The sequence below is a fragment of the Prionailurus bengalensis genome, chromosome C1 (genome assembly GCF_016509475.1).
Source record: "Prionailurus bengalensis isolate Pbe53 chromosome C1, Fcat_Pben_1.1_paternal_pri, whole genome shotgun sequence".
NCBI lineage: Eukaryota > Metazoa > Chordata > Mammalia > Carnivora > Felidae > Prionailurus > Prionailurus bengalensis.
The window spans coordinates 147,918,828-148,063,006 of NC_057345.1; the positions used below are offsets into that span (position 1 = coordinate 147,918,828).

Below are 144,179 nucleotides of genomic sequence, written 5' to 3' on the forward strand. Positions count from 1 at the left end.
ATTTTCTACAGAACATCAATATAGCACTTATGGAGGCTGGCAAGGTGATCAATTACACTTGGTTTTACTCTTCATCTGGAAGCACAAATGGGAGGTTTTAAAATCCCTTATTAAACAGAGTTGCTAATGAAGAGAATAAAATTAAATAAATTTTTCAGTTAAAATTATTTTTGATTCAAGAGCCACTATATTATCAAACACCGTTGTCATTCAGCTTTGCACCCTTTGGATGACCAGCGACTTAAGAGCTGGGACCATATGCTACTCCAGTGGTAATAATGGCACTGAAAAGAAAGGATAGGCATGCTTACGCAGTTGCTGTAGGGGACAAGAAATGACTCACCCTCAACAGCAACAACAATGCTAGTGGAAACAACTTATTTCTGGTTTCAAATCAAACAGGAGGAGAACAGGAGGGAGAGGAATAGGGAAGGACCCAGAACAAAAGAAGAAAGGAGGGAAGAGAAGGATTGGATTTCTGTAAAGAATTATTCTTAGAATTCGTCGTGACCATTTTTCTGTTTAGAAAAGTGAGAAATATAGACATTCTTAGCGGTTATACAGAACATAATGATGGGCAGTTGAAGGTAAATACTACTTTGTAAAAGTTGCTCTGTCTCCAGAGCCACTCGCAAAAAATTATTTTAGGACATCCTGCTTTCTTTCAATATGTTTAGGAAGGTTTCTTTCATTCTCTAGACTTGAAATATTGGTATCTGTTTTCTAGTTTTACCCAAAGTCAATTTTCAGAATTCACTAAGAGTCAATGATCAAACAGTGTTGCCTGGTACTTTTGTGTGAACCTCATGTGTGTATGTATACTCTTGTATGAACCTGTGCATTATATATATATATATATATATATATATATATATATATCACAGTTCTGGTGGGCACAGTAAAATACTTTCATATAGATGATCAGCTGGCTCCAACCTCACAACAACATTTCAAAGTGGGTTTGGCACCTGACACATGAAGAGACTTCATTTTGGAGAGATTTAGTATCTTGCGGAATTAAACTCAAGCAGTCTGATGGTACTCCTGAAGTGTTTTCTACCCCATCAGGCCATGTGAATACTTTAAGACTTATTAGAGACACAGCTTTGGTTCTTTACATTTCTTTACAAATGTCTGCACCCCCGTTTACTGAGCAAGAAGTATACACATGATAATGATTTTTTCCTGGATACCTGGAAATCCCCTAAGAAACCAGATGTCATTGAAAGGATGTGTTCTCTGATTAATTAGACCTCATCACCATGCAAGCAAATATTTGTTTTCGGATAAAATCAAAAACTTTCCATCTAATTAATCCCTTCGCAGGCCATGCACATTCATTCTTCCCGCCATATCCAGCAGAGGGCAGGATGCTCCCACCAACAGCCGGCTCACTGGAGCCACCAATCAAACCAGCACAATTACCCAGAGCAGGGTTCCCGAATAATTAGAGCAGTTATCATTTTCTCATCTGGATCTGAAAAAGAGTTCAGGCTTGAGCTGAGAATAGGGGCTGTGGGATGGAGACTGGGGAATGTCAAGGAAAGTTTTGCTTTGGAGGCTGCCCACATTTTGTTGGGATTTGATCTTCAAGGTACCTGGAAACTAGCGAGTTCCAATTATCTTCCCAGAATAGCTTGCTGAGGAGGCCACCCTGGGGGATTAATGTAAGACAGAGCGTGATCATTTGTTTCTGGTTTTAGGCTGTCTCAGGTCACAGTGGGCTATTGCGCTCACAGGCCTTGTCGGGCCCCCCACCTCAATCCATCCTGAACTTACTAAATCCCCCTGTGTCCTCCAAAACTCCTAATGGCTCCCCACTGCATAGCCTCCTCTGTCTGACATTACTGCACATCGATATAAGAGAATGACCTCTGCCCCCTAATTCAAAACTTCCCTTTCTGTCCCCAGGTCCGATTCTGGAACCGTCTCAAGAAAATTTCTGGAAACCTTGGCCCTATGATCATTACCAAGAAACTTTCACCAAGTGAACCAGTAGACGAAGGCTTTGTGCCAGGTCTTGGGTTTAAAAAGATATACTCCATTCTTCTAGTCCAGTTTATAGCATGGTAAATACAAAATGGAAGGGAGCAGAATGAGTGCCATAGTTCACAGGAGACAAACTTCTAGCCCAGAGTTTTCAAACTATGGACAAAAAGTTTGTCAACTGTACCTCAAAGGCTCCCAGAGTGGAGTGGCGACTAGGAGTGTGGTGGTCACTTGGGAAGGCTCTGCATTATTCCTCAGTCCACTCCTCTCTGCTCCCCTCCCTTCCCCCAACCAGATGAGAGCAGTTCCATTTTTACCTGTATTATTTATGTACACCCCTGTGTATTATATGACTTCTTTTTAGAAAAGGAGCCTGTAAACATACGCAAACAATGTGTTCATCAGTAATTACAAAACAACAAGATAGATGTTAAAAACAGCATGAAAATCATTGCTCAAAAATTTAAAGGCCTTTCTTTTTCTATTTTTTGAGGGGGGGGGAGAGACAGAGAGAGGGGGGACAGAGGGTCTGAAGTGAACTCTGCTCTGACAGCAGCTAGCTTAATGCGGGGCTCAAACTCATGAAGGATTTCGACCTGAGCCAAAGTTGGATCCTCAATCGATGGAGCCATCCAGGTACCCCCAAAGACATTTCTTTATTGTTTAAGTAACCTTGCCTGGAAAGAAAGAAAGACCGGAGGTGGATTGGAAGCTCGAGGGTGAAAGAACGGGCACTTGCATACTTACATCTAGTCTCCAAAGCCAGAGATGCTTCCCAATAAATATAGGGCTTGCATTGAGCCTGAAGGAAGAGAGGCATTAAATAAAGGAATGGAGCATTCAGTCACTTGTGAATGGAGCATTCAGTCACTTGTGAACAGAGCATTCCAACCAGTGTGGGTACTCATAGAGCAAAGGTGAGAGACAAAGGTGCTTGCAGGGGCTTGCTCAGCAAAGAAAGACTAAGGTTATGGTTTTCTGCATGTTTATTGAACAATGTATTCAGCACTGGGACAGAGTAGTGGATGAGATAGATGGGCACCTATCTGTGTTCATGGAGCTTATATTCTAGTAGGGGAAACAGACATGTGACTGTTATTTGATAAATGCTACGCTGGAAAAGTACAGGGTACCACAAGATCATTCTTAAACTCTGTGACTTGTACCGCCTCCTGGATTATGCATTTGTCCCCATCACTTCAATTACTCAAGGAATCACCTATTCTAATAGCACCGAGTCCTGCCTGGCTCTCCAGAGAGCCTCCCCCAACCCCCAAACAAGACAAAATCAAGTATGTCTTCTCAGTCACCTCCAATCTGGGACTGGTCCTCAGTCACTTTCCCTTTGTTTTTCGTGACCTTGATATTTTTGAAGAGTACAGGTCAGTTGTTTTGTAAAATGTTCTTCAATTTGGGTTTGTCTGGCGTTTCTTCATGATTAAATGGAAGTTATGTATTTTTGACAAGAAATTGCAGAAATAGCATCATACCCTCAGGGCATCCTGTCAGGAAGTCCAGGATGTCAATGTGTCACATTATTGGTGACTTTAATTTTTATTACTTGGTTGGATAGTGTCTGCCAAGTTTCTCCACTGTAAGGATACTACTTTTTCTTTGTAATTAGCATCTTGTGGTGAGATATTCTGAGATTATGCAAATATCTTGTTTCTAATTATATGTTTACCCGCTAATTTTAGCATCCATTGAGGCTTCCCTAAAACAATTATTACAGTGGCATTTGCCAAATGGTGATTTTATATTTCCACTATTCATTTTACATTTACTCATTGCAATTCTACTGTAAGGAAAACCAGGCCTTTCTTTTGTGTTTATTTAGTTACTTGTTCAATTATCTGTTTTATCCATGCAGACTTGGATATTTATTTTATCCTATGAATTATAATCCAATATTCCCAGCTTTGGTAATTGGGAGCTACTTCAGGTTGGTATCTAATCTTTTCATTAAGCTTCCACCCCTCTTCAACGTTTACTTTCTAGTACCACAACATGATCCAGACTTTCTTCGTGTTTTCTGTGCTCAGCCCTGGACTCAGCTATTTTATTGAAAAATAGTGCTTAAAAAAACCAAGGTTAGGGCATTAGGTATATTCATTGCTGAGGTGTCATTGTTTCTAGCTCTTCTAAGTGAACCAGAGCAAGGAAATATATACATGCATACACACACAAATACATGCACACCTGTATCTATCTCTGCATCTACCTCTCTCTATATATGTATTGAAAACCAGTAGTTAAATCTTATCTCTATGATCCTTATGCACAGGGTTCATTCTAGCCTTCCCTCTTTCCTCATTTGTAACTCCTTTGGACAGTAATAAATTGGCCCTCACTATCCACAGTTTATTTACTTCTTTATTCAATTTTAGAGTATATGTAGTTACAGAATTACTAATACAAACCTCTGATGAAAATAAATTTACTAACAAGAGGGCAATATTTGTGTCTTTGGCCTTGTAGACTATGTTCAAAATACTGTTTTCCAATATTAAGCTTATCTTCTTTTATATCTCATTTGTTACAGCTGTGGTATTTATTTCTAGCAGTTAGATTCATTGGTCACCTTGTGTATTCTCTTTGCCCCCCCATCTTGATGGATATTAATTACCTATTTTTAATACGTGAAACACCACTTGGTCCTAAAAGTCAGAACTATACAAGATGGTGGGCTTAGAAATGTGCCCCCACGCATGCTTTCTACCCATTCTTACTCCCATATCCTCTCCACTCCATTCCCACTTACCTCTGTAGATAATCCATCACTTTAGTGTATAATTTATTCTTCCCATATTCCTTTTTGCCCAAATGAGAAGAGGTATGTATATATTTTTATATCTCCTTCATTTTTACTTGAAGGGTTCCCTACTATTGATATATGTATTTTTCTTTCACATAAAAATATATTCTGGATATCACTGAACGTTGGTTTGGAAAGGTCTTCTTCATTTTTTTTTTTTACAGCTGCATAATACTCTCTGTTGTGTGGATGAACCATAGTTTATTCTTCTACTCTCTTATGTATGAGTATTTAAGTGTTTTTCCATATTTTGCATTCACAAACAGTGCTCCAATGAATAGCACTGTGTATGTTGTTTGTATTGCTGTCTTCGGAGTAACTTTCTGGAAACAGGATTGAGTCAGAAGGGAAATGCATATGTACCATTGTTAGTTATTGCTAAATCTTCCTGGGGAGATTTTCGTACCTAATGATGTCCAAGCCCTACCCCAGAGGTTCTGACATAACTGACTGAAAGATGGCACCAAGCATTGGTGTCATTTTTTACACTGTTTTTTTCACTTTATTGAGGTATAATTTGCACCATAAATTCACCCACTGTAAGTATACAATTCAATAATTTTTAAAGTAAATTTCTAGTATTGGTATGTTTTTAAAGCTAATGGAAATCAAGTTTAAGACCCCTGAACTGGTACACGATTGTTGGTACCACATGGTACCACATGGTGTCACTATTAAAGGCACATTGTGCTGCTTGGAGGCTCTGGGCTTTTCTTATACGACAGCGCCCCTGCTGGTTTAGATCCAGTGGAACCTGTTTCACACTGAACAAAAGCATGTAGCCCAAAATCAGTCCTTATTCTTCAAAGCAGAATTAGAATCACTGGGCTCTAAACATTGCATTGGAGGGAACTTCCAGTCAAAGTTACACACTTAATGCAAAGCAACTTTCCTCCAGTAGACTCTCGTGCTGTGAAACTGTGTCATGAAACCAGACTTCACTTGTGACTTCTTTAAAGGTGTTCTCTCTCTTTTAAATTTTTTAAATGTTTATTTATTTTTGAGAGAGAGAGAGAGAGAGAGAGCAGAGGAGGAGCAGAGAGACAGAGGGAGACACAGAATCCAAAGCAGTCTCCAGGCTCTGACCTGTCCGCACAGAGTCTGACACAGGGTTCAAACCCACAAACTATGAGATCATGACCTGAGCTGAAGTCGGATACTTAGCCAATTGAGCCACCCAGGCTACCCCAAAAAATGTTCTCTTATTCATGCCAATTAGTCCCTTCTGTCCCAGCAACCAGCTGAAGCATAACTCTAAATGAACGAGAAGCCAACATAAATTTTAAAAACTTCCCATGTGAGACAACTCTTTGGATGTCTTCCTTAAGAAGCACTCATACAGTTCCATATAAGAAGGGTGTAACCAGCATAGACCCAGTCTGGGAAATGGTGGGAATGGTTTTCTTAAGCAGGCGATATCTGAACAGAGCTTTAGTTGATGACTCCTAATTAATCTGGTGAAACACAGAGAGGTAAAGGAGTACACATCCCATGCAAAGCAAGCAGCTTGTGTGGAGAACCAGTAGGAGGAAAGGACAGGAAGGCTAGCATGACTGATGCATGGAGAGGTTATGGGGGAATATGTTACCAGACTAGATGGGTAGACCTGAGCCAGATCATTCAGACCCTTTCAAGCCTGAATGATTTTGCTCCTAATCTTCAAATCAGCAGAGACCCACTCAAACATTTTAAGTGCTGGATTAGAAGAAGGTAAGGGGGAATTGCGTGATCATATTTACTGAGAAAAGTTCACTGTGACAGCAGGAAAGAAAACAAACTGACGAAAGTAGCTACTAGAAGACCAACTAGGAAACAAAGGCTCTGAAACAGAAAGAAATGATTTTTTTAAAAATCTGGCTGGTGACTGGAAAATAGTGCTAATATTGGGGAAAAACAATAGATTGACAGGACTTAATGATTGGTTAACTCTGGCACTGAGAGAGAGAAGGTATCAAGGATGACTCAGGTGAACAGACTATACCACCCACTCCTCCTGATTGTAGTCATCTCTGGTTCATCCCTCATTACTCCTCATCATTCTTTTGAAATGTTTAGCTCCTCACTCTCTGTCATTCTCACCATCCTGTGATAATTCTCGATGATTTCAATGTATAAGCAATAATCCTTCCATTACTTTGATTGCTTGGCTCCTTGATTTCCTCTTCTTCAATCGTTTTGTATTCTGTGCTACCTTAGCCACTGATGCCCATGGACATATACTTGACCTTTCACTAGTATTAATTGAAATCCCTCCAGAGTTTTATTTGTAAAGCCCCCTTCTGGTACTCCAACTTCAATAATCCTTAGACCCCACTGGGCCTTATTGTCTATTGATCCTACCAAGATCACACTGTCTCTCATTCCATTCTGTGCTCATTTTCATTACTATGCAAGTTAAATTCCAGAACCAATCATTCCAATCACTCTTTCTCGTATCCTCAACTCACTTACCACCCCCCTCCCCCAATCTGTGGAATCTCTTGGCCAAGCCACCATTATGACAGTTAAATAATGTCCTTTGACGTTGAGTAAAAATAGGTGAATAAAGACACCTTGTGTTCTCATCTTAAGATCCCATCTCCTTCCTTCTCTCTACTCTATAAGCTGATCTATAGGGACTACATGTACAGTACTCCCATGCCCTTTGGCTTTCAAATGGTCCAAGCAATGGAGAGGCCCAGCAGGAAATGGAAAGGATAGAAGATAATTGATTTCTATCTGGTTTCATCCCTGCAAGCTCACCAAAGGTTGTTTGTGTCCCTATATGAAGTCAGTTCACTGGCCTGCTGTAGGGAACTCACTCACCCAAATTTGGAAAACTCTGCTCCCACGCTGGCCTTCCCCTCTAGAGATGTTAGTAGCTCTACTGGTAAACCTGGGTTCCTACATATCTCTGTAGTTCAAGTGCACCTTACCTACAATTTTTTTATTACATTTATTGTTCAGATATATTGACATAGTGAAATGCCATGAGCCAATCAACTTTGATAAATGTATGTACCTGGAAATTCCACACTCCAATCAAGATATAGAACATTTCCATCTCATCAGAAAGTTTTCTCATGATCCTTTCCAGTCAGTGTACTCTCTGCCACAGCAAGAACTGTTCTGATTTCTATCATTACAGAATACATTTGATTATTTTAAACTTACATAAATTGAATCATATAGTTTTTATTCTTTTGTGTCTTGAGTCTTGCTCTCAACATGATGTCTATGAGATATATCACATAGTTGAATCTGTAATATGCCTCCTTTCACCGTCTTATTCCATTGTATGAATATACTACAATTGATCTCTTCTAATCATGGACATTCTAGTGGTTTCTAGCTATTGGCTTTTATGCATAAAGACGGTATGAGTACACTTGTACAATCTTTTTGTGGGCACATGTTTTCATTTTCCCAGATAATTAAAGAGGAATGGAAATGATGATTCTTAGGGAAAATCTATTGTTTATCTTTTTTAAGAAATTACCAGTTTTTCAGAATGATTGAATGATTTTATATTCCACAAACAATGTGTGATAGCTCCAATTACTTCATCATTTTGCAACATTTGGGGTTGTTATATTATCTCTATGTTTATAGATATTTTACAGAGTGTTTAGTAGTATCTCATTGTAGCTTTAACTTGCATTTCTAATATTGAGTATCTCCTCATCCACTTTTTAACCATTTGTTAATATTCTTTTGTGATGTGTTCTAATTTTTTTGTCCAGTGGGGAGATGAGTATTTAGCTTCTCATAATTGAATTATAAGAATTCTTTTTATATTCTCAAAACAAGAATTTTTATATTCTCAAAACGAGGCCTTTGTGCATATATATTTTGCCAATATTTTCTTCTATTTAATGTCTTGTCTTTTCATTTTCTGTTGATTAGAGGGTAGAATTGTATCAATGTTAATTTCTTATTTGGATCATCGTACTGTGGTTATCTAGGAGAATGTCCTTGTGTTTAGGAGATACATATTTAAGTAGGTAAAGGTAAAGAAGCATCATGTCTGCCATATATATGAAAGAGAATGATATAACAAATGTAAAACATTAACATGAGGAAACTAAATAAAGGGTAATCAGGAATTCTTTATACTAGCAATGTTTCTGTAAGTCTGGTTTTTTCAACATAAAGTTAAAAAAATATATTTTATAAGGGGCATCTGGGTGGCTTAGTTGGTTAAGTGTCCAACTCTTGCATTTGGCTCAGGTTCATGAGATTGAACCCTGCACTGGGCTCTGTGCTGAGAGCACGGAGCCTGCTTGGGATTCTCTCACTCCCACTCTGTCTCTATCTCTGCCCCTCCCTTGCTTGTGCTCTCTCTTTCTCTCTCAAAATAAATAAACATTGAAAAAATAATTTATGATATCAAAAAATCATAGGAAGAAAGGATTTTAATAGGAAAGATAATGTTTTTTACTGAATATTTGTGTCTTCCCCAAATGCATTTATTGAAGCTCTAACATCAATGCGATGATATTAGAAGGCAGGGCCTTTGGGAGGTAATTCGGTTTAGATGAGGTCACGAGGGTGGAGGCCCCAAACTGGGATTAATGCCCTTATAAGAAGAGGAAGGGAAACCAGAGCTCCCAGCGAGAAGGCAGCTGTCTGTAAACCAGGAAAAGAGCCCTCATCAGACACTGAATCTCCCAGCACTTTAATGTTTGACTTCTCAGCCCCCAGAATCATGAAAAATAATGTTTTGTTTTTAAACTATTCACTCTATGGTAATTTGTCAGGGCAGCCCAAACAAAGACAGAAAAATTCATCAAACTTATGGGCTAATGGAAACTCAATTTATTTAGAAACTGATGTATGTTGGAAAGGTATGTAGAAGGTAAGTGGTAGAAACCTTAAATATCATACTAAAGGTAGTTAATTGTATTCCTAGAGCAACTGGGATAAATTAACAGTTGTTGAACATTGGTAAAACAAATATGATGGACTATTTTAGTAATATTAATCTGGAAAAGACGTTCTTGGGAAAACAAGAGGCTAGTTGGAGACATCACTTAATGAATAATTGTCAACCCAGCAAATGAAAATTTGGACTTAAGTGGTAATGAAAGTAGAAAAGCAGGGATAGACATGAAAAGAATTATGGTGCATGAGCTCTGAATGGGCCGTAGAAATCTATAATTTTCAAATCTCTCCAGAAAATTCTGATTCACAGCCAGCCATGGGAACTTTGAGACTAGAATAGGTACTGGCACCCTAAAGTGACATTAATTGAGACATAATGTCAATTATGGGAACCAGATTGAAGCTAAAGAAAATGGAAAGTTACTATAATAAAATTGTGGGTTTAATTATTTTAAGACAGAACACTTAAACAAAATAAAAATTCAAAGTACTAAATCCAAAGGAAATGTAATGAAATTAACAACTTTGTATTGAGCCAGAGATATGGATGGGACTGTTCAATATTGTTTAGGTTCATATAGTGTCACATATTGATTAAATTATAATGCCTTTAAGTTGTTTTTAATTTTTTTTTTGGGGGGGGACACTATCAATGAATAAAAACATGTGTGATACAATACAAGCTCTATTTACTCCCATTCCCTTTCATCTCCCTCATTATCCTGAGCTGTAAAAACCTCTCTTGAATATTTCCTAAGGAGTGAATCAAGTGCCTGTTCAGAAGACCTTGCAGTTACACACTTAATTCTCTGTAATTTCTACCTCATGAGCCTTTACAGGTCAACATAAATGCTTTTGTCAGACAAAATGGAATAAAGTCACCCTGCCAAAGTCAAAGGAACAGCATATACCATTTTCTTTCTTTCTTCCTTCCTTTTCCTTTGTTTCTTTCTTCTTTCTTTCTTCTTTCTTTCTTTCTTTCTTTCTTTCTTTCTTTCCTTGTTTCTTCTATCTTTCTCTTATAGGATATAAGATCCTATCTTATAGGATATAAATAATTACTAATAGTGAATATATTTCTAAGAAAATGAAGTTTGGCTAACCCAGAGATTAAATACACAAGCAGATAATGACATTAAATGAGAGCCAAACTAATAAAGCACTTGCTACATTAAAGGAAATAAGTAAATAGCAGCCTCCTCTCCCACCCAACTCCATCCACTATTGGAGGAGGATAAGAAGTGGAAAAAAAAATTGTCACAATTTTAAAATAAAGTTCATTTGTGCTTGCTGCCAATCTCAGGTCTCTCCCCAGGCAATAATTAGTTTCTGTTGGGTCCTGTTGGGATATGGAGTTTTTTCCAAAAGGGGTGCAGAGAGGTTACAAAGTAGCTTTCAGGAATATTTTTTGCTTATTGTGGGTGGAAATAGAGAGTAGGCAAAGAACTCTGGGAACAAAATTGTCTCTCCCACAACTTCTAACATTTAAAGATTCATAGTAGTTAATGAGCTGTTCTTTTAAGGTGCAAAGGTCTCATAGGGTTAAGCCTCATTTGCACCTGGGTGTCATTAAACAAATAATCTTTTTTAGCTAAAATTCACGGCAGAATTTAAGGGGAGGAGATGTGAAAAGCCTTTTGGAGAAGTAGGGGAAATGGCAGATCCAGACACCTAGAGGCTCTGAGGGCAGTGAGTATCTGAAACTCAGGGAAAAGATGGCAGGTGGCAGTATGCTTTCAAAGGAAAAAGGGTTAATGGCCAAATTCTGCATGGACATTTTGATCAGAAGTCAGAGAGAATGAATGTGTACTACTCATATTCCAGCAAGACTTAGAGATGACTACATTAAGACATTCAGACTCATAACAATTGTTTTTCTTTTTTCGATACAAAAATTATAATCCCTACAACAATTTTTCAAGACAGATATTATAGATAGCATCATTTCCCAATTTAGGAAACTTGCCCACAGAGAAATTGTGTGGCTTTCTCAAGGTCACAACAAAGCTCATAAATATAAGGGCAGAATTTGACCATAAATTTTCTTGACTGAAAAGTGTGCCTTGTTTTCAAGGAAGGCCTGTATACACTTGGCAAGCTACAAATCTCTTCTTCTTTCTGCTGGGCTCAGTCTTCTCAGGCTAGAGCTTAATGGACTTTTTGGTTCAACTCAGTGTCTTTCTGGTCAACCTATGCCTTTCCCCAGAAGTGGGTCAAAGAGTGGAAAGAATTCACACTGTGGATTCATGTACCCTGGGATTCACAGCTCAGCTCTCCCACTTACACACTATGTGACTTTTGGTATATTTCTTCATCCGTAAAATAGATGATCATACCTAGCTTACAGTATTCTTGGTGTTCATCTGAGTTATTTATTGCCGCATAACAATCACCTCATAATCTAGTGGTTTAAAATTTGGTGTTTATTTTGCTCATCATTCTGTAAGCTGATCAAAGTCTGGTAAGGATAACTCATCTCTGCTCCACTCAGTGTCAGCTAGGGAGCTTGAAGCCTGGGGAAACGTAAAGGTTCCATTACTCACAAGTCTGGCAATTTATTCTTGGTGCTGCCTGATACCATAGCTGGTGCTGTCAGCCAGAACATCTATACGTGGCCTATCCACGTAGTTTGGCTTTCCTCCCAACATGGGATTCCAAAGGTCAACATTCCAAGAGAACAAAGTTAGGTGGAAGCTCTATTCCTTTTTATGTCCTGGCCACAGCATCACTTCTGCAGCATTTTATTCACTGATATACTCACTAAGGTAGACCCAGGTTTTAGGAGATGGGGCATGCATTCCATTAAGAGGAGTGATAGCAACCTCCCGAAAGAGCATTTGGAACCAAAAGTATTATGGAGGCTGTTCTTGGAAACTAAAATCTGCCACAATGCACTTTTAGGCCATAACAATTCACATCTCTTCAATATGCAAAGTATACCCACTTTCAAGGCACCTCGGTGGCTCAGTTGGTTGAGCGTCTATTGATTTTGGCTCTGGCCATGGTTTGGAGTCCTACTTTCAGCTCCACGTGGAGCCTGCTTATCATTCTTTCTCTCCCTCTGCCCCTCTCCCCACCCCCCACTTGTGCACACATGCTCTCTCTCTCTCTCAAATAAAATAAAATAAATAAAATAAAAAATAAAATAAAATAAAATAAAATAAAATAAAATAAAATAAACAGATTCACTTTCTTTGCCATGATCCCTCTCTCAAGCTCATCAGGCATCAGCTTGAGATCCTGGATTTTGTCAACTGAATCAGATGAAGTTCTTTGGATGTGCTTCCTTGGGTTTAGCCTTGACTGCCATTCCTCTGGATCTGCAGATGATTCCTCTATTCCACACACACCTGACAAACAATGATGTGATAGATGGGGAAAAACTATTAAATGTACTCACATTCAAAAAGAAGAAACAGGATGAAACACAGCTGTCTGGTTCATTCCAAAATACAACCAGAAATGGTTATCAGTTCCTTGACCAGGGCTCAGTCTTATCACCTAAGAGTTCTCCAGGGCTCCTTTTGCTCTGTCTTTGTGTTCTTTCAACCCGCTGTCCTATCTTTTCTATTCCATAAAAACGTAGATCATCTTTGTAGTTGAAAGATTTTCTTAGTCTGCTTTCTGCCTATAGATTTTTTTGGAATACAAAGCCCTCTTAATTGTGTACAGTCTTTATCCTTTTTAGTACAAGAAGAGAAAATTCCTTTAAACAATTTGTGGGTTTCTTATGAATCACTTTACAATCCACCCCAGTACACAAAAGTAATATGTCCAAATATCACTGAGATAAGCCTTTTTTCTAACTTGGGATTTCTTTAAAGGCACCTACCTTATGAGTCTTAGAAACCCTATTGTTTTATGTAAGGGATCTGTGAAGCATCCCTTAAGATCCTTAGGGGTACTTCTGTCTATTTGAAGTGGTCTATAAGACACTATCTTAAAATTTTATGAGGTTTTAACAAATGGTTTTAAATTTAGACCATGTTTTCCTGACAGCACCCTGGATTTGATCTCTGCTCAGAAGCCACATCTTAATTTTAGCATCATTTGCCATCTGGAGAGGCTGGGAATGAGAAACGGTTTTCTTTTCCAACCCAGCAAGTCCTGGAGACTTTATATATAACAGTTCTTTCTTTAGCTCATCTCTCTTCCTTACATTTTACTACAGGCAGCTAGAAACAGACAGGTGGCAAAGCATTATCAACCCTCTTTCTGCAAATCTTCTTAGCTACAAAATAGGTATGTTTCTTATTTTCCACCTTACTGCAGGAGACATTGTTGCTAAACTTTCTGTCACCAAATCACAAGAGTCTCCTCTTCTCCACCTTCCAATGCCATTTTCCACTCTTTCTTTTAAGTCTTCACCAACATCCTTTTTAGGTCCATGAGGCTTCCTATAATGGTCTCTTTGACCCCTTTAAGATTTCACTGACACTTTTAAAGATGCTTCCCATTTCTGCCTGCCTCCTGGTCCTAAAGCTGCCGCCGCATAACTTAGGTTTAATTCTGTCCACACTTTACTTCTTAAAATTGAAATGTGTTCCGGTTATGCACTGCTGCTTATAAAAGCACCCTAAAACTTAATGGCCTAAAATAATGATATTTATTTTGCTCAGAAATCTTCAGTTTGAGGAATACCCTGTGGGATTGCTCATCTCTGTTCAGTTCAGCCTTAGCAGGGGCATCTCAAAGACTAAGGACTGAATTAGCATTTCACCTCTGCTCCATGATGGGCTTGGTAACTTACCTGGTAGACCTAAAGTTTATGAATGGCTCTCAGACAGGATCCTGAAATCATCTGAGGGCTTCTTAACTCATATGTATGATGGTTGATACTGGCTGTTGGCTGAGATCTTTACTGGAGCTGTTGGTCAAAACTTCTATGGATGACCTTTCCACGTGTCCTTAACTTCCACCATGTAGCTGAATTCCAAGAGTGTACATTTTGAGAAAAATAGTGAGCCAGAAATAATATGTATTGCCTTTCAAGACTTTGACTCAAAAGTCATGTAGGTCCCTTCTGCTGTAGTCTTTTCGTTGAGGCAGTTATATTGGCCCTAAGTTCAAGTGGCAGAAAGAAAGATTCCATAGACAGGACTGTGACAAGTTTCTGGAAGGGCATGCAAGACTAAAACATATTATTGCCACCATTTTTGGAAACATACAGTATGCCTCAAAAGAGTTAAACCAAGTAAGCATGCCTGGGTGGCTCAGTTGGTTAAGCATCTGACTCATGGTTTCGGCTCAGGTTATGATCTCATAGTTTGTAAGTTGAAGCCCCACATTGGGCTTCAAGCTGACAGTGTGGAGCCTGCTTGGGAATCTCTCTCTGCATCTCTCTCTACCCTTCCCCTGCTCACTCTCTCTGTGTCTCTCTCAAAAATAAGTAAACTTAAAAAAAAAGAGTTAGACAAAATAATTTACATCAAAAAGTATATGTTCAACACATGTTAGGTTCCCAGTCTTCACCCCAAATACTGCCTGAACATGGGGTATATTCATGATCCTTAAAGATAATTTGGATTGAATGTAAAAGCTAGTCAGTATATATCTGTCCACATATATTTTTTGATGTGGAGAAGACCCATTAGATTCTTAAAATATCAATGACCAGGAAAAATGTGAATAAAAACTACTGCTATGGTCTGTATCATACATACACTAGAGTACACTATTAAAAAAAATATATATATATATATAGGAAAAGGGACCTATCTCCTGTGTGCTGAAGGTCAATTTTACACATGTTTCCTATGGAGAAATTAGCAGAAGGAGAAAGGAGCATTGATGCAAAAATATTTACATTTTCTATCATTTTATAATCCAATCAATATGCATTGCATATTTTTAAGCAAACACATATTGTCTGTTTGTTCCATCCTGCCTTAAATAAGGTCTCTCAACTGAAAATGAAATCAATTTGCAGTAATTCAGTATTCCTATTTCATTAGAGTGGGCACCAAAGTAGGTAGATTATGGTAGTTGTGAAAGCCACCGGCGACAGTGTCAGCCTGCCCCTGGAGTTGTTTTTTTTTTTTTTTTTTTTCAAATTTCAATAAACAAGCTCTGGTTTCATGAATCTATCCTCAGAAGACTTTAAGCTAAATTTATGTGGATTATGACTCAGAGGTGGCCAAGCCATGTGAAGGAGGAACTAATGAAAGAAAATTCTTTTCCTCTTCTATATCAATCCTTACCACTGTAATTCCCATTATCTACCCCTTCTTGAGTAACAAAGAGCAGGAAATTAAAGAATACACACAACCGGAAAAGAAAAGAAGAAAAAGTGGTAGTCATTACAGGGGAGCATAAGTGCCACATTAAGAACCACGTCACATACTATGTGACTTTTAGCATATTTCTTCACCTGTAAAATAGGTGATCATACCTAGCTTACAGTATTCTTGGTGTTCATTTGAGTTATTTATTGCTGCATAACAATCCTTCATAATCTAGTGGCTTAAAATTTTGATATTTATTTTGCTCATGATTCTGTAAGCTGATTAAGTCTGGTAAGGACAACTCATCTCTGCTCCACTCAGTGTCAGCTAGGGAGCTTGAAGCCTGGGGACAAAATCCTGTAAAGGCTCCTCACCATTCTCAAGGAGAAAAAAAGTGATAACTGTCAGAAATAAGATAGAAGTATCAAAAGTATATATAATTACCTACATTCATTTAGAATAATAATCAGTGGTTTTGTTTTAGAGTTCTGTAAAAGTTGCAAACTTGGAGAGAACTAACACAAAAGATCCAAGTAATAGAGGTACCATACAAAATATTATGTTCAAGCTAGGTCTATGATGAAATTGAACATTGCAGGTACAATTCTGAAGATGTTTGCACTGCATACAAGTAGTCCATTCTTCTAAAGTTATTATCATTCAGGGGTGCTTGGGTGGCTCAGTCGGTTAAGTGGCGAACTCTTGGTTTCACCTTAGGTCATGATCTCATGGTGCGTGGGTTCGAGCCCTGTGTTGGGCTCTGTGCTGCCAGTGCAGAGCCTGCTTGGGATTCTCTCTCTCTCTCTCTCTCTCTCTCTCTCTCTCTCTGTCTCTCTCTCTCCCTTTCTCTGCTCCTCCCTCATTTGTGCTCTCTCTCTCTCAAAACAAATAAATAAACTTTACAAAAAAGTTATTATCATTCACTATCCCCCCTCATCTGTTTATACCAACCCCTCAATATGAACAAATAATCATGAAGCTCTTGTGGCCTTTCTCCTTGTCCCCTAGTCACTCTTTATATTACAAACACATATTAATAAATTGAACACTTCCAAAATTTTACATTAGGTACTGGTTCTGTTGCATTTGACCTGATTTAGTTTTAATAGACTGAGTCCATGGACCAGATAAGCTTCTGGATAAATAATTGGAAAAACAAATAAAATACATTAGGAACTTTAAAAAAAAAATAAAGACTCTTCTGCTTCCATCCATAACAGTATCTGGTACTATAATTGCCTCCCTGCCATAAACAGCTGAAATTCTGAAATGGATGAAATATATGTGCAATATATGTGTGAAATATACATGAGATATATACACGAAATATATATACATGAGATACATATGCATATACATATATATCAAACTTTCAACAATAGGAAGCAGCACCGGATTATAATCCATAAAACAAGGGAAACACATGAAACAAGCATCCCCATTAGGATCTTTTCCTACATGCACTCCTTGGAGGAGGGTGAGAAAGGAGGAACCAAGCTAAGTATGGCAGTCTGGTTGAGTTGAGGAGACAGAGCCTGGAGTTTGAGAAAGCTAAGATAACTTGTATTTGCAGAACAGGGGGGAGTTTTACAGAGAGTTTCCAAAGTCTCCACTGAGGGACCTTTGATTCTTTTGCTAAGTGCTAAGTTGTGCTACTTAGGTGCATCTTCGTGTGACACAGGTCTGGGATATGTTTGAGTATTAATCAGGCGTAATATGAAAATATTGAAACCTGGGGCACTCAGTTAAAATCCTAAGAGAGTCACACCTGTCCAGTATGGTTAAACTAGCTCTAGGATTAGGCTACTCTAGACCCACCCTAACAACGGTTAAAATGACAAGACCTAAAAGAATAAAATTATTCTTCAAGCCTTTTAAATGCCTTCTAAATCAAACTTCCAATCTCCAAAAAAAAAAAAATGACAATAAAATCCAGACACTCAATAATATAAACTTTATGATGTCTAGCATCTAATAAAAAATTACTAGGCATGCAAATAAGGAAAATATGATCCATAAACAAGAGAAAAAGCAATTAAAAAACAGGCCTAGAGGAAGACAAAGACTTTATCACAGTATTATAAATACACTTAAGGACTACAAGTACATACGAAAATAGTGAGAAGAGATATGGTATTTAAAAAGATCTAAATAATACTTCTAATGGTGAAAAAGACAATATCTGAAATGAAAATTTCACCAGAAGAATGAATCAGGAGATAGAAAAAATGCAAAACAAAGGAATAATGAACTTGAAGTCACAAGAAATCAAAATAAATCAAGTTGAAGCACAGAGAGAAAAAACCAGCAGAAAAAATGAACCGAGTTTCTACTCAGTTACCAACAAAGCAATGCCAAGATGTCTAATACACATGTATTTGAAGCTCTCTATAAAAGAGAAGACAGTTTATGTGGCAGAAAAATTCTGAAGAAATTGTGGGAATTAGCAATTTTCCAGATTTGATGAAAATTGTACATACACAGATCCAAGAAATTCAATGAAACAAAAGTAGAATGAAACCTAAGAACTACACCAAGGCCCATCATAATCTGATTGCTGAAAACCTGTGAAAAGAGAAAATCATAGGACAAGAGCAAAAGGCCACAACACACAAAGAGGAAGATAAGAATTAGCACTGACCTTCTCCTCAGAAACAACGCAAATGGGAAGATAAGGAAACAATGACTTTAAAGTGCTGACAAGAAACACTCACAAACAAAATAAGAAATCCTGCTAATTTAGAATTCTATGTCCAATGAAAACATTCTTCAGAGGTGAAAGGTATTTTCAGATTAACAAAAGCTGAGAAAGGAAATTGAATGCTGTACAAGGAATGTTAAGAAAATTTGACTGAATAGTATCAGATTAAAACTCAGGTTTACACACACAAAAATGAAGATATTGAAAATATGATGGAAAATAGTCCTTATTTATGGGGAGCTTGGGTGGCTCAGTCAGTTGGGTGTCTGACTTCGGCTCAGGTCATGATCTCACAGGTCACGGGTTTGAGCCCTGAATCAGGCTCTGTGCTGATAGCTCTGAGCGTGGAGCCTGATTCACATTCTGTGTCTCCCTCTCTCTCTACCCCTCCCCTGTTAATGCTCTGTCTCTGTCTCTCAAAAATGAATAAATAATAATAATACTACTAATAAAGAAAAGAGTCTTCATTAAAATTGTTTAATTTAATTTCATTATTTAAAATATATTTGACAATTTAAAGCAAACATTAAATCAATGTATTGTAAAATTATACCATACATATAAGTAAATCGCACAACAACAAAACGCAAAGGACAGGAGGGAGAAAATGAAAATTTGTAAACTGTAAATGTGATGTGATGGTATTCAAGGTAGATCAGGATAAATTAAACATGCCCTAAACTATATAAGGTCATTCGTGAGCATAGAGAAGGCAGATAGAAGAGGAATGAGGAAAAGGTCCACTGTGGTGGATAGAGTAAGTGAATGGGCGGGAAAGCAGATGGGGACAGAAAGTGATACCCTACTTGTACAAAAGTTTGTTTCAGGAAGGAGAGAAGAAATAAAGAAGTAGCCAAGCCTATGAATTTTTGAATGTCATCTTCCTACCTGATTGTGAATTGGGGGCATTTACTAAGTACTTTGTAGCAAATGGATTCTCAGTAAGAAGTTCATGATATTACCCATGTATTTCTGGTAAAGGAAAAGCTGACTTAGAGAAAAATGCATTTCATGAACTAGTTCATGTATTATATAAAAGCAAAGATGTCGATTGCAGTATAGAATTGAAATGTGTTTTTGCCTTCTTGCTTTTGCTCTGTACAGAAAACTAGACTCTATTTCCTTGTTCTGGTTCACTTATATCTCTGTGTCACCTTGTGTTTTACCATTTGAAAAAAAAAAGGCGAACTCAGCAGTTCCTTTTTCTTAAACTGCTTCAGTAACCAGCAGTTGCCACATTAAAAGCTTCAGCTGGAAGATTATAAAAATAGCTTAATGCTTCCTAGCAGGTAACTACTTTTGAACCAATTCTCCTTTTGGGGATGGAGTGAGGTCAAATCAAATGGCCAAGGAAGGACGGGCTATGAGAGAGAAGAAAGCTGGTTGACATTCAAAGGGCAAAAAGGCATTGTGTTTGGAATGTTTTGTGTAAATGTTAAACAGTGCCCACATTTAACCACCTGCTTCTTGTTTAGAAGAGTTCAAACGAACAATTTCAAGCACAATTGAGTAACACTCAAAAGAAAATCAAGTGTAATTTCCTAAGTTGCTGAAGCAAGGGTTCTTCTATGAAATCACCATTAGTATTTCTAAACCCAATTTGATTATATTTGAAATGTACTGCACACAGTTCAGTGGCACCTGGAAAATTTTCATGCAGACATAGAATTACGAGGAAGACCTTTTGAAATGATTGTTTCTCTCTCTCTCTCTCTCTCTCTCTCCCTCTTCCTCTATCTCTGTGTATGTGTGTGTGTGTTGTAAAAATCCCTGGGTTACATTTGCAATAATACTAAATTATTAAAGATGAAATCTTTAATAATCTCTAATTTCTTTTTCTATCTTCCTTGTGAATATATTCTGCTTTGCTTGTAAGACACATTACAAAGTAGAAAAAAGCACCATATAAAGACACCTATATCACACCAACTGTAAAGCTCATCTTAAAATTCTTCCCCTGTCTGCTATCTCTAAATATCCACCAATTAGGGAAGAAAGGTAATGGAGGAATCCTCAGGTCTGACACATCTCCTAAGAAGGTAACGTTTTTAGTTCCTTGATTAAATCTAGGCGGACCTTTGTTTGCTTTGCTTCTCTTTATCGAACTTCACAGATATTGCACTTTTTACAAATTGAAGGTTTATGGCAACTCAGCATTAAGTGAATCTATCAGTGCCATTTTTCTGACAGCGTTTGCTCGCTTTGTGTCTCTGTGCTCCATTTTGATAATTCTTGCAATATTTGAAACTTCTTCATTATGATTATACTTGTTATGGTGATCTGTGATCATTAATTCGGACTTGCCAAAAGCCCAGAGGATGGTTAGCATTTTTTAGCCATGAAATATTTTTTAATTAACATATTTACATTTTTTTTTGGACATAATGCTCTTGCACACTCAAAAGACTACAGGATAGTGTAAACATAACTTTTATATGTACTAGGAAAAGAAAGAATGAATTTGACTCATTTCACTGTGATATTTGCTTTATTACGGTGGTCTGAAATCAAACCTGCAATATCCTCAAGGTATGCCTGTACCAACTTCCCATCATCCTTGCTGCTTTAAGACCCTCAGTCTCCCTCAGAGGTAGGATCAAGTTTAAATGCTGTAATCTGAACCTTATAAAAACCCTCTATGCTACTTCTATAGGTTACTCACTGCCTTGAGCATTCCTGCCTTTGTTTCAGACATTTTTCCTACCGGGGACTTCACTGTCAATTCCACTTATACATATTTTTCCCATCCTACAGGATCAACTCATTAATTTTCTTGAATATTCCAATTTAACTCATACCTCATTTCTATGTCTTTGTTATAATTTAATATCTGTACCCACACTCAACTTTAATAATTTTCTTATAACATCTCTTATATTACCAGCTTCTAAGGTTGGGCAGCTATTTGTGTGCACGTCTTGTGTTCCTTAAATAAATTATCTTTTTAAATGTGGGAGCTTATTGTTTCCTGGGGAGTACCTACAATAACTGTTATGATACTATGCACTTTGCAGCAATGTTTAATAAAAAGGCGTTGACTAATATGGGGGGGAGAATTTGAACCTATTTTAATTACAGAAGTGACTGTAATTACAATTTTGTTAGATATAGCACTAAAAACAATAAAAACTTCCCTATAGGAAAGCTTTTCTCATTAAACAAATCTTAAAGAAACTATTCAAATCAAAGTTCAAATACTTTCTTTAACCACGACATAGATGGAGAGCATTTCTTTAAAATCGCACTTGCAGAGGGGCACCTGGGTGGCTCAGTCAGTTAAGCGTCCGACTTCGGCTCAGGTCGCCATCTCGCGGTCCATGAGTTCAAGCCCCCGTCGGGCTCTGTGCTGACAGCTCAGAGCCTGGAGCCTGTTTCAGATTTTGTGTCTCTCTCTCTCTCTGACCCTCCCCCGTTCATGCTCTGTCTCTCTCTGTCTCAAAAATAAATTTAAAAAAAATTTAAAAAAATAAAATAAAATCACACTTGCAGAACACCCCATAAGACATCCTGGATTTAGTTATCCCCCAATCTCAAGGAATCTATCCTAAGGGGGGAAAAAAGTTTGACTAGCCGATTTTAAGTCCACTCACTAGGTAAATTATTTCATCACTGTGAATGTTCATCAACTTTTGCACACATTAGTGTTAAAAAAAGAAAATTGCTGAAAGGCTGTGACAACGTTAGAACTGTAAAAACCCACTACGACTAGTCCTGAACCAAAGTGTTTGTTTTATGTCGGGCATGGGTTTCACACTCTAGACTGACAGAAGATACATATTTTGCTTTCCTCTACAACTCCAAAAGAAGCTAATCATGAAGCCAAATGAGAACCCGACTTAATGGTTTGTGAGGAAGAATATTTAAGTGTGAATCCGGTTAGTACCTATTTAATGCAATGAGGACACATGAATAAAACTGCCCTCAGAATGAAAAAAGGAAAAAAAATGAAGCAAAAGAACTTAAGAACCCGTACCAAAAGTAAAGCCAATGCAGTATTCTGCCTCTCCGTGCTAAGTCCCAGGAAACACTCAACTTTGTAGGGTTGAAAATATAAACCAAACAACCTAATTTTCCCACAATGTCGTTCTGCAACAGCCACTATGAATTTGGATAAACCGTTCCTGACTGGGTTTGTAACCACCCTTTAAGGTTTATTACAGACATGGGGGAGGGGTGGGCAGGTAATGAGTCCCGCAGAGTATTTCTCACTGTGCACAATATATTATTCTTCATGTTTTAAAACTACATCTTCAAACTTAAGAAAAGACTCCTTCCTAGTCCTAGGGCTCAAGGTATATGATATAATATAATGCCAGTTAATGCAAAGTACTATAAAGAAAAATAAGAGGCGTGTGGGTGGCTCAGTTGGCTAAGCATCTGACTCGTGATTTCAGCTCAGGTCATGATCTCAGGATTGTAGATGGAGCCCCAAGTGGGGCTCAGCGCTGAGCGTGGAGCCTGCTTGTGATTCTCTCTCTCCTTCCCCCCTCTCTCTCTCCCTCCCCTGCTCACATGCGCGTGTGCTTGTGCTCTCTCTGTCTCTCCCTCAAAAAAAGGAAGAAAAAGAGAAAGAAAACAGGCTAAGTGGACAGTGAATGACAAAGCATGGCAAGAAAGGCCTGTTTGGTGTGATATATTCTAACAGAGACCTATGCCATACAACTATCTGCGGGAAGCATAATCCAGGCAGAAGGAATTGAGCAAATGCCCAGGGCAGGCAGATGTGTTGCAAGTTCCAGGAAGAGCCGGAAGCAGAAATCTGGAGAACAGTTAGGGCTGGGGGGGGGGGCGGTGGAATGCCAGAAATGAAGGCAAAGAAGTTGTCAGGTTGACCACATGAGTGTTCAGGATTTTAAATGTGAAGAAAGCTATTTTTGACTTGAGAGCAGGCCTGCGCAAGAGTCTTTCAGTAAATGCTTAAAGAAGTACAAAGAATGGATACTCTACAGGAAAAAGAGGGCAAAGACTATTTTGCTGAGTTTCGTGTAGAGAAATGTCTGTTGAAGAAGCGAGTGTCTCTTCCAGAAAGGAAGGGAGAAAATGTCCAGTGCCCATTGGAGCCAGCATTTGAATTTCCAAGACCCCTCCATTTACTGCATACAAATATAAAGATAATTTTTAAATAACAGAACACAGAAGCCAAAATATGACACCTTTTCTTTTTATTTAAAATAGAGCTCTATATGCTTCACAGAAACAAGTGCAAGGAGTGATTGATGTATTAACTTTGCCACTTTACAAAACAATACATTTTCAGAAATGCATACATAAAAATATAACATTTAGGCAGATAAGTATTTACATTGGAGGCAGCTACAGTCAGTTATGCAATAATATTTTAAAAGCTTTAAAACAAATACTTTTATGACTTGCTGTTGGGAAAGTTAAAAATTTTGGTATGAAGGCTATCACTGAGTTCTTACTAAATTCTAAAATACTATTATTTCTAAACAAAATAAGTATATATATTACTATAAAATGCATATTTCCATAGACTAGAAGTTAATGAAATATCTGAATATTATTCATTCCTCTTTGGAATTTGGGATTTTTTTCAGCTTCAACAATTAAAATTACAACTATTAAAACTGTCATCTGCATTTTTTATACAATTTATTGCCCAATTCTCACTTTGAAACCTAATTTATTTCTTTATATTCCTTATATACATTCATTTGGGCCTATCTCTTGAAGGGTAATATCTTTTTACATACCTATGAATATTAGCCAGCTTACAATAAGTCTTTACAACAATGATTCTTTTCACAGTAGTTCAAGAGTTCAAGGCATGTTTTGCAATGTCAAAATGCAATGGTTTTGACATTTGTAATATGTTCTTAGGTATAAGAAAAGTCACACTACCAAAAGAAAAGTATAATTAGTATTAGTACTTTGAAAGTCAATCCAAAATTCTTTTTTTTTTTTTGAGATATGAATCTAATTTTCTGTTTTTAGGACATTTTAAAACCTGACACACAGATTGCATTTGAATAATTTTCTCCAGCGTAGGGTCAGAAGAGTACAAGAACTTGACACTGGTCATTGTCGAAATGAACTACAATTGAATATTTTGGGTCAGATACACTTTATATGCTGAGAAAATAAAAGTTGGATGTTTAGAAAATATCTTAATTACTTATCTTTAGTGTATTGAAAGAAATGGAGATATTAGTAAATCTCATTTTATACCCGCATTAGCTAGACAGACTTTAGGCATGTCATTGCCTCTTTACAGGCAAAGTCAATAACAGGTTTGCACATGAAAGGAAAATTCAACTGGAATATTAAATGAGGTTCCACATGTCTGGCTGCAGATTGTCTGGGTTGAAAATTAAATCAACAGAATACACATACAATCTCTTTTGCTCTCTTGGAAATGCCAGGATGAGAATCTAAAGAATTTTTCCCCTAAGTTCTCTAGTCAATTTATAGATGTCAAGAAGCATTTTGAAAATGTAATTCTCGTTTTCTTGAAGATATACAAGCAGGGCCCTTTTTCTGAAGATATATAGCATGGAAGGTGCTTTTCTGAACAATATAAAAATATTTAAGTTGAGGAACCAATTGCAGGTTGGATTTCAGCTCCTACCCGCCTCTCAGCTGAGAGTATTTGTGCAGACATACCCAGCTGGGTCTGGTGACACTCAGTATAAGGCTAATTTCCTAATACATTCCTAATATCCGAATGCATTCATACTCATAGTGGCTCTGTTAACATTCAGGTTCATGTAGTCCAAGGTAAAAATCTTGCAGTTAAAACTATTACATCTGGAGGGAAATTTTTCTTGTAAAACATGGACCAGTGATAAGAAAATATAGCCATATCTGAATATATTAAAATCTAGGATGAGGCAGAGTGCATATTCTCCCAAACGTTGTGTTAATTTACAACTGAATTAAAAAGTATCCTGGAAGTTCTTAATAGAGGGATTTTAAAATGGGGATTATTACTTAATTTCCATACAATGTTAGGTTATAAAGCATACGGCATAATGGCTTCATTTAAAAAGATGGCCAAAGCAAAATAAAGCGCTTGTATGAAACAGCAGAGATAAATTTAGCAATCACATTATGAGACATATATTTCACATTCTCTGTCCAAGTCATCATCTCTGAAGTGGAATTTGGCATTAAGGCAAAAGTAGACATTCCTTATATGTTAGCTAAAAGCTAGAATATAACTACACTGGTAGTCTTTTTAAAACTTAAAAGAAAATCTTCTCTGCCATTAGCAAATACTCTCTTTATTGTGCCAAATGAAAGATCACTGGAAAAGGCACGAGACAAAACTTCTCACACGTGGGTATGGCACATTAAAATCATTTTAGGAAGTTCCGTGCAGAGCAATCTGAACATGAGCTAGAACACCTAAAAGAACAGGAATTACAGAGTGATTGGAACTGATATCTGGCAAAGAGGTTTTTTGTTTTTGTTTTTGTTTTTTTTAATTTACCAAAGAAAGTGAACGCCAAAGATAAACTAATGAGAAGTTGAGAAGAGAGAAGACAATATGCTACTAGCCATGGTCTGAAAGTCAACTACGAATCAGCTCTCACTCCCCATCCCAGGCGTAAAAAGAACAATCCCTACAGAAAGGGGTGAAAAAATATTAAAAAAAAGAAGCAGGAAGTGTCTCTTACCATTCCTTGCTACTTGCACTAAGAAATTCTACATTCTCACAGTTCCTAAATTTTATTCAGCACTCAGTGGTTGCCTACCTAGCTTGACAGCTATTTTACCACTCTTCCCTGGCCTGTTACAGTTTTTCTCACTGACCTCACCATGAGTGAGCAAATTATTTTAGCAGAAACAAAAAGAGAAGTGAGATTTGGTCATCATCACTAAATGGCACATTATATCAGTGCACCTTCAAGGTAGGTTTAGACGCAGGCTAACGATTTTTTAATTAGCAAACGTTGAATGTGGTAGGGCCGTATGGTGGGTGTCACCACTGGGTTTTCCTATAGGTTCTAATAACTAGCAGGCATTTATCTCTGATCCTTGGTTTTGTCATCTATAAAATGTTGGGAATTGAATTATAAAGTCTCCTGCATCCTTGGCATTTTCCAAATTCTGGTTTTTGTCTGTGACACACCTGAAATAATTCAGACCACCAAGGGATTCTCTTTTATTAGAAGGCTAAATAATTAGAATGGTTAAGGTAAACAATAGTTGGTTGCTTTTTAAAATTAGGGACTAAAGATAATTTTGGAAGAGAGTAAGGGAATATTTTAAAAGGAGGTGAGAAAAATAATGGAACATAAAAGTAAAGCTAGAGAGAAAAACGAATGTCAGATATCTGAAAATGTGCATTAAGACACTTTGAAAAAAATGCCTATTATAGAAATTCTATTTAATATTACCGCTTTAATGAAATTTTTGTATTCCAACCGACATTTTTTTTCTGTTTAGAAGAAGCCCTCAGAAGGAAAGGATTACTGTCTTCACTAAATAGCGCATAACATCCATGCAAAGTATTACCTTATGGAGGGAGCTAATACAAAGCATTGTCAAACAGACCAGCATGTTTTACAAAAGAAGAGATATTTAGAATATCTTTGAAAACCACAATGATGCCATTTTAAGACACTAATTCTTAAATATTTCTAAGTTTTCTACGTTTCTAAATTTATTTAAAGGAATGCTTGTTGAAGACATCAACTGCCATCAACTTGACTCATTTGCTACTGTTGCTTTCTTAATTTCCTGATGGGAAATAAAACGTCCATACTTTAAATAAATGTATTGAAACAAAAAACATCTCCATATTTATTTTAAATAAATAATCAAAAAGTACTCCCTGCTAAACCATTTTAAGTTGAACTTTGTATAATGGCGAACGTGGGCTCCCTGCTTTCAGATGATTTGCTCAGTAGGTTCCCTGGTATTTTTACGTAAACTCTAAGACAGCCCTGAGTTTTCTCTGCCCCAAAAAATCACATGGTGGCAAAATTCCAGCACAGTAGTAGTTTTGTTTAATAATTCCCACTAAAGTAGAAGTATTAAGAATAATAAATTATTATGGAACTTGCAACCTAATGAATCTATCACAGATCCTCGTTTCAAGATAAAAGCTGATTTTGAAGTCTTCAGACACTGCAACCAGGTTACTATTTTCATACAATCATGGAAATTTAAAATGCGAAGTTAATTGAAAGTATAAAGATGAAAAGCAAGTGCTATGCCTAAAATAGTGCACGACACAGTCATGTTTCACTTCACTTTCAAGTCAGAACATAAATTAACAATTCTAGATGTGACATGCCAAATACTTTAGACATAGAAGAAAGCACACAAGCACACAACAGAATCTTTACCAATTACACACTTAAACGTGTAGCTTAAAGGCAACAAGTTCATGCTGTAATATTGACGACAAATAATGTTTCCCTTATTTTAAGGAAGTGATGCTGCATAGAAACTCCATCACCACTTTGTACTGACATTTCATAAATAGCATTCCCCAAGCTTTAAATTATACCCAAAGTCAAAATATTTGAAAGGAGTAAAGAACAATGACACAGTGAGCCTATGAAAAATATTTTTTGCTTATAACACAATTCAAATGAAATAAATACTACACAATGATACTTCATCAAAAACAAATAATATGAAGTTTAACAGTATACGTATATACAATAAATTTGTTTTATGTTCTAAACTTTACCCTATTTTTGTAAGTGCATATTTTCTATTTATAATTGTGTTGAGAGTTGAGAGAAATTAGAACTTTTAACTTTTCTTTTAATCATTTTTGTTAACCTACCTCTTTTCTTAAAAAGTGCATCTGGTGATTGAGATGTAAGACTAGTTAGAAGCTACAGTTAACCAACATGAAAACAAGAAAAACGTCTCAAAAAGTAAAGATTCCTCTAGAGGAAAAGTTGAGCCAAAAAAATATGGAATCATATTCGGACACCCTCAAATAAATTATAAAACACAGTGTCAAGGAAAATTGGGGATGTTAAAACATTCCCTTAAAAATTAAATAAGTATATTCACCCAATATAAGTGAATAAAACAGGAGATATTATTCTTGTTTATTTTGACAACCATGTAGCTATAGTACAACTACAGTAAACAAATAATTTCATTCTCATATATTCATAAACAATCTCTGAGAAATCAAGGTAACAAGCACAAACAAGGTTACCCCTTCACGTAAGCTCTTTTTAAAATCCCTTCACACAGTCACTTTAAAAACTGATGTCTGCAATAACCAAATGAAGATACTGTCTAAATGTTTTGCAGATTGAAAGCAATTTCAGGAACCCACTGTCTTACAGAATTCAAGACTTTCTACTTTGTATTCTATTTGTCAATTTATTTCCTTCCCCCAACCAAACACCTACATCCCTGTTCCCATTTCCAAATTGGCTTTTAAAATCCCCAGGGGCAGAACGTATCCATATTTTCTCTATTGGCCCCAGTATTGTGGCAATGAAGATATGGGGTCCCCTATCTTATTTAATGAATGGATAACTGCATGAATGACAGTGCCACAGCCATCAGATTTGGACCTTCGATATCTTATCCCAGTCAAACGAAGATGGGTTCAGTAACATATTTCCATAGTGCAATGAATTATAACCAATAGATTGTGCTCTACATGAAAATACATAGATATATCCTTTAGAACACTGTTACTCAAGTTATGCTTTGTAGAACACTAAAATGTGGGACAGTAAAAAGGTCTGCCCTGTTCTTAATAAAAAGGGTTCCAAGGTCAAATAATTTGGGAAATCTAATTCAAAGAAATTCAAGTAACATCTCTTAACGGCTATATTCCTCAAAGCACATGACATACTAATGTGCAGTATCACTTTCTAAGAATCTATCAAAGAATGGTTTTGGCCTTGGAACATCTCAACAGAAGCGTGTTCTAAGGAACAGAGTTTAGGAAGCAGTGTTTTAGGACAATAAAAGATACCATGTTAAATCTCCTTTACCAAAGCAGAATTACGGATTTGAAGGAAATACTCAATGTTTCATGTATTATTCAGAATTCATCACTTCTGTCTCCACAGGAAGTAAAATAAAGCCAAAAGTATCATGAGGCTTCTTCTGCATCTACTTGCTCATTTTGAAAGAGTAGGGAAATATCTATTTACAGTTACTGAAGAATTTTCTTAATTTTTCTCAAAACATCTCCTGCTTTCCTCTTCCCTCTGTTCTAAGTGTGTATGTACAAAAGTAGTAGGGACCTCTGAAATAAATCTGAAAGACATCTTCTAACAATGGATCTATATGCCCGATTAATCTCTGGAAGTACGCAGAAAACAGTAATATTTATCTAACAAACAGGTGGACTATGAAATTTCCATGAGGAAAATGCCAATGAGTATTGTCAGAGTTCACGCAGGTCCATTATGATTGTGCAAAATGACCCGATTTGTCTTCTGTTTGACTAGACCACGAATACCACCATGAAAGATGTTGTTTCTGTATAGGGAGAAAAGAACTACATGGATTTTAAGGGAAAGGAGGAAGTTGGCTTAGTCTACAGATTATCACAAGATTTGGATCAAGGTCCAGCGCCACCACTAGCTATGTGACTTTTGGGATTTCTCAGTGTCTCAAGCTGTCAGATGTCTCATTTGGAAATGAGAGGAAGTAAAAATTTTAGTGGCTTTCACACTGTTGCGGGGCTGCTGTGGTAGAGGCTTATGGAGAGCAGGACACTGGGAAGAGACAAGGCCAAGGAAGTGGCTACTTCTGACCTCACTTTCACCTTCTAACCGAACGGCTCCCCTTTTACATGTTTTAGACACTGAAGTTCAGAGCAATATTTACTTTTTTTAAAAGATCCTTCTTAATTAAAAAAAAAAAAAGAGAAAACCACAGATTATATCATCTAGAGTTCTGCTGAGATATAATGTGCTCTAGTTCACATTTTTAATGAAACTGTTTTCGTCTCAGGAAAAAAAAAATGTTTTTACATTTCTTTTTCTTCATTCATGTGCTCTTGATTCAAGTAAAATAAAACCTTAATGGCTTGTATTATTTTTATATAGCTTATTTTACATTTTTGTCATATCTTATTAAATAAAAAAGATGAATCGATGTGTCGCTTTTCAAAATAAAATTAAAGACAACACAGAGATGGGATGAAGTCAACTCCTGCCCATGCTTGACTTTAGAGTTATTTTTCATGCTGCCTTTGGGCTCTTAAATACTGTCCTGCATTATCTTTGAGGTAGAACAACAACAAAAAAAGGCAACAACATTCACATAAAGAGGGAAAATGAGAAAAGAAAAGCTGTGAGAGACTTCTTTTTAACACAATTATCATCATTAGGCTTTGCAGTCTTCTTTCACACAAAGTTGAGAAATAGTCTTCTTAATACGAAGGGCGGTCAGGCGGGCTGCCCCATTGGCATACCAACACTCACGCATTATTCTCCCCATGACTCGGAGTGCCTTTAAAAGAGAAAAATATCAAACATGTTAGCCCATCACATAAACACAGTACAAGAGAAGTATAACCACAAACCCAGGAACTGATGCTAAGCTAGGAAGAAAATCGTAAACTTAAAACAATATGAAAAGATAAGGACTCAACCTCCTTAAACATCCAGTCAAAACACACACATTAACATTAGAGAAACTAACTTTTCATTGAAAGTGCAATCCATTGATTTCTGGGAATATGTAAAAGTGGCCAGTTTTTAAAACCTGAGAAAGGCCATGAAAGCCAAAAAAGGGATATGGGATGAGTAGCAAATTCCCCATACATTGGTCTGAATGGTAGGTACATATGTGTATACTTTTTTCTAAATTCATCAAACTGTATATTAAGATTTGTGCATTTTAGCGTATGTAAATTATGCCATCTTAAAATAATGATCTAAGTATAAATATCAAAACTTCTGAGTTAAAAAATAAAACCTGTACAGTGAACTGGTAAATAAATAAATACTCAGAAAGGAAAATAATGAGAAAAGATGAATCCAGAGAGATGCAAGAAATCACTGAATCAAGTGGCCACTCTGGCGACATCTGCTGATCTCATAGTCTAGACTTTCAGAATCGACGAACAACATGTGAAAGTTAGGAAACACAGCCCAAAGTACACAGAAGGTGTCAAGTCAAGATGTTTGCCAAGTCCTGAATATAAGGATGAATCAGTCTGACAAGGAATTTTGTAAATTATCTAAATTTATTTAGATTATCTAATAATTTTATAAATTATCTAAATTTTGTAAGTTACCTAAATCTTGACTCTTGGTAAGGAAAAAAAATCAAGCTCAGGCCTTAAAATGTTAAGCATTTTAAGCAACAAGCCTAAGATCATGACAAAAATTCAAGCACAAGAGTGAAGAAAGTACCATAAACAAGGATCAAGTGAAACAACAAACAGTAAAATCAGACTCATCAAAACATTAGATGCTAGAATTAAATGATATAAAATATGAAATAAATATATAAAAAATAAATTTTTAAAAAGCAAAGAGAAAATTCAAAATATAAGTTAAAAAGATCATTTTTTAAAAAAGAAAAAGTACCAATAAAACATTGTGACATAACTCTTCAAAGAAAACCGAAGCAAAAATAAAATATTGGGACTACAACAAAGTTAAAAGCTTCTTCACAGAGAAGGAAATCATCAACAAAATGAAAGGGCAACATACAGAATGAGAGAAGATATTCACAAATTATATATCTGGTAAGGAGTTAATATCCAACATATATAATTTATACTACTCAACACACACAAAATACAAATAATCTGATTAAAAAGTGGGCAAGGGACCTGAATAGACATTTGTCCACAGAAGATACACAGATGGCCTACAGACACATGAAAAGATGTTCAACATCACTATGCATCAGGGAAATGCAAATCAAAACCACAATGAGATATCACCTCATACCTGTCAGAATGGCTAGAATCAAAGAGATAAGAATAACAAGTGTTCATGAGGATGTGGAGGAAAAGAAACCCTTGTGCACTACTGGTGGAATACAAACTGGTGCAGCCACTGTGGAAAGCAGTATGGAGTTTCCTTAAAAACATGAAAATGTAAATAGTGTACGATCCAGTAATTCCACTATTGGGTATTTACCCACCACCCCTTTTAAAAAAACAGCAATGCTAATTTAAGAAGATACATGCACTTCTATGTTTATTGCTGCATTATTTAGAATAGCCAACATACAGCAGTAGCCAAGTGCCCATTGATAGATGAATGGATAAATTAAATGTATCTATATTTACATCTATATCTATATATAAATAGAAATGTATCTTCTCTATCTATCTATATATATAAATATATATATATAAATCTATGGTGGAATATTACTTGGCCATGAAAAAGGACGAGATCTTGCCATCTGCAACAACATGGATGGACCTAGAAGGTATAATGCTAAGTAAAATAAATCAGACAGAGAAAGACAAATATCACATGATTTCACTTGTATGTGGAACCTAAAAGACAAGTGAATAAATAAATGAACAAAAAGCAGAATCAGACCCATATAAACAGAGAAAAAATTGATGGCTATCAGTAGGGAGGCAGTGGGAGGAATGGACAAAATAGATGAAGGGGAGTGGGAGGTACAGACTTTCAGTTATGAAATGTATAAGTCACAGGGATGAAAGATATAGCATAGAGAATATAATTAATGGTGGTGTAATAGCATCGTATGCTGACAGATGGTAACTACTACACTTGTGGTGAGCACAGCATGATGTATTGGGTTGTTGATGTTGTATACCTAAAACTAATATAATGTGTCTCAACTATACTTCAGTAAAAAAACAAACAAAAAACCTAATAAACTCACTACCTTTTTCTGACTGAAAAAAAAAAATTCTTGACCTGAAAGATGAATAATTTTAATACTATTTAATATTGTCATTAATATTTTTTATTAATATTTTTTATTAAAAGAAACTAAATGGATGAGATAAATAGCAGGTTAGACACATTTGAGGGCCAAATTAATGACCTGGAAGATAAATATGAGATGCTACATAAAGATACAAATATGGAAAACAGGAGAGAATAGAAGACACACAAAAAACTGAAAGGTCTAACATGCATCCAATGAGTTCTCTAAAAACGGGCAAGAGAGACAATGAGAGGAGGAGCTATTTGAAGAGATAAGGGTGCAGAATTTTCCAGAACTGAAGAACATCACAAATCCTTGGAATTAGAAAGTCCAAAAATTACAAGAAAGATTAATCAAGGGACATCTATACCAAATACATCATAGAAAAACTGCAGAATACTAGAGACAGAGAAGTTCTTAAGGTAGTCTGAAAGAAAAGATAAATGAACTAAAAAAAAAAAACCAAAACAAAACTCAGTTGACTTCTCAAAAGTGATAATGAAAGCCAGAAGACAGTGAAATAACAACTTTATTTAGAGAAAATAACTATGAACCTAACTTTGTTTATGATAAAGAACAAAATAAATTTTCAGATACCCAAACACTGAAAGAACTTACAACCACTAGGTCTTCCTAAAAAACCAATTTACATAAAATACATTTAAAGAATGCACATCAGGAAATCAGAAAATGATCTTAGAAGGAAGCTCTGAGAGGCAAAAAGTAATGTTGAATAAAGAAAATGGATAAACATGTTAAGTCTCAACACACAATAATGGTATAAAATCACATGAGTATCTCATGAGATTAATACAAAATAAGAAAACTAAATACTGGACACAAATGGACAAAAATCGCTTATATCAGCAATGTACAAAATTGTTTGCATAAAAACTATGTTAGATCTTTTCTAGGAATGCATGGTTGGTTTAACAGTGGAAAATCTACAAATGCAATTTATCACATTTAGAGACAAAGGAGAAAGGCCATATCATCACCTCATACAGAGGAATAAAGTTTTTATCAAAACAAAGTCAGCTTTTATTTAACCTGATTAAAGTTATGAGAAACAAAACCTACAGCAAGTATCATACTCAAAGGTGAAATACATAAACTTTAAGGAGTAAATCAAAGATATCCAGTATCAATACTTTCAGGCAACATTATATTGAAGTCCTAGAAACTGCAATAAGAAAGAAAAGGCTTGAGGATTGGTGCTAGAACTCTCATTATTTGGAGACATGATCATCTATATGGATACCCCAAAAGAATCTACATTTTTATACTCTAAGAAATTTTTCCACAACACATGTTGTTTAAAAATATTAAAATCACACAGAAGACAAAGAGCAGAAAAAGAAATTTTACTCTAGCAATATAATGAACTACTGCACAGATATGAAAATGAACAGATTATGCTATACACATCTACGAGGGAAAGTGAAAAGAAATTAAGAGTATCTATAGTAAGTTTCAATAATATGTTTCACAATTACACAAAAGTAAACAATACATTTTTAGTGTGTGTGTGTATGTGTGTGTATATATATACATATAAAGTATATATAACATATATATTTTTCCTCCTACAAAAAAGCAAGGCAATAATAAATCATCATAACAGTAATCTCTCAGAGGGGCAAGGAATCTTTGAATGTTCTATGTTTTAAACTCGGTAGTGAATTCACTGCTTCTCATTTTATTATTATACTTATACTTTACATATATGTTATATACTCTTCCATATACATGAAATTATTAATTTTAGAAAAAAATGCACTTAATTTCAGTTTGGTTGTAAATGTCTCAAATTCTTCTTCTAAAATAATTAGTGGATAAGATACCTATACGAAATAGAAATATCAAGACATAAATCTTTCCTTAAGTGGAAAAAGAATTGAATAAAACATGAAGGAGGGGGGAAATGAGGAAAAAAACCTACTGTATAAAATAACCCTTAGGATAAAGCCAAACTAAAAATGTCACTTTCAAAAGACCTCACATATTACAATTAAATATGGTAGAATATATAAGGGGGTTGGGAGAGATTAAAGCATTAAAACAGTTCTGGAATTAGTTAGATGGTCTGTAGTCTTTGCCTCACCTTCCCTTCTTTCTCCATGTGCAAACTAGAAAAGTCTCTTCCCTCACATAGGGCCAAACTAGCACTGCAATGACCATTTATTGTGTGTATATTGCATGGTGGTCACTGTCTGTGCCGTTGGGCATGAGGAGATAACAAAAGTCTTGGCCGTGAGGAGGCTATTCTGATGAAAGAAAATAAGCTCAAACTTCAGCAAGTTAGGGGTTAGAAATAATTTAGTGACTCCAGGGATGATTGAAATTGTAATACTCTGTCTGGCATGGACATAGACTACCAAACATGTCTGTGTCCCTACAGTTACCAGCCTCTTTGCAGTCAGATGGGACTGTGTGACTGACTCTGGTCTATGAACCATGAATGGAAATGATGTGACTCACCTGAAGCCAGAGCATCAGAGAGCCACGTGTGACCATCCAGCTCCTCTCTTTGCCTGACCTAGACACTTGGAAACTATGCGTTGAGACAGCAGCATCCCAAGATCAAAGTTACCTGCATTACTGAATCAGCACAGGGTCAGCTGCCTGACCTGTTGGGGACTTTACACAGCAAGAAATCAAGTCTTGTTGTGTAAAGTCATTGGGATACCAGGGCCTGTTACTGCCACTTAACTTAGCATTCTGTATACATATAGCTAAAAGAACTAAAATCTTTCTGAGGACTGATGCAAGGACATACACTTACATACGTGGAAAGAATTGGATGCCTAGATTAAGAGAGAAGAACTATGTGGTTTCCAAAAATCTTCCCTCGTAACTTACCTTAGAATTACAATAGGTAAAACATATATAAGAACACAGCCTTACTTCACAGCTTTGCCACTGGTTGGGGATATTTGGTCGAAACTTCTGGTCACAAACAACCTTCCTCATTTCCTCTATTGATGGATCTGAAGGCACCATGTCATAATAAGGCAACTGGTACTCCTCAACAATTCCTATAAGAAATTTGCATGATAAATTTCCTAGTGTGAATAATAAACAAAGATGCTTATTTCCAAAGACAACCAATTATGTCTTCTAGGTACAAGGGGCACCCTGGGAAACTGGAAAGTCAGGTTTAATAAAATTTGGTGTCACTATGAAACCAAAGATATAGGTATTAAGCACTCAGCTGAATAATTATTATGTAAGTTTATAAAATTTATATTATGAAAATGTATATAATTTTGATAATTACATATATCTTATATAGAACAAACATATCTATTTTATGAAGTATATAATTTTGACAATTACATATTGTATATTATGTATGATTTTATAGAAATACATCACATTTACAGGATTTTAACAATGATATAAATGTAAATATATAAAATATTTTACATAATTATAAAGATTATGTAAATTCTGATTTATATAAAATACCATTGTGCAATTCAAAAGTAATGCCTAATTGAAAAACTTATAGCATGGCCTCATTGCTCTGGGAATGAAGTATGTTTCTCCATGAAATAACCTTTTCAAAACAGAATAGCTTACTCTTTGAAAATTGATGGGCAATCTTTTAAATGCTGTGTTTCTTATATTTGGATTATAGAAGTACCATACCTGAGAATGTGCCAAAGAAGCAGCAAAGGTACTAAATACGTACAGTTCAACATGAAGGTTCATATTAAAAGAGTCTCAAATACAAAGACCTGATCTAAATTATCAGAATATTACTTGAAATTGAGAATTTCCTTATAAAATTGCTTTAACTATAGTACTTTTAATGTAAAATATTTAAGATGTGCCCTAACAAATTACTATTTCAATAGTTGAAGAAAATTTAAAGACAATGACCTAAAAGCACATCTAGACAATTATTTTTTTTTAATTTTTTTTCAACGTTTTTATTTATTTTTGGGACAGAGAGAGACAGAGCATGAACGGGGGAGGGGCAGAGAGAGAGGGAAACACAGAATCGGAATCAGGCTCCAGGCTCCGAGCCATCAGCCCAGAGCCTGACGCGGGGTTCGAACTCACAGACCGTGAGATCATGACCTGGCTGAAGTCGGACGCTTAACCGACTGCGCCACCCAGGCGCCCCTAGACAATTATTAATATGAATTAAAAAAAAATGTTACAAACATGTTTGAGTCCTGCTTTTTACCATACACTGTCCTAAGCCCTTTACATGTTTTAATTTTTTAAATTAATTTGTTTATTTTTTAACATTTATTTATTTTTGAGACAGAGACAGAGCATGAGCAGGGGAGGGGCAGAGAGAGAGGGAGACACAGAATCTGAAACAGGCTCCAGGCTCTGAGCGGTCAGCACAGAGCCTGACGCGGGGCTCGAACTCACGGACCGCGAGATCATGACCTGAGCTGAAGTCAGAGGCTTAACTGACTGAGCCACCTAGGCGTTCCATTCTTTACATGTTTTAACTAATTATTTCTCAAATCCACAGACTAAAAGAGGAACCGTATTATCCCTACTCTATAGAAGGAGGAAATTGAGGCACAAAGAGTCATAAATTTGGTAAAGGTCATAGAGCTAGTAAGTGGCGGATCTGGAACTCAATCCCAGGCTCCAAAATCCTACTGTAATTTTATTGCTTCTATAAATAGCTTCATCTTCCTGAATGGTGTACTATTTCATCTGTGAATAAAAGGGGGAAAATTATGTTTTCTCATTCAAGTATAATTTTAACCTTGGAAGCTTAAAAAAATTTTTTTACTCATTTGAAAAAAAATGAGATTAGCGTAATGCAAAATGACATCAATGCGAAATATAAAAACTGAAGTTGGTTTGATAATGACAGTTGTTTTATTGAATGTTTACTATAAGCATGCTCTATACTAATTAATTAATTAATTAATTAAATCAATGTGTTAGATCCTCAAAGCCCAAGGGGTCAGTTTTATGATTCATTTTACAGATGAGGAAAGTGAGACCAAGTAACTTGCCTAAAGTCAGATATTCAGGAATTTGCTAAACCACAGCTTAGTTTTAAGTCTTTCTTCCTTGGAAGTGAAAACTCTAATCCATTTTCTAACAGTAGTTAACTTTTCTCTGCTGAGGCCAGAACTCCCTCAGACTGCATTTGTAGGGTTTCATCCTTTCAAACTCTTCCTCTCATTATTAATCTCTGAACTGCTAGGAGCATTGAGTCAGGAAGTTAGTCTATGCTCACCTCTGCCCACCATCACTTTCTCTCTTCCACATGCATTATCACAGAGGGAAAAACAAAACAAAACAGGAAAAGCCTGAAAGCTAGAAGACTTCAACTCCTATGGCTCTTGTTAAGTCATTTAACATCTTTGGGTTTAATTTCTGGTATAAAGTAGGGATATAGCAGGTGCCTGGGTGGCTCAGTCGGTTAAGTGTCTGACTTCAGCTCAGGTCATGATCTCACAGTTCGTGGGTTCGAGCCCTGGGTCAGGCTCTGTGCTGACAGCTCAGAGCCTGGATCCTGTTTCAGATTCTGTGTCTCCCTCTCTCTCTGCCCTTCCCCTGCTCACGCTCTGTCTCTGTTTCAAAAATAAACACTAAGAAAAAAAAATGTTAAGTAGGGATACAGCTAACTGCATACAAACTGAAGAAAATTTTCAAGTGCAAAATATCATTAAGAAAATCAGAATTATCAGGAGAAATGTCACTCCCACCTAAGCAGTAATCACAATATAAAATCAGCATTATACGTAGGATGCTCCACTTTTGCCAATGGAAAGCTATCCCTAAAAGGTAGTCTCTTAAATTTTAAAAAATGATTCAATATGGTGCTTAGAAAATAATACATACAAAATCATATCTTATATTCAAAGCATCAAGGAAAGACAGATACAAAATTATCCCCAACATCTTACCTCCAACTGAACACCTTCGGGCTATTTCCCAATAAACCAGACCAACAGAATAGATGTCAGCTCGTTTGAAGGACTCAAAGATATTCACATTCATAGTATCATCAAGCATTTCAGGAGCCATATACCTTGAAAAACATGCACATTTCAGATTCTGTGTATGACTTTACGGCAATCCAGTAAAATACAATCTTAATAAATCCTGTCACAAAATATAAATTAGGATAGCTTACATCATTTTTAAAAGTAGATCTAAGTCACTGTAATAAATTAAATTTAAATAATACAGTTATTGAATGAACCATAATTTAAAAAAATTTTAAATAAAACCAGAGGTCATCCTACTCAGTGTCAAAGCACAAGTGCCAGGAGCCAAATGACTTGCAAAAAACAAGCTAGAGGGAAATTCAGTAAACAAAGCACTCAAGAGGAAAGAGGGAACTCAACTTCCACCAACAAATGTTGCCATGTAAAGCTCCTTGAGGGCAAGAAGCATCTCTTATTCATGGCGGGCCCAGGACAATAACACAGTGCTCAGCAGCATACCCTAAATACCTTCTAAGAATGAACAATTTTATTTTATACTGGTTTCAAAAAATATATACACAATATACATTGGCTACAAGAAAATTACAACCTTGTTTGAATAAAACTAAACAAAAGATATCTACAGGCCACGGGACCTGACTGAGTCTAGCTGTCCTAGGGAGATTTTGATGATTTCCCAAAATATTAAGATCCGGGTGCAGTACTCTCCCAAACTCTTAAAAGCTTTAGATCCTCTTAAGGAATCCAGCATCCAAGGCTTCCCTGGGGGGCCCTAATGTGGAGACTGTCATATGGGCAAGCTGAAGTTTGCTTTTCAGAGGGAAAAGAAGAAAGGTCCCATAGGGCCGCCTGGTTTTAACAAACTGCCCTGAAGTGTTCCTGGGGCCTCATTAAATTCTAGGGAACCAAGAGAAGAGCTCAGAGTGATGGGCTTGGAATCTCTAATCTGGCTTGGAGGCCAACTGAACCAGAAATTCCCTACTCGCAAGATCCCTTAACAACTCCAGGAAAATGTTTTGGTTGTTTCTGATTTCAAGGTCAAGAACCCAGGAATTATATCAAAGGAGCATGAGCCTGATGTTCAAATAAAAGGAAATGGAAGTATGCTGGCTACAGGCTGGCCAGAACAAGAAAACACCAGAAATCTCACTCCCAACGGGCCTGTCGTAATACATATGCAGTATGTTCTGTTTATCTTGTTCTTGTTCTGAACCTTCAGAGATTCTGTTCCCTGAATGTGGGAAATATGTCCAAACTCCTATTATTTTAATATACATCAGTTTGGGAGACTTAAGGATAAGTACAATTACAGGTAAATACAAAAACTGTTACACGTCCTTAAATACTAAGGGAGTACAATAGCACATGTATGTATTTGTTTAGAGTCCCTCGCTTACCTTGCTCAATATACTGATTCTACATCTCTTGTTTAGAACCTGAAAAAATAGATCTAGCCCTGAGTTTCAGTGCATTTATAAGTATAAAGGCTTTGGAGGAGCTACATACTGATGACATGTTTTTCCTCCTATCCCTAGGAAAATGTATTCTCAGAAAGTGGCACCCGAAAAATAATGTATCACCATCTCTTCCACCATACCTATCTACTGGATTCCTTACCCAAATGACTACTGTCTATACAACTAAAATGCCACCTGTCCCTGCTTTATAAGCATTATGCCACTGGCTTCTCAATGACCCACAGAAGACTTCTTGCTTTCTTGGACCTAATGATTTTCCATTCAGACCACTCGCCACCAAAAACACCAAAACGCACACACACATCCCATGACGTCACGTTTGGGAGGCAGTCACATGTCTCAGGTTGCTACCAAAGCTAGTTATCTTACCTTTTGGTTCCTACTTTAGGATTCTGAGGTATGTCAATAGTGTTCAGTACTGAATCATGCTTCACAGCCAACCCTAAGTCTGCTATGGCACACGTTTCACACTTTTTCACTAAGATATTCTTTGATTTTATATCTCGATGAGCAATCGCAGGTTTACCTATGAAACATAAGAAAAAAAATACTCCTTTTTTTTGTTGTTGTTACTAAAGATTGACTCTCTCCAAAGGGAATCACGTTGAAGACCTGGCTCAAATGTCACCTCCTAAGTAAGACAAGTCTTGCCTGACCACACATCCCACATCCCCAGTCATTCTCCACAGAGTACCTCGTTTTGCCTTCTTCAGAACCCTTATTACTGGCTATATTGTTCATTCCCATGTGTGTCTATCTGTCTTTCCCAACTAGACTGTAAGCTGCCTAAAGGCCTGTGTCTTGCTCATCTGCAAGCCTCTGATGCTCAGAACATTTGTTGGCACTTGGTGGCCACTAATAAATTTTTGTTGAATGAACAGGGAAAGAATTGGCATCGCTACAACCACGTAAGAATATAGCAAATATTCTCTTACAAACATGTTTCAAACTTTTACTACCCTACACCAGCAGTTCTCGAATGTGACCCTAAAATCCCTGGGAGTCTTTGAGTCTCTTTTCTGAATACATATCTGTGTGAGATTACCTTTTCTTCACATACTTCAACCAAAACAACATATCGGAACCAAGTGGATGAAGAACATGCATGAGAATCCAGACATTAAGTCAGACATTAAGGAGATTTGCAAAAATGTAAAACAAAACCATTATTTTCACTAGATATGGTTTTTGTATTACAAAAAAAGGATGCAATTTTTAAAAAAATTTTTTTTTTCAACGTTTATTTATTTTTGGGACAGAGAGAGACAGAGCATGAACGGGGGAGGGGCACAGAGAGAGGGAGACACAGAATGAGAAACAGGCTCCAGGCTCTGAGCCATCAGCCCAGAGCCTGACGTGGGGCTCGAACTCACGGACCGCAAGATCGTGACCTGGCTGAATTCGGACGCTTAACCGACTGCACCACCCAGGCGCCCCAGATGCAATTTTTTTAAAAGATGTAAATTTTTGAAACGTATTTCGCATTTAATTGGTTAATTAGCATTCAGTAAATTAATAAATATTTTTTACATTTCTCAATTTTCGTTCATAATATAGTAAATGTTAACAGGTAGAACCCAAATACACAAACACTTTTGGGATCCTCAGTAGTTTTTAAGAGTTTAAGGGCCCATGAATCCAAATTAGAGAATTATTGCCCTGTCTGGACTAATGACTTTCTAGAGCCAATTCTCTATTAACTCAATAAATAGTAAGGACAGTGCATATTATTTGGCCTTTGAATACATGATATGTAAATATCTTTTCAAGATCACATTACCATCTCCCATTATTTTAGTTATCAAAGGTAAATATTTAAGCTATCAATATTCTCTGAATATAGAGCATTTGCCCCCCCCCCCCCGCCCCAAGTAAGATCTCCCAGGTGTATGTGCTAAATGGCAAAGCCAGAGCCACCAGTATAAAAACATTATTATGGCTAATATACACAATGGTGAGTATATAGATGAGAGTTGCCTGCATCATGATAATACCCTCAGTTTTATAAAGCACCTTAGTGCTTCTTTACATTTGATAATTGGAATAAATTAAAATACAAGGAAGCACTAAAACACAATTTGGTGTTTCCATCCTCATATTGAAGCAGAAAGAACTTAGAAAGAAAACACGTACCTTGTGTACCAACAATCTCCATATGTAAGTGGGCCAGACCACTCGCTATGGAAAGTGCCAGTTTTATCATGCCAGCCACTGTTACTACATTTCTATTCAAATAGTCATATAAGGAGCCCAGTTCATGGTATTCAGAGACAAGCCAAAGTTGAGTCCAAGTTCCATTATCTAAATGGAAAAAAAAAATCATTTGTTGCATTAAAAATCACTGTATTATGTTAAGGAAGAAACCAAAGGCTTTTAGCAAATGTCAGTATTGAAAATAAATCTGTATTGTTAACAAAGGAAAGTTAATTACTTTAGTGATGATGCTGACAGTCCAAGTTAGTACAGTAAAATTTCTCACTGAATCCCTGAAGATGTTGATATAATAAAACCTGTTATACATACTGTAGCTATAGGAAGCTGTGAGAGTAATTATGATAAGTGAACAAGTTCTTTCTTATTCTCTCTATACATTGATAACACCACATTATAGGAAAAACTACTGACAGATGCTCTTAGGCTCAGTGTTGTGCTATAAATCACTCTGAGCTTTTAAGAAAGATTTTTCCAATAAAAACCAGAAATGCAACAAATGTACACAAAGTATTATCACTATAATAAAAGCCCGAAAATTCTAAGAATGTTCATGTTGTTCACTTTTCAAAATATGAAGTTGATTTTCCCCAAATGCTTACATTAAGAGCCAGTTATGAAACATTTTCAAATAATTTACTTCATCTAACCAAAAGGTAATCCATCTTATGAAATATTTTTACCAGTACAGAAATTAGCTTAAAACTTCTGTAGGTATTAGAGTCCCTAGAGTTAGTTTTAGCTTTTGGAATGGAGTCTACAACAGCCCTGGGAAGCCCTGACCAGTTCTGATGCTCAGAGTAGGAAGCCATAATAAACATTTGCTCCGGACTTTTCCTATTAAATGCTTTATTTACAAAAGCTAACTCTTAATCCAAATATTTAATTTCCAAATCCGGGTAGCGATAAAATTTCCTAGGAATACAAAAATGAACATAACGTGATAAAGCTCAGTAATAAACTGACCATGAATAAAACTAATCCCTACTCCTACCCCTCTCTCTGCTCAACGCCAATGGCTACCTTTGTCCTCTCACATTAACGTCTTTGTCAGAGAGTTGACTAACCAATGGAACTGTTAAGTACCACAAAAGATTTAGAAATGAGGATGAAAGCAATGTTAGAGGTCATTTGAAAGCATGCACAAAGCCACTGATTAGTAAGCCAGTGACAGGTAGACCAGTTAAAGTGAAGAAGGAGACCATCAGGGATGATGTCTTTTGGGCCTATTGTTTTTTATAATCAAATAAACATTATGATTAAATTAGACCCATCAAGATGATCCATATAACTAAAGTCATTACTGCTTTGACAACAATGCTAATTAATCTAATCAGTAGGTATGCTTCAACTCAATCTTAGGAAGGAAAAGTTCTTAGCTCACTAAGAAATGTCTCATTTTTGATAGTCTGGATATATTTTCAAAGTATATGTAGTTGAGAATTTGGAAAGAACATCTTTCTTTTTAAAGCTCATCTTGGCTTTACTCAGTCTATACCTACCCACATGAAAAAACACAAACCATCAGCAAACACAATTGCTACCAAAATGTACAATTACTCCAGGCCTCTCTTATGTCATCTAATTAATAACAATAAGGCTTATAATAGGTCAAAATAACCATAGATTTTAATTTCCATAGGTAATGGTGAGTCCCTGATACCCATAGATCATCTGTTTTTTAGATAGATGTTACAATCTCTACCTCACCAAAGTTCTTCATGAATATTACTGATTCAAATCAAAAACATTGAGTGGGTCAACTTTTGCTTCCCTTTGTGCCTTGTCTCCCTTTATTCAGGGAACTAATGCACAGTTAGATGACTAAAATCTATGCAAAAAGAAGAAAGTACAGGTAACTCACAAACTTTATACCCAGTCCCTGATTACTCAGGGATTTACACCATATTTTCCAAATACGGATTTAAATACCAAGACACTGATGTTCTGCCTTGCTCCTCAAAACTCAAAAAGTGATACTGTTTAGGGTTGTTGATGTTAAGCCTCAACATATAAATCATGCTCAAAGTACATTAATAGAACATTTCACTAGAATTGATTTGCTGGCTGCCATTCTGATAATGTTCATGGAAAACTGGAATTCTGGAGTTGAAGCCTGTTCATACAGATGAGAGGTACCGTCCTAGCAAAGGTGGATATTCAGCTAGCATTCATTGGTATGTCTGTGCCAGTTATTAAAATATTGAAATATCTCTGTCCTCATCAGCTAACAGCTGCTATTCAAAATTCCAATCCCATTCCTTTGCCCTAGACACCCAAAGCAACCTCCCCCACCTCCCACCCCAACCCCTGACAAGGTGCCTCCAGATTTCTCCACGAACCAGAAAATAAGGCATAAAAGCTAGCACTGCAGGGTTCTCTCAGGACTCTGTTCCAGTTGAATCTTCTATTCTGACTGGTCGATTCTTGTGCCATACCAGTCACCAAATACTTTAAATATCAACCTGGCTATGGCGTCATCATGATTTCATATCAGTCGTCTGCCCTGCCTTTATTGTATGGATCTGTATGTTTATCTGTGGAGAAGAGGAAAAGCATTTTCTATCCTCAATAAAGAAATTAGACTAGATTTTATTAAAACAAGGACATTAATTAGTTTGATCTGATGACAGACATAACATTTTTACTTGCTGAACTCAATTAGATTGAAAATACCTTTGTTGGGGGCACCTGGGTGGCTCAGTCGGTTGAACATCCGACTTTGGCTCGGGTCATGATCTCACAGCTTGTGAGTTTGAGCCCCATGTCCAGCTCTGTGCTGACAGCTCAGAGACTGGAACCTGCTTCAGATTCTGTGTCTCCCTGTTTCTCTGCCCCTCCCCCTCTTGTGCTTTCTCTCTCTCTCTCTCTCAAAATAAATAAACATTAAATCAAAAAAAAATTTAAAAAAAAAAGAAAATACCTTTGTTGTCAGCAGCTATGAAACCAAGTATGTTCTCATGTCTCAGCATAACCGTTTGGTAAATTTCTGCCTCACGAAACCAAGATCTTTCATCTCTGGAGGAGAATATTTTTACAGCCACATCTTCCCCACACCATCTTCCGTGCCAGACCTCACCAAATCTACCTTTTCCTACTATCTCCTGAAGTACGATCGTCCTTGCAATTGTTCTTTGAACCAACAGAGGTAGACCTAACCAAAGAAAAGATGAAATTGATTAAAAACAAGGGAGTGCCAGAAAAGAACCATCATAATGGCCATTATTTTCACACAAATAGGGAAACATTTAAATGCTTTAATAATTTTACTGATTTTAAAGAAACAAGCACCATTATACCAAACCTTAATGTCAAACCATTGCTCAAAGGAATACTCCAAATTCTTACTATGATTTTCTCTTCTCATATTCACAAATGAAAATTTCCTGAACATAGACTACTGCTACATATATTTGATTTTTCAGAATTGCTGCAAATCTCCCCGATTTGCCCATCAAAACCAGTCACATTTTAATGGTTAAAAAAATATGCCGTTAGCCTCTAAAATAAAATGTGTTGCTTCTAGTACAACTGGGGGAGCAGAAGAACTCTCTGTGTAAAACTGCAAAGTGAAGAATAAAATTCAATAATCAAGGGAGGTAATCACGTTACACTAACAGTGAGGTATAGTCATAGAAAATATCAAATGGATATTCTGTGAACAAAAAAAAAATTCAAAGAAAATATATTCTGAGTGTATGTAAAAAGTTCAGGTTCTTTGAACTAATAACCCCATGCCTAGAATTCTTTCTTAAAGATTTAACTGCAAAATGCAGAAATATTTATGTCAAAATATTTAATGTGTTATTGTTTATAGGAAATAGAAGGAAAAATATCTGATAATAGAAAAATTGTTAAACATTGTACAGAGATTAAGAGAACAGATAACAAAGACCTGCGTTCAAATTTAAGCTGTGCAACATAACCACCAGCAAGTAATTGAACTTCTTTGAGCTTCAACTTCCTTATCTAAAAAACAGGGGCTATGGAGGGATTACTCCATAGGGGTAATCCAAGAATCAATAATCACGTTAAGCACCCAGCATAATATCTGGTATGTTAAGTGATCAATAATGGCTAGGCCTTAATATTCTGAGAACGGATTACTGAGAGTAAGTGATAATGATGCTGCTTATGAGGTATTTCTTAATGACATGCGAAAACACTTTTGCGATAACATTAAATGAAAATAGCACAGTAAATTCTATCCATCTAAATGAGCATACCTAGCTATTCAAAATAGGCACCGAAAAAAGGCTAAAAAGGAAATCTATTAAATGCCCTGATGGCTATTTCTATTTAGTGGAATCGGGGTGAATTGTGACATTCTTCGGTCTAACATACATTTTCTTAATTTCCACAATGGGTACTTACTACAATTATAATTAGAGGAAAATAGTTAAAGAGGTTACAGTACAAGCGTACTCTGGAAAGTCATGTTTAGTTATTATTGTAGTGGGATGGCTCGGAACCTCTCACTGCAACAGCTCTCTGAGCTCTGCAGGCTTCAGCCTCTGCTCCTGAAATGTGCCACGGTTTATTCAGATGTTCTCATCCTCGTGAGAACCACCCACTGTGGCTAAACAAGCACAGACTATAAGGTGGCTATTATGGGTCTTAACAATTAGTCACGGAGCCCCACGGTCAGCAAGTTCTGAGATCGTCTAGTCCAACTTTATCATTTTAGAGATGAGAAAATCGGGGTCCCACAATAATCGAAGACTTGCCCAGAACTAGGCCATAGTGGGAGGCAGAGCTACAACTAAAACACAGGTCTTCAGTCCAAAGTCTTGCCCTCACCATTCAGTGGATACCACCCCCACCCCCAGCCCTCTCCTGCTGGGAAGACTTCCAGCAGCAAACTATAAAGGCTGTTTTTGTAGACTACAGTCAATTTTACTACTTGGCCACACAATAAAAGTTGTACTAACAATTAGCAGGCCAAGTTTCAATCTCAAACTCTCTCCTCCCTCTCCCATCTTGCACGTACACACTCGCAAAAACATCACATCAGAGCTAGATAAGCCTGTGTTTTCAAACCGCAAATTGATCAAGTGCATGACCAATGCCCCAGACCATGGGCAAAGTAAGAGAACATCATCTAAGGTACTCAGCACGGCAATTAAGCTGAGACACTAAAACTCGGTGAAAGTTGCTTTGGTATCTTTCAAGGCAACCATTCCAAACAATCTAGTTCTGCTTATACGCTTAGAAATTTCATTAGAAGAAACATGGACTCCGCTTCTTCATGTAGGTTCATTTTACTCTTCTTTTGTTTTTTTAAACCAGGGTTTGTAGAAGCTGATGCCTATCTGATGGAAAGGTAACTTTCAGTAATGCCACTACTCATCAGAAGTGTTATATGGGGAGAGGAAAGCAGCAATGTGCCCAGACTCTTAGAAGCCACCTGAGACACAATCCGTTCTCAGAAACAGTCCCGCAGGACATCGGTCCACTTGCCTCTTAGGTATTCTATCTCTTTGAAATGTGTCCCTGACCCGGTCAGGGATAAGTTTCATGATTTTGGTTTCTCAACATCTAACAAAACTGCCTTTGCCTAAAGTTTGCTGGTCAATTAAGAAAAGCAAAGGGGAAGCAGAACCACCTGATTTCCTCTGAGTGAATGAGTTTTCATGATGGAGGCATTGCTGCAGCTGAACCCATTCTCTCTGATTACCAAAGGCATTTGTAGCCAGTGCTCACTGCCAAATGTATGTATCTGACTTGGAGAAAAAGTGCCTAAAACTCTTTCAAACTGGTCATTTTAAAAATCATCTGTGCTTTGGTATATTTACAGCTTTCTTTTTAAGAAAGATCTTAGAACATCCTGGGACACCTGGGTGGCTCAGTTGATTAAGTGTCTGACTCTTGATTTCAGCTCCGGTCATGATCTCGTGGTTCGTGAGTTCGAGCTCCACGTCGGGCTCTTGGGATTCTCCCTCTACTTGGGATTCTCCCTCTCTCCCTCTCTCTCTGCCCCTCCCCTGCTTGCTCTTGCTCTCTCTAAAATGAATAAATTAAAAAAAAAAAGATCTTAGAATAATATAGAGACAAGAGCCCAACAGTTAATAAATCCAGATTTAGGTTTAACGATGCACAAAAACACCACAAATCTTAATATTAATTTTTTACTTCATGTCCTGACTCATGATTACTTTCTTAAACTAAATATCCAGTCTCCAGTTATAATATCACTATTAATTTTATTTGAAAGGGACGTTCTTAGTCATCTTAAATATATTCCAGGAGTAGCTCTAAAATACACATTTCTATTTAACATCTTCAATTGAACTGAAGTTTTTTGGGGGGGATATTAAATAGGAGGTTATTTAATCACTTGAACCTTATAAAGATACTATATAAGGTTTCAAGGAACTGGGTACAAATCAGAGCTCTCTGTGCTCATATTTTGTGCCTAGAATGTCACCAGTGCTCAGGAAATTAGGGAACAGTAGTCCCCAGGATGTAATAGGGAGGACTGAGTACTAATTCTGGACAGTTTTACTTTTAAACGAAGAATGCCAGCTTTCTATGCAAGAATTTAATTTGGATTTTAGTTCTACAAACTTTGCAGTTTGGAGACAGTTCTTTCCAATATTCCTCCTTTGAAAACATGCTATCTAATTTATGCAGGGATGGCATAAACACTGAGACCCTGTTCAATGAGAGAGCAGGCAGTCTTGCCCTCAGAAGCAACAAACTGTGTGCGCTCTCTGGATGACATAATTAGGCCTCTCTTTTCTGGACTCTGGTGAGCCTAAAGCTGCTTCATGTTAAATACGGATGCTCATACAGATGCTACCGCCACTCTGTCGTCTGCCCTTGTTAATCGTGCCGCGCTCCTAAAGGCCACGGGCTGGGGAGTTTCTCAAAGTCCCCTTGGGGGAATCATCCTTAATGATTCTTCCAAAGCAAGAGGGGATCCAGGGCCTTCTGAGGTGACCCACCTCGGCTCACCCTAGTTCACATGTCTGCAGTACCACATGCCCTCAGGATTCCTGGATGTACACATGAGGAAAGGCCAGATTAGAGAGTCTGTTATTACGGAGGAATCCGCTCTGTCACCAGAAACCCAAAATGCCCTCATATGGTTTGTGCTAAGAAAAAGGTTCAGTGAGGCCATAAAATAGCCTCGTATTTTGAATGGCTTCACCAGGGGTTCTGGAGTTCCATTCAAGAGGAAGAGAGTTATCATCTCACCTCGGCAACAGCCAGCAGAGGAGTGCTGTGCTGTTCCCTATCATCTCTGTTTCTATGCTTTTAGAACACATTCTTGATTTTGATTTCAGGTCAGCTCTCTGTTCACTTCACACACACATCCCAGGGGATGCTGTGGATTCCGAAGACTTTCATAACCACGAGCAAGGGCACTCTAAGAATACCACTTTGCACAACTAACATCTTTCCCCCAGAACCCAATTCCTTAAGTATGGTAATGTTTGCGCCCATGAAGCATTACTAAGAGAGCCACAATGATTATCACCAACCATAACGGAGGCAGGGGGGAGAAGAGAAATTCTTTCTTGCTTCAAAAAATAAGTTGTGAAGGAATATAAAAGTGAGACTCGGAACACCTAAAGGCAGACAAGGCAACTGAGAAGACTTAACTCTTTCAGCCATGACGTTTTTTTCTCTTCATCAAATCCTAAAACAGGTTTCTATACCAGAACTTACCAGGTACCACGCTGAGCACTCTAAATGATGCAATTCATAATACTGGGGCCCTTTTCTACAGGTTAGAAATTGTTTTGATTTATTTTTAAATGTGAGTTTTCTTACTGCAAAATGGACAGGGGGCACATACCAGAGCCAGAGCCAGAGGCCGTCACATCGTATATCAGATCTTTTAGAGTTTTTCCAGCATTTACCAGATTGCACTCAGAGAGGGGTTCCTCCACATTCTGTCTCTTTTTCTTCCTGTCTGTGCACTGGCGACCTTGGCACGCCCATATCATCAGCGCCGCTGCCATGGACAGGAGGCAAACTGGCACAGTAATAACAACGGTCAGCTCCATGGGTCCGAGTTTTGGGGCATTTGGAGATGCTTCAGTTAAAAGAGAAAGAACACGACCATAAATCAACCCATTTAAGATACTCTAGAAATTGTAACCAGGATCACCAAAATTTCGCATCATTGATGTGGAGCTACCCAGCACGCCAGAGTTAGGATCGAGATGGGATCCAGATGGGATCCCAGATGGGATCCAGATGGGAGCCAGAGTTAGGATCGTGGAAAGCACCAGCACACGGGAGCCCTTTTCAATCCTCCAAGGCATTTGCCATTTTTCTACTATCTTCTCCCCATTTCTCAGCAGTCCATCCTTGGAGCACGTTCATTCACTCATGCCCCAAATAATTACCGAGCTCTTGCAATAGCTCTTGCCACCATTCCAGGTGCTGGAGATACAGCGGTGCGCGGCAGCCAAATCCTTCCTCTGGAGCTGCTTATGTTCCCACACGCCCACTGAACAGATGGATGTGCGACAAGAGGCCTTACGCGCTGTGAGGAAGCAGAGGGGCACGCGCGTGCCGCGGGGATGCCCCTTGCGGCAGAGTGCTCCTGGAGGCCGCTCTGGGAGGCGACAGGGAGCAACGCCTGGAGGGTCTCCGCAAGCCGCGCGCCAGGCAACGTGAAAGCAAGTGTGCAAGACCCCGAGGTGAGGCCCATTCGGGCTGCTCAGGCACAACCCGTGCCTGGAGGGCAGTGAGCGGGGAGGAAGGCAGAAGAGAGCGAGACAACCAAGACAAAAGAGCCTGTGGGGTCTGGTAGGCTAAGCGAAGGGCTGTGAATTCTATTCCAAGTAGGAGCTGTCGCAGGACTTGGAGGAGGCGAACTACGGGATCTAAGGTTCATGCTGCGTGGCCGCAGAGGGGCGCAGGAGTAAAAAGCGAAGAGACAGAGGGAGGGGCCCGATGCAGTCATCCAGGCTCGATGGTCTTGGCTGAATCTTCGCTGAAATAGTAGGACCTCCTCCTGGGTTCTGGTTCATCCTCCGCCCTTTTGCTGTTGTGTTTTAATCCCTAGGTTGTATCACCACCTGGCACATTATATATGCTTAACCGACTGAGCCACCCAGGCATTATTCAATTCCCTCCAAAGAACGCATGCTTCGTGAGGGAAAGAATTTTGCCTGCTTTGTTTTCAACTCTATCCCCAGTGTTGACAACTGGAGACGACGGATAGATCTTGAAATGGTGGAACCGCTAAAAGTTCTACTAGTTTGTTCTTAGTAAGCAAAGGATAAGGTTTTTAGTTTTAGAAAAATAAACATGATCATTGAAACCAAGCAACATAAAGGGTGTAATCAAATTTGTGACTCTCCTGTTAAAACACAGACAGCCAATTTTTCTAAAGTTCATCTTGCATTTAAGAAATCTTTTTAATTTAGGGGAAATAGTGATACATTAAAAAATCTATGATGACAGATATTTCCTGTATTTTTCAAGGAAATTATTTTGACACCTGAAATGAGCACATAGTTCATTTTCTTTTCATTCACTAAAGACAGCCTCAGCATCAATCTAATTTCATCACTGGGTCCTATCATTAGGGATGCTGGTTTTTGTTTTTAATAAGCCTTGGGAAGTATCTGATGGGATACAGGAATAGAATTCTGGAGTCTTAGGTTCTCAGACATCAAGGAGAAGTGGAAGAATGCAGACTTTGGAGAAAGAGAAGCCAAAGTGAGATGACACTTTCTCCATTTGTGGCTATAGTGCCTTGGGCAAACTGCCCCAGCTGACTAGGCATACCCTAGTGAGAGGGTTGGAGAGAATGCATAGAAAGCAACGCACAGCACCTGCACCTTAGAGTCTAAACCAATGACGGTGATAATGGACCTTGTGAATTAAGCCATTCCTCAGAATTCTTTCTTTGCAATCCTAGAGAGCTTATTATATTAAATACACTTACATCTTACTTACAATATGTAAACCAGAATAGGTAAAGACAAATTTAAAATAAATATTATTTCATTCTCAAGGAAAAGGAATCAAATTCCTCAAAAATGTGTTCATAAAAGTTTCAATAAAATCATAAAAATATATACATATATATTTTTATCATTGATAAGTAATATATTTAAAACTGTTTAGTGAACTCTGGAAACAAACATAATCCATGCTCTTCTACTTTGCCCCAGGAATTCTGGCAGATCGCCAACTTTCCCTCTCCTAAAGGTTTCAGGATTCCTCTGAAGTCATTAGAAGTTGTACAGGTGCATATGAGAAGAGGTTGGCCTTGAATGTTCTTATGACAAGGTGCTAAAAGAGTTCTCTGACTTGACTTTGTTTTAGAAATCATTAACTGTTGTACTTGCAACTTCTAAAGCTTGCTAATATAAAACAGTTTTATTATCCATTTAACTATGGTCTTTCAATCTACATTTCAAGTTGTATCTATATTTTTAGGTCCTCGCAATGCTATTCTAGGAATTCTAAGAAAGCCACAGAAAGCATTTAATCTCTTGCAACCTACATAAACATCTACTTGAGTATGCTTTTAAAAATAAAAATAAAATTTAAAAAATAACATTCAAAAAATAAAACACCACTATTAGCTACATTTATCAGGCTATATCTTATTCCGATATATGTTATCAGGAACTATCAATATAAACATTAGAGTTAAAAAGCTTATTGATTGTCTTCCTTTTAGTAAAGCTCTATTAAGCAGAGCTCAGATCATCACTATGGCAACCAATAAAGAGGCGAAAGGTCAGCAACCCTGAAAATAGAATACTCTCTATAAAAGTGTACTGTTCTCTGAAGGTTAACAGCTCTCAGAGATGTTTATTACAGATGGGCAATGTTTCTACTTTTGGGAACAAATTTACTGATACGAGTTAGTAATAAAAAAAGATTACTCAGCTAGAAAAGGCTAGCAACAACATCCAGAAAGAGCTCCTTAAACACTGAGCAATTTTTAAAGCAAACATTTGTAAAACTATCTTCTAAACCAAATGTTGATTATAATCTCTACAGGAGATAAATGAAGAAGAACTGTAGTCTATACCCAATGAGTCATGGCAAAAGGAAATAGTAGCACAGTTAAGAATACATTTTAATAAGTTACCTTTGATGAGCATATTAGTTTTTCTAGCAGGTTTTATATTATTGATCATAGGAGAACGCTTATTATTCAATAATTTCCCATTTGAGATTGTGCCAACTGAAATGCATTCTCCATGTTATAAGCACCTCCATGGTTTGGGCAGTGCTTCATTGTTCATTCATGTTATTTCACTCCTTAGAAAATTAAGTAGAATAGAATGGGAATGGGGAAAAGCACTAACCCAGATGGGTGAGAGCCTAGCTCACAAATATCTCCCCTATATAAGCTCTACAATACATTGAACCAAGACAACAGAGGGAAAGGAAGTATTAGCAAGGCAGGGAGAAGAGAACATTGATCCAGATGAGGTGGAAGATTCTGGACATCTAGAGAGAGTCATGTGAAAGGCAGATGAATGTACAACAATAAGATAAGACAAAAGAACAACAACCGAAAAGAAAGATGGACGGATAGATGCAATACTCAAAATGAAAAGAAAAAGATAATATGGGCACGATCCTCATGATCCCCATGTTTCCTTCCTTGCTGACCTCTTCTCTGTCCTTATTATAAGTTTAAAACTTACTGATGTTTATGAGACTTCTATGACCTTTGAATTAATTAATTTATATCTCCTTAGTATATGCTATTAGCAGGAGATGGCTTAGAACTGAGTTATGGACTTGATCAATTGCTTCAAATGGCCCATACTGACCACTGGCATGGAAATCTTGTAGAATCTCTACGTTCTATGTAAAGACTTTTTTTTTTTTTACTGTATTTGAATGACCTTCAAGTGACTAGAAACTAAAACATTATAGTGGAGTGAAGAATAGAAACTCTTTGAGAGTAGAGTGACTGAAGAGATATGCACTGGCTGGACATCTGTTGAAAAACAAAATCAGACAAAGAAAACAGAGGTCTCCATCGAACCAAAGTGAATTTTTTGTGAAATTTACAAGGTTAGTACTCCCTTCCCAGAAGCTGCTGTGGCAAGTAGCATACAGAATTTAAAGAAGATCCAAAAAACCCCTGAAGAAACCCCAGACTAATATTAAAACCACTCCTATTCCTTTTATTAAGGTGTTTTCCCCAACTGAAAAGATACCACCCTGCAAGGTTGTATCCATGAATGTATAAATATCAAGTCTTCAACTGCCTCCCCACCTATTCCCCACAAAAGGGGAAGCATTTCTTCCTCCTGCTTGTAGCCTGTTCTCAGGTAGTAAGCCAACCCAAAAAGACAATGTTCCTTGAGATGCTTTCTGATGGGTCCATTTCTGTCCTGGCACATGGAAGAAATGCCACCATGGTCAACTGAATGATGTGGTCCATCCACCTACCCCATAAACCCTCTATGACACAGGCCTGTGGCATCAGTGAAAAGGCTTTGTTTAGTTTAGTTTAGTTCACAGGTTTCTGGGGTAAAATGTGGAAGTAATGTCTGCAGCTAAACCAAGAGAGAACACATTGCCCCTAAGATGTTCAAAGCTACCTTTTTAACTAGCCCAACAGGAATCATTTCTTTTTCTAAAAACAGAGTGACATGCTAAGCATCGAAAAATCTCCCAAATCTTCATGATGAACCTCCTTTAACCTGCCATTTCAAAACATCATTAAATGTGGATACCACCATTTCAAACATTTGCTTGACGGTAATGAAAATGCATTTTGAATTAGTTTCTTGCTGCTCTCCTAAAAGACTGGATCCAAAGGGATTGCTTTGTATAACTTTGCACTGAGAATGACTCTTGAGAAAAGATCCCAGAAAGTGGGGCACAGTCCACATCCTGATGGAATTTAAACCCTACTAAGGAATACATGATCCATTCGGGGAACAATTCCAAAGCAATTTTGAAAATTAAAAAAATATGAAGAAAACTATATAGGAGCAAGGGAAATGGGAGATAAGAAAAGATCATCATGAAGAATTCTATTCATGATAAATCAGTCTAATATAAAACAGCATGGAACTGCACTTACATGTGGAAAGTCTACACATGTGAAATAGAATGGGTCTCAGTTGCTAAGTCAAAAATACTGGCTGTATTTGTCTAACACTCCTGTGTTAATTCTGTACTCACTAATTGCAGGAAGCCCTCCACTACCTAGAGCTTGTCCTAGCCTACTATTCTTTACAGTGACCCTTACAAATGTCATCAGGAATAATTTAGGCAGAAGTTTATTCAATTGGATCTCTCCAACATACTCCACTATAGGGAACAGCAAATGGTCACCGTTCTCCACAGAGCAAGAATAATCATGTCAAACAGGTTGCTTCTGATCAACATGAACCTCAAGTACTGAACGAGGGCAGGTTTTGTAATCTAGAAATCCAACTGAACAATGAGAAATAGCCTGAAAATTATTTCTGCCTTTTAACAATCAGATGGGCTATTGATGGGCCCTCCATTGTTTAGTGCTCAGTCTAAAAATGGCTGCCTGCATACACCGTCTTGTCGGTCTTCTGGAATGATTTCATGATTTTATAGCATGCAGGTTGCACCACACGTAAAAATATTTCCTGACAGTTCTTATGTTCCTGGGCTTCTGGGAGTATGTGAGGGACACTGGGTATCTTCAAATCTTCTTTTGTCCACTTTTGTCTCAATTTAAGGAAAATCATGTTTTTTTATTTTAAGGAATGAGGAATGTGAGATTGAAGAATATAATCTTTGGCACAGGGAACTTAGAACTTTAACTTAGGCAGAGATGAGATTAATAAAATGTAGAAAGGAGAATTTCAATCAGCTCCACAGTTTTTCTTAATTTCCCCACATGCACCTAAAAATTAGTTTATTCATATGTCATCAAAACACACATTCTCAAATGATACATATTTGTAAAGAAATTAGTTGGTAACTACTCAAGGAATATTTCAGGTTGTTTTTTTTCTTAAGCCAACCCTTTACACGGGACAAATGAAAGATCCTTGAAAGTAGCACCCATATCTCCTACCAGTTTCCCCAGCTCATAGCAAAGCCTTGTTCAGAGAAGGCATTTGAAAATACTGACCATGAGGGAGAAGTTACACTTCTCTGTCTTAGAGTTCATGCTAGTATAAATTCTCCCACAGCAAACACATTCACAGAAAGCAGTTTGTTCACGTGGAAAAGACTGATGTGAGATAATCCTATTTTAACCGAACCCAATGTCCTGTACATGATAATCACACAAAAAGTATTTCAGTAAACAGGTAATAGTATTTACTTAGCATTACTAAGAGAGTAGGGGCTTACATAGTGTGAAATCCTCAATTTAGAACTGGTTATAAATTTTACTTCCAATTTCCCATTACATCCCTATGAACAAAATTTCATAATCGAAATCAGTGTACTTGTTTCCCGAGATAGGAAATGCTTCCTATGTTAAACTTTAAGAGCACTTCTTTGTATGCTTATATTTCATAGCACTTTCCGAAATATAAAAATCAGAGCACCTTTCAGTTTATGGAGGGGAAAAATACCCTGTCTGGCACACCTGTCAGGTGCGCACCGAATCCTCAGAGAATGAGCTATAAATGGATTTGTTCATGTGATGGCAGAACAATTCCACAAGGGGTCCCATGAGTATTTCTCAGCATGGAGATGTCACCTTACACTGACTACTACGGCAATGGATTCGTTTAAAATAGAAAGCCATGATAAAATTGGAAAACAACAATGAATTTTTAAAAGGACTGTAAATAACAAGACTTTAAAATCCCCAAAGAATAATAATATCTGAGCCTGCAATTTTTACAATTATAGCATCCTTTGAAATTATTAATTTTTGATAAATCTAATTCTAATGTTTTGGCAGTTTATCTTCCTTCAGATGTAGCCCTTTAGTTTGGTTTAAATGAAAGTCCAATTTAGACATGTACCTAATCAATAAGCATTGTTTACCTGCTCTGACTGATATAAATAATCAATTTTCCTTTTCTCTTTACACAACTGAGAACAGAACAGGAAGATGAAAATTGTATGGGGGTTAATAAAGCACCCAATATTTTAATGTTGTGTGTGTCTTTTCTTTATTGGAGCCAATTATTTGTAAAGCAAAAAATATAATAGTATTATTAAAATAGTATGTGAAATCTGAAAGGAAATTATTACTACATTTAGCCTTTCAAGCACTGTGAGTTTTAGTAGCAGAATGGGAACAAAGATACCTGGAACTTGAATGTTTTTGATGAATAGTCTATTTCCATATGAAAGGTGGTAATTAGTGTAAGCAAGAACTAAATAGCAATTCCTATCAAAATTAACCCAGTAAATAACCAGTTTCTCTTGCCCAGGTTTCCTAAACTTATCCTAGATGAATTTTCATGGAAAATTTTAGAGTGTTCTTGATGCTGTGTGACATCACAGATATTTCTCTGAGCATGACTCTGATGTCACCTAGGGTCAGAAGAAATCATTTGTTACAAACTGAAATGCATACATTTTAATAAGGGAGAAAAGTAAGATACAAAATTGTCGAACAACTCAACTATGCTAAACTAGAAATATATTAAACTATTGATAATGTAAACTTTAGGCCAGTGGGTATAAGCTCACTACATATTGAATGCGTGAATGAATGAATGAATGAATGAATGAAAAAACAGGGAAAGCCCATGTCCACTAAGGAAGAATGACTTGCTTCTCAGTTTTAACCAACTGATAAATGAGGAAAACCTCAAGAAAGCCATAAATGATTTTTCAAGGACAAGCCAGGTATCTAGAACTTTTATATTAAGATTCTTAATTTTTAACAATGTTAAGAAATATGTTTCTTTCCTTTTCCAGAAACTGTAGGTCAGTCAAAACCTGTCTGTTGACTGGATACAACCCATATGCAGGTAGAACTCTGGATGACTTGTTTTGTTGTTTCTATATTCATTAGAATTGGGTTTCATTACAAATAACAGAGGAAACCAGACAAGTTTCCTTTTCTCTTTCATGTAAAAGAAACTTGAAGATGTTGAAGATGTCCAATGTTAGTAGGGTGACACTATGAAGTTTTCAGTCAGGCCCCTGTCAGTTCCCTTGTTGCCACCCCTGTAGTGCAGCCATCACCCTCATGGTCCAAGGCAGCCACTAAAACTCTAACCTTTACATCCAGGCAGTGTGATGGATGGTGGCATAATAACGTGCCAGTTCTGTTTCAACAGGTCTTCTCAGAAGTTCTTCTAAACACTGCCACTCATCTCATTTGCCAGAACCTAATCATATGGCCACACTTCTCTGTAAGAGCAGTGGAAAATATTGTCTGTTAGGAGGACAGCTATATAATCTGCTGGAAGTCTAGGTCCTGCTTCTAAATGGGTATTGGGGGAATCTAGATGTCTTTGAAACACTTATCTACAGACACAGTAACCTTTGATCTATTGGATTTTTTGGTTAGAAAGAGAACATATGTGCAAAACAAAAACCAAGTCAGACAGTACTGTACAAGAGTTACTAAGGAAAGAGCTACATCATGTCTTCAGCTGCTCAATACTCCAAAACCAACTCAGACGTTAGTAGAATGTGCAACCTCCCATTAACTTGCCTATATGCAAACATTACTTGGAAACTTGATGTTTGTTGTGAAATATAATGAATAAACAGAAAAGTCCATACATTATCTAGGTTGAGTATAAAAAGAATTATAAACTTCCACACATCACATCCCTCCTCATCTCCCCGCCTTTTCTTCCACTCTGAGATACCCCCACATGATCACAACCTTTTTCCTTCCCCAAGGGTAACCCTTACCCTGATTTGCAAAATAATGATTTCCTTGCCCTTGTACTATGGTTTCCAGATCCCTTTTCTTACATGGCTCCAGGCTAATATTGGCATATTTGTATACATGTTCATGAATCAGAATGGCTTGAAATTTTCCTTTCTTATACTGGCTTCGTTGGGTTTGATATCAAGGTTATGAATAAAATGAGTGAAGGAGTGTCTCCTCTTTGTCTACATTTTGGAAGAGTTTGTGTGAGAGTTCTCTGTTCCTGGAAGTGTATCAAAATTTTCTAGTAGAGCCTCTTTTCTAGTAGAACTTTGAAATTTTCTTTCTGGGAATATTTTTTACTACTTTTTAAAAACTTCTGATTCAAATTCTTTACTGTCATAAGACTATTCAGGTTTGGTATATTATAATTTTCTAAAAATTAGGTTGTTCGTAAACCATCTTGTTTCAACTCTATATAGTCTCACTAATTATTTTATCTAATTGTTTTATCACTTACCAAGACTGTGGCATATTAAAACCTCCCTCTGAGATTGTGGACATCTCTATTTCTCCTTATAGATCTCTAAGTATTTTCTTTATTTTTGAGTCCCATTGTTAAGTACATAGAAATTTAAATTCATTAAGAATCCCTGGTAAGTTGAAACTTTAGTCACTATAAAGTTATTTCTTAACTCTAGTAATTTTTTTGCATTAAAGTTAATTTTGTCTGGCATTAATATAAATAAACCAATATTTTTGTTTGTTTAATATATGTATGGTATATGTTTTCTATCAAAACAATTTCACATTTCTGTAAATTTTCATTTATCAAGACATTTTTTAAAACAACATTTAATTGGATCTGTTTTCTCCAACTTAGTATCCTTTGTTTAGTCTATTTACATTAAATTAATTATATTTAATTATTACTAACATTTGGATACTTTCTTATTGTCACATCTGTTGTGTGCTTCTTTCTCTCGCTTTTTTTTTTTTTTTACTACTTTTGGATAATTTTTATTCTGTTTCCCATTGTAGATTAGAAGGTACATAGTCACATTCTACTCTTTCAGAAATAATTTAGCAATTACAACAGGGACATTTCAAAGCATAAAGATTAACAATATATTTACCTTTCTCCTAGACAAAAACAAGGCCCTTGGAAAATTTTAATTCCATTTAAACTTCTTGACATACATAGTATATAAAAAATAGTATTCTATGTTGAATGACCATTTTATCTTATTTTTTTAAACCTCAAAAGACACCATTGCTGTTGTAGATTAATGTCGTTTAGAATCAGTGACATATTTATCATTTTCTTTGCCTTTCATTCCTCCCTGCATGTCAGAACTTTGGTATAGTTTCTTTATGCCTGAAGTACACCCTTAGAGTTTCCTTTATCAAAGAGTTTGATTATGTTAAACTCACCTATTTGTGTTACTTTGAAAATGTCTTTTGCTAAACCTCATTATTTAAAGATAGTTTTTCTAGGTAGTATTCTGGGTTACCAGTTCTTTTCTTTTAGAATATTGAAGATAAAATTCCACTTTTCTCTTTTTACTTTTTGCTTGAAAAGACAATGCCAGTTCTTCTGAACTCCTTTGAATTTCATTTACCTTTTTGTCTGTCAACTTGTAGGATTTCACTTTGTCTTTGGTGTTCTGTAGTTTTACTAAGCTATGCCAAGGTTTAGGTATCTTTTTATTCCTCCTCTTGATAGTCACTGGATTTCTTAGATTTGTAGATTGGTGTTCATCAATTCTGGAAAATTCTGAGCTGTTACTTCTGCAGAGACTGCTTTTGCCCAAACCTTTATCTCCTCTCCTATGGACCATGATAGAAAGCCACATGTTAAATCTTCTTATGTGTTCCTCTCTTTGTCATCCTCTTGTCCATATTTTCCATTATGTATTCTCTGTATAACTGCATACAAAATAACTTCTTCTGACCAGTATTTCAGATCCCTAATTCTCTCCATAGCTCTTTATATTCTATCTAATTGTTGTTAAACCTATCCATTAAGTTTTCAATTTTTATTACATTTTTAATAATTTTAAAAAGTTTTATTTTGTTCTTGTTCAAATCTAGTAGGTCACTTTTTTATAATCCTCTATCCTCTAAAAATATTTCCAAATTCGCCTTATTTTTTTTTAAACTTAGAAGAATATTTGATCTATATTTATTTTCTGAGAATTCCAATATATGAAACCTTTGTGATCTTTCTGCTGTGTGTTCTCTTCTGCTGGCTCATGCATGCTGCCTTGCATACCTGTATGCTTGGGGTGCTTATTCTTCACAAGGTACTGCTCATGTACTTGCAAAAGGGTCTGTTTTGTCTGGTTGAGACCTAACATTAAAGTCCCTTCCTCTAGAGAGCTGGTACTTTTTTCTAGACACTTTGGTGCACCAATGGTCTGGGACTAGCTTAAAGAAAGTTCTTCCTCTGAAGAGTTCCTGTACCACTCATGCAATGGGAACTTGGGCCTAAAATCCATGTGATGTCCAGGCTATGATCACAGCTTCACCAGAACAGGTTTTTTATTTGTCTTTTATTTTTCCTGCTCTGCTTAGTTAAAAGCCCAAACCTCCTCCCTGGGGTTAGAAGGAGATGGGTTTATATCTGGTTTAAACTTGCAGTAAGGAAAGAGACCTTCGATATCTCTGCTCAACATGGTGGCTTCTATTAGATGATTCAGTTTGAGCAAATCACGTTTCTTGACCTTTGCTATCCTTCAAGCTTGACATCCCTGATAACAAAACCTTTTAACAAAAATTTTAACAAAGGCTTAACGAAACCTGATAAAATTTTCCTTATTAGAAAAAGCATACACACATGAGGAAAAAAGTATCAGAAAGTTATATAATAATGTTTTAAACAATAAGGTTGTTTGCCAATTCCCATAAGAATAAATCTGGAAATAGGCTGGTGACATTGTTGAGTCTCTTTGTTAATGAATCATAGAATCAACCTACTTCCAGATTTCCTACCATGTTGAGTTAGTGAACTCCCTTATTAAGACATTATTATCTAAGTTTCTGATACTTTTAGTTGAAAACAGCTTGACTGATACATCACTCTTACAACTTATGCAAATCTAGTGGGCGGGAAAAAATGGTGGTTTTAATTGGCATCTCTCCAGCTATTAGTGATGTTGAACATCTTTTTGATACTTGACCATTTAGAATATTCTCTTCTGTAAAATCTGTTGTGTCTCTTACCCATTTTTCCCTTTAGTGCTCTCTCTCCTTCTCTCTTTCCACTCTCTTGCCATGCACACGCACACACGCATGCACACGCACATGAGCTCTTTAACTTCCCATAGTTCCTACCTTTTCCCAGTCACACATGTGGCAAATATTTCTATCCCATATTTAACTTATCTTCAGTTTTATTTATGTTATCTTTCATTACTCATTTTTATTTTAGTTTGCATGCAGTTATATCTCTTTTCCTTTTATAACAGTTGGATTTCCTGTCTTATTTAAAAACAGCTTCCATACTATAAAGTCATAAAAATCTTTTTTTCTAAATTTTCCTCTGACATTTAAATTGTTTTATATTTCACAATTAGATATTTAATCAAGCTGTAATTTATTTTTGTATATGGTATGACACTGTGGTACAGCCCTGTTTTCTTCCAGATGGATAGATAATTATGCCAGCGTCATTTCAAAAATAAACTATCCTGGAATTTCCATTTCTGCCAAGTTACACTTTAGATGTCCACAGAAGCCCTTCTTGGTACAGCACACAAAAATGCTGAATAAAATATAAATGAAAAACTTTTTTTCTATTACGTGATTAAGCTGGTGAGAAAAGAAATGAATTGCTCAGAGCCACAAATAAAGTGAAAATCCAAAGAGGCGCTTGAGCACTTGGGCTGCTATTTACCCTGGAAGCATCTGCCAGCTCCTGGTGGTTACACGATTAGTTTACCAGATTGTAGCACAAGATCAGGAGATAAAACTTGGTTCCTGAGACGGGGAAGGGCCAGATCAGAGACCCTCATATAAATCAGGCAACTATGAACGGCATTAAGTTGAAAATAAAAGTGTTCTTCAGACAAAAACAGGGTGTACGCTCCTCTATGTGTCTGTCTCAACCTTGACTTTGGTATAGCAAAACATCTTCAAGGGTTTCTTACCCCAAGTGTGTACCATAGGCAGGCTTGGAGCCTTAATTCATATTACATGTTGGCCAAAATAAACCTAATCAAAACATTGAATGGGTTTTGGTTGGTAACACCCCCAGATATCTAGTGGAAGCCAATGTAAATCTTCTCTGGAGGAATATATTTTATTATATATATATATATATATATATATATATATAATTTATTGTCAAATTGGTTTCCATACAACACCCAGTGCTCATCCTGGAGGAACATATTTTAAATACAGGCTCCAAAAATTTCCTCCACATAAGGTTCCCCAAAACCTGAGCTCACATTCAAAAATCACAAAACACACGAGGAAAGTAGCCATCAAAATATGAGTCAGCAAAATAAAATCATAGCACATTCAAACTCGCAGAAACTGTAGATATTAAAATTATCAGATGCAAACATTAGGAAATAACAGGGGAAAGATTTCAAGAGGCATAGAGAAGAGATACAGAAGGCCCAGCTCACACAGACTCGGGGAAGGAATTGTGAAAAGTGAGGAGAACTTATTAGAAGGCTCCCAGATCAAACCCATCGTACATACACCCATTGTACATACATATCCAATGTGAATGGAACTTTTTCATCTATTATTGTTTGTGTGCCATACCTGGATCCCCCAGCGCCCCCCCCCCAACCAAGGGCACACCAATTTGTGTCAACAAGTCTTTTATTTTTGAAATAGAAATATTCTTGAAGAGTGAAGAATTTACTCTTTACTTTTTTAAAGATGTTTATTTTTTGAGAGAGAGAACACATGTACATGCATGGGAGAGGGGTAGGAGAGGTAGAGAAAGAGAATTCCAAGCAGGCTCAGAGCTGTCATCACAGAGCCCAACATAGGGCTGGTGATGAATGGTGAGATCATGACCTGAGCCAAAATCAAGAGTGGGATGCTTAACCAACTGAGCCAGTTACCCCGTATCATTTACTTTCAAAGGTAAATTTTTCCCACTCAGTGGCTTCTCTCCTAAGTTCAGAGGAAGCTGAGAGTGGGCAATCTGCAGGAGTTATGAGGCAAGAAGTTTCCTGAAGCCTGGGAGTACTAAGTTAAAGTCAGAGCTGGAGTCTGGAGTCAGAACAAGAAAAGTAGCATCCAGAAAGGAAAGAGGCTATTTTTGGAACTGAAGGTAGCTATTCTTATCTGGTCTAAAAATAAACAAGAAGAATACATTAGACAGGGTACATTACATAAAGTATATGTTTCTCTTGTTTAACTGATTTGCACAATCTATATTTAATTTTTAAATATTCAGTACTACACTTGTTTTGTAAAAATAATGACATATTTGCTGTTAGTAGAAATGTAGTCAAAGTACTAGTCAAATAAATGGCTGTTTTTGGAAATGGATGTTGCCTTTCAAGTTTTACATAGGGAAAAAAAAGCCTCTAAATATTTGTGATAATACTTGAACTTGGAAGGTCACTCCAGTGACATCAAAGATACCAGCTTCAATAAGCTTCAGGGAAGGGAAGAAAGTTTTCTAATATTATATCTCCATCAAATTATAAAACTGTTTCTATAAAAAAAAGTATGATTAACTCCTAAAAATTAAACCCATGTGCAGTGTCACAGGAGAAAGTATGTTTTTTAAGGGCAAACGATTGAATTTAATGTGATCTAAGTCAATCTTGCTTGCAATGATCTAAATTAATTCTACTTAAATCTAATACAACTTAGTATAAAAAATGAATGGGTAAAAGATTTTTAAAGGCCATTTAGAAAAAAAATTAAAAATTTTTAACGTTTATTTATTTTTGAGACAGAGAGAGATAGAGCATGAACGGGGGAGGGTCAGAAAGAGAGGGAGACACAGAATCTGAAAACAGGCTCCAGGCTGTCAGCACAGAGCCCGACGCAGGGCTCGAACTCACAGACTGTGAGATCGTGACCTGAGCCGAAGTCGGCCGCTTAACCGACTGAGCCACCCAGGCACCCCAAGTGTTTATTTATTCTTGAGAGACAAGAGTGTGAGCAGGGGAGGGGCAGAGAGAGAGGGAGACACAGAATCCGAAACAGGCTCCAGGCTCTGAGCTGTCAGCACAGAGCCCGACGCAGGGCTCAAACTCACGGACCGCGAGATCATGACCTGAGCCGAAGTCAGACACTTAACCAACTGAGCCACCAAGGCGCCCCAGAAGGAAAACATTTGAGATTAAAACAGTAACTAGATTCTTAATAGATTTTTGTACTAGTAAATTAAAATAATAAGTGTCCCTGCTCCATTTTAAATTACCACATTTTCAAATACCAACTAAAGTGGTGTTTTTTGAACTGTGAACAACCTATTAGTAGGGTCTGACCAGCGTTTTTACTTGAGGAAAATGCATAGGGTACCTCACAGGAAGGGTAAGAATGTTTTGTAAAAGTCTTGTTTCAGTAGAGTTTGCATGCAGGTTGGGGGAAATTGTATAAAATGTATTTCTTTCTGTGTGTCTCAGTGGAAACATATATAAAAGCCACTAGTCTGGGTGCCTGGGTGGCTCAATCCGTTAAGCATCTGACTCTTGATCTCGGCTCAAGTCATGACCTCAAGGTTCCCGAGTTCTAGCCTTACATTGGGCTCTGCCCTGTCAGTGCAGAGCCTGATTGGGATTCTCTCTCCCTCTCTCCCTGCCCCTCCCCCTCTCGCCTGAATTCTCTCTCTCTCTCTCTCTCTCTCTCTCTCTCTCTCTCTCTCTCTCTCCCTCTCTCTCTCTCTCTCTCAAAAATAAAATAAATAAACTTGGGGCACCTGGATGGCTCAGTCAGTTAAGCGTCCAACTTCAGCTCAGGTCATCATCTCACAGTATGTGGGTTCCAGTCCCGTGTCTGGCTCTGTGCTGACTGCTTGCTCAGAGCCTGGAGCCTGCTTCGGATTCTGTGTCTCCCTCTCTCCCTGTCCCTCCACCACACATGCCTTGTCTCTCTCTGTCTCAAAAATAAATAAACATTAAAAAAATAAATAAAAATAAAATAAATAAACTTTTTTAAAAAGGCCACTAGTCTAAGGTTTTAGGAATTAGAGCCAAACACTTTAAAAGGATTTTTAGGAGGGAAAGAGCGAGCACCTATAGTTCTCCAATTGCTGAGTTACAATCGCACAAGCAGAGGGAGGAAGGGAGAGAGAAAAAGTCCAGGTCTGTGTTCAAGGCAGGAATTTTATCACAAAGAAACAAAGCAAGAGGCCAATTGTTACAGGACTTAAGCACAGAAGAGCATCAACTGAAATATCACAAACCTTGGTTACAACATCTATATCAAGTCACTACCCAGAAACGGCCCCATAGTCTGGAGTGCTGGGTGAAAGAACCAAAGAGCCAAGGATCCGCTTGACTTTCAGAGGAACCAAAAAGGGAAGTCCAGATTTTCCTGTATCTCTTCTGGTCACCTCCATACGTTTCCTTCCCCATTTTGCCCGTTAATGTGATGTAGAGCACTAACACCGTAGAAATGTCACACTGCTTATTTTTCAGAGTGCTTTTATACATTTCATGTATACGTAACCAGATTTGAAATGGATAAATCCCTACTAGCCAGAGCAGGGGATATCAATCACGCTCACTGATGACACGAGAACAGTGGCGTTGTTGGCACGGCTTGTGTTCAGTGCTCAGCCTGGAAGTCCCTTTCCAAACAGCTGCTGCTCCAAATACAGCTAATAACCGTTTGGTGCTGCCTCACAGACAGAACGACCCGACCCAAGATGCCTGCGTATACGATCCTATTCAATTTAATGTCAATTTACCATACAATGTCGCTAAAAGAAAAAAGTTCTTAGTTTAAGAAATTTGAATTGAGTAAATGTCACAGAGCATTTTTTGTAGACATATTAATTACTGGAGAGACAACACGTATATTCCCTGTTATAAGTTAAATTTGGAAATCAATGAATGTAGTCCATCACATCAATAGACTAAAGAAGAAAAGTCTTGCTATAATCTCAAGAAATTCAAGAAAATACTTGAAAAAAATTAATATTCATTTAGGATTAAAAAGACCTCCCCCAAACTACGAATTAAAGCAAATTTCATCAGTTCATAACAGGAATCTCAAAAACCTACAGTTAAAATCATACTTAATGGTAAAAGAGAGAGTGGTAATGAGTAATACTCAATACTCATTACTCATACCTAATGGTAAAAGAACATTCACTCCTAGGACCAAGAAAAAGGCAAGGATCTTCACTCTTAGCACTCCTATTTGTCAACGTATTAGCGGTCCTAGCGAGTGCAAAAAAGCAAGAAAAAGAAATAAAATGCAAACAGATCAGAATGGAAGATGCAAAATTGTCTGTATTCACAGATAAGATGATTGCGTATGTAGAAAATGCCAAATAATTTTTTAAAGAGCTACTAGCACTAAAATAATGTGCTTTGGCAAGCTTGTCGGAAATAAGGTCAATATACAAAATTAATTTCATTTTCATATACTAACAATTAACATCGAGATATTAAAAATAGCATCCAAAAACATGTGCTACTTAGCAATAAATTCAAGAAAATACACATGAGACCTGTTTCTTGACAAGCACAAGACACTGCTAAGAGTAACTGAAGAAAAACTCAATAAATGAGGAAACATGCTATGTTCATGGATCAAAGGATTTAATATTGTTAACATGACTGTTTTCTTCAAATAATCTATATATTCAACTCAATCTAATAAAAATCTCAGCATGTGCTTTTGTAAGAATTGTCAAATCAATTCTAAAATGGAAATGCAAATGCAAAGGATTCAGAAGATCCAAATCAATTTTAAAAAAGAACAAATTTGGAGCGGTCACACGACTTGATTTTAATACTTACTACAAAGCTACACTAATAAAGGAAGTTTAATAGCAATATAAAGAGAGACATCCATAACCCTCGAACAGAATAAAGAGGCCCGAAATATACGCACATATATATGGTCATTTTATGTTCAAAGTGCCAAAGTAATTGAAAGGATAGATTTTTCAACAAATGATGCTGGAAAAACGTCATCTCTATATAAAAAAATAAATTTCACCTAAACCTCACAGAGTAAGAAAAATTGAGTTTAAACTGATGCAGGCCTAAATGATGCTGAAATGTTAAAATTTCTGGAAGAAATTATGTTTCTGGAAGAAACATAAAAGAAAATATTTATGAACTTTGCACAAAGACTTCCTCAATTGGGACGTGAAACATATGAAACATAAAAATAAAAATATATAATCCATCAGTTTGTAACCTACTCTGCAAAAGACACATTCAAGAAAACAAAACGGCAATCCACAGAATGGGAGAAAATAGTCAGAATACACATATCTGATAAAGGACTGGTTTCAGTATATATAATGAAGCTTTACTTTCAACCATAGGAAGGTAACCCAATGTTTTTAATGTGCGAAAGATTCGACATTTATAAAGGCAGATATGCAACTGTCCAATATGCACACAAAAATAATTGAACACCATTACCCGTCAGGGAAATGAAAATTAAAACTTCAATGAAATACTACTACACAATCACTTGAATAGCTAAAATTAAAAAGAAACTGATTGTAACACGTGATTGTAAAAGTATGGACCAAATGGAACTATCATCATACATTTCTGCTGGGGATGTAAAACTGTACAATTTCAAAACTCCTTGGGAGATAATATTTGTAAAATGAATAGATACTCATCATATGATCCTATAATTCTGCTCTTAGATATTTTCTCACAAGAAAAAAAAACATATCCAAAAACTTGTACATTAACGTTCACAGCACCTTTATCAACAATCCCCACATGGAAACCACCTGAACACTCATCAGTAGGCGAACAGGTAAAACAGCCATAGGAGATCCATAGAATGGGATATCACCCCACAGTAAAAAAGGAACAAGCTACTAATACATCCAACAACATGAATACATCTCAAAAACATTCTGAGTGAAAGAAGCCAAATGCAAAACAATATCTTCCATAAGGACTCCTTTTTTTGCGAAACTCTGGGAAAAAACAAATCTAGTCTACACTGACAGAAAAGAGATCAGTCGTCTAGCCCTAGTCAAAATGAGGATTGACTGAGAACATTTTGAGGTGATGGAAATGTGATAGTGGTTACATGGGGTATGTGTGTGTCAAAACTCATCAAACCATACAATCAAATTGTGTGCATTTCATTATATCCCAACTGTACCTCAATAACATTGATTTTTGAAACAGACTGGTTCCTACCTGGACTTGAGGGTGGAACATAAGCTTCTCGGTAGATAGGCAGAGTTTATAGTTGGGCTGGAAAGGACCTACATTCTAGCTGCACTAAGTATCTTTAATTTGCCCAACTGCATATGAACCAGGTTATCCTCGAAGACCATTTGTTGCTGTCAAAATACTGTCTTGTGCCCATTTGACTGGCAGAACCTGGTCTTGTGGGTAATTCAATATTGGGAAGACACATCAAAGATGCCATGGCCACAGGCTAATGCGGAGACCTACCTCCCCGTCCTTAATCTTTTGGATCTTGGTCATGGGAAGACAGCATAAGGTAGAGGGAGCCTTCACTTCACTTCAGCGTGTCTTGGGCCCACAGATAACCATGGGAGAAAGTCTAAGGGAAGAAGAGTACCCAGCATAGATGCCAGATCACCACCAAATCAAGGATGTCTATGGAATCTGAGACAGAGAGAATAAATGTGGTCTAAAAAATCAAGACTGCAAGTAGCCTTGGGGATGAAATATGCCAAGTATGGCTTCTTCTGCAGTATATAGGATAAAGCTCTAGAACAGTGTTTCCCAAAGAGTGGGACAAATACCAGTGGTGGCACATGTCCCTCAGAAATGATTCTAAGGGTTCTTGAACCGACTTGGAGTGGTCAGCAAACACGATTTAAATAACACTGAATCACATGATATTTTCTCTCTAGTTCTCTCAGTGTTTCTGTATTATCAAAAGGCCTCATTTGGGGCCAGTATGTCTATAACATCACATTCTTCTCTCTTTTAAACAAAAAGAAATACAAAATACCTAACTGAAATACAGTAGCTGTTTTTTTGTTTATGTACATAGTTATCTTTTGCTTACACTAGCAAAAGTGTTACTAGAAGACTAGAAGTAAACTGGCTTCTCATTTGTGGTAGTGATGCCAAGTTTCCACATCAAATAAATGTCCTTCAGTAAAAAAGGGGGACAGTGAATTTATACAAAAAAAAACGGGTTAAAAATACTACAGTAGAATATCGATATAGTGATACAGGAACACCTAAGGCTGCATAACAGTACCTTAACATGTCGCTTTGTAAGGAAGACTATATACCTGTGTGTAGATATAAACACATCAGTAAGCACTGAATTATTACCAAATTGATAAATATGAAAGAAAATCCACTACAGAACATTTTCATGTCATAAATTGGCTTGTGGTTTTAGTGACTTGCCCCTTAATATCCCCCAAAGTTGCAGATTCCACATTGCTGATAAAAGACGAGATTCAGATTTTCTGTGTCTTGTAAATTAGGAGAAAACACCACGAAATTGGGGAAAAGGCAGGAATATATGTGCACAATAATGAAGAGTTACATTCCATTCTACCTCCATCTTCTTGCTCATGAGTGCTTGCTCTCGAGTGCAGGCAGGCAGGCAAAGAAGATACGCAGAAGGTGCCCATGAAAAAAGATTTTGTCTCCATAGAAGTCAGCAATCTACTATTTTTAGTTTTGCTCTCTTTTCTCTTTTTTTCTTGGTACACATTTTAATTTCTTTCCTTTACAAGAATCCATACAAATGGACATTTTACTTTAGGTCCATTAATCACTTCTGAAAATACAACTCACATGGACAAACGTCACAATTGTTATGCTGTTGTCAGTGTTTTGACAGTCTTGTGCAATTAAAAAAAAAAATCAACCTCAGCTGTGCTCTAGAGAATATTACCAGTCAAATAAGGAGGGAACTGTAAAACAGATTTTCTTATTTAAAGAAACATCCAACAGTTTGATTTCTACCAGGCTTCTAATTTCCCAATAGTAAAATTACATTTGGGATGAACAAAGATAAATGCCTTACCTTTTGGAAGGTGCAGTGTTATGTTGTTGCAAAAATCTGTGAAGCAGCATTCAGTTTTGGTAACATTGTTGGAACTATGACAGAAGACTTGAGCATTCAACTCTGGGAGAGAGACACAGGACTTGATCACCTGTTCTTTCCCATTGGTTAGCATAACCGAGGCCCAGCATGCTCCTTCAGTTTGGCAGGTAAAGTTTGAAGAGTCACACAAAAGACATACACACTTCAATCCTGGAAGTGTAAGGCAGAAAGCTTGAAGATACAGAAAACATCATGCAAATTTATTTCATAATACTTGAGTACAAGAGTTCAATATTAATGAAAATTGAGGTAGGGTTTAAATGAACAGCATTGGGCAAACACATGCTCCCACTGTTAGTACCCCTCAGTCATGTGTTTTATTAAATAGGAGGCCCAAATCATCCTTTATTATTACTTGTATTTTTGTGAATTTATTCAGTTGCGACTATATTTTAAAATCATTTTCCTGTCCACGGTCTAAATCCCACCTTCTTAAACCCAACTGGCTTATTCCTAAGTCAATAGCTCCTGTGAAATGCTAGGATACAGTAACACAGAGACCCAGGGGGACTGTCCAGCATCTCTTGTAAAGTGTGGTCAGAGAGCTGTGTAACCAAACATCCACTGTGCTCTGTTCATTTACCCTTCCTCCTTTAAACATTCAAGTACATGTGCAAAACACAAACCTAACCATAGAAATCTACCACTCTTGGGGCACCTGGGTGGCTCAGTCGGTTGAGCATCCGACTTCAGCTCAGGTCATGATCTCACCAGTCCCAAGTTCAAGCCCCACGTCAGGCTCTGTGCTGACAGCTCACAGCCTGGAGCCTGCTTTGGATTCTGTGTCTTCCTCTCTCTCTGTCCCTCCCATGCTCATGCTGTCTCTCTCTCTGTCTCTCAATAATAAATAAACGTTAAAAAAAATTAAAAAAAAGAAACCTACCACTATAAAAATAATAGTGTGATCCTTTACATTTATATTTGATGATATTTTAATATTATTGCTATTGCCACAGTACCTTTAAGGCACTGATGAGCCATTACACTTCCCCTCTTGGCTAAGAAATACATGTCAAAAGAAGAGTCATTTGAACACAGACCATGACTTCAGGCACTTCTCTTTAATGAACACACCTATTCCAGAAAACATAACACATCAACAGTAGAATTTAACATATCTACATAAATAAAATTTCAAAACTGAGACTCTGCTAAATTAATCCGTTCACTGCACAAGTTTCCTCACTCTTCCCCACTTACTACACACACATACATACACACACATCCACCTCTCACATACACATTTACTCCCATGTTCAAAGTGGTGCCATATTTTTCTGTCCTGATGTAAAGTATCTCTCACCATGAAGTTCAGTGGTTGTGACAATTTATTCAAATTTTATTTAATTACACTGTTTTTAAATAGTACAATACTAAATAAGGCTTTTGTATTATTACTCTAATGAGCTTTTTGTTAAATTATAACTGTTCCCCACAATTATCTGAATGTACCAAATTTTATAATAAAATCATTTTTACTGAAATTAAAGACCTTAAATTGCTAATTGCTGAAATTGGAGCTAATTTCCTAACTGCACAGTATTTGATATATAAATGACAATTTTTATCCTCAATTTCAAACACCAATATAAAAACAAATATGGATAATATTCCTTCATAACTGGGTGTGTAAGAAAGAACAAATTACATACTGAAAAGCAAAAATGATCTCTTCTTTGGTAATCTTTCTTGATTGGCAAGATACCCTCTCTATAAACATTTTTATTACTATGGGCTAAAAGAAATACAGTCATAAAACAATTTTGTTACCAACGTTGCACCAAGCACATAGTTCACTCCTCCATTTATTCCAGGGGTGACTAGTATAAATAAATACACAATTGACCCTTGAACAACATGGGTTTGAACTGCACGGGTGCATTTATACATGGATTTCTTTTCAATAAATGCAGTACAGTACTGGGGCGCCTGGGTGGCTCAGTCAGTTGAGTATCAAATTCTTGATGTTGGCTCAGGTCGTAATCTCATGGTTCATGAGTTTGAGCCCCTCATTAAGCTCTGCACTGACAGTGAGGAGCCTGGTTGGGATTCTCTCTCTCCTTCTCTCTCTGTCCCTCCCCCATTCATGCTTGCTCTCTCTCTCAAAATATATAAACTAAATTTAAAAAAATTATTTTTAAAATGCAGTACAGTACTATAAGTGTAGTTTCTCTTCCTAATGATTTTTTTTTAATTTTTAAATGTTTATTCATTTATTTTAAGAGACAGTCATGTGGATGAGAATGGGGGAAGGGCAGAGAGAAGAGAGTGAATCCTGAGCAGGCTCCACTCCATCAGCCTGCAGCCCGATGCAGGGCTTGAATTCACGAACCACGAGATCATGACCTGAGCCGAAATCAAGGGTAAGATACTTAACCGACTGAGCCACCTGGGCATCCTCACCTAATGACTTTCTTAACATTTTATTTTCTGTAGTTTCTTTACTGTAAGAATATGGTATATAATATATATCATAAAGAAAATATGTGTTAATTGTTAATGCTATTGGTAAGGCTTCCAGTCAACAGTAGGCTATTAGTAGTTAAGTTTTTGGAGACTCAAAAGTTAAGCAGATTTTGTTTTTTGTTGTTTTTTTTTTAATTTTTTTTTTCAACGTTTATTTATTTTTGGGACAGAGAGACAGAGCATGAACGGGGGAGGGGCAGAGAGAGAGGGACACACAGAATCGGAAACAGGCTCCAGGCTCTGAGCCATCAGTCCAGAGCCTGACGCAGGGCTCGAACTCCCGGACCGCGAGATCGTGACCTGGCTGAAGTCGGACGCTTAACCGACTGCGCCACCCAGGTGCCCCCAGATTTTGAACTGTGTAAGGGGTTGGTGCCCCTAACATCCACGTTGTTCAGTGGTCAACTATACTCATTTGTTGATATTTATGTGCTACAGTCGAACCTTATAATCCACACTGATTAGGATTCAGTAGAGCTAGATATATAAAATCCAGGTGATTTGAAAAATATTTTAAGTCACTTTCCCTACATAAAAGACAGTTCATATAATGACTATCCATCCACCTAGGTGTCTTCTGACAGTGGAATCTCTCTAGTACCTCTACGACTGATCTGCCAAAGGCCTTCAAATCCCAGTTATACTAGCTTTGAATTTTGGTCATCACTTGACCCCTCTGTGCCTCCATTTCCTTATATGAAAGAGGAGGAGAAGAAGAATATACCTCCTCATACTGTTGTTGTGAAGAATAAATTGATCTAGGTAAAGCTCTTAGAACAATGTCTGGCACACAGGAAGCATTATGGAAACATTTAGTGACCATGCTTTATCCTACTAGAGGAGGTAAAGTTAGTTGTATTATGTAACAATTGAAATACATTCATAATCCATAAAAGAATGGCTGAATGAACTAGGGTGTACAGACCGTTTAAAAGGCATCACAAAGAAACGCATCCCTTTCTACTCTGTGGAGTGAGTTGAATGCTCTCCTTCTCTCAACGTCCCAGGCTAGAACCTAGACAGCCAAACAGCAGGATGGTGTCTGGCCATGGTCCAGATACAGAACTCAGGAAAAGAAGGTCTCAGTTTTACCTCGGTCACTAACTTGCTCATTGACTTTAGAGAAGACATTTAACCTTCAGGGCCTCAGTGTCTTCTTCTGAAAATGGAAAATGAACCCGGGTCAGGGCCATGGATCCCAAAACCTTGAAATATCATAGAGTGCCACCATTTTATGACTCTAAGATTTTGTACTTGATGGAAATTTAGAATCATAAAATATAGAAAACACTGACGTTGAAGAAACTTAATCCACTGTGGTCATTCTTCACCCTCATATTTTAAGGGGCTGAAGTTGGGAAGAAGAACTCTCCTGACACGCAGTCTCAAACCAGTTGTTACTAGAGTCCTCATCAAAGTCTCCATGAACTTTCTATTTCCAAGAGAAGCCTAGCCTGGAAATCCAGGCAACTAACTATGGAATATGGGTCCACCGGGTGAAGACAACCATAAAGCACTCAACAACTAAACATACATTAGTTTCACGTGTGTTTATCATTACGTATAATTCCCAGTGACAGTATGGGAGTTAGTTGTCACCATCTCCATTTTATAGAGAATGAAATGAGGCTCAAAAAGATCAAGTGACTGAATTAATGTAGCAGTTATCAGACTACTCAAGCGATGTTGTTTCTGCCCTACCAAAGCTGACACATTTTTTAAAAAGACAGGTACACAAACCATTTTGCTACCTCGCTGGTTTCTAGCAATTGAATAAAACACAATTCTAATACAGCAGAAAGAAATTAATAATTAACACTTGACCATTGAGGTGTTGATCTGCACTGTCCTAATTACCTTTTAAAATACAGTTGATATTTTTAAAACAAATTCTACCCACTTATTTTCTGAGGAGACAAGCAGTTAAATAAAAGTCAGTCATCATGTGCTTTGCATCTACAGAAATAACCTTACCTTTCAGGTTGTCTAAGTTTTGTATTAAGCACAAACATTTAAGTACCTAACCTGCTACTTTTTCTTAGAAATACTACTAGCTCCTTATAAAAATGATTAGATACTAGCTCTTATCGAGGAAGAATGTGGATACTCCCTGGATGTTTAATAAGCTATAAAAATTTCCTTCAGTTTTAATTAAAAGGTACCAATTAGAAGATTAATTCCGACCTAGGTGATAGAGTTACGACATAGTAAATGCCACCTTACTTTAAGTGGCGCATGATGGAAAACATCGACAAAACAGAATTTGCTGATAATGGCTTCAAACATCTGTTAAATATTCCCATTTATTCCAGGTCAACTGGCAGTACTATAGCACTGATGGAACACAAACAGCAAACTAAAAGAAACCTAAGACGTATATCTAACATGCAACATATTCAGTCTTGCATTTTTCATTTCCCACCAAACCACTCTATGGTCACATTTGGTATATAATTAAATTATATTTATATCAACCACCCTCAACATAGAACCCTTGTGCTGCCAATTGAAACATAAGCTGCCCTTAGTGATTAGACTTATGCTTTCATATTTTGTTTTTTAAAAGACTGATGTTAATTGAGTCAATTATACTAGAATATTCCATGACAGGATAAATCTGGCTGTTAGCAGACAGCAGTCCAGCCTTATGTTTCTTTATTTTATACTTTCCCATTATAATGTACTTGAGTCATATGGAAAGGGATAGCAAATGAAGTTGAAGAAGGAGGTAATTACCCGTAATAAGGAGGTCCATTAGAGTTTTCCCCACAAGAAAGATTGCACTTTTCTTGTGTCTCCTCCCACCCCTTTAATAAGCCCCCTATCCCCCTTTTTGCCAATTAGTCTGTAAAAGCCAAGACATCTGTTACTCACAAGACATCTGTTACCCACATGAAACCCTAGGATGTGCACATTCCTAATCAACCAGAAAATAAATTTTCATCCATCTTTACATGTGATGGCAAACACACCCTGATGTCCAGAAGTGTAAAAACCATCAGACTATAGAAAAAAAACCAAATTTATCAATTTGTATCTATGTGCTATTCTTGTTAAAAGGCCAAGTATTTGTTTGGGAAATATTAGCTATTTTAAAGGGGATACTGTTTTCAAAAAGTCGGTTGCCTATATTTTGGGTCTATATGCTAAAATATCTATTGACTGATGCCTTACACAAATTTCTGACACATACCCTTTCCTCTTCTCCAGACATTAGTTGATTCAATTTCCCTAATTTTGAGCAAGCTATTGAACACATTTTTTTTTTTTAATTCAGAAAACTGTCTCAAATTTGACCGGTCGAATATGTAATCTTTTCACCATTTGCAGGCTTCTGAGTTAACAAAGGAACAAGTCAAGCTCGTCCATATGCTGAATCTGAAAAGAACACCAGGACGACTAGTACTAGTGAACGTGAAGGGAAGCCAGACAGGGTCAAAGGAAATCAGGCAAAGACCTATCTTTCCTTCTACTCCTCAACATTGATTTTCTTCTCATTTGGTCATTTCAAATAATTTATCTTTCTTCACGGTAAGGAAAAATATAATAGAGAAAGAAAGCTGCCTTCATAAAATATGGGAAATCTGAATACAAACTTTTTGACCAGATGAGTTTTCAATAGAGATTCAACTTGTAGAAATTCTACTTGCCAGGCTGTATCAAAGGACAGTCAGAACCCCTAACATATGAGAATACACCCGGCACAAAGGAAATTGTTCCTTTGCGCAAAGTGGCAATTATGTCCCCTGTTCAGGAAGGCCTCATCCTTATAGCTGAGAAGGAATGGAACAACTCTAACAGGAGGGATTCTATCCAGGAGAATGGTTTTCACTCTCAGCTGCGGGGCTGTAATCAGGAAGAGCCCAACACATTTTGAATTACAGAAGTAGCCATTTTGAATGTCCGCAGTCCACAAGCAACACTAAATAAACCTCAGGTTTCAGCTCGACCACAAACCACCAAACACAACTTCTCCCCATCTTAGATTTCTCACCTGAGAGATGATAAGGTCAGGAAGTAGATTAGGAGATTTCTAAAGATCCCACCTACTTTACAGTGCTTTTCTGCTCTAGGCCCGGGTCGCCATTCTCAATGTAAGTAACTACAGCGTTATCTTAGCTAAAAAGAGAGAGCACCCAAAGGATCGGCTTAAACCCCCAAATTCACACACGGGTTGTTCAGTGGATAGGAGGATCCTACTAGTTCATAAACTGACAAAATGTCTCCAGTCGGTATTAAAGATGATTTATCCTGTCCTATCTCATACAATGATCCAATGCCTTAACCAACATAGGCACAAGATTTTTCAGAAGTGAAGAGAAAGTTCACAGCCGGTCTGAATTGGGCTAGACACCCAGAGTCTTATCTAATCCCTCAATTAGATAGACACAGGATCACAGAAATGGCATGCGAGACCGAAGGCTATTCAATAACACCAAACTATGGCAATCTGACTCTACTAAATGGAAATGAAAACATTTTCCAATAACGTTTAAATGGCTGATAAAAAGAGCAAAGTGTAAAGTTGGTCAGGATTATATTACTTATTTACCTACCACCTCAAAATTGTGACCATATACAGAAAAGATATGCACTATGGCATAATGTCAAATGCTTTTAGGGCAACTTAAAAATTTTTTAACAGAGAAAAATGTAACCTTTTTGCTTCTCAGCACAGTATTAAATGTGAAGCTCACTTTTCAAAGGAGGGCTTTTCCAAAACTACCATTAAGAACATTAGCCCCGAAGCTCCTACAGCATGGTGTATATATATACATATATACATATGTATATATGTATATATATATATGTGTGTGTGTGTGTGTGTATATATATATATATATATATATATATATATATATGGCAACCATAAAGGGGCACAACCTAATCTAAAAGGGGGATGACAAAATTATTTGTGTGGATTTTCTTAAAATGTCCCCCATGAAAGCATGAAAATGCAGAATTCTGAGCTGGGGAGAGGACAGCCTTTTCCTTCCTGCCTTGGGAAGTCAAGGCAGTAGTTTGCAGCAGGTTGGCAGGGGCAGAGTTGCATGAGGACTGCTTTTGGCAATAGTGTGACATCTCTTAGAGTAAATCCTTGTTTCCTTAGGGAGGGCACATTTCCTGCAGTCCTCTGGCCAGCTTTAGATTTTGTAGCCATGTACGTAAGAAAAGGACCTCATTTGGGGTCTCCCGTATCAGAGCAATCATGTCAAAGAAGAAGAGTGTTCTTGATCGCAAGATACGTATCCTCTGCCACCCTCCCATGGAATTCTCACTTAATTTGAGAAGTTAGATGCTTAGGCTGGCAGCTCATTTGATGGTGCCTCATCAAACTGTCCTCTTAATCTGGGTTTTTGTTGTTGTTGTCTTGTAGTTAAGAAAATAGGTATGCTCAATGGATTGCAATTATATTTAGAATAAAACAAAATCCACAGTCATGATTGTGACCTTATAGGTTAGTAGGTCTGGGTTGTTCCCACTTCTTGAACCTCCTTTCTTTTAACTCAGCCCTTCAGACATACGGGTCTCCTTTTCATAGTTCTAGAAAATAAGTTCTTCCCCACTTCATGGTTTTTGCTCTCACGGTTCCCTTTGCTGTAGTATTCTTCCTCTCCTTCTAATTCTTCAGTGTCAGCTCAAATGTCACCACCTCAGGGAAATCTTCACAGTCTCCTCTTTGACAAGTGATCTGCTCCCCATCCTTTCTGGTATATACTTAAATCTATAGTTAACCTATTCATTGTATCAGCCTTACTAGAAAGAACACTCTGTGAAAGTAAGGATCTTTCCTGCCTCATCTACCATCACATCCCCAACACCTACAATAGGGTATGCAGATGATAAAAAACAAGAAACATGTATTAAATTGGTAAGTATGAAAAACTACACAGATTAATGCTAAATGGCCAAACATATAAAAAGACTCACAACCATGTAACTATTCTCATTGTGGTATGTTATCTTCCAGTCTATTTCTTTTTTTAATGTTTTATTTACTTTTGAGAGAGAGAGAGAGACAGACTGCCAGTGGGGGAGGGGCAGAGAGAGAGAGGGAGACACAGAGTCTGAAGCAGGCTCCAGGTTCTGAGCTGTCAGCACAGAGTCTGACATGGGGCTCGGACCCACAAACCGTGAGATCATGACCTGAGCCGAATCGGACGCTTAACAAACTGCTCCACCCAGGTGCCCCTGTTCCATATAGGTTTCCATAGTTGAATTCTACCTATAAACACAATTTTAAGTGCTGCTCTTTTAGTCTATTAGCATTATATCATGAGCTTTTTATAATACCTTGTTTATAGTCACTTAACAGCATTCATAGACCTACCATTAGTGTAACTGGATGACATCCAGCATTTTCTTGCTTTTAGACATTTCAGTTGTTTCCCATTTTTGCAATTAAATAACACCTTACTGAATATGTTTGTGGATTAATCTTTAACCAAATTTATTTTCTTAGGCTAGAGTCCCAGAAGTGGAATTTCAACATCAGACCTTCTCAATAGACACTGACGAATAGCTTTCCAGAAAAATTTTATCAATTAAGATTTCCATTGGCCTTATATGAAAGTACCCATTTCACATACACTTGTCAGCATTAGATATTCTCACTAAAACCTTAATAAAATGATAGATGGAGGTTGCAACTTATTTTAGTTTGCATTTCCCCACTAATGGGGTTGAACTTTTTTTTTTTTTCAAATATTTCCTCTGAAGTTCCTTTTGGGTGAATTTTTTGTCCATGTCATTTAACTCTCTGTTAAATCTGAAATTTCTTCCCAATTTGAAAGAGCTCTTTATAAAGATAGAAACCCTTTGCCATAGGTATTACATGTAACTTCTCCCACTTTCATATTTATTTGCTTCTTCCTAATGTAACATCTTCATTGTTTTTGAAAAAAAAATGATACTTGCACCTTGTCAAAAAGGAGTCAAGCAATATACATAATATAAAGAAGTAAAATAAAATAAATCACCCCTAATCCCGTATCTACAAAATGACTAGTGTTATCATCCTCTCCAAATATCTTTCTATGGAGCTTTACTTATAGAGATCAAAAAAACTAATGCAACAGATGGAAATCATATCAACCAATCTTTTACTCAGCACTTTCTTCCTTTGCCCTCAAGCTCAGGAAATAGTCCATCATTATGTGTGTGTGTGTGTGTGTGTGTGTGTGTGTGTGTGTGTGTTTTATTCACTTAACCTCTATATGTATGCAGTTTGTGATTTATGTAATTTGCTTATGGTATTAGATAATAAATAGATCGAATAAATAAATCTCTTTGACAGGTGATAAGGGGATTACTTTATGGTAAATTTCTAGATGTTAATTTTTAAATTATTATTTAAAGAACATCGTATTAACTATGGTTCTTCGGAGAAACAGAACAAGTAGGATGTATATGTATATTTACATGTATGTATGCATAGCATTGTAAAATATATACATGGGGGGAGAGACAGACACAGAGAGAGAGAGACACTTATCCCAAAATTTGTCGGGTGGACTGCAGGGAAGAGCTGATGTTGGAGATCAAGTCTGAAGACCTTTTGGAGGCAGAATTGCCTCTTCTTCTGGGGACCTCAGTTTGTTTTCTCTTAAGGCCTCCAACGAATTTGATGAGTCCCACCCAATTATGGAGGGCAATCTGCTTTATGGAAAGTCTAGTGCTTTATTTTATTTTATTTATTCTTCCAAGATTTTGTTTAAATTCAAGTTAGTTAACATATAGTGTAGTACTGGTTTCAGGAGTAGATTTTAATGATTCCTCACTTACATATAATACCCAATGCTCATCACACCAAGTGCCTTCCTTAATGCCCATCACCCATTTAGCCCATCCCCCTCCCCAACCTCTCCAGCAACCCTCCCTTTGTTCTCTATAGTTAAGAGGCTCTTGTGGCTTGCCTCCCTCTCTGTTTTTAACTTATTTCATTTTTCCTTCTCTTCCCTTATGCTTATCTGTTTTCTTTTTTTAAAAATTTTTAATGTTCATTTTTGACAGAGGCAGAGAGAGAGAGGGAGACAGAATTTGAAGTAGGCTCCAGGCTCTAAGTCTGACACGGGGCTCGACCTCGTAGACTGTGAGATAATGACCTGAGCTGAAGTCGGATGCTAACAAACTAAGCCACCCACGTGCCCCCTGTTTTGTTTCTTAAACTCCACATATGAGTGAAATGATACAGTATTTGTCTTTCTCTGACTTATTTCATTTAGCGTAATACACTCTAGTTCCATCCACATCATTGCAAATGGCAAGATTTCATTGGTTACGATGGCTGAGTAATGAAAATATTACATACATAATGGAATATATATCACAACTTCTTTACACATTCATCAGTCAATTGACATTTGGGCTCTTTCCATAATTTGGCTACTGTTGATAGTGCTGTTATAAACACTGGGGTGCATGTACCCCTTCAAATCTGCATTTTTGTATCCTTTGGATAAATACCTCTTAGTGCAATTACTGGGTTGGAGGGTAGTTCTATTTTTAATTTTTTTGAGGAACCTCCACACTATTCTCCAGAGTGGCTGCACCAGTTTGCATTCCCACCAACAGTACAAGAGGGCTCCCCTTTCTCCACATCCTCACCAAAATCTGTTGTTTCCTGAGTTATTAATTGTAGCCATTCTGACATGTGTGAGGTGGTATCTCATTGTGGTTTTGATTTGTATTTCCCTGATGATGAGTGATGTTGAACACATTTTTCATGTTGTCTGTTAACCATTTATATGTCTTTTTTGGAGAAATGTCTTTCCATGTCTTCTGCCCATTTCTTCACTGGATTATTTATTTTTTGGATGTTGAGTTTGATAAGTTCCTTATAGATTTCTAATACTACCCCTTTATCCAATATGTCATTTGCAAATATCTTCTCCCATTCCATAAGTAGCCTTTTAGTTTGTTGATTGTTCCCTTCAGAATATAAAAAGAGACAAAGAGTTTCTAAGACCAGCAAAAACTAAAGGACTTCACGAACACAACCATCTCTGCAAGAAATATTAAAGGGGACCCTTTGAGTGTGAGAGACCAAAAGCAACAAAGACTAGAAAGGAACAAAGGCAATCTCCAGGAATAGCAACTTTATAGGTAATACAATGGCACTAAATTTGTATCTATCAATAATTACTCAGAATGTAAATGTATCAACCAAAAGACATAGGGTATCAGAATGGATTTAAAAAAACAGGACCCATTGATATGTTGCTTACAAGAGACTCATTTTAGGGGAGCCTGGATGGCTCAGTAGGTTAAGTGTCTAACTTCGGCTCAGGTAATGATCTCGTAGTTCATGAGTTTGAGCCCCGCATCGGGCTGTGTGCTGACAGCCCACAGCCTAGAGCCTGCTTAAGATTCTGTGTCTCCCTCTCTCCCTGCCCCTTCCCCACTTGCATTCTGTATCTCTCTCTCAAAAATAAATAATAAACATTTAAAAAATGTTTACAAGAGACTCATTTAAACCCAAAGATACCTCCAGATTGAAAGTGAGGGGTGAGGGGGTGGAGAACCATTTATCATGCTAATGGACCTCAAAAGAAATCTGGAGTAGCCATGTTAGTATCAGACAAACTAGACTGTAAACCAAAGACTGTAATAAGAGATGAAGAAGGACACCATATCATAATAAAAGGGTCCATCCAACCAGAAGATCTAACAATTATATTTATGTCCCCAACTGAAGAGCAAATATATAAACTTACTGATAACAAACTTAAAGAATCTAATTTACAATAATACAATAATAGTACAATAACAGCAAGAGACTTTAACACCCCACTTACAACAATAGACAGATCATCTATGTAGAAGATCAACAGGGAAACAATAGCTTTTAATGACACAATGGACCAGATGGACTTAACAGATACATTCAGAGCATTTTATCCTAAAGCAACAGAATACATTCTTTTCAGGTTCACATGAGACATTCTCCAGAATAGATCACATATTGGGTCACAAATCAGGCTTCAACCACTACAAAAAGATTGAGATCATACCATGCATATTTTCAGACCACAACGCTATGAAATGAAGTCAACCACAAGAAAAAATTTGGAAAGACCACAAATACATGGAGGTTAAAGAACATCCTACTAAAGAGTGAATGGGTGGGGCCCCTGGGTGGCTCAGTTGGCTAAGCGTCTGACTTCGACTCAGGTCATGATCTCGCAGTTTGTGAGTTCGAGCCCCGCATCAGGCTCTGAGCCAATGGCTCAGAGCCTGGAGCCTACTTCGGATTCTGTGTCTCCCTCTCTTTCTGTACCGCTCCTCCCCTCTCAAAAATAAATAAACATTTAAAAAAAATTTTTTTAAAGAATGAATAGGTTAAATACATGGAAGCAAATGAAAATGAAAAGATGACAACCGAAAACCTTTGGTATGCAGCAAAGGTGATAAGAGGGAAGTAATAGCAGTACAGGCCTTCCTCAGAAGGCAATAAAAGACTTAAATACACAACCTAACTTTACACCTAACGGAGCTGGAAAAGGAAGAACAAATAGAGCCTAAAACCAGCAGAATAAGGAAAATAATAAAGAATAGAGAAGATATAAGTGATATAGAAATAAAACAAAAAAACAAAAAACAGTAGAACAGTTCAACAAAACAAGGAAAATCTACTGCTTTAAATGTTAATCTTATTGAAAAAATGCCTGATAACAGCATCCACACTGGTGTTTGCCTATACATGCAGATACTATGGCGCAGCCAAGTTGACATATAAAATTTACTTTCCCAAGTATTTATTATATGTCAAATTCCATGGTAAGAGCTAAGAAGGTAGGACGGAAGAAAAGAGAAAAGACCATTCCCTAAAGGAATTGTAGAGTTAAAGGACATCATGATAGTGTGGTAAAAGAGTCACTTATGTGTGCACAATGTGTTGGGGGACAGAGGTTGAGCAATGCTTAATCTAACCTGGGGTGGGGGTAGGTAGGAGCAGGCAGGTAAGATTTCCTTAAGTTGAGTCTTAAGGAGCACAATTGTTCTTCACCATCCCCAGCCCTCTCTCCTCCTTCATAGTCCCACCCTACCTTCTCAGCTCATCAAAGACCCTCTAGTCAGCCCCCACCAACCTGGGGATACCACGGCAGTCCTCACCCAGCAGACAGTGAAGTAATAATGTCTCCTGTTGTGGGGCTGATATGTACGGACTTTAACCTGCCCCCACTTTGCTAATGTGTTCTTGTCACACCCACCCTCCACGCTGAACTCCATTCCCAGTCCCAACAAGCATTTTGGCACTGCTTCAGAGGTCCCCTGGCCTCAGCTTCTGGTTGGAAAAGTTCAGCCTTCACTGGAGTTGCAGGATGCAGCTTAGAGCCCTTACCCAGGGTAAGGCCCTGGGGCCTGCTCTTCACCTGACTGGTTTGCCAGCCCCGGCTGGGGTCACAGGGACCCTCAGGCTTTGAGCCAGGCAGTGGCATGAGTGCATTCCAGACTTGTCAGCTCCTGGCTGGTTATGCCCATTGGTGCTTTTCTGATGCACCTGGGTACCACCTAGGTGTAGCAGGGAGAGGACACAGTTTGCTTTTTACAGAATGACCTCAACACTGCAGTAGCATTTCTCAAGCATTTTTAAAGCCCATATCTACTTAAACAAAGAAATCTCACACCTCTAGTCTTCTGTCAAGATTTCAAAATGAAGTGTATAGCTTATCTAAAAACAAATCCACGTAGTGGTGACTTCACTGTGTTTTCATCAGAAAATCTGCCCTCTGCTCTTTAACCCCTTTGAATATCACCACTCTCAGTAGAGAAGAATGGCTTTGAAAGGCACTGCTTGCTAGATCAGGATTTATTGACATTATTTAGAAAGTGATATCTGTCTAAATTATAAGAGGAAAAACTAAAAACTGGTAACTAAACCCTAAATACTTATTACAATTTAGGCTCTATTGGCCATATACTGCTGATAGTCACATAAAATCATACTTGATAGTGGCTACCAGATTTGGAGATTTCACCAACTAGTTAAATTTCAAAAATAATTTGGGACTCAACCAGGGTTGCACTAAATTTTTGCTTTCCCTAAGGAAGAACATGGGACCAGAGGGAAGCAATCTCTATTACCATCATTTCAAAACAGAAAGGTTATTAGAATACCAACCAAGTGTGGAAGAACATAAAGACATTAAGGACTGACTTTGCCAAGATCAAGGATATCTTTTTAAATTTTCAAGTGTTGAAAAACATAATTATTTTTTATAATGTTATATTCCTTTTGTCTTTAACAGATACAAACTGTTAATCTGGGGGTTGACCACATATCAGAAAGTGGAGCTTGAGTGGCCAACCTGTTTGTGTACTTTGTTTTGTTCACAATCTATGGTCACAATCTACACGGGAATGCTCTCTAAAATGGAAAAGGCAATATTCCACGGGGCTATTTGTACTCAGTATGGATATTCTGCAAAACTGAAAAAAGCTGAATAATAGTAGCCACCTATCCCAAGCTACAAAAAAAACTAATAGTCCCAGATCAGTCGTCTGGCTAACAAGGGACTTCCTTGTGTAGTGAACAGGCTACCAGGCCTTTCAGGCTCAACTCAATGAGCTCCCTCTATGCAATGCCTCCATCAGTACTGGGGCACAGATCTTAACACTGTGTGTGATCAACCTGCACATTTAGGTCTATTTTACACGACCGGGGGATGATATAGAATTTTTGGATCATTAAAGACCTGTGTTCCATATATTGTTTGTCAAATCTGTGATTTACTTGATGATAAACTCTTGGTCAGGAATACATCATATAATTTTAATACTGTTCTCATGGGAAATTATGACCAATTATTACCAACTCCTGAAAGATGTAATTTCCAGCAACATCTTGTAGTGATAAGCAAAGACTGCTACTCTGTTGCATACAGAAATGAGCCTGCATAAAGAGAACAGTGCAGAAGTTCTAATCAAGTCTGGCGTATTTAAGGTCCATGTTAGGAGACCTGAGGTTCTAATCCTAGTTCTGTTAATGTGGCCTTTGAGGCTTCTGTGTCCTGATGATTTCCAAATGTTCTGAAGTTATATGACCCAAAGAAGTGAATGCATCAATGGCCGCCATGAAGTATCAGAAAGAGCAATATGAATGTTTGATACCCAGAGAAAAAAGAAGTTGTCCTAGAATCATAGTTCACAGAGAAAACTGCTCAGGAGAATACTCTGTCAGTCTAATAAGGATTGAAGTGAATAATATGAGCGCATACTTTGGAGATCCATGAAGTCACAAAAATCTAGTTTTGTGTTTTCAATCTCCAGGAGGTAGAAAAGACAAAAGATAGAAACCAAACGGGAAAGGACCACAAAGAATTCAGCGATGAAAGGAAAACAGGAGCCTACGACATGGTCAATCTATTCGGGATGAAAACATAAGGTTTTTTTTTTTCAATATATGAAGTTTATTGTCAAATTGGTTTCCATACAACACCCAGTGCTCATCCCAAAAGGTGCCCTTCTCAATGCCCATCACCCACCCTCCCCTCCCTCCCACCCACATCAACCCTCAGTTTGTTCTTAGTTTTTAAGAGTCTCTTATGCTTTTGCTCTCTCCCACTCTAACCTCCTTTTTTTTTCCTTCCCCTCCCCGATGGGTTTCTTCTAAATTTCTCAGGATCCACCTAAGAGTGAAAACATATGGTATCTGTCTTTCTCTGTATGGCTTATTTCACTTAGCATCACACTCTCCAGTTCCATCCGGCAAACATAAGTTTTTAAAGCTAAGGAAGCTCTCACCTGCTTAAGGGATACAATTAAAAATAACCAGTAAAGGGGCGCCTGGGTGGTGCAGTCGGTTAAGCGTTCGACTTCAGCCAGGTCACAATCTCGCGGTCCGTGAGTTCGAGCCCCGCGTCAGGCTCTGGGCTGATGGCTCAGAGTCTGGAGCCTGTTTCCGATTCTGTGTCTCCCTCTCTCTCTGCCCCTCCCCCGTTCATGCTCTGTCTCTCTCTGTCCCAAAAATAAATAAAAACATTGAAAAAAAATTTTTTTTTAAAAATAAAAAAATAAAAAAATAAAAAATAACCAGTAAAGAAACAAGTAATCAATAATTAAGAGTCAAACTACAGGGCTAGAAGAAGATGCAGATAGAAAAAAAAAGACAAAATTATCTCAAGTTTCAAAATAAAGTAGCAAAGAATTAAAGTCCTTGAGTTCTCAGGGGTTCACTTGTCAGAAATTTTCATCATGATCCACAGTTATTCATTTATATGATCAGATATGGTAAGGAATAGATAATTCTCAATCTAGAAATAAAAGGAAACTATCCAAAGTAAGATGAGCTAACTAAAAATAGATTGGCAAGTGAAGAGTTGAAAGGGGAAGAGAAGGGCAAGTGATATAAAAGGAAAGTTTTTCTTAGAGGCTGATCCCAACTGGGCCTCTTTCTGACACTGACCCCAGGACTCAAAGGTTTGGCTCGTAGACTATACAGCATGCATAGTATGCACGCATGAAAAGGACAGCATCAACTGCCCCCCTATTCATAGAAGGTAGCTGGGAGTAATTGCTGAGGAATGGGAAGTGAAATTTTTAAATCCACAATTTAAAAAAATATTGATAATTTTCATACTTTTAGCAATCTTCATAGATGCTTTAGAAGGTAGGTCAGGGGCATCTGGGTGGCTCGGTGAGTTAAGCATCCTGACTCTTGATTTTGGCTCAGGTCATGACCTCATGACTTTTGAGATTGAGCCCAGAGTCAGGCTCTGTGCTGACAGTAAGGAGCCTGCCTGGGATTCTCTCTTTCCCTCTCTCTCTCTGTCCCTCCCCTCCCCCAAATAAAAATAAACTCTTTTTTAAAAAAGGTGGATCATACAGCTTTCCCTGGAATTACATTTTTTGTTGAGCAAAGTATTATTAAACAAAGCAACTGTTTTTATTGCAGCTGCACAAATATATATCAAGACATAAAAGTGAAGCAATATAAATTAGAGGACCTCAGAAAAGTCTCAAAGAGTTCATAGTAGCCAGACCAAAAGGAGAGTCTAAAGGCAGATTGGTTGGCCTGTCTCAGTTTTGCTGGTTCTCTTATGATAAACAAGTATAAAACAATACCAAAAAAAAAAAAAAAACAAAAACTACAGCAAAGAAACAAAGAAAAACCTTATCTGTGTAGCTCTTTTCACTTGAGTTTAATATTACCAGAACTCAGCAAGGTGTAGTGCAGGGATCCTGTGCATCTGAAGACTCTCCACCCGTAGTTGAACTCCTGAGCCACTGCTAGACCAGTTCCATGGCCAGGGAAGTTATCACACCTTTCTCAATATGACTATACACTTGTGAAGCAGGGTGGGTAATTCTGATCTCACAGGGTTTTTTGTGGTTAAGAGATATTTTAGATAAAACATCTGATGCACAGCAGATGTTTAAAAGAAAAAACCAACAAACCACTAAAAACTGAGCTCCTGCTATTATTCAGAGCTCAACATCCAAGGCCCAGACCACACTCCCTAAATATAACCCTTGGTGTGGCCGACAACACTTCTGGCTTTGATTAACTTCTTCTTTGGTAGCAGACTGCCACTTCAAGGTGATAAAATTCGCAGCTCTGACACCAAATAGACATTTTTGTTAAAAAAGAAAAAAAAAAAAAAAACGTTTTGGCATCTGAGCACGATCAATGAGTGGAAGTTATCTAGGGGTGGCTGGGTGGCTTAGTTGGTTAAGTGTCCAGCTCTTAGTTTCAGCTCGGGTCATGATCTCATGGTTCGTGGGATCAAGCCCCACATTGGGCTCTGCACTGACAAACTAGAGCCTGCTTGGGATTCTCTCCCTCCCTCTGTCCCTCACCCACCCATGTTCTACCAACCCACCCCCATCAAAAATAAATAAACTTAAAAAAAAGAGTGGATGTATCTAGAAATGTTCACTCTCCTACATTAGTTACTACATTATTTTTCTTCCCTTCTCAACCAATTATTTCTTGGGTCTGACAAACTATTTGGGAAGGACAAATGCTTCAGTAGAAAAATGAACAAAGCAGATGATTAGAGAAAGAAAAACTGTCAATAAATGTGAAAAGTGATACTTAAGACTCACTAGAGATTCAAAATGTAAAATTAATACAAAGACATTTCTATTTGCCAAGTCATAAATGATTTTGTAAATTATAACACCCAGAAATGGCAAGGGGTTATCAGTGAAATTTCCCCTTTGTTCATAGTTGGTGGAGTACCAGGTCATAGAAACTTTTGAGAGGACAATCCGAAATGTTTGTCTCAGGAGCCCTACAAATGTTTACATTCTCTGTGATTGTATTTCCACTTCCTCTTCATGAAATAATCAGGAAAACAAAATTTTACTTTAAATCTCCATTGCAGCTATTAATCACAAAGTAAAAATTGGAAATAACCGAAATCTCCCTAAATCAAAATGTTTAATTTCGACAAAACATATGATGGCATAATATGTTGTTTTTAATAATATTCAAATAGAATGAAAATTGCTCACTGTAAATATTAAATTAAAAGTAGAATCATTCAGGATATGATCTAAATTTACATACATATGCACAGAAATAAAGACTAGAGGGAAATAACATCTAAATATTAATAGTGATTTCCTCCGAAGTAAAAACTAAAGATGATTTTTCTATTTTTCAACTCCTTTCTCTAATCTGCTATAATGAACACATATCAATACTGTAATCAGATACTAACATCTTATTTTGTTAAAATCATGTCTTGCTCTGTGAAAGTATTTCATTCACAGGGATTTGTTTTGGAAAGCATAGGGATATCTTCAGTTAGCAATTCTGCATAGGACTTTAAAATGCTGCTGGCGGAATCTGGTCAATACCCACGTGCCCTCTGCCATGTTACCCCACAGCGTACAGTAACTCTATTTTCCAGACCCAAAATTGGAATTCTGTGGTCTAAAAATAGGCTAACATATGCGAAAGCAGGGTTGTCCCTGAAAATTCAGGTACGTGATTATAACAGAATGACTCCCACTCAAGACTGAAAACTTACCTGATCCTGAAATGTAAACCAACAGATTTGCTAGCCTGATGATCTTTCCATAACTTGACACCTCATCTTTAAATCTGTCTTGGAAGAGGGTCATAACAGGTATAATGACTCTCCCTGACTGTGTAGAAGACAATCAAGAAAATGCTGACTGCCCACTGTGTGCATGACACTGTACTGAACAAGAGACCCTCCAATCTAACTCAGCAAAATGAAGTTTGTTAATGCATTAATGAGCCCATGTATAGACTGCTGATGCATGCAAACTTCTCCATAAGCAAGTTTAATGCTATAGTAAACCAACAAAAAGAGCCCAAGCAGCCCATAAGTGCTCCCTCGTAGGTGATAAATGACCTTTCAAGTTGAACCAAATGCTTTCACCTAAAAGAGCAGGTGAGTAATGCTGCATTTACAATGGGCTTTATCTATGTATGGATGATGTCCCTTAGTTGCAATTTCCTTTGCTCAGAGAAGAAATCACTACTCCAGGCTAATGAATTAAACATAGCCTAATTTATCCTAATTTGATTTCATTTCTATCTGCTTTAAGCCATTTTACAGAGTGCGGATGATACACACAAAAACCGTTTAAACAGAAATCCCTTATTTACATAGAAGTTATATAACAAAAGCAAATCTATTATTTGTAATTTTAAAATGTTTTGTTCATATAACCAACCCTATAAGTGCATATGGTGAAAAAAAAATAGCATAGGAAGAATTAAAGAGTGACCCACCTCTCCACAGTCTCACTTCACAAAGGCAGTTTTACGTATTGTTGTTGCTGTTCTTTAGGACATTATCATAGGACATTAACTCTAAAAAATATACTGCTGCTCTTAATTAACCAATGTGAAACAGTATCAGCTGACTTCTTGATTTATGTAAGACTTCTTACTTCTCATACATGCTCTCCAATTTGGGGAGGAGGATCAGGCTTATTAAGATTTAATTTACATATAGTAACATTCATCCTTTTTAGTGTACAGTTTTATGGGTTTTGACAACTGCATTTCAATCATCCCTCCTTCCAGATTCCCTCATGTTCTCTTTTAGACAACTCCTCCTGCCACTCCAGCCCCCAGCAAGCAATGATACTTTTTGTTCCTGTATGTTTTCCTTCTCCAGAACATCAAATGAATGCAGCCCTTTGATTCTGGCTTCTTTCATTTGCTTCTTAAGGCATTCATTCATGTTGTTGTATACATCAGTAGTTCACTGAGTGGATACAAAACAGCTTGTTCATCCATTCATAAATTAAAAGCCCTGGGTTCCCCCACCTCCAGTTTCTGCTGATTAGGGATAAGCTTGTAATAAACCATACTCTATAGGTCTGTGTTGGAAATAAGTTTCATTTCTCTTTGCTAAATATCTAGAAGTGAAATTACTATACATTTTATGTAAAATATAAAAAGTGTTTTCTAAATTAGCTATCTTACTTTATATTCACCAGTAATGTGTGAGAGTTCTAGTTGCTTAGGATTCCTACAGACACTTGATATTGTCATCTTTGTTTTCTTGTTTTTTTTTTTTTCCTTTTGGTTGTTGTATGGCTTTTTTAGCCATTCAAATAGATATGCAGTAGCATGTTGCTATGGTTTTAATAAGGATTTCCTCAATGATGAACGGTACTGGTTTGGGTGCATTTATTTCCATTCATACATCTTCTTCAGATCTGTTCAACTCTTTTGCCCACTTCTTATTGGGTTGTTTTCTTATTATTGAGATTTGAGAATTCTTTATATATTCTGATTCAAGTGTTTCATCAAATACATGTTGTGCAAATATTATCTCTAAGACAAGGCTGTGGGGCTTGTCTTTTCATTCTCTTAACAGCATCGTTCAAAAATATAAGTTTTTTATTTTAATGAAGTCCAATTTATCAAGATTTTCTTTTATGGGTTGTGCTTTTTGTGCTTTCATATTAAGAAATGTTGCTTAGCCCAAGATCAAATTTTTCTTCTATGTTTTTTTTAGAAGTTTTTATAGTTTTAGATTTTATTTTAGGTCCCTGATTCATTCTAATACTTGTAGATGTGCAAGGTGTATTTTGAGGTATTTTCTTTCTTGGATGTCTAATTATCCTATCATCATTTGCTGAAAAGACTATCCTTTTACCATAATATTGTCTTTGTACCTTAATTTAAAAAAATCAATTGGCTACATAGGAATGGGTCTATTTCTGGTTTCTCTATTCTACTAATCAATGTGCCTCTGCTTTTGCCAAAAATGCACTTTCTTAATTATTGTAGATTTATAAGTCATCAAACAAGTTACTGTAAGCATGCCAACTTTGATCTTCTTTTTCAAAACTGATTTGGTTAGTTCTTTTGCCTTTCCATACAAATTTTAAAAACTTGTTGAAGTCAGCAAAAATCTCTGCTGGAATTTTTTTTTTTTTAATTTTTTTTTTCAACGTTTATTTATTTTTGGGACAGAGAGAGACAGAGCATGAACGGGGGAGGGGCAGAGAGAAAGGGAGACACAGAATCGGAAACAGGCTCCAGGTTCTGAGCCATCAGCCCAGAGCCCGACACGGGGCTTGAACTCACAGACCGCGAGATCATGACCTGGCTGAAGTCGAACGCTTAACTGACTGCGCCACCCAGGCGCCCCGTCTGCTGGAATTTTAATTGGAACATTGAATGGGATTACATTGAGCCTATAAACCAAATTGGGGGATAACTGCCATATTAGCAACATTAAGACTTTGATTCTGTGACTATACTATATCATCCATTTAGATTTCAAATATGTTTTATAGTTTTCAACATATACACCTTCTGTATATTTTCGTTAGATTTTTACCTAAGTGTTTCATGGTTTTTAGGTGCTATTGTAAATACCTTCCTTTTTTTCCAATTTCTAATTTTCATTTGTTAGTATATATAAAATACAATTGACTTTTTATATTAACTGTGTATCTTGCAACCTTGAACTTGAACTAGTATTTATCAGTTCTAATCCCTTTTGGGGGATATTCTTTGGTATTTTCTACATATAAAATAAAATCATCTGTGAATAAAGAAAATTTTACTTATTCCCACCCAATCCATATGCCTTTTACACATTTTTTCTTAATGCATTGGCTAGGACTTCCAATGCAGCATTGATTAGAATTGGTAAGAGCAGATATGCTTTCCTTGTTTTCACTTGTAGTGAGAAGCATCCCGTCTTTTATAGGTAACGCTGATGTTAGCTATAAATTTTCTAAAGAAGCTCTTTATTATGTTAAGGAAGTTCACTGCCATTTCTAGTTTGCTGAGAGTTTTTCTCTAAGATGTTAAGTACTGTCATCCGGTTTTTATGTATCTATTGATATTATCATATTTTTTTTCTTTAGTTTTCTGACATGGTAAGTTGTAATATTAAATTTTTGAATGTTGAACCAGCCTTTCATTCCCAAAATAAACTCTACTTGAACATGATGTATTATTATGTTATTTTCTGTTTATACTGTTAGATTTGATAATATTATATTGAAGATTTTTGCATCTTTATGAGAGATATTGGTCTGCAGTTTTCATCACTAAGATGTCTTTTCATAGTTTTGGTCTCAGTGTAACGTTGGTCTTATAAAATGAGATAAGTGTTCTCTCACTTCCATATTCTGAAAGAGTCTACAGAATAGACATTATTTCTTCTTAATTTTTAAAGCAATCTCTACACTCAGTATGGGGTACTCTGAGATTAAGAGTCACATGCTTTACCGACTGAGCCAGTCAGGTGCCCTCTTCCTAAAATTTTTTGACAGAATTTACCAGTAAATACATCTGGGATTAGTTTTCTTTAATAAAAGTTATCCAGGTTATCTATTATTTCTTGAGGGGCCATTGGTAGTTTGCACTTTTCAAAGAATTTGTTCATTTCCTAAATTTTCTAAGAATGGGCACAAATATATTTTGAAATATTTCCTAATATTTATTTTTATGTATGTAGGATGTGTAATGATGCCCCCTCTTTCACTTTTTATATTGGTAATTTGGGTAGTTCCTCTTTTCGGTGGCAAATCTAGCTAGAGGTGAATCAATGTTATTGATCTTAAAAAAAAGGTTTTGGTATTCTTGGTTTTCTTTAATGTTTCTTGTTTTTTTTTTTTTTTAATTTTCAACTTCATTGATTTCTCCTTACCTTTATTATTTTATTCCATCTGTTTGCTTTGAGTTCATTTGCTATCCCTATAAATTTCATTCTAATCACTGCTTTTGATGTATTTTATAATTTTTGATATGTTGTAGTTTCATTTTCCTTTAATTGAACATATTATCTAATTTTTTTAAACTTCTACTTTAATCCCCTACATATAACACCCAGTGCTAACTGACTTGGATGTAAATTAAAAAGTAAAAATAAATAACAAATACATAAATACATAAATAAATACATAAATAAAATTAAAGTGGGTTGATGGAGGAAGTAGGGTGGGGGATAGGTTAGATGGGTGATGGGTATTAAAGAGGACACTTGTTGTGATGAGCACTGGATATTGTATGTAAGTGATAAATCACTGAATTCTATTCCTGAAACCAATATTACACAGTATGTCAACTAAAATATAAATAATAAAAATAAACTAAAACTTAAAAAAAAACCCTTCTACTTTAATCCATGAGTATTTAGACATTTGTTGCTTAATTTTGAAATATTTGGTAGTTTTCCAGATAAGTTCCTGTTGATTTCTAGTTTATTTCCATTATGTTCAGGGAAAATATTCTATACACTTTTAATTCTTTTAAATTTATTAGGTTTGTTCTATGACCCACATTATGGTTTGTCTTGATTAACATTCTTCTAATACTTTATAAAATAATATATATTATCTTGCAGTTAGTTGGAATGTTAAATAAATGTCAATTAAGTCAAGTTGGTGTAAAGTGTTTCTCAAATCTTATATAAATCCTTACTAGTTTTTGGCTCCCTTATTCCATCAGTTATGAGAGAGGAATTTAAAGACTCAAAATATAATTATATACTTGTCTGTTTCTCCTTTGAGTTCTATCAATTGTTGTTTTATGCATTTGAAGCTCTATGATTAGGTGCATACACATTTAAGATTATCACATCTTCCTGGTGAAGTGAGCCCTTTCTCATTATGGAATATCCACTGCAATATTCTATTTTCTGAAGTCCACTTTATCTGTTATTAATATAGTCACTTTGGCTTTTTTATGATTTGTGCTTGCATGGTATAACTTTTTCTCATAATTCTACTTTTAATTTATTTGTGTCTTTATAGTTAAAGTGGATTTCTTATATTAAAAGTGAGTTTCTTAGAGCCAGCATATAGTTAGGTCTTGGGTTTTTTTTCCCAATCTGATAATCTCATCTTTTTAATTGTTGTACTGAACCACTTACGTTTAATGTAACTATTGATATGGCTGAATTAAAATCTACCATTTTGCTAGTTGCTTTCTATTTATTCCACCTGTTTGGTGTCTTTGCCATTTTATCATGATAAGGACAAGAAGAAGACAATGGAAGAGTATGATAATAAAGTTCTTAGATTAAACTATGATCATTTAAAGATGGATATTACAAAACTTGGAGCAACCACTAAAAATAAAACAAAAAATTTAGCTTATAAACTAATAGTAGAAATAATACAGAATACTAGCATTCTGTCAATTAAACCAAACAAAGGAAAAAAGGAATAAAGGGAGAGATATAAAAACAAGATGATAGTTTTAAACACAACCATATTGATAAATACATTAAATGTATAAGGTCTAAATTCTCCAGTTAAAAAACAAGTATGTAATATGAATAAAAAAGCAGGACCCAACCATATGCACTCTTCAAGAAGCCCAATTTAGATATATGATGTATACACACACATAAATATATATACACGAGTATACATATATACAATGAAAGTTTAGAAAAAAAGGATGGGAAATCTATGATATGCAGGCACTCAGCCAAAGACAGTTGAAGTAGCTATATTAAAAGACATATACAAATAGTAAGCATAAGAAAGCTGGCATAGCTATAATAGACTTTAAAGCAAAGAATATTACCACTGATAAAGATATGTCAAAATAATAAATAACACCAGGGATAAAGTGGGAGATTTCCTAATGATCAACACACATTAAGAGTACATGACATGGGAGAACTGGACAGCAACATGCAGAAGGTTGAAACTAGACCACTTTCTCACACCATTCACAAAAATAAACTCAAAATGGATAAAGGATAAATGAATGTGAGACAGGAAACCATCAAAACCCTAGAGGAGAAAGCAGGAAAAGACCTCTCTGACCTCAGCCGTAGCAATCTCTTACTCGACACATCCCCAAAGGCAAGGAAATTAAAAGCAAAAATGAATTACTGGGACCTTATAAAGATAAAAAGCTTCTGCACAGCAAAGCAAAGGAAACAACCAACAAAATTAAAAGGCAACCAACGGAATGGGAAAAGATATTTGCAAATGACATATCGGACCAAGGGCTAGTATCCAAAATCTATAAAGAGCTCACCAAACTCCACACCCGAAAAACAAATAACCCAGTGAAGAAATGGGCAGAAAACATGAATAGACACTTCTCTAAAGAAGACATCCGGATGGCCAACAGGCACATGAAAAGATGCTCAATGTCGCTCCTTATCAGGGAAATACAAATCAAAAGCACACTCAGATATCACCTCACGCCAGTCAGAGTGGCCAAAATGAACAAATCAGGAGACTACAGATGCTGGAGAGGATGTGGAGAAACAGAAACCCTCTTGCACTGTTGGTGGGAATGCAAACTGGTACGGCCACTCTGGAAAACAGTGTGGAGGTTCCTCAGAAAATTAAAAATAGAACTACCCTGTGACCCAGCAATAGCACTGCTAGGAATTGACCCAAGGGATACAGGAGTACTGATGCATAGGGCCACTTGTACCCCAATGTTTATAGCAGCACTCTCAACAATAGACAAATTATGGAAAGAGCCTAAATGTCCATCAACTGATAAATGGATAAAGAAATTGTGGTTTATATACACAATGGAGTACTACGTGGCAATGGGAAAGAATGAAATATGGCCCTTTGTAGCAACGTGGATGGAACTGGAGAGTGTGATGCTAAGTGAAATAAGCCATACAGAGAAAGACAGATACCATATGTTTTCACTCTTAAGTGTATCCTGAGAAACTTAACAGAAACCCATGGGGGAGGGGAAGGAAAAAAAAAAGAGGTTAGAGTGGAAGAGAGCCAAAGCATAAGAGACTCTTAAAAACTGAGAACAAATTGAGGGTTGATGAGGGGGTGGGAGGGAAGGGAGGGTGGGTGATGGGTATTGAGGAGGGCACCTTTTGGGATGAGCACTGGGTGTTGTATGGAAACCAATTTGACAATAAATTTCATATATTGAAAAAAAAAAAAGAGTACATGACAATCTTAATGCGTATGTACCCATTAACAAAATTTTCAAATACATGAAGCAAAAATAGAAAAATCTATTTTTCTAACAAATTCACACGTATGTTGAGGATGTCAACAATCCTCCCTCTGTAATTGATAAAACAAGACAGAAAATCAGTAAAGATATAGAAGACTTGAATAACACTATCAAGCAACTTGACCTAAATAACATTTATAGAACGCCCCACCAAACAACAGCAGAATACAAATTATTTTCAAGTGCCTGTAGTACATTCCCTAGACCAGACACATGCTAGGCTCCAAAACAAATAGATAAAACCAGAAAAACTAAAATCATACAGATTATGTTCTCTCACCCCCAATGGATTTAAATTAGAAGTCAGTAACAAAAAATAACCTGAAAATCCCCAAAATATTTGGAAATTAAACAACAGATATCTAAATAACCCCCAGGTCCCAGAAAATCCTAAAGAAAAATAAAAAAAATATTTTGAACTCAATAAAAATTAAAATACAACATAACATGATTTATGGATGAGCTAAAGCGCTTGCCAAGAAGGAAACTTAAAGCTTTAAATGCTTATATTAGAGGGGCACCTGGGTGGCTCAGTCAGTTAATAGTCCGAAATAGCTCAGCTCTTTCAGCTCAGGTCATGATCTCAGGGTTTCATGAGTTTGAGCCCACGTTGCACTCCGTGAAATGACCATGCAAAGCCTGCTTTGGCTTCTTCCTCTCTCCCTCTCTCTCTGCCCCTCCCCTGCTCACACTGTCTTGGTCTTTCAAAAATAAATAATAAATAAACTTTAAAAAAATAAATGCTTATATTCGAAACGAAGAATGATTTTCAGTGAATGATTTAAGAAAAGGTCATCAAACTAAGGCCAACTGGCTGGCTTATTTGTAAATAAAGCAACACATATTTGTTTATGTACTGTCTATGGTTGCTTTTATACAAAAATGACTGAATTAAATTTCAACAAAGACTGGGCCACAGGTCTAAAATATGTATTATATGACCCTTAAGGGAAAAGTTTGCCCACTGTTGATCTAGAATACCAACTGAAGAAGTTAGAATAAAAAGAATACATTAAACTCAAAGTAGAGGAAGGAAATATGAAGTTAAGAGTTGGAAAAAAAAAACCCTGAAAATCAAAAAAAACAAAAGCTATTTATTTAAAGAATTTTAAAAACTTATTTAAAGAATTCAATAAAATTGATAAACTTCCAACTAGACTGATCAAAGTAAAAAGAAAGAAAACTCAAATTTTTGATTCATGAATATAAGAGAGGACAGCGCTATAAATCCTACAGATATTAAAAATAAGAAATATTAGGAAAAATTTTATGAAAATGGCAATATCCAAAGCAGAGTTCAGTAAAAGCAATTCTAAAGGAGCATCTTCACTTTGATTTGACACAATAAATCTTAGTACTTTTAAACAGGTCTAGTTGTCTTAATGAAGTCAACTTTCTTCTCTGTGAAAAAGCAATACTTTTAATATAATGTAGTTAATTCATAGCTAGAGAATAGCTGTAGGAAAAAAAGATTTAAAAAGAAAAAGAGGTTCATTTAATTATGTATTTATTATCATGTAAGAAATGTTCTGCTATATTCTTTATTTAGTGTTTCAAATTTACAATGTATGATTATCTATTTCCTGGAAACATACACTACAGATTGTAAGTAGAATTTGGGTGAGAACAAGTCTCACTTTGATTATTAGAGCAGGCAAAATATTCACAGAGCAGATCTTTACCCTTGAAGAGCAACAATTGGGATGGAGGAAGAAAAATAAACATACTTTTAGGGGAGCAGGCCAGGAAAATGTCATCAGATGAAATCATGAGATGTGATGAGTTAATACTCTTTAATATATTTTGGCTCTGTTTTAAAACAATCTGGTTTCTTAAAGCTGTGTTCATCTGGATTACAACCCTCTGAGTTAACATCTCTTAGATAAGCATGTATTTATGAAACTACACATTTTGCATTAAAATGATCATTGTCCAGACCATAATGGGTTAGATTTCTTTCTTTATTTTTTCTTTTTTTGAGAGAGTGTGCACAACCATGCAAATTGCGGAGGGGCAGAGTGGGAGAGAGAGAGATAGAGAGAGAGAGAGAGAGAGAGAGAGAGAGAATCCTAAGCAGGCTCCAAGCTTGACCTGAGATCATGAACTGAACCAAAATCAAGAGTCTGACACTTAACTCACTGAGTCACCCAAACACCCCTGGGTTAGATTTATTTCTAATCCTATTTTGACCACAGAGTACTTATTTCAGTCAATAATGGTGTTAAACAAAAAATTTACAAAGAAATCAATCAATATACAGAGATATGGCGTCTCTGTCTATCATTTTACCTTACCATGAGATAAGGAAGATAAAACAAATTAGAAGAAAATACATGTGTCGCACTTTCAAAACTAAAGCATCCTAATCATTTTTTTGATGTGAAAAGTTTAATGAAAAAGTAGATTGATCTAATTTAGGATCCTTAAGTCACTGGCAAATTTAAATTGTTTAAAAAAATAATAAGCCAAACTCTTGACTCATACTGAATGATTCACCCATGAGTTCTTGAGGGGATTAATTTAAAACAGTTCCAAAGAAACAGTATATTCACATATCTACTCTAAAACACAGAAGAGGACAACAGAAAAGGGAAGTTATTCTAGAGGAGAGAAAATAAAGAATCAGGACAGAGCAGAACCTTGTTAGCCTTGTTGGCCAATCACAGCAAGTGAATTCAAAAGCCACACGATAAGGCAAGGGAGCCTTATATCTCCTCAGATATGGGGTGTTGGCTTCTATGGAAATAAAGTCTTCATGTCTGTTTCACACTCCTACTCACCTCCTCCCTCCCTTTTACTTTTCACTGGATTCCTACGTGTGAGGAGTAGCGGTTTTACTGTCCCCATTCCAGAGAACCAAAAGGCACACGTGCTTTAGAGATCCAGCTTTCAAAGAACATGAAAGGCACAGGGTTCATGACCAAGGTCCTGTCTTGTACAGAGGTAATAAATGAGGGAAGGGCAGGACGTGCTTTCTAGTATAAGAGACCCAGCCACCTCTCTGCACAGACCCTCCATCTTTTCCTCCCTGAGCAACAGCCTCTGACATTATTGCCTGAAATGTATCAGAGGTGCCATGAAGGCTGGATTAATGTGAGGTAATAGAGACAGAGGTCCTCCGCTCCGGCAACCTGGCTTCACTTTGTAGGCATAACAGCCTTTCAATCGTAGTGTCAGGGGCCAGGATTCTGATGTACCACAACTCCCCTGTCCTTTACCCTTAGGCTGTTGAATTGTTAAAAGTTCTGAAAAAAGGAGTATATTAGAGTTCTGCTATGCAATTTGGGGAGGGTAACCAAAAAAGTTACTTTGCTTTATTTTGCCTCCCTTTTCTGGATATCACCCTTAGTAACCTCTCTTAGACTGGAGAGACGCACGGCTAAGACATGACAGTATTTGGGGATTCCCATGTCTCCTTAGGAAAAAATGGAAATTCTATATCACTTCTGAACATATCCCTTTATTATCTCAGTTTCTTAAACAATGTAAGGATAAAACTGGAGATCTGACCATCAGTTGTGAAAATTTAAAACATAGAAAATTTTAAACATAGAAAATTTACAAATTTAAAACAAAACAATTCAGAGGAGGCTTCCCAGATATAAATAAGGAAAAATACATAGTACATTTTTTGTGCTAGAATTTTTCCTTTTTTTCCTGTTTAGTTCTGTTTTCTATTTACATTTGGAAATTAACTCTCTTGTTTTATTATTTGTTAAGCTCTTTATATACATGTGAACACATCCGTTTGAGCTTATTAACGATCCGTGCATAGAGTTGTACATTATACATCACTTTCTTCTACAAATCTCAAAATGAAGCCAATACTAATCATTTAGTAGCAAGTCAAGACTTAGCTAATAGCAGAAACTAAACAGCCGCTAGGTGATATTAATGTATCCCTGCCCATTTCCCAAAGGTCTTGCAAATGACTCCTTTAGGAATCTGCTCTAAAACCTCAATCTGCCTCAGATTACCAGGTCCTGTGAGGCATACCGCCTCCCTAGCTCCGACTCTGTCCATTCTCCACTCTCCTTAACCTTCTCTTATTTACAATGAGAGATGCGAGTATGGCCAAGAAAAATACAACTGTATCTTGGCTACTGCTTGGAAGCACTTCCCCTAAAAGAGAAAAACATAGGAACACTTACTCAAAAAGCAACTACTCTAAAAATGCATCTGAAAATAACAATAACATTCAGAAGACCGTGAATGTGGGCAAAACCAACTGCTTTCACACAACAATCATTTCCAGGGCATCTAGAGAGTTCTAACTTTTTCACAATCCTTTCGTGTAAAGATGAGGATTGTAAGATTAGGAAAAGCTGTCTCTCTCTGTTCACAGAGAAACAGTGGAGACATGCCATGCAAACCGCTGGAAGTGACCGTTCGGAGATTCATAGAGGGATGGCGGCAGAGCTGGAATAGAAGTGGTAAGAGACAAGTTCTAGAAAAGAGGTCTATACTTCTCTTTCTAATCTAACGGCTGGGAATATAGGTAGCAGAAGCCCTTTAGCTCACCACATTTCTCTTTAATGTTGGGTTGCCAGGTGAAAGTACAGAACACCCAGTTAAATCAGAATGAAGTGGCAATTAATTTTTTCAAAGTTTATTCATTTATTTTGAGCTAGAGAGAGGGGGAGGGGCAGAGAGAGAGGGAGAGAGAGAATCCCAAGCGGGCTCTCCACTGTCAGCACAGACCCCAATGCGGGGCTCGAACTCACGAACCTTGAGATCATGACTTGAGCTAAGACCAAGAGTAGGACGCCTAATGGACTGAGCCACCCAGGCACCCCAAACAGCAATTAATTTTTAATATATGTATGTCCTCTGTCATACTTGTGTCATAATTATACAAAAATTATTTGTTGTTCTTCTAAAATTCAATTTAATTGGGTGTTCTGTGCTTTGCTAGATCTGCAACTCCATGTAATGTGTCTTTTAAAACTACCTATAAATACCCTTGGCTCTTGGTTTTTTAGCTTCAGCCTAGAATTGTGCCCTGAACCCCATACCCCAAAAAACCAGCTGTATCTCCATGTTAGTGTGTACTTGGCATTTTAAGCTCAATATACCAAAACCGAGCTCCAGCTCTCTGCCACCAATCAACTCCATCCCTGCCCAGGGTGGGGGCTCAGCCGGCCCCACCCCACTTAAGGGTCTATTCCTCCATTGCTTGGATCGAACATTTGGTGTCAATCCCCATTCCTTTCTCACACCTTACATTTATTTTTGTAGGATGATAGCAAATCAAAGGAACTCTCTTTGATAACTTCTGTAAACGTGAGGCTAGATAACGGGTTGAGGCACTACAGTTAGTGAAGAAGTATGCCCCCGAGGACTTCTGCACAAAGATCCTCCTGAGCCAAAGAAGTCTCTTCCTTGAAACCAGAAGCCTCTTGTCACATGTGTGTCAACCAACCAGGAAATGATCCTGCCGAAAGAAGGGCAAAGGTGGAAAAGTCTTTTGCATTTACACATTCAGCCAGCCCAAGGATTTCACTTTCACTTCCGGCACAGCTTAAAATGTACAGAGAGAAAAAAAAAAAATCTCCCTAACTAACCCCCTCCCCCAGGTTATTACATGAAACGGTTATCTTTTCACTTTTATAGCACCAACATCTAGCTTACCCAACTCTTAATAATCCTTTCCCAACCAGCAGACCAAGGAATTTCATAAAATTAGTAGAGAAGGCAATGTCTAAATCCATCTATTATCCCAATCACAGCTTCAAACTTCAGAACCCCAGGATATTCCATCCCAATCCTTTGTTTAGTACGCATGATAAATGTGAAGTCATGTCAGGTCTTTCTTACCAAATAACAAGGAACTCAGAAACTAAATACCTAGAGTAACTTGGAGGAGCCTAATTGTTTAGTCAGTCCAGACCGATAAATATTTTCTCTAAGTTTAACCAGCAGTTACCCTCTGAAATTCTCATCAAGGAGCAATGGTTTCTACCCCACTGCTAATGCCGACATGCCTCAGGTGATAGAGATACTGGGGAATAACAACCAAAGTAAAAAGGTGTTATTGGTTTATCAACGTCTTCAGATATTTAAAGTCCTAGGCCGGGCACTCCGCAGAGTCAACTTGGAAGGTGGTGTTTTCTGTCACCCAGCAATGTCATAGTGCCAACAGCAACCTCTCATATAACATGTCAACAATAACATGTACTGCAAAAATGAGCCTTAGGATGAACAATGTAATTTATAAAAGTGACTAGGTAAAAACAAAAAAACGACGTAGGTAACCACATGAGAAAACAATTTAAAAGATGAGATAAATTGGGGTGCCTGAGTGGCTCAGTCAGTTAAACGTCTGACTTTGGCTCAGGTCATGATCTTGAGGAATCTCAGGATCGAGCTCCGCATCAGGCTCTGTGCTGACAGCCCCGAGCCTGGAGCCTGCTTCGGATTCTGTGTCTCCCTCTCTCTCTGCCCCTCCCCTGCTCGCACTCTGTCTGTCTCTCTCTCACTCTCTCAAAAATAAACATTAAAAAAAAAGATGAAATAAATAAACTACCTGACTCCCTCTACCAAATCATCAAAGATCTGTTTAAAAGTTAATATTCAAAAAAGTAGACAGCAATAGACATTGTTTCTGTGGGACACAAAGAAGGATAAAGTTCTTAAAAGAGACTTGAAAATGATTCCATTTTACACAGAAAAAGTTCAGTGTAAAATTTCAATTTTGATAAGTACTTTCCTACTATATTGACACATTATCTCCATATCAGGCATTTTTCTGAGCCTTCAGATTTTGAGGAAAAAGTCAAATTTGAATGATCTATTTTTTTTTTCTTTTTTGTACATTTCAATGTCAAAAGTCTCCATGCCTTTTAAAGAATATAGCATGGCATGTTTTCCTATATTGGTATGCCCAGGGTCTCTGAAATTTTCTAAAGATTCTGTCATATGACAAAATATACCTTTCAAGCTAGATAAAAAATAATTGAGTATTTTTTTAAATGTCTACAGCAAAGTTATTAGCTCCCTAAAATAAAAAGGGTTGTACAGACAGCCTGTGGAGGCAATTTCACAGGTGTCTAGTCAAAACTGATATGTCGAAGGCTTTTTTCTTTCTTTCTTTCTTTCTTTTTTTTCATTTCTTGGAAATTCTATTAAATCTATCAAGAGTAGTTTGAGTATTCCAAGTTAGTGAAGTTTCCAATCATTTCTTATAAAGACTTTCCCATTGTCAGTTTTCTTCCCATTGATGAATCTACTAACTCTGAATGCAAATATTTCACTTTATCCCATCATTTCCTGGACGGTCTCTAAGTGATGGCTGTGTCTCCTAAGAGGCTGTGCTTTTCCAAAAATAACTAAAATGCTTTAATCCTCATATAGTATTAATTAATCAGTTCCAATAATCAATTTTCATTTGAATATTGTATTTAGTGATTCTCTCAGGACATCTGAAACACGAAATCTGCACATGACAGCAATCACACTATTCAAAACATTCCCCTGCACATGTCACTAAAAGGAAAACTACCCACCCTGGAGTATAGCTATTAATGTCAAACAGATTGTCATCTAGGAAAACAAAAATGCATCAGAATCAGCTTCGGACAAAATACAGCTCTACGGAAAAACACCAGGTTTTTGTGTGCAAATGTCTTAAATCTCTGATTGAAATGTTTGAAGAATGAGTTAGCAAGGAATCTGCCCCTGGTCTCCACAACCAAGGATAATGTTATAAGGAAAACAGTTTTAGAGTTAAAGGGCTTTTCATCACAGCACACTAGGATTTTAGCGAAGATGCATTTGCCCCAGTTTCTAGTAAACATTAGAAGAAACGTTGGTTTTTAGCTTGGGCCGAGGGCTCTATTTAGCCTATCAAGGCAGAGACCTGTTAAAAACGCTGGGGCGCTTGCCAGAATTTTTTTCCCCGGCAACTCTTAGTAAAGATCGTACCTCGAAAGCAATGTGCGTTGCAAACCACGCAGATTTAAGCTCCCTCTCCCGCCTACATCGCTTGGCACCAGCGGCTTTTGAGATATCCCTCGCCTCCTAAAACTCAGACCGAATCGCCACCACCATTCCCCACCGCTTCGCCACCACCATGCCACAATCCTTGCTCAGCTCTCCTAACCTCAGTACAGAGCTTTCCCGAAGCCCCCGTATATGGGGAACCCCTGGCGCCACTCAACTCCCAGCCCTCCGCACACCCACAGACACGCTCTCGTACTCCCTCCGCTGCAAACTACCCCCAAATTTGTCACCCACCTCACCCCTACTAGCCATACTCCCACGTCCCTGTCGCTTTTTCCTCTCCTCCTGGCGGCTTCGTCCCCAACACACCTGTCTACCCCTATGGTTACCAGCCGTCAGAGGTGCCCACGCTGCGCCCTATCCCGAGCCCCCTCAGTCCAACTGGCTCTTCCCACTCCAGCGCTTCCCACTCCGGGAAGTCCAAGTGCTCGCAGCACCTTCTAGCCCACCCGCGTGCCCACCCGCAGGCCGCCCCAACCCCCCCCCCCCCCCGACTCCCACCTGCGCCCGTCGTACCTGTCGAGAGCGCGGCGGCGGTGGTGAGCAGCAGGAGAGCCTGGCGGAGCGCCGCGCACAGCGCTCGGGTCATGGCCACCAGGCGGCCGCGCCGGGGCTTCGAGGTCCCAGAGCGGAGCTAGGCGGTCCGGGCAGCGCGGGCCGCTTTGAAGTTCCCGGGCCGCGGGAGGGAAGCACAGCCCGGCACCCTTTTGAAGAGCGCAGTTGGCTCTAATCCATGCGGGCGCTCCCCTCTCCAACCTCCCCCATCCCCCGCCCCAAGCGGCTGGCGGTGCGCGGCGCTCCTGCCACCGGCCCCGGCAGCAAGCTGCAAGGGGGGTGGAGGGGGACAGAGCCCGCCCCCGCTGCGCCTCCGCCCCCTGCGCCCTCTCGCAGCCGCCCGGGGCCTGGCGCGGCCCGCCAGGCGGGCAAAAGCCGCCAGAGCGCCAGGCAGTGAGACCGCCCAGAGCTGGGGGCTAGAAAGGCGGTTGGGTGGCGCGGAACCTCCAGGACCCGATAGCTGGGAAAGGGGTTGGGACACGAGGGAGAGCCCGACTGAGGCTTTGGGAAAACTTAAACCGTGCAGCGGTTGCTCCCTGGTGGTCTCTCTACTGTCTCCTACAGGAGATCCACCCGTCCAGGTCTTCAGACATTCGTTTGTAGTCCAGGGCCCTAAAGGTTTTCTAACTAGACTGAGCCATGAGACAACCACAGGTATTCGTGCGGGGCTCATCCCACCACCATGTCCTGGCGGTGCATGCGTCTGTGGAAGGGCGCCCTCTCTGTTCAGCCCTGGAAATAACCAATTCCCTGACTGCCTTAGCTACCTATAGTTAGGCCTTAAACTTTCTCTCTTACCTGAGGTTTCAGGTAACCTTCCCCTCTAAGACTGGCCACCAAAGCTGGACCACCTGCGCCTGGGCGATATGATCATCAAGCAGGCTTAGAGGCAGAGGACTCCTCCTATGATCTTTGGAAGCTACCTTGCAGCGGAAATACTGGGCCAGGGGAGGGGAATCCTACCCACGGATTAAGGGAAGGTGAAGAATGATTTAAAGTAATATATTGGAAACTTGTTTGGATTTAATTCCTGGCGCTGCTTTATCGAATGGTTTGCTTCCCGTGTGGGCTGTGATTGAAAATATAAGGGTAACATTACCAGCTAATAAAAATTAGCCCAAAATTCAATTCATATATGTGGCCTATACGCTAAAGCGGATGAGTTTGTTTTAACCTGAACAACACAAAAAGCCAAGAAGCAAATACTGGTGTTATTGCTACTGTTAAGGGGCTCCTTGGAAAGCGATTGTCATATAAATTAATTGTTTTAGAGTAGGAGATATTATGTGCTTCCTCACGCACCTCAGCTCTAACGTACGTTCTTTCTGAGGTCTACGAAAGACTTATGATGAAATAATGGATATAATTGACTTCACATCAAAAGATCACAGTAGTGGGAGTGCAATGTTTGTTGGATTTGGTGACAGTCCTGAGGATCTCACCCCCACCATTACCACCTTGGATGAATCAAAACATTCCTAAGTGTAAAGAGACTTTGTTCTAATTTTATTATGGATCCAAGCAAACAAAACAAAACAAAACAAAAATGGAGATGTGGGACAAGCCTGAGCCCTTCCAGACACCCACAAAACAGATGCTTTAAAAAAAAGGGCAAGAAAATGCTAGGGCACATAATATTTTGGCTGATTTCGCTTGATCACTATTTGATAACTGAACTCTAGATTGTGATCTACCATTGGATCATGAGATTTGGAGCTGAAAGAACAGGTTTTAGTGTCTGGGCCTGCTTCCTCAAAAGTAAATGGCACTTCATCTCTCCCTGTTTCTTGGAACCGTGGCCAAGATTTAAAAAGAGTAGTGAATGTGGAAAGCATTGGTAAATCATCAGGCATTACACTCTTGTCAGGTATTTACTTGCAATATTTGTTTTGTCTCTTGAATACATGTCTCTTGCATGTTGGAAAGCTCTGATCTTCAAAAAAAGCGAGGGTATTACCCAAGAAGTCTAATATTGAATGACTTTAATATTCTAAACAAACGAAACACTGTCCTGTGAGTCTAATAGTGCATCGTCTGCTATGGTATCCGCTTGCCAGGTGTAGAGAGTGAGCACTTGAAATGTGTCTAGTGCAAATTGACATGTGCTCTAAGTATAAAATACATGCTGGATTTCAAAGACTTAGTACCAAATAGAATGTAAAATATATCATTAATAATTTTTACACTATTATAAAAATATATCATATTATATATAAAAATATATCATATTTTTATATGATCATGTTGAAATGATCATATTTTGGAGGTATTGGGTTAAATATATTACTAAAATTAATTTCACATATTTCTTTTCACTTTTTAATATGGCTCCTAAAATTTTTAATTAAGTATAACTTGCATTATATCTCTGTTGACAGTGCTGGTCAATGAATCCTCATCAAATGGCAAAGATCATCATCTTTGCCTTAAGCACTGTATTAAAAAAATAAACAATTGTTAATGCCTTGCCAGCCAACAGATAGCCAGCCAATAAAAGAATCAGGATCTTTTGAATTCTTGGCACAAAGTTCTGTGACACATACACACACACACACACACACACACACACACACACATTCACACACCTATGGAAATTAGTCCACTCTTAATCCAATACCTTTTTGTATGAACTATTAAGAAAATGCTTTTCAGGACATATTGAGTGACTCCTGTCATTTAACATAAGCAGTACAACACATTGTTGAATATGTGATACAACACATCTTTTATATTTTTTGTACATAATAGAAAAAAATTCACATGTGAGGGGTTTTTTTTTTAATCCACTGGAAAGAATTTACATGCAAATGTGTTTCTCAGGACTTAATCTCCCCCCCCCCTTAATCATCTATTTGTACATATTCATTACCATAGCAACATTACATCATGACTCCTGGATTCTCATAATCAAAAGAAAACAACAGCAATAATCAAGGAGTTCATAACCCACCAGCAAAATAGACTTTGGGTGAATAATTCTTATATAAGCAAGGGAAATAAGCATAGGGACTTTAAATTGTAAAGACTTGATACATTTGCAGAATAACATTCCAAATTAATAAGGCAAATAAATGTATATAATAACTGGACTTTGAAAATGACTGTTGTGCCTGGTTGTTTGGGATTTTTTTTTATCATACATGTTTCTTTTTTTGTTATCCTTTCTAGAATCTCTAATGCCATGCATCTTAATTTTTCATTTCATCTTGGAACATGAACTTATCATGGAATGAGCATATGGTGAGGAGGCATACTACGATAATTTGCTATATACTATCAAGGTCTAATCTGTTCTCATTTTACTGCATTTTTCTTTCCCCAAACTTATATTCTCCCTAAAGGAGCATATGATACATTCATTTCCACTCATCTCATCTGGTAATCCCAGAAATCTTTATATTAGGGACCCTTGACTTCACTTCTGTTCTCCTCCTTCTCCTTTTGATCATTAATTTCATTCCATGGAAACAGTCATGTGTTTTAGGACCTTTATTTAGGTTCTATAGTATTGCACCTTCAATGCATCTACCTCATGGGGACAGCTCAGGACTCATAAAGAAGAAAAATAATGGCATGACTGTGGATGATACTGGGCCGTAACATAGTTTCTTAACTCAACTGCCACTGCTAAAATTTTTAAAGTACTCACATTATCTGTTTTTACCACCTCCCAGAATGGCTGCACCCCTTCTCTGATTTTCCATGTCCTTTTAATACTATTAATATGGTCTTTCCACATAATTCAAACTTTGTCTGCTTTCCCTTCCACTGACCAATGTCAGTGTGCTTTAAGTATAAAGACTTAATACTATTAATATGGTCTTTCCACATAATTCAAACTTTGTCTGCTTTCCCTTCCACTGACCAATGTCAGTGTGCTGGGCTAATTAGCTGCATTCAATACGGACTCTGTAAAATGCAGGTCAGAGATTCAGTTCCAAGTAAGTAAGCCACTACTACTTGGCTCATTACCTTATTAGAAAGGACCTGTAATTATACTCCTCCACAGTGAGGTCACAAGGAGGTTGAGAGAGTTATAGGATTCATACAAATCCATCCATTCCTGAGTGAGTAACTCAAAAAAAAAAAAACCACAGTTATTTCAACCCTAGCCAAATCAACATGGTCATTCTGATGACCTTGACTCAAGCAAAAGAGTAGTCTAAAGCTGCTGTGTTGAAGGTGGTAGCCAACCAGCTACTTGTGGCTCTTGAGTACTTGAAATATGACTAGTCTGATCTCATAGGTACTGTGAGTATAAGATATTCACTAAACTTAAAGACTTAATACCCCTCCCCCTGAAAAATCTTAGTAATTTTTAAAATTAATTATGTGTTGAAATGATAATATTTTGAATATATGGGATTACATAAAATATATTATTAAAATTAAGTTGACCCTTTTGCCTTTTATAGCAGCTAGTAGGAAACCTAGAATTATGTATGTGGCTTTCATCATATTTTTATTTAGACAGTGCTCACCTCATGAATCTTCATCCGGTGTCAGGGATCATTTTTCCTTAAAATCGTAGGAGAAACAAGCCCTTTCTTCCAAACACATAGATCCAGCACAGTTATCTTTTACTCCTTTCACTCCTTCAATAGTGGCCCACATTCAATCAATAATAAAATCACATTTATTTTCCTTTCGTGTTGTCCACTGTTATTCACACTGTTATTTCCACAGCTCAAGCCCCTAGTAACTTCATACTTCATACTTGAGTTGTTATAATTGCAAACTAAATCGCCTCCACAACTTAATGTTATCCCCATCATAATGTATCGTCAAGACTGCCATCAGAATAACTTTCATTAACATGACTCTGATTATGTTTTCCCTTGCCCTCAACTCTTCAATGATCACCCTTGCATATAGAATCAAGGCTGAATTTTCTAGCCTGCTGGTTCTCAGACATTTTGATATCATGATCCCTTTACACTTCAAAAATTTTGAGGACCCCAAAGAGCTTATGTTTAAGTGGGTTATGACTATCAATGTTTATCATATTAGAAATTTAATTGAGGGGTGCCTGGGTGACTCAGGTCATGATCTCACAGTTCTTTGGTTTGAGCTCCACATGGGGCTCTGCACTGGTGTGCAGCCTACTTGAGATTCTCATTCTCTCCTCTCTCTCTCTCTCTCTGCCCTTCCCCCATTCATGCTTTCTCTCTCTCTCTCTCTCTCAAAATAAACTGCAAAAAAAAAAAAGATTTAAATTGAGAAATTCTTAAAACATTAAAACACAGGCATACACAAGCACACAGTCCATTAGCCTTCAAAGCGATGACATCATTACACATCTTGTAGCTTCTGGAAAATTCCATTGTACCTTTGTGCCAGAATGATACTGGAAAAGACAAGTTACATGTTAGCATTACCTATAGACATAGTGTTCACCTTGTAAACACCCAAAATGGTCTTGAGCACCCCCTGGGGGGGCCTTGAACCATACCTGACGACCTGCTGGACAGGCTCATTTCTCTATACTCTCCCTTGGTGACCTAATCCTTTCCTTTTCATTGTTTATTTCTGTGTTACACGCTCAAGACTCCCAAGTCTCTGTTTCTAGCCTTGATCTTGCTCATGAGCTCCAGATTTGTATATCCTACTGCCATCTCCAAAGGTGGTCAAAACTGACATGTGTAAAACGGAACCTGCTTCCCAAACCTACCACTCCCCCATCTTACTTATCTCACTAATTGTCACCACTCAAGCCAGATACCTTGTTTTTTTTTTTTTTTCCTTATCTCTCCCTTCTTTCTCATCCTTTACATCTAATTAACCAATAGTTTCTATGGATTCTAACTCATACAAAATCTCTCAATTTTTTTTTTTTGCTTCTTTCCACTTCCCTTTCATCACCCTACTTCAGATCTACCATCTTCTTTTATTTGAAATGTCAAAAAAGTCCCCTAACCGGTCTCACTTCCTTGGGGTTTACTCTTCCCCAATCTATCCCTGTGACCCTTCAGCCAGAGGGATCCTTTAATAGCACAGAGGTGATCATAGCGCTGAAAGCTATGTAAGACATATTGCCATTTCAAACACCAGCAGTTCTAACATTGGCGTCTGAAATCAGCTTGGCACATAATAAGCACTCAGTAAATACTTGTTGAAGGAATAAGTAAATGACATTTAAGACCCTTAAGTGTATTGTCCCAAATGTCTGTCCATCTTCCCCTCTGCTCCCCTCACACTAACACTTTATTTGTTGAATAAATGAGTTATCTGAGCAACAGCAGCATTTTATGTAAATAAAGATTTACTCCCTTTGCATTCACATGGCCAAAACAGAGACAGTGGCTTGGGTAAAGTACAGACAATGAGAGCGAATGCCAAAGCTGAGAGTGGGTAAACCTTAAAAGTGACCAAAGAGTGTTCCTTAAAGATAGTCTGGCTTGTGGGCTAAGTCATCCCAGCAAAAGAAACTTGAGCTATACATCCGTCAAAGTTTTTAGTTGCAAACAAAGAAACCTACCTGAATAAGTTTAAGCAGGAATTAAACTTATGAAAGAATGGTTAAGTAGCTCATGGGCTTCTCTAGAAAAGCCCACGAGCCAGGCTTGGAAGTTATGTGGCCAGGGACACATGCCACATCCTGCCACAGACCTGGCCTCAGAGATGCCCTGCCCCTACCCCTCCCTGAAGCACAGACAGTGCATTTTGCACCATTAACACCCTGACGCTGGACAATGGATGATTCTGCTAGAGCCTCTCCAACTGCTACATCTGAACATCAGCTGTAGCTTTCTCCGTCCTCCCTGAGGCTTCAAGGGGGGGCTTGGGACCTGAGCAGCAGGTTTTATAGAGAGGTAGGGACTCATAAGGTAGGAAATTCCCCCCAACTGGATAATTGTTTTCAGGTGTTGGTGCCCCAAAAGGAACAACAAGCTGAGATCCTGAAACCCGGGGTTCTAGTCTCACTTTTCCAGGATTGAGGCAAATCAATCTTTCCAAAGTTACAATCAGAAACTGGGACTTTGCCTATAAGCCCTACATAACCACAGCTTTACCACCTTCTATACGCTTCAGCTATAAAATGGGAAAAGTACCTCTAAGACTATTATACAAATATAAAGTGGTGGTAATGTTAGTGTCACAAAATAGGGATAGTATGTTCCCAGGCAGAGAACCGTTGGCAATGACAAGATCGCGTGGAGTCTTTCTGAATTTCAAAAACGTTGGACAAACACAAGGAACATATTTTCAATCACTTAGGTGAGAAAGGAAAGAGTAGAATACCTAAATGTAATTTAAAAATCACAAGTTACATTGTTTGGTTCTATTTTTGCTAAAATTCTTTGAAAAATACTGAATCTTTGTTTACCTTTTCTGTTAGGATGATAAATGAAGTTGATGTACAAATACTGATTGGCATGAGTGACCTGTTTCTAAGTAAAAGGGACCACATATTTGTGTTTGTTCTTATTTGCCTGTTTCTTTGTCTGGCGGGGGCTTGGTTCTCCATGTTTTTCCAAGCAAAATAGAAAACATAAAATGTAGAAAATGTAAAAAGATAGCAAATGACAAAAGCCCTAAACATATATGTACACATATCAAAAAGAATCACTTTCCATTCCCTCAGCCTACGCCACTTGTCCATAAACTCAGGTATCAGGGCTTCTTATGGAACCTAATAGGAAAAAAAACCGAAAAGAGCAAGGATGGGGGACGCGACCGTCCAAAGCTCCAGAGGTGCAAGAATGAGACTGAAGGGAAGGATGGTGGGTCGTCTCAATAAATCCAAACTCCATTATTTCCTGTCAGATTTTCTATGTGACCCAATAGCTTTCACTATTCTACTGCCAGGTAAGGTACTTGTCTTGTGCTAAGGGCCCCTAAATGTATCTCTGCTCTTAGAAGTTCATAAGCCATTATCAACCCACCTACTTCCTTTGCGATGACTCTTACATCAGGACTTTCACTTGCGCAGCAAACCATGACATTTTGGACAGTGGGGTACGTTATTTTCTTGGTGCTTCTCTCCTCCTTATCTATTGTGTAGAAATGTAAAATACACTGATACCTCTACGTATGCGTTTTCTGGGACTGAGATTCTTCTGAAGACACCCTGCTGTGGTTGGGGAAAAAGCCACCCAGTACTTGGCCCATCACTCGAAACCAAGTTGGCTCATAGCTTATCATTTTCCCCACAGGGCAAAAGGACTCAGAGCGGGATCTGTTGCCTATCTCTACTTGAAAGTAAATATGCCTCAATCCAAGAAAAAAGGTAAAGTAAACCCAGCTTGCCTTTGATATTTCCAGCCTCTCTTATTTCTTTCCTTCCTGTACAAAAGGATCCCATCTCTGGCCCATTCCTCCCACTCAAGAAATGTTATAAAATCATACATGATTTGGTTGATACATTGTATTTTGGAATGAACAAAATTCTATCAGACTACCACTGTGGCTGGGTATTTGTATATGTTGCCTTTAAGCTTTATTTTTTGGGGGCGGGGAGGAGAGAAAACTTTTTCTTAAATGGCTTTCAAAGAACAGCAACCTGATTAGGGAGAAATCTGAGGGTTATGGATAAACTTTAAATGTTACTGTAAAGAAGATGCTAAAGATATTTTAAGGAGGCCAGAATTTTGCTCAATAAATTAAGTCTAATACCTTTTGTGATTTCAATGGAGAGAATATTGTCAGGTGGGGAAAGAACTGGATGGATAGATACCTAATAATCAATTCTGCTACCACCACATGGTCCCAGAGAGTGAGGACATGAGGGATGCAAGTAGAAGAAAGTTCTCACCCTGTGACACTCCGGCCCAAATGCGGAGCACAACCGTTGCTTACATTTCTAGTACTAGAGTCGATACAGGAGCATTTAAATAAACTCCACTTGAAGCTCAGATGTAATAAAAAGGGAAACAAAACCAGATTAAAAACAAAAGCATACAACTAGGCGACATAATTCACAAAATATCACTTGCAAATGTTTTATCTTGTAGTCCCTAGAGAGGCAATTCTCCCTCCTCCCCCACCTTCAGGCTCCTTTCCCCGCAGCCTATTTGGCAGAAGCCATCTTTAACGAGGTGGAGGCTGACCCCAGAGAGCAACGGATGTTTCCTCTTGCATTTTTAAGCCCACCTTCTAAATGTTCATTCTTTTCTAAGAAGCCTCCTCTTCACCACATCATTGACTCCAGGAATATCCAACTCTTTAAAATGAAACTCTTTACTCTCTGCATGCACACACACACACACACACACACACACAGTAGCAAGGGTCCCAGTTCTCTGCAGCACCAGATTTCTCTCTTCGTGAATGACTGCAGTCAAGCCTGAAATCAAAAGCACCAAAGATGAGTTTCCCTGAAGAGGGTGGCCGGTTCCATTACTCTGATGCAGCTGTCTCTTTAGAAACCAAGCCCAGAGAATAAGGTAGGGGCAGGAAAGTGGACAACCTGTTGTCATCTGCTTCTTCGAGGTCCTGAAACATGTCATGCTATATAGCACAGAGCCATCTAGCATGCTCTGGTGTCCTTAAGAGATACAAAATGGAGAACAAGAATGTTTTTGGACTCTTTCATAAACCTCAGAGGTCAAAGTTTCTGATAACACATGGCATGGAAGCAGATAGAAAACTTGCTACTTTGGGGAGCTCCTGGGTGGCTGTTAGTTGAGCATCTGACTCTTGATTCCGGCTCAGGTCATGGAGCCCCATGTGGGGCTGAGCACGGACCCTGCTTAAAATTCTCTCTCTCTCTCTCTCTCTCTCTCTCTCTCTCTCTCTCTCTCCCACTACCCCCTTCCCCCACGCATGTGCTCTATCTAAAAGAAAAAAAAATAAAAATAATAAGTTTGAAAACTTGCTAGTTTCTATCTTGATTTCATTAAGACTACTTCCACAAAGCCCCAAAGTTTTACTTAAGTTTTAAGTTTTCTAGGCCATTAATACACCTTTAGTGTATATATCAAAGCACAATTGCTAATAGCTGTCTTTTCTTCATTCATTCATAGATGGAGTGACCATGATGTGATGGAAATAGTTTCTTGACACCTGAGTCAAACACACCTAGATTCCAGAAACTCCTTTTGTTAACAAAAACCTAAGTAATCAACATAATTGTTTAGAAATAGTTATTGAACACCTACAACATGGAAAATGTTGTTCCATGGTCCTATAATACACAAGAAGATAAATTTGATCTGTCAGAGGTAGTAAGGAAAGTTTGTGGTAGAAAGTATGTCGAGCAGGACTTGGAAATAGAACAGAAATTAGGTGGGGTGAGTGTGTGTGTGTGTGTGTGTGTGTGTGTGAAGCACACAGGCAAGAAGGCGCTTGGTTTTAGGGGAACCTGAATAAGGCCAATGCAACAAGATGGGAAAGTACTAGAGATGAGTCAGAAGAAATATTTAGATCAGGTGGGTGTCTTTTAGGCCACATTAAGAATTTGGGTCCTAATTTTTAAGGTAATGGGAAGTCACAGAAAAACTTCAAGAAAGAGAATGAAGTACCCAGATTGAAATATTAAAATGTCACTTATAGATGCTAGTATGGAGAATGGGTTGTGCCTAGGCAAGAGTGAAATCTCAGTCACTAACTGGGAGGATTTTCAGTCGTCTGGGTGATAAAATATTTTTGGCAAGAACCCATTTGGGCAGGGGAGATGGAAAGAAGGGAATTTTGTTGAGGAAGGAGTAGGCAGGAAAGGAGAGGAATGTTCTCAGTACGCCCCAGGGTTCTGATCTCTGCACTGAACAAAGATGCCATTCACTAAAAAATGGAACACTGAGAAGAATCAGGTTGGGTGGGTATGAATTCCACTTAGGAGTTTAAGTTTGAAATGACCGTGAGACACCCAAGAGCTGAGGAGGGAGGAATTAGAAAAATAGGTCTAGGGTTCAAAAAGAGTGATCTTAGCTAGAAGGACAAATTTGAGAGTTCTCTTGATATGCAGGAGGTAATTAAATTTTTTTTAATGTTTATTTTTGAGAGTGAGACAGAGAGACAAAGCACAAGCTGGGAAGCGGCAGAGAGAGAGAGGGAAGCACAGAATCTGAAGCAGGCTCCAGGCTCTGAGCTGTCAGCATGGAGCCCAAGGTGGGGCTCAAACCCAAGAACCTTGACATCATGACCTGAACCGGAGTTGGACGCTAGACCAACTGAGGCTACCCAGGCACCCCAGCAGGAGGTGATTAAAACCAAGGCAGTGAATACGACTCTCCGGATATGTGTTTTTAAACCAGACATCAAATAAGAGTGTCTTGAGTTTTTTCCTGATTTGTTCTAGTCTCCCAGCAAAGCTCCATTGGCTCTTCCTGACTTAAAATGTTTTCAAGAGCCATACTTTATGGCACCAAGGTAGAGACTCTTAATCAATTACTTACTGTAACTACTTAAGAAAATTCAAAATTTTTCCCTGAGAAAAATGTTGGCGTTATGCGTAGATACTACTATACTGGTCAATTCCTGTGCCGGCGTGTTGATCTTTTGACTGAGATAGACTTCACATTTACATACTCAAGTGCACACAACTGAAAGAGAACTTTGCCCCTTTGAATCTGGGATTTATTTATTTTTTTAATTTTTTTTAACATTTATTTATTTTTGAGACAGAGAGAGAGAGCATGAACAGGGGAGGGTCAGAGAAAGAGGGAGACACAGAATCTGAAAACAGGCTCCAGGCTCTGAGCTGGCAGCACAGAACCCGACACGGGGCTCGAACCCATGGACCGCGAGATCATGACCTGAGCCGAAGTCTGATGCTCAACCGACTGAGCCACCCAGGCGCCCCTGTATCTGGGATTTAAAGCATATGGCTTTCACTAGATTCACAACACAAAATAGACACAATAGAGCTAATTCTTGGAAAATCCAATCGTGCATGAAAGTCATTTTTGCCCGAGATAAGTATCTGTGGGGGAGGAGAAACAAGACATAATCCTCTACTACGTTAATCAGTAAGAAAACATATTTGCCCAGATGCCTGAGTGGCTCAGTTGGTTAAGCATCTGTCTTCAGCTCAGGTCATGATCTCGTGGTTTGTGGGTTCAAGCCCCGCATCTGTGCTGACAGCTCAGAGCCTGGAGCCTGCTTTGGATTCTGTGACTCCCTCTCTCTGCCCTTCCCCTGATCATGCTCTGTCTCTCTCTCAAAAATAAATAAATATTAAAACAATTTTTTTGAAGAAAATAATTTTAAAAGTATAAAAAGAAACATGTTTGCCATTGAAGGTGTTTATATTATTTTAGTTTGTTACATCACCGTGAGGACCATTTTGTTGTATCTGTGAAGGTTAAGGTTTTAACAAATTTCTGCAAGATTTCAAAGCTCCGCCTCTTTTTAGACAAAGTGGTAGAAAAGGAAGAGGCAACGGATGTTAGATTTTTAATTTATATTTCTTTGTGTTCCATGAAGAATTTGAGAGGCCCTACAATAACATATGAAAAGTATATATTCAAAACATGGAAACATACAAATCGGAGTAGATGGCCATGACTAAGGAAAACGTCAAATGCAAATCTCTGGGCCAAAGACCCCTGCACAGGTACGAAAGTTGGAGTGCAGATTTGAGTCTGACATTTTGGCTTTTGGATGAAGGGATACATCATTACATTCTTTAGTATACAGAAGGAAGATATTGTCTTTCTTCCAAAAGTAATTTATTGCTCGAGGTTTTCTTTAAAAGGCTCCAAAAGATATATTTAAAAATACACTCAAAAATATCTCTCAAGTAAAATGCAGTAGTAGATTTTGTACAGCCATTTCCAGTAGCATGCTTCAATTCAAGATTAGGACCGAATCCCAAAACCAAATCCATAACAGTGATTCTGTGAAGTGAGAGAGTAGAAGGGAGATGGCCTGCATGGCCCAAATATGTGGCTCTGTGGCGGCCTAACTGAGTCCACAGCTCACCTCTGACATAGACAGATGACCGGCCCTTCACTGGTTTAGTGAGCCATTCTAAGGGAATCCGAGTAAAACTGTTATCTCTAGGAAAACATACACGCACACACACAACAAGGTAGCGTATAAATTCAGAATATTCGCTCATCCTTCAGAGCTTGGGTTGTAAGATAGCATTTTAAGTGCCCGAAGAAAAATTACATAAAAAAACTAGAAGCGACATGAGAGAGTGCTTAAGAGTATATGCTCTGTCATCAAACAGAGCTCAGTTTGATTCCAGGATCTACTCCTTGCTGGCTGTAGAATTTTAAGCAAGCTGGGGCGCCTGGGTGGCTCAGTCGGTTGAGCGGCTGCCTTTGGCTCAGGTCATGATCTCAAGGTTTGTGAGTTTGAGCCCCACATCGGGCTCTGTGCTGGCAACTCAGAGCCTGGAGCCTGCTTCTGATTCTGTGTCTTCCTCTCTCTCTGCCCCTCCCCTGCTTGCTCTCTGTCTCTCTCTCAAAAATAATAAACATTAAAAAAAAATTTTTTTTAAATAAAAAAAAAAAGAATTTTAAGCAAGCTGTGTAACTTCCCAAGCCTCAGTTTTCGCATTGATAAAATGGGGCCAACCAGTGAGGATTAAATGCGATAATGTATATAAGGGACTTAGCATATTGTTTCTAACATAGTAAGGACTTCGTTAATAGTAGCTATTAGTTATCATTAGTTTAATCAATCAATAATTAATTGAAGCCATCATTTCTGGTTACACTGTTTCCATATCCCTGTAAGAGCAAAACCATCAGAGATCATCAATCCACAAAACACTATGCTTATACGTAAATGTAAACTATTTCTCTAGGAAAGATACATATAATCATTTCTCAGATTTTCAATAAGATCCACGAATGAAAAATGTGGAGACCACTGCAAAAAGGCAAACATAAGTTGGCTCTGTTCTTTATGAAGGTACTGACTCACAATTACTCTTTCCTACTCTTCATTTTAATAGGACACTCATGAACTCCAAACATATTTATCTTACACGTTGTTTCTCTAAAAAAAAAAAAAAAGTGGTCTCATGGCTCACTAAGTGTCACTAAGCTCTTTTATTGATCTGATTCTATTTCTGGACACTCTGTCACTGACAAGTATGTGTGACCCACCCCATGGGTCCTCGGGTACTTCAAAGATGCATCAACATAAGAAATGATAGAAAACCTCCCACGGAGCTGTGTGAAATGACTTTAAAATCCCTCCCAAACTTCTCCTCTTTGGGGCTACCTTCAATTCCCTGAGTTATTTTACTTCTGTATCACTACTGCCTCTTTTTTTTTTTTTTTTTTTTTTTTTTTGCCTAACACAGACTTCCCATTTTTGTCCTTTTGAAACCTAGTGTTTATAATAAGAATATTCTTTTTGTTGGAAAACAACCAATCAGGGTAAATCTCCAAATCTTAACTCTTCCCCACAGCTTATTGCATCATGCTCAAAGATTTGTTGTTGTTGTTGTTGTTGTTGTTGTTACTGCTAGACATAAGACATGGCTTGTTGTTTATTTTTGTCCCAATTCGGAACTATTCTGAATGCCTGAAAGAAGCTCCTTCCATACAACCAAGAATTTACTCTATTGGCGTGAACATCTTAAAGCTTTAAGATTTGGAAAGTTTCCAAAAAGCCTTGCAAAATTAGGGTTAAAGATGAAGCCTGTGAATCTAGGGGTGAGTGAGCTTCGTTTTCTGCAAGCTTTGACTTGCTAACGTGTTTATCCATTACGTGGCTCAAGTAAAAGCCATCTCCCGCTCATGCCATTGCTATTTTACCTTTGTTTCAGTAACACAATTTCTGCTGTTAACATTTAATGCAAATATTACAACCGTGAATTTCTCACCTCAAATAATTTTTAATATTCAGATAATATCCTCACTGCAAACAAAGCAGGCCCTTTCTGAACGCCCATGATAAATAATAGATATTTACAGTGCTTATTAAATGCGAGGGTTGTATGCTGGTGTGTCGTACATTCTTTTTTTTTTTTTTTCTTTAACGTTTATTTATTCTTGAGACAGAGAGAGACAGAGCATGAACGGGGGAGGGTCAGAGAGAGGGAGACACAGAATCTGTAACAGGCTCCAGGCTCTGAGCTGTCAGCACAGAGCCGGACGCGGGGCTCGAACTCACGGACCGCCAGATCATGACCTGAGCTGAAGTCGGCCGCTTAACCGACTGAGCCACCCAGGCGCCCCTTGTACATTCTTTACCACACTAGTGTGAGGACAGCTACCCTTCCTGCATCATAGGTGAGATAAACTAAGGCTCAGAAGTTTGAAGCAACTTGCCTTTACTCATTGAGTGTAAAGTTCTGAATTTTAACTCAAGTATGTCTGACGCTAAAGCCCTTGCTTCTCTGGCTAATAAAGAGAGTCCAGTGAATTTCATCAGGAACAATGAAAGAACTGCATGAAACTGTATTTTTGAGCTCCCGAACCTTCTAATTCAGGAGATCTAGGTGGAACTCGGAAAGCTGGTAAGGACTGGATTAATGGTATCTATTGTTAGCTGTTAGTTACGCTGCTTCAGGTTTTTTAATAGGACCAAGAACATTAGAGAAGAGGTTATTAATATTCAAAACATTGCATGAATATGCAAATGTGAATCTCTGGGAAACCGTCCATAATCTTGTTCAGATTCTCAATGAGGCCCTCAAACCAAGAAAGTGAAAAACCACTGGATAGAGGCAAACACAAGTAGGTTTGTTTCTTTTTTTTTTTTTTTAACTAAGATTTCTACTCACACCTGACTACATTTTATTCGCCCTTTAAGAATACCAATGTGTTCAGAGCAGGCAGGCTTACTGTATATATTTTCACTCCAAACTCTATAAGTCACAAAATGTCCATAAGCTCTTTTATTGTTCAATCACAAATAGCTTGTACCATTCCATTTTTCACATTAGTGTGCTTCATCTATCCCATAGACCCTTGGAATCCCACCGCCCATGAAGTTCAGATTCATACCCAGTTTGGGGAACAACTACTGTTTACTGAATCTCTTGGTGTGACATTAATCGTATATATTAGCTAACACCTCTTTATTAACTAGCACTAATTAGTGGCTCAAAATAACAAAAGTTTTCCTAAATATGTCTCATATGTGGATAGATACGAGAGCAGCCTTTACACGGGATAAATCTTACTACTACAACCACGTTCATAATATGAATATAAAGCTGTTTATGAACATGAATGCCTGATCATTAGGAATGTCATCCTTGCTGTGAGATAAAATTCATCATCGAAGCACTAGGACCTGTTCTCTGAACTAAATGTTATGTACGGTGCAGCACACAATGTTGGTTATTTTCTCATCACTCATCATCCCCTTCTTTTTGATTTGCTTGTTTCCATGTGTCTAGCCCCACGGGATGTATCACCCTTGGTGCAAGTCATTCTCCTTTGCCAATGATCGGTCTAGTCGTGGGCACATAACACAGTTCTTACTCATTAACAAGGAAATTGGAGGTGGACAATCTCAGTGTTCATTCGGTGAATCACATTGTCATCAAGAACCAGGGTTCCATGACAGGTTCCTGCCATACATTGATCTAAATCTATAATTAAGCATTATTGTTTTCAGTAAAAACAGAATGATTTCTGTACGCTTCAAAGCTGGAATTATCCCACGGCATTTGTATCTATTAAAACTGATTAATGTAAAAATAACATCTATGAAAAACTGATCGATTTGATCCCATGTGATATATATTATATATTAATTTGTACATATTTGATCAAATTAGTCAGTTTCCAATGAATATGGCTAATACGAAATAATGTCTAGAAGCCTAGATAGAGAATATTATAGGCAGGATGAGGAAATTGATCCCAGACACTTCATCAAAAAGAACATTTCTATAAACAGCTGAAGGGATAATCAATTGGTTACCCTACTGCAATGGTACAATATTCTTTGGTTTCTTCGCATTAACGAGAATCCTGAAGAGTTGGTTTAAGAACAAGAACCTCAATAATGTGAAATGCTACAGACAATGTTTAGAAGAATAATTTATTCACACTATTCACAGTGATTATGGCTCAAATACTTGTCATGATTTTAGCAAGGACTCGCATATTCTGGCCGTTTCATAAGCACAGTGTCACTGACAGAACACAACCACACATGTTTCTCAACAATTCACCTTGGAGGATTGTTTTGAAAAGTCCGTAAGCAAGCTTGATTCAAATGTATTTAGTAGCTTATGTACAATTTTACATAATATATTACATGTGAAAAAAGAATTTGTCTATTCACTCAGTCCAGATTGTTTTGTTGCTGTTCTCATTTTGTTTTTGCTGGAGAACACTTTCCTATTGCCTAGCATTTACTGTGAAAGGCTAGCAAAAAGCCTTTTCATCGGAGAAAACATACTAGGTATTAGGAGCTGGGCGGGGGGGGTGGGGTGGGGTGTAGGCCAATGCAAGAACTAAGAAGCATCTAGTCTGCCTGCCATAGAAAGGAATCAATCCGACTGTTGAAATAACAAATGGAAGTCAGAAAACTTGGGTTCTCTTTCTGGCTTTTCAACCAACTACTATTATTTCAGGGGCAAACTACTTAATGTATTATGACAACTAACATTTATTTAATCCTTGCAACACGGTGAGAATTTTACCAAGCACTGAAAGTAGGTTTTCTCATTGAACAAATATATTATCCCTATGAGGGGGCTAATATCATTGGCCTCATTGATAAGATCATTTCTAAGGCACTTTTTTTTTTTGCTTTAAAATCAGTTTTAACATCTATATTTCCAGGTCCCTTGTCCTTCAGCAAAACATAACTCAGCAAGAAAAATAAGTCCTCAGTGCAAACAGATATACTGCAAGGTTATACATAATCAAAATGTCAAAGTTCAATTTAATAAATATTAATTCAGCACTGCAGAGGTACCCTGTGTAGTTTGGCTACATAATTGATAGTACATTGTACGGTTACACAAATATGAATAAAATATCCAAGATGAGAAAGCTTCCAGTTTAGGGAAGAAATGGCAAGTGTAAACTGATCAGTTTAATAATACGAAGCACAAACTATGATGGAGATATTCTTGGGATGTTTCTACAAGGAAGCACAAGGCAATTAATCCATTCTGAAATTAAGGGAGAATTGGTCAGAAAAATCCTCCTCTGGAAGTAGATGTTCAAGGGGAGCCCTAAGCAGGGAGTAGGAGTCAGCCAGAAAGGGAGGGGTGGGTCACAGAAACGGCAGAAGAAAAGACACAGGGCAGTGGAAGAGAACGACATGTGGAGGAAGAAACAAGTACTTTGATGTTGGAACCTCACCTGTGAGGCAGGATATAGCGCGTGATGAGACTGGAAAGGAGGGTAGGGCCTCATCATGGGGGAATTTAATTTTTTTTTTTTAATTTTTAATGTTTACTAATTTTTGAGAGAGACAGAGGGACAGAGTGCAACTGGGGAAGGGGCAGGAAGAGAGACGCACACAGAATCTGAAACAGGCTCTAGGCTCTGAACTGTCAGCACAGAACTCAGCCGGGGCTGGAACCCACGGACCACGAGATCATGACCTGAGCCGAAGTTGGCGGCTGTAACCAATGGAGTCACCCAGGTGTCCCTAAATATTATTTTAAAAGCCAGAAATCCTACTCGATGGGTGATGGCCAGCAAAAACACTGCATATGTTCTCTATTTACCTCCACTGTGCCCGAGCTAATAAAAGATCTACCAACCGTCCCCCACGGCACCTGGTCACAGTGTAGTAGTCCTGCTCAAGTAGTGTTCTGTGCAGTCACCACTAATGGATTGGACTTGTACTCAACATGGATTCCACCTGCCATTCCAATTAGAGCGGATGAGCAGCTAGCCAGACTCTCTTGTTGAGCTAGCTGTATACAGCAGCTAGGGGAGCTTGTTAAAAACATGAAACATGGTGTCAAATCTAGCACCCTGAGGGAGGCCGCATGGTTTGTGTTTTTTTATAACTTCCACAGGTAGCCCTGACGCTCTGCCATGTTTGGAAACCTACGATAGGGAGCATTCAGGACAAGGAATAACATATATCCCGAATTGCCAAGTGGGGGGTCCATAAGCGACATCTGGCTTTCATCCGTTTCATGGCTAAGTGACTTTTATATATTATATTTTGTACCTACTGTTGTTTTTTTACTTCTCGGTATTTAAAAATTGGTAGAAATCACATAGAACCAGGATGTTTTTGCTTCTTTTTGACAATTAGAAAATCGGCAACACTGGACTCCTGTTCCAACATGGTGGGTGCCAGCTGGAGCTGAACGGAGCTGCCTGTGTTGGAGGGAGCAGACACTCTTTCATCACAGTCCCCCTCTCTTCTTGCCTTGGCGGTTCCCTGCCTCAGCAGAGAAACATCGCTGCTGTTTACCGCCGTGTTTCCACTTTTGTTTATCCAGATAGTGCGTACAAGAGAAGAGGAAAGTGAAATATTTTTTGGACTCTTGTCTTTGTCAAAAGCAAGAAAACGAACGACAGACCACAGAGGTCAGGCTTAGAGGTGGAACATTCAGGGATATTAGGGCATCGATCTCTTTTTCATGAAATTTGAAGAAAGATTAACGACGTCCCTGTGCAACGGCTTTGCCAAACGACTGTTCTCAGTCAGTTTCACAATTTTAATAATACCAGGGAAGTTTCATCCTGCCGCTGTTTTTCTTCCATGTTAGCAAAAGTTCAGCAGAGCACAGCAGAGAAAGAAAGTCCATTGCAGAACGTGACCCTCCTTGCCGCAGTGCCGCATTCCGTGTGACGGGGCTGGATACAGTTTGTCAGCAAAATCGCCTCATTACAACGGGCTCCAGCTCTAATGAGGACCTCGGCATTATCTTAAAATATGTGCTGTGGCGAGGCCAGTCCTAAATTTAGTGGTTTATGAGCAATCCTGCTACGCTTCCTGATTATTTGTGATCTCATGTTTGAATTTCCAATGGTATTCTGAAAATATAATTTATCTTGGGTGAAATTTTAGGAGTAGTCATTCCATTAAAGTTCACAGCAAGCGGCATTGTCTAAGGATAACATGGGTGCAGGGGCTTGTTTTAAGTTTGTTTATTCATTTTGAGAGAGAGAGAGAGAGAGCATGCATGCAAATGGGGGAGGGGCAGAGAGAGAGGGGAAGAAAGAGAATCCCAAGTGGACTGAGGGCTCTCAGCACAGAGCCTGATGTGGGGCTCAATCTCATGAACCACGAGATCATGATTTGAGCTGAAGTCAAGAGCCCAGTGCTCAACCGACTGAACCACGTGGGAACCCCTGTAGGGTTTGTTTTGTTTTGTTTAAGTTTTAGTTACACAAGTGCATATGAATATATTCTAAGCATAATCCATTTAAACAACAGAGAGGTATGGAGAATAAAAAATGTGACTCTCCCTTACCTCCCCATTGCCCCCCACGGACCCCACTTTCCATTATCAGAAGTACTCAGTTAACATTTAGGTGTGCCTTTTTCCAGACATCTTTTCTACATAGTTATATATCTGATATATACTTTTGTCTGAAGGATTTCTTACCATTTATGGAATCACACTATGCATGTTATTCCGCAACTTGCTTACTTATATAACATGTTTGGGAAATCTTTCCTCATCAGTACTTACCATTTTTAACCATTTTTTAATGTTCCATATCGACCACTACTCTTTTGACAGATATTTAGGTTATTTCCACTTTTTCTTTCTGACGTGGCAATTAATTCCCTTAATCGTATGTCTTAGTGCACATATGTGTATAGAAAAGACATCCAGAGGACCGCTTGCCAGTTCGAAGTGTATGTATAGGATGATTTTTTAGGTACTCCCAAATTACATTCTACCTCGAATGTACACATGCTTTAGACTATTATAAATATTTTAAGTGTCTATCTGAAGGGCAAAAATATTTCTCTGTTTGAATTTCATTCTAACATTTTTAACATGTTTATTGACCATTTAAAATTTTTTAAAATTTCTATTAGGTTGGGTTTTTTTCCTCCCGATTTGCATGAAATCTTAGCTATTAAGGCTGACATCTTTTTATGTATAGATGTTGCAATTTTCTTTTGTCAGGTTGACAGTTGTCTTTCAACTTTGCTTTTCACATCTATTGCACAGAAATTCTCCGTTTTAAATACTGAAATCAGTCGATGCTTTCCTTTCTAAATTTGTGAATTTGGCGAATCCCCAGGAAGGCTTTACCTACTTCAGGGTTATAAATATATTCTCCTTTCTTTTCTATATGTGTTTCTCACATGGTGACCTGGGTTTGAATCTCATAATTACATCAATGTGGGTCCACAGACTTTTTGAAAAGCTTGGTAGCCACTGAGCATAAGCAAGTGTCTTCAGGGCCCAGGTGGCAATGGGCAGTGCACAATTAGAAACAGATCCATTCCCTGACTTTTAACAGAATCCAGCTCTAAAATCCTGTGGCTTTGGGAGCATGGCATGTCCAGAGACAGCATCTTAGACAATGACATGCCCACAATATGCACCTTCGTCATCACTCAGGCTCCTGTCCAGACCAGCAAAGGCAGCTGTCTCAAGGGGACTGTCCCTGACAAACTAACTTTAATGGTCATAACAAGAATAAAAATATTATTAGTTATTAATAACTACGTTAGTAGTGATTATTATGACGATCACGCTTAATGTTGCCAAGCACTTATGGGGCAGTGGGGATACCATGTGTCATCTCCTTTAGTACACCCAGCCACCTTATCATGTAGGAATTACTGCCTCTGTGACCATTAGCATCTACTCACATTTTCTGAAAGTGCCACAGAGCAGAGCCAGAATTTAAATCAAAGTTGGTCTAACTCCGGAAGCCATGATTATAGCCAAGGAATGATCCAGCCTCATACTTAGATGATTAATGAAATAATCCCTTGATAATATCCAAAAAACAATTGAGGAAGCCTAGTGACGGGGGTGAGGTCCTCAAGTAGAGTAAGTAGGCGTTTGTGTCACGTAAGTTAAGGTTCAATCTATGTAAGTGGAACGAAGTTTGGTAGAGAAAAAGAAACAATAATTTCTAGATGGATATAAGATCTAAATGTGATAAAAAAATTAATTCGTGAAAGTACTAAAAAGATCAAGTGATTTTTAAAACAATTTGGAAGAGGAAATAAGCTTTCTAACTATCAAACAAAAGTCAGAAATCACTAAAAATAGATGATAAATTCTCCTATGTAAAAATAAGAACTTTCCTCATTGCAAAAATGACCAAAAGTCAAATGACAAATGATAACTTTTGGAGAGGAAGGTGGTGGGAATTTACGATGAACATCTCTAATAAAAGGCCAGTAGCCTTAAATGAAAAGAGTTCACATAACCCAGTAAGAAAAGTCCAAGAACCAAACTGGGAAAAACAGGTGCCAAATATTAATAGAAAAGATTTTTTAAAATTGGTTCTTAAACACATGAACTATTGTTCAGCCTCACTGATAATTTTTAAATATAATAAACAGAATAATGATGAGGTTACAGTCTCATCTACCAAATTGGCCATGATAAGAGAAGGAGAGATAAGGAGAGAGGGGAAAATTATGTTGGGTAGCGTTGAAGGAAAATGCATTAAATAAAATTAATCATGAAAATATGTATTTCTCATACATTGTTGGTTGAAAACTATATTGGCATATCCTCCCTACACAGGAGGCTTAAAATTTTTAATTTTCCAAAAATAAAACAGCACATACTCTTTGATCCAATAATTCCACACTTAAATATGGCGCTGCAGATATATGACCTGTGAAAATGGTATGCATATAGATATTTCAATAGCAAAGGTGGAAAACAACTTAATAATATTTAACGTCATTAAATATTTACTATTTAATAGGATGAATAAATTGCACTATATCCATACAAAGAAATATTTCAGAATCAGTAAAAAGAAATAAGCAGCTTAAACAGACTACTCTATTATTAAATTAAAAACCAAAATACAGAGGAGTGTATAGATTATGGTAATATTTGTGGCAGGGGGGATTTTATATACAACCTCCCTTCCCTGCCACACACATATACACATACAGAGAACTTTTCTGGAAGGATTCAAAAGAATGTGAAGGAAACAGAATGGTTGGGAAACAGGAGTGTGAGTGAGATTTATTTTTCACCATATACTCGTGTGCACCTTTTGAATTTTGAATCAAGTGTAAGTGATGCCTATTAAGATTATAACGATTAATGTCATTGGGAAATTTACAAGGATAGCTTCAGCAGGAAGTATTTTCTATAGAAAAAATATTCAAGATGACTTCAATATCTATCAACAAGGAAATGATCCTTTTAAAGTGGTACATGGAATAGTGTGCAGCTGTTAAGACTTTAATCTTCACAGATGTTCACTTTTAAGAAGAAAAAACACCTACAGGCAGAATAACCGCATCCCCATGTTTATAAAACAAAAACTGCATATGTGTATGTATATGACGACATCTAGGGGTGTTTGTAAAAGAGGGTCTGGGCATTTACACGCTATGGACACCTGACAAATAGGGGGTAGCAGTGGGTAATCATTCTAATTCTTTATCCAATTCTGCGGTGTTTGAATTGCACAAGGTCATGTGTTATTTATTATTTGTCATTTATTTATCACTAAATATATATAGTTTTCACAAATCAAGTCACTGAGACCTTATTTGTAAATGGAGGATGCAGAACTCAAGAAACCAGTGGTTATATAATATTAAGTTACTTTATTATTTTTCTCTGAGTTTCCCAGACATGCATAGTTTCCACCTCATCTACTCAATATACTCCAACATTAGTAAGTGTATATAAAATAAATGAAAAATATTTACTTGTTTATAATATATTAAAGTTTATATGCTGAAATTAACCTATAGTCAACATTTAGACATCAACAAAAAGAAGTTTTTGATAAAGAGCTATAAAGGTACTTGATTGGGTTTAAAAAAAAAAAAACAACAACTGAGGTTTCAAATTAAGAAAACAGCCTCAATTCTAACTCTGAATTTCTTATTATGTATTTATTCTTTTGAAGCCCTGTGTCAGGCCAATTTACAGATGGTCTGGTGAGCCACAGGAAAATAACCCCAGTTAGCTCATGAATCATAAGCAGTTACTCTAAATAGTTATTAATGCAACTTCTCAAGGCATCTGTTTCACCTCAAGGGAACATTTTACCCATAAGTTTGAATCTTGCTCAAAAGTAAAATGGGTAGATTGATGCTCTGCTTATAACTAAAGCTGCCTCATAATGAAGTCCTTTGGGTACTTTATAATCTAAATTCCCCACCACAAAGAAGGATTAAAATTAATTCAATTTCACACAGAAGTTCTGTTCTGTAATTAACAAAGTTTATAAGAAGGCCCATGTTCAACAGACTTCACAGTTAAAATGTTGACACTCTGAAAGGCTAGAAGACCTTCACTTTCAGATTTTTTTAGAGTGCCAGCTATTAATGTGCAGGAAGCATGTTTTCCACATGTTCTTTAGTGTACTTGAATCTTTAGTTGTATTTAACAGATACTAACCAACAATGAGTTTTCCATTTTTTTTAAGGTCACTTATCTTGTGTATGCCTAAAGAACTAGTCCTGGATGGAAATAAAACCCTCCAAGCATTCAAGAAGACAAATCAAGTTCTGTTCAAAGTTATTCAAGTCCTGTTCAACTTTGTTCCAAGGATGTGGATATTCAACTTTATCGTTTTAGATAGGAAGAATGCATACTATGTATGTTTGCAATGTAACAACATGACTCAATTATAAATGATATTAAAGAGAATGGGTGTAAGAATACTGGACTATAACAACCCTGCATAATTAAGTACACTGACAATAAAATGGCTTTCCTAAATGGGTAAAGATGGATGATATTCGATGTCATACATGAAATATCCACATTAATAGGGCTTCATGGTAAGCAATGAATGTAAAAATATCCCAAGTATTCTATTTTGATCAACAGGGTAAGTCTCCACCCCTACCAAATATTTTGTTTATGGAAGAATGGAGAGCTTTGGTTTCTTTCTTTTTATCCCCTATGAAATGGACATTCTGGTGAGGGTTGCATTACCTAGAAAATAAGGGCAAATTATAGTATTAGAAAGAACACTGTACTGGAAATCAAGGAATGTGAGTTCTAATTAAAACTCTGTCAAGAACTGACTGAGTGCTAAAGAAAGTCAATTCTTCTCTATGGTCCTTAGTTCTCTCATTTTGCAAAATAAAGAGCTAACTTTAGAATTTCCCTAAGTTCTCACCAGGTCTAAGGCAATATAGAATAATGTTTAAGAGACTGTCTTCAGTGATATGTACTGGTTGTGTAAATCTGGCAAATTATTAACTTTTTGTGCTCCCAATTCCATATTGGGAAAACCGGGATAATAATAATGTATACCACGTTGGATTATTGGTAGTTACCTGTAAGTTAATATGTGTCAAGAGTCTAACACACTCCCAATAATAATGATGGAAATGATGACGATAATAATAGCGGTGATGATGATTTTATGAACTGAGCATCATGAGAGAAGGTATGGTAAAAACATTCGGATCATCTACAAGCTGTATAAAATCCTAGAAAATATGAAATATGATTAGATATACTGGTCAAAGGAGAAATTCATTTGAAAAACTTTGTAATATAAGTCTCATCTATATTTACCATTTTTGAGACAACTCGTGCCTCAGACATTTAATCGTTGGGTCACTAAATCCTCAGTTCAATTAACTGCTTTAAATACCAAATTACATTAAGCCTAAACATTGTATTTCAAGGATAGGCATTCAAAAACAGTCAAATATAAGTTTTCTATTAGACATAGAGACTCCTTGAGAGTGATACCAACTCTATTATTCCTTGTCTTGTTCTTGTCCAATGGTATGCATCATACCATGCTTCTTTTAACATCCTCACTCAGAAATGTTTGCTTCTCAATCATTTAGTCATAAAATGTTAATCCTTGAAGAATGGTCCACTCATCCAAATGAGTTATTATAAAAACATGAGACTAGCATGCAGAACATGTGAAGGCAGATCAAAAGATCTGCATTGTATTTCTTACTCTTTCCATTTTGTCTCACTCTGTCAAGACTCTGGATTGTTCAGTGCCCACATATGACATTCTTAAAAGTTACAAGAACACTACCCATCCGTTCTCTACATCATTTGAAGAAAAACAAAAATTTATAGCTGATAGTTCATCTTCAGATTCTAAGATCCACTTTTCTTGAAGTAACTAAAATATTGCAGTTCTTCAAAATGTGAAAATAAAGTGTTCCTGGTACCTTTCTTCACTTCCCTTTTTTCTCTCTCTCTCAAGAACAGAGCCACCATTCAATACTCTTTTATGAATCCATTCTCAGAAACATTTAGTCACATACTCCTACAAAAAAAATAAAAGACTCTTCACAAGTCAATGAATTAATCCATGTACCACCTGGAAATGGAAATTCTTAATACCTAGGTCCATAACCCTTCTGCCCAGATGGCTAGCAGTTTCACCCCTGAATTTAGCTGGTCCATTGGTTCTCTTCTGATTCATGGTACCTGCTTTCTCTTTAGTGTAGCCATTCCCTGGAGGAGCCTAGTCCAGTGACTGACAACATGCAGCAACTTGGGCAGACCTCCAGGAAGTACTGCTTTGCCAAAAGATGGTGAAACTCTAGCTTGATGTTCTCCCCTTCAAGTCCATGTTGTCCTTGCAATCCTTGTGGGGGGGGGGTGTAAGATTTAAAACCACTCTCCTTTGCAGAAACTCTGTAGTTAATAATTGACTGGAGCTATTACCAATGCACTAGACTCACACAAACCAATGAGAGATGATAGAGCAACACGGTCAAGGATGCAGTTATTTTTAATAAAAGGTACAGTGGTTTTAAAAACAACTGTCAAACTCAACCACGCTTTTCCTGGAAAAGGCAAATCAAATGTGTTTGTGTTGTTAAACATATTTTCTATACTCTCTCCCAGTTCAGGGGGACAAAATCAGCCCTCAGCAAAATTATAGTAAGTTTTTTTTTTTGGGGGGGGGGTTATCTAATCTCTTCTTTTGTCCATCCAATGCCCAAGGATAAACAAGTTCTTTTTTTAAATTTACTGTAAACTGCAAGCAGATATTCAATCATGTTAAAATTTTGTTTGAGATCAGCGTAAATTGGCTCAAAGTGAGGGCCTGAATTGTTTTCCTGCAAATAAAGTATATGAGCTTTAGTAAATAGACTCAGTGACTTCTATTTTGGGTACTTAGAAGTTCATTTTTACTTATTGGATGGATGTTATTTTTCAAAATTTGAGATTCTTGAATTAGTGAGCTGGCGTTGCTAATGAGCACATTTATCATTGCCTTGTAGTCTCTTAGTCATCTCCATGTCTACTATTTCTGTCACGAAATATAAACACTCAAAGATCAAAGGCTCTGTCTAAGCCAATTCGCACAGGTCTAGCTAGGCATGAGCCATATAACAAGCACAGTCTTAATGTAGGGTAAAAGCAGTAAAAGAGATTTTAACAACAACAACTCAAATTTGTAATGGAAAATAAAACTCGTATCTTCCAGCTTGGCATAGAGCTCCATGAGGACAAAAATAGTGACTCACTTACCTTTTTGTCCTCAACAGTGAATACAGCATCTGGCATATTATATATTAGTCCCCTTAATCATTAATTGTTGATAATGAAAAAATAAAGGAGATCTTTTTAATGGACTCATAACACAATGTGGCACAGTGTAATGGCTAGAATACTTACCCATTGTGAGTCTTTTCCATCGTCTGTAAATCGAGTTCAATAATATCTATCCAAGAGGGTAATTGTAGGGCCTATACTGACACAGGACCTGTCCCATGGCAGGTACTATTTGCTGAACTGGAATCTTAGATACTTTAAAATAAATTAATAGGCAAAGAGACAGCATGAGCTTCACACACTCACAGAGTTTATTTAGATGAGAATAGCTTGCGACAAGAAGGGGAGGTGGACTTTCCCTCAATATGGGGAATATTTATAGGTAGTCTCCATTCCCTAGTTATGGAGACTATATTTACTAACACTAAAGGATTTGATAAGAACAACTTGCAATAGACCATATTCTTAAATCTGTACAATTGCTCCCTGAGCTATTGGGCACTGAGTCATCCAGAAGCACTAGGTGCACAATTGAAATTTAGGTCTATAAACCCCCTTAGGCCAGCATCCTCAATCCTGCTCAGCTAAGAGACAACTTTAATGAATCTATACAACCAGTTTCATATTCAAGGGCTTAAATATCCGTTTTGGAGTATCCAACTCTCTCTCGTTTTCCTTTTATTTTTCTTTTAGACACAATTTTGATTTTAACAGATTCATTTGCAACTGCATCAAGAAAATTGTTAAGTAAGTCAAAAGAAAATTATATCATAATCAGTTACATTTATTATTTAATAGCTATAGAAATGGATTTAATGTGGACAGAAAAATGTGTCATCAAAAAACCATGGTTTCTAAGCCAACCTTTTCCCCTATTACGGTGGTGAATTGTGAAAGTGGCTAGGACTATTCTATTCAGGTTTCACAAAATACAGAGTATGCTTTTACCCAATTAATAAACTGATAAATTTAGAGTATATAAAGTGTTCCTCTTTTATAAAGGAATCGGAGCCCAAGGCTAGTGAAATAAACAACTTACCAAAGCAACAGCAACAAAAACAAAGAAACCAACTTCTTTTATGTTCCTCACTGTGACAAAAGGTTACAGTGATGGGGCTGATGATATTTATTAAATTTCCCAGGTTGACACACTGGAACCACTTGTTTACCACAACAAGAGAGCACTCCATGTCCTCCAGATTTTATTTTGAATTGTTGGGGAGGGTAAACACATCTCCTGCTCTAAAGAGGAACATTGTGTGCTGTGGGAGACATTCATTGTCTTACTACCTAAGTAACTTAAAGAATATTCTTCAGGTCTTACTGGTATTCATGTAGAAGCACTGTTTGATGGTAATCAACTTATTTCTTGCATTGGAACAGGCACTATCATGCTTTCCCACTGTTCGATATTATTCTTGCAGGGTTCCAGGAATTGTGCCCAGCGTGATGTCTCAAGAGCAATAGAAAAATAACCTTGTTTTGCATCACTTTTTTTTCCATTTTAGAGCTACCATAACAAATTATGAATAGCAAATAACTTTTTTTAATTTGCCAAACTTCTCTCCGTCAAAGTTATTAGTACCAACTTCAGCCATAGGAGAAAATAAATCATAAACAGTGAGGTGGATAAAGAGAGAGTGGGTATTTTTGTCACTGCAATCAAATGGAGCACTGAGGCATGTAAGAAAACAGCAATTGCTTCTGACCAGAACCACTAATCCCCCATAGTTGCTCTTGTACTCAAAAACTCTTCAGGGTTGACCTCCTCCTTCATAATCAAAGTATGTGCCTGCCTGATGGTGTGATTTGAGGAGTACTTGGAGTCTCTCTGGCCCCCAAATATTCACCTTGTCGGTTTTTATGGCCCATTACTAATATTCCATTGTGGAGGTTGTATTCCTTGGGGTTAAGACCTATGGCTTATTAGCATAGTGATATTCCTGAAACCCATAAACGGTAGGCCATTATCCAAACTTCCTGTACATCTTAGGTGCCTTCTCAAGAGTGTGCTTCTTTGGAGTTCTGCTCTGTCTGCTAAGGCAACTAGATCAGTGCTCTCTAACTTTGGTGTATACACAAATCATCTGGAGATCTTGTTAAAATACAGTTCCTGACTCAGTAGGTCTGGGGTTGGGCCTAAGATTTGCTCTGTTTATAATAAATTCCTTGATGCTGTTGCTGCTGATCTATAGGCCAGACTTGGAGTAGCAAGTTCCTAGTCTTTTACCAAAGTCTCCTAGCTTGGGACACAAGACAAGGGGTCAGCAAGCCTATATCGTAAAAGGACAGACAGTAAATATTTTAAATTCTTTTTATTGTTTATTATTTTTGAGAGAGAGAGAGAGAGAGAGAGAGAAAGAGACAGAGAGCAAGCAGGAAAGAGGCCGAGAGAGAGGGAGACACAGAATCAGAAGTAGGCTCCAGGCTTTGAGTGCTCAGAACAGAGCCCAATGAGGGGCTCAAACCCACAGAACGCGAGATCATGACCTGAGCTGTAGTCGGCCACCCAGGCGCCCCAAGACAGTAAGTATTTTAGATTTGTAGGTTACAGGGTCTTCACTGAAGCCATTCATTTTGGCCATTGTAGCAAGAAACTATCCACAGACCATACAGAATTAGGCATGGCTATTATAATAAAGTGTTTGAATAACACTTTATTTACCAAAACAGGCAGCAGGGCAGATTTGGCCCACAGGCCATGGTTTGTGGACCCCTGCTCTAACCATGCCTATTCAAGGCATGGAAAAAACCATTCAGAATTCAAGCACGAGAGCAACCAGGAAGCAAAACTGTGAGTTTTAAGATCGTCACGGAAAATGTGGAATTGCCTTCGGAAGCATAGCCTGGTGCTCTAAACAGACAGAACACAAGAAGTGGAGTCACCAGAGTACCCAACCACTTACCACTTTATAAGTTTACACATAACTTGCCTTGTGCTCATTTTGGGTTTACCCTGGCAGAATAAGGGACCTAGGAGTAGGAAAGGGACAAGTTTGTATCGTGTGAACTCAGACCCCAACCACCAGTCTTTTGTTGATACAGGGAAAAATCAATTAAAAAAATTTTTTTTGGCAGCCAGGAGGAGAAAAGATACTCCTGAAGAGCACTGTGAGGTTCCCTGTGCAAGCCACACACATGGCCCTCCCCTTTGTCCTGCTGACTCTTGTACTTAACCACTCCACTTGACAGCTTAGGCATGTTGACACTCTAGTAGGCATTCTCGTATGCCCAGATGCATTCATTTACACATCAGATATTTACTGAGCATCAATGTTGTAGCTGGGATAACCAATACTCCCGAAGAAAACATAGATAAGACAGTCCTGACCCCTGCCCTCAGAGTTTATGTTGTAGTGGGGGCTTTAGACAAATAATCACATCATTAAGCTTCACTATCATAAGACCCGGAGGGCAGGAATACTGGTGCTGTGAGCAATAATAGGGCAGACATGTAGCTGAACTGTGACCTGAAGAATGAGCAGCTGTTAACCAGGGTTGAAAGAAGATGCAAAGAGCCTCAGGGGGAGAGAAGTGTATGGCAATAGTCTGGAAGCAAAAGAAACCATGTATGTCAGAAGAACTGAAAGGCATTTAGTAAGACTGAAATAGAGTAGAAGTAGGGGATGGTGAGCGATAAGACAAAACAGTATGCAAAACCCAAATAATAAAAAGTCTTATAAATAGGGCGACCTTATAATCTATCAACTAAAGCAGAACACATTTGTGAGTGAAAGGAGGGACTGTTAATTATACTGAAATAACAAGCATAAACAGAGACTATTCCAGAAAAGTGAGACATTTGGTCAGCTTACTTTTAAACCATCTGAAGGAGATAGGTCTGTATCAAAGCTCAATGGGAAGCTGTTAAATATTTAAGGCAAGTGATGACATGACCATATTTGTGCTTCAAAATAATTTTTCTGTACACCTTACAGCAAAATTAGAGACGTTATTAGGCAACTACTACAATATCCAAGTGGGGGATAATGGGAGCCTCAACTAGAGTTGTGACATTAGGCGTGAAAGAAGTGGACAGAGTCAAGAGCTACTTGGGACTTAGAATCTGCAGGACTCAGAACTGATTGGATTGGCCACTGGGGGGAGGTGGCAAGGCAAATGTGGAAAGGGGAAGTCAAGGATGAATTTTTGGTCTCTACTCTGAGCAAATGAATTCACAGTGCTGACATTCAATAAGATTAGGAAGCATAGAAGTCACTATAGATTTGGTGGGATTATTATGAATGAAGCTTTATATATTGTAAGTTTGAAAGGCTATGGAATAGTCCAGTGGAAATCTCCAGTAGTCAATCAGCTACATATATGAATATGAAACACACAAGGAAAGATCAGGATGGAGATATGATTAGATGGTCATCGCCTTGTAGATAGTAATTGAAATCATAAATTGTCCACGTAGAATGTGCACTATGAGAAAAGAAAAGAAACTAAGCTGATATGACAATTCACAGGCTCCAGACTAAGACATGCAAAAACATTAACTTCCTTTATTTCTGGAAACATTACATTACATTTTACGCCCTCTCAATAAGCATCCTGGTTGAGTGAATTCCTCTATGAACAGTTACCATTTATTAAGTGCATGTTCTACAAAAGGCATTTATATAGCCAGACACCTAGTAGGCTTCTTCTTGTATCTCTGATGTGAACTGATATCCAGACCATGTATGATCCTTAGCAATAGACCAAGCTATGCTCGATCTAGAACTTCTGCTAAAAGAGGTAGTGATCTAAACTGGTCATTTTTACAAAAAATGAGACCAAGAGTATGACCTCTGAGACTATCAGGACAAAATGAGAAACTTTTCTCCCTCCCAATAGTTTGTATTGGAGATCCCCTCTTATCTGTTCCCAGGACAACACAAATGTAATTCCATCGCAGCAGTTGCCACTCTGTACTGTATCATCCATTTCCTTGCCATTTTCCCCATGAACTGGAAACATTTGATGGCAGGGACTGTATCTTGTTAATTGCTGTGGCCCAAGGCCAAGAATAGTGCCTGATAGGTAATAAGACTCTTCAAATATTTGTTGAACGAGGAGAGAATGGGTGAAAAGAAAGACGTTTATAGTATCTTCTTCTCCAATGTTCTTCCTGGTATGTTTTTATTAACCTTGTCCTTGTTACTTGTAGGAAAGAACAATTTTGGTAAATTAAAGAAGCCTTTGGGTTCAGAGTGGTGTGCCAATCCCCTGTGTACATCGTAGAATCTGGTATCAGGATCCCTGAAAACTTTTGATTGGATAGGAAAAATCAACCATGTAGAAGAGAAGCCCTGTGGACACTAAATATTAAATGCTAATGAGAAAGAAACACCTCAAACAGCAAAACTACTCCTGTGGTATATGATCTCATACGTAGGGACTCACAGGCACATTTCTAGCTTGTGACCATGGTAAGTTAAATAACAAACAAGTCAGTGTTCCAATTTCCTTAATTATAAAATAAAGATACAATTCTCTTTCAGGCTACTAAGGGTGACTAAAGACATTTGTGTAAAGTACCATCACATGATGATGCAGGCCTACCCTGTACCACATCATGTCAATAATTAGGTGCCGGTGCAGACAAGTCACCTGATAAATGTAATCATTAATGTGGGTTGTGTTTTAAAATGTTGGCCATCACACACAATGCTTTTGTTTTATTGATTTGGTCAATAATGGCTAGTTTCTCAGTGCTGATAAAAATGTGTCATGGGCTTCACCAAACCTTGACAAAGAAAGAAACAGGAGAAGAGGAAAAATGGAAGTAAAGAGAGAAAAAGAGAATAAGTGTGTTCAAAGGAGATTACTAACATCATAAAATTGTCAGTGGTTCCCTATTGCAGGAATGTAAATTCTAAGAGGTTAGCAGATTTTCTAGAAACAACCAAAGCATCTAACTTAGGGAATGAGAAACTAGAAAGTGGAATGTGAGGTTTTCATCCTTTGTGCATGTAGAGTTTCTCATCAAGAATGGACAAAATAAGACTGTACATTTAACATGGAAACATCTGATTGTTTGTCCTGACAAATCTTTTGCAGTAAACCATGTAGTGTTCAATATCACTCATCATCAGGGAAATACAAATCAAAACCACTATGAGATACCAACTCACACCTGTCAGAGTGGCCAAAATTAACAACACCAGGGAAAAACAGATGTCGGTGAGGATGTGGAGAAAGGGGAATCCTCTTGCACTGTTGGTAGGAACGCAAACTGGGGCAGCCACAGTGGAAAACAGTATGGAGGCTCTTCAAAAAGTTGAAAATAGAACTTCCTTATAACCTGGCAATTTCACTACTGGGGCACTACTGGGCATTTACCAGAAGGATACAAAAATACAGATTTCAAGGAGTACACGCATCCTCAATGCTTATAGCAGCATTATCGACGATAGTCAAGCTATGGAGAGAGCCCAAATGTCTGTCAACTGATGAATTGATAAGGAAGATATCATATATATATTGGAATATATATATATATGAATGTCATATATATATACATATATATAATGGAATATTACCCAGCCATCAAGAAGAATGAAATCTTGCCATTTACAATGGCACGGATGGAGCTAGAGCACATGATGCTAAGCAAAATAAGGCACTCAGAGGAAGGCAAGTACCACATGATTCCACTCATTTGTGGAATTTAAGAAACAAAACAGATGAACATATGGGGGTGGGGTGAGGAAGAGAAACACAAACAACCCATGAAAGACTCTTCAAAATAGATATGAAACTGAAGGTTGATAGAGGAAGGTAGGTGGGAGATGGGCTAGATGGGTGATGAGTATTAAAGAGGGCACACGTTGTGATGAGCAGTGGATGTTGTAAGTGATGAATCACTGAATACTCCTGAAACTAGTATCCCACTGTGTGTTAACTAGAATTTAATAAAAATTTGGAAATCAAATTTTGAAGAATTTTGAAGAACCACTAGTGTTTTTGCAAGAGACTTTATATAGGGAATGAAATAGAAGGTTCAAAATTTTGAACCTGGAGAACTGATTATGTAATTTTATCAAATTGGAAAAGTTAGGAAAGTAAGACAGCCAGTTTCTGGAAAAAAAGTAATGCGTTCAATTTTCCAAATGTTAAGTTGGAGATGAGAGTTTAAAAAAATTTAAAAAGCATCTTGTGGTTGAGTTCCTTTGGGTAATATTTGGTTAATAGGTTTCTTTATCACAGAACTTCTCAGTACCTTTAATAAACTAAGGTGCAAGAGGAATTTTAAGAGGGAAGACATAGCATATTGTTTAAACTTAGTTGATTACAGACCATCTCACTGAGCTTGATGTTCTCTTCTATGTTATAGTATTTACTAAAGTTCACATTTCAGATACTGTGGCAGTGTCACTCAAGAGGAGTAGAGCCTGGTTTTGAAAGTGATTGGGTTGAGGAGCCTGGGTGGCTCAGTCATTTAAGCGTCTGACTTCATCTCAGGTCATGATCTCACAGCTTGTGAGTTCAAGCCCCGCATTCGGCTCTGTGCTGACAGCTCAGAGCCTGGAGCCTGCTTTGGATTCTGTGTCTCCCTCTCTCTCTGCCCCTCCCCCCCACTCTCAAAAAATAAACATTAAAAAATTTTTAAAAAGAAAGTGATTGGGTTGATTTTAATGTAGTCATATGTTAAGAAAATATCTTAGGACTCCAGAGTCTTAGTCCTGACTGTGAGAGAACTACCAGTTCATAAAGATCGATCCTAACACACAGAGGCAGATATAGGAATCCTGAGATGAAAGCATACTCCTTGGTGGCTCGGCAATCAGTGTTATCAAACACCAGTTTGGATGGCCATGGAACTTTCTAGGGTTATTGATATGTTCTGTCTCTCGATCTGAGTGATGGTTACATACTTATGTTTAAGTAAAATTGTCAAGCTGCACATTTAAGAGTTGTAAATTTTGCTATACGTTAGTTAGACCTCAATTTTTTTTTTTTTTTTTTAGGAAAAAGACTAATTGTCCTTGGTTGTCAGAGAAAGCAGTTGGTAAATAAAGAAAGCATTTAAATTATATTTTCTTTATTGACAAAATAAGCAAATCTCGTCACCTGTGATATCCCATATGTCCCCCCGCCCACTCTCATGCCTCACACCTTATTAACCAGAAGCATAAAGTTACAAGAGTCCAGAAATTTATCACACAGGATAAACTAGAGTCTGAATAATGATATTAGTACATCTTAGCCCTTGGTCTTCAAAAAATAATAAGGTTAGCTAAAATCTATTGAGTGCCCAGGAATATAGAGCTCAGCATGCATTAATCCATTTAATCTTCACAATAACCCTGGAATATAGGTACTACTATTTTTCCATATTACAGATGAAAAAAACTGAGACATAGTAAATTGTCTAGATTACATTAACTCTAGGCAGACTGGCTCCAGAACTGCACTTTTTACTATTATACTGTACAGTCTCTCAACAAAGATGGTCATTGCCATTGAAATCCAAATTTACAGGGGCGCCTGGGTGGCGCAGTCGGTTAAGCATCCGACTTCAGCCAGGTCACGATCTCGCGGTCTGTGAGTTCGAGCCCCGCGTCAGGCTCTGGGCTGATGGCCCGGAGCCTGGAGCCTGTTTCCGATTCTGTGTCTCCCTCTCTCTCTGCCCCTCCCCCATTCATGCTCTGTCTCTCTCTGTCCCAAAAATAAATAAACGTTGAAAAAAAAAAAAGAAATCCAAATTTACATAAGAACTATAATATTGTCTTTTTATTGAGAAACCTGGGCTTGCTTCTATCACACTCAGATCTTCATTTGATCTCTAGACTGTACTTTCTAAGTATGCAGTATGTATTTGGCAGTTAAATTAGAATGCACACCAGGGACGCCTGGGTGGCTCAGTCAGTTGAGCGCCTGACTTAGGCTCAGGTCATGATCTTACAGCTCATGAGTTCGAGCCCCGTGTCAGGCTCTGTGCTGACAGCTCAGAGCCTGGAGTCTGCTTCTGCTTCTGTGTCTCCCTCTCTCTCTGCCCCTAACCCACTCGCATTCTGTCTCTGTCTCTCTCAAAAATAAATAAACATTAGAAAAAAAAATTAAATGCACACTGGACATGACACCAAAAGCACAGGCAACAAAAGCAAAACAGACAAGTGAGACTACATAAAGCTAAAAAACCTTCTGTACCGTAAAGAATCTGCAGAGTGAAAGGCAGCCTATAAACTGGGGAAAAGTATTTGCAAACCATATGTAGGTTAAGGCATTAAT

The 144,179-nt window shown here is 37.6% G+C and overlaps 1 protein-coding gene across 1 annotated transcript; it reads right to left on the reverse strand.

Annotated features, from left to right (window-relative positions):
* Nucleotides 1–30,695: 30,695 nt before the first annotated feature.
* On the reverse strand, nucleotides 30,696–107,718 carry ACVR1C (activin A receptor type 1C). The gene is made up of 9 exons (XM_043576770.1): nucleotides 107,456–107,718; nucleotides 71,968–72,198; nucleotides 50,869–51,108; nucleotides 45,988–46,218; nucleotides 42,987–43,154; nucleotides 41,223–41,379; nucleotides 39,331–39,455; nucleotides 36,341–36,471; nucleotides 30,696–31,012 (listed from the first exon to the last, which is right to left on the reverse strand). The coding sequence occupies exons 1-9, from the start codon at nucleotides 107,526–107,528 to the stop codon at nucleotides 30,887–30,889; spliced, it is 1,482 nt and encodes a 493-aa protein (XP_043432705.1). The 5' UTR covers nucleotides 107,529–107,718; the 3' UTR covers nucleotides 30,696–30,886.
* Nucleotides 107,719–144,179: the final 36,461 nt, after the last annotated feature.

Excerpts from the sequence above, each read along its gene's own strand:
- ACVR1C (XM_043576770.1), bottom strand. The coding sequence starts at position 107,528 with ATGACCCGAGCGCTGTGCGCGGCGCTCCGCCAGGCTCTCCTGCTGCTC. Across the intron at positions 46,219-50,868 it reads GGCCTCTGGCTCTGGCTCTG|GTCTACCTCTGTTGGTTCAA; the intron begins GTATGTGCCCCC and ends TTCTTTGGTTAG. Across the intron at positions 43,155-45,987 it reads CATAGCTGCTGACAACAAAG|ATAATGGAACTTGGACTCAA; the intron begins GTATTTTCTTTT and ends TTTTCCATTTAG.